This window comes from Pseudoliparis swirei, chromosome 21 (genome assembly GCF_029220125.1).
Source record: "Pseudoliparis swirei isolate HS2019 ecotype Mariana Trench chromosome 21, NWPU_hadal_v1, whole genome shotgun sequence".
Taxonomy (NCBI): Eukaryota; Metazoa; Chordata; class Actinopteri; order Perciformes; family Liparidae; genus Pseudoliparis; species Pseudoliparis swirei.
Window position 1 is genome coordinate 17,023,575 of NC_079408.1, and position 121,896 is coordinate 17,145,470.

General features: G+C 45.9%; 4 protein-coding genes and 1 long non-coding RNA gene across 7 annotated transcripts in view; 2 read left to right on the forward strand and 3 right to left on the reverse strand.

Annotated features, from left to right (window-relative positions):
- tspan5a (tetraspanin 5a) overlaps nucleotides 1-883 on the forward strand; it is a 9,129-nt gene extending 8,246 nt beyond the window's left edge. The window contains exon 10 of the mRNA XM_056442294.1: nucleotides 1-883. This exon is cut by the window's left edge and continues 143 nt beyond it. The gene's annotated coding sequence lies outside the window, so the exon portion shown is untranslated.
- Nucleotides 884-924: 41 nt separating this feature from the next.
- rap1gds1 (RAP1, GTP-GDP dissociation stimulator 1) lies at nucleotides 925-35,742 on the reverse strand. Of its 3 annotated transcripts, XM_056442291.1 has the most exons (15): nucleotides 35,449-35,742; nucleotides 26,773-26,880; nucleotides 25,289-25,411; nucleotides 23,219-23,344; nucleotides 18,993-19,139; nucleotides 16,402-16,530; nucleotides 14,383-14,508; nucleotides 13,544-13,687; nucleotides 12,914-13,045; nucleotides 12,539-12,673; nucleotides 9,987-10,112; nucleotides 9,649-9,788; nucleotides 9,022-9,148; nucleotides 8,800-8,928; nucleotides 925-3,013 (listed from the first exon to the last, which is right to left on the reverse strand). In XM_056442291.1, exons 1-15 carry the CDS (start codon nucleotides 35,450-35,452, stop codon nucleotides 2,886-2,888), a joined length of 1,824 nt encoding a protein of 607 aa, XP_056298266.1. In that variant the 5' UTR covers nucleotides 35,453-35,742; the 3' UTR covers nucleotides 925-2,885. The 3 variants fall into 3 exon arrangements, with proteins under 3 accessions (XP_056298266.1, XP_056298267.1, XP_056298268.1); XM_056442292.1 differs by lacking the exon at nucleotides 18,993-19,139; XM_056442293.1 differs by lacking the exons at nucleotides 25,289-25,411; nucleotides 26,773-26,880; nucleotides 35,449-35,742 and adding exons at nucleotides 23,443-23,506; nucleotides 24,505-25,007.
- Nucleotides 35,743-45,237: 9,495 nt separating this feature from the next.
- LOC130211830 (uncharacterized) lies at nucleotides 45,238-51,731 on the reverse strand. Its single transcript, XR_008835177.1, has 2 exons — nucleotides 51,495-51,731; nucleotides 45,238-45,908 (listed from the first exon to the last, which is right to left on the reverse strand). It is a non-coding gene; the product is annotated as an uncharacterized LOC130211830 (long non-coding RNA).
- A 608-nt stretch (nucleotides 51,732-52,339) lies between these two features.
- On the forward strand, nucleotides 52,340-70,282 carry slc1a1 (solute carrier family 1 member 1). The gene is made up of 12 exons (XM_056443038.1): nucleotides 52,340-52,608; nucleotides 59,637-59,777; nucleotides 60,695-60,787; nucleotides 60,903-61,017; nucleotides 63,173-63,215; nucleotides 63,340-63,435; nucleotides 63,740-63,924; nucleotides 64,357-64,464; nucleotides 65,971-66,093; nucleotides 66,177-66,371; nucleotides 67,969-68,103; nucleotides 68,190-70,282. The coding sequence occupies exons 1-12, from the start codon at nucleotides 52,515-52,517 to the stop codon at nucleotides 68,428-68,430; spliced, it is 1,569 nt and encodes a 522-aa protein (XP_056299013.1). The 5' UTR covers nucleotides 52,340-52,514; the 3' UTR covers nucleotides 68,431-70,282.
- Nucleotides 70,283-75,981: 5,699 nt separating this feature from the next.
- On the reverse strand, nucleotides 75,982-114,859 carry spata6l (spermatogenesis associated 6-like). The gene is made up of 12 exons (XM_056442918.1): nucleotides 114,740-114,859; nucleotides 113,889-114,026; nucleotides 113,095-113,143; nucleotides 112,908-112,949; nucleotides 112,664-112,788; nucleotides 111,409-111,501; nucleotides 79,737-79,994; nucleotides 78,016-78,082; nucleotides 77,821-77,867; nucleotides 77,261-77,376; nucleotides 77,049-77,142; nucleotides 75,982-76,692 (listed from the first exon to the last, which is right to left on the reverse strand). The coding sequence occupies exons 1-12, from the start codon at nucleotides 114,785-114,787 to the stop codon at nucleotides 76,627-76,629; spliced, it is 1,143 nt and encodes a 380-aa protein (XP_056298893.1). The 5' UTR covers nucleotides 114,788-114,859; the 3' UTR covers nucleotides 75,982-76,626.
- Between the last annotated feature and the right edge of the window lie 7,037 nt (nucleotides 114,860-121,896).

Consider the following 121,896-nt stretch of genomic DNA (forward strand, 5'->3'; position numbering starts at 1 on the left):
TGATAGAAGATGGATTCTTCACGTGGACCGCTGAGCCCATCACGGTCTCCAGCTGAGCGCTCGTTTTGTTCACCGGCCGAGTTAGGAAACTGAAACTGAATGTCGCTTTTGCTTCTTCTTCTTCTTTTATTCTGTTCCAGAAAACATTTGAAATGTGACCGTTGGGTATTTTTACAAAACATTTACTAATACACCGTCTGTATGGTGAACGTTATTGTTTCTAGAAGTTTCCCTTTGATCCACTACAACACCTTAAAGGGCCAGCACGTAGGATTTAGGATGTATTGGCAGATGTGGAATACAGTATTAATAACTATGTTTTCATTAGTGTATAACCACCTGAAGGTAAGTGTTTGTAGATATGAAGGGCAAACTAATATTTTCAATGAAAAACATATACAAAAAATATTAGTACGGATTTTAAAAGTCCAGTTTCAGCATCTGAACTCGAAGCAGCAGCCCGGACCGACGTCACGTCACGTCCGGCCAGTTCACGTTACTCTTATTTCACTCCTTTCTGAAACATTGTGAACATTTTAAATGACCTGTTGTGTAGTTGTAACCCTGCCATCATTTCATATGTTGGTGAGAACCAGAGGAGGAGGATGAAGATGTCTCACCATGAACATCTGCTCCAAAGCATGCATCACTTTTGCGTTACAAAGTATTTGCAGCATTTTTCCAGTAAAATATGTTCAGATTGATATTGTGGAGCTGGAACACTGAATGTGTGGAGGAGGATGTTTCTGATTGGCTGTCTCGGCCTGTCACCCATCATTAGATGGTCCCTTTCCACACTGTCATGTAACTACCTCCTCTCATGTTGAAATAGGACTGATTTTAATATCAGTTACAATTTATTAAAATGACAAAAAAATTATAACTGCATACTTGAGTCTTTAAAAGGCAACACACACACACATCACCAGCTATCATCTTTTAATTATCTGCTGAGTTACAATCCTCCAAATGTACAACTCATGACATGTACAACAAACACTAAAGTTTATAGTTACTATGGAAACATCTCCACAGGCGCAGAGCTCACTTCTGATAAATAACCATTCATACCTTTAAAAAACAAGAAAAGAAGCATGGGCCAGACCAGGAAACATGTGATGAACATGTGAACATGCTGACGTGTTAGCAGAAACCACGTGGACCTGTGGTTGAATACTTTGCTCCACAACACACACACACTTCACACAGCCACGTTCCTCAGTTCTTTTGGGGCTCTTGTTCTTGGCTCTTCATAGATTACCATCTCATGTTGAGGACATAGGATCTATTGATATGTTCTGGAGCTCGTACAGCGTTCAGGAATGTGTGTATGCAGCGTGTCAAAGAGCTCGGCTGTTGGACAGGCGATCTGCCTAAGGACCGAGAAGATGAGAGACATGCCAGGGAGAGCAACCCGAACATGAAGCAGTCTTTTTGATTGAAGCCAATAGCATCCATGTGAAGTCAGAGACGAGCTCCGGTGAACGTGTTGTTACCGTGTGCCCCCTGACACGACTATCCTCACCTTCGAGGTCCGAGGAGGGACGACTGCGCCGGTCTCACCCGGTTCCGTCAGGGACGTGGTGCGTTCACTGTACAGAGGAAATGTGTTTGGACTACTGTGGTATTTAAAATCTGATAAAAATCTATGAAGCCGAGCCCAAACAACAAGTGCAACAAAAAGCAGTGCGAGTGGAGGTCAAATGAACACGGCACACCGTCAACAGGACGACAACATGCACAGCTTCTAGTCGCTTTACACTCCAGCTACGTGGGACATCATGGAGGGCTGCTCTTCTTAAAAATGAAGGAGAAATCACAACAGGAAGTCTTTTTGTTGTTGTTCTTTTGTGCACTTTTCCCCCTGGTGGTCTCACAGCTATGGTCGTAGAAGAGTGTTGTCTCTTCTCTATTGCGTTGGGCTGTGGATGGAGCCTCAGCGCCGGTGTAGCAGGAGATGCATGCACAAGAGGAGGAGGACCAGGACTGGACTGATGCAGGGGGACCAGGTTTAAGGTCCTGCTAGACCAGGACTGGACTGATGCAGGGGGACCAGGTTTAAGGTCCTGCTAGACCAGGACTGGACTGATGCAGGGGGACCAGGTTTAAGGACCTGCTAGTCCAGGACTGGACTGATGCAGGGGGACCAGGTTTAAGGTCCTGCTAGACCAGGACTTGACTGATGCAGGGGGACCAGGTTTAAGGACCTGCTAGTCCAGGACTGGACTGATGCAGGGGGACCAGGTTTAAGGTCCTGCTAGACCAGGACTGGACTGATGCAGGGGGACCAGGTTTAAGGACCTGCTAGTCCAGGACTGGACTGATGCAGGGGGACCAGGTTTAAGGACCTGCTAGTCCAGGACTGGACTGATGCAGGGGGACCAGGTTTAAGGACCTGCTAGTCCAGGACTGGACTGATGCAGGGGGACCAGGTTTAAGGACCTGCTAGTCCAGGACTGGACTGATGCAGGGGGACCAGGTTTAAGGACCCGCTGACCCACCTAAATAGATCTCATTATTATTCTTATGGCTTCCAGAGGTGACACCAGTCTTACAAACTGCTTCTGCCTCTGGAGGATTAAATTCTAGGTTTATTGTTGTAATTCTAGATAAAATGGTCAGATTGCATGACTTGTCGAACCAGTCCACATCAGTCTAACCCTGGGGGGGCGGGGCATGAGGCATGAGTCTAACCCTGGGGGGGCGGGGCATGAGTCTAACCCTGGGGGGGGGGCAAGAGGGGGTCTTGGCTGGCAGTTAACGCGACATGGTACCTTGGCACGTGAAGATAGAGCACAGGGGGGGAGCAGTCATGAGGTGGCACTGGGTGACCGGGCGTTGTGTGGGGGTGGGGGGGGGGGTTGTGGGCGGGGCCAGACAGTCATTTAGCTCTGGGCAGTTAGCCGCTGCTCTGTGAGTGACGCCTGGTGGGAGACCGTCTTGTTCTCGTGGGCCCTCAGCTTGGAGACCACGTCGATGAACGCCAGGCTCTGGACCTCTTTGTGGAGGGGCTCTAGAGGGGTGTGGGGGGTAAAAAGAGGAGCAGATGAGATAAAAGGGAAGCTTCTGACTAAAATATGATACAAATCTACTTATTAAGCAGGACCATTAAGAATACGTTACGAATAGCAAGGACATAATATGTGATGAAAGCATCATGTATTCCTGAAAATATCATGAAACTTGTAAATCTGGTGTTTTTGGTTGTGGTGTCCAGCTTTGCTCAGCAAGACACGATCGACTGATTTTCCCAGCTGCTCCTGAACGCATCATCTCACTCTTCCGGTAAGCTCCGGTTGCCAGCTCAGCAGCGAGCATGACTTCTTCTTCTCTCCCTCCCGCTCCCTCTTGCTCAGTGTGTCTCATGTATAGTTATCCCTCTGCCTCCCTTAATGAGAACGATACATGCAACAAGTGTAGTTTATTTGCTAGGTTGGAGGCAGGTCTAAGTGGGTTAGATGCACGGCTCCGCGCCATCGAAGCTCAGACAGCTATGCTAGTTAGCCCGCCCTCTCCCGTAGTCGGCGCGGAGCTACACAGCTGATAGCTGTTCCCCGGCGGTAACCGTGCAGCCGGGTGGTTGGGTAACTGTTCGCAGGAGTAGTAAGTCTACACAGAAACCCGCTGTGCACCAACCACTTCACGTTTCCAACCAGTTTTCCCTGCTCAGCGACACACCCGCTGAGGAACACATCCTGGTTATCGGGAGCTCGATAGTCAGGAACGTGAAAATAGCGACGCCGCGGACCACAGTCGTGTGCCTCCTGGGGGCCAGAGCGGGCGACGTGGAGTCTTGTTTGAAACTGCTGGCTAAGGACAAGCGGAGATACAGTCAGATTGTAATACACGCCGGTGGTAATGACGCCCGACTACGCCGGTCGGAGGTCACTAAAATTAATGTGGACTCGGTGTGTGCTTATGCCAAGACGTTGTCGGACACCGTAGTTTTCTCTGGCCCTCTCCCAAATTTGCTGACGGACGAATTGTTTAGCCGAATGTCGTCTTTCAACCGCTGGCTGTCGAGGTGGTGCCCAGCGAATAATGTGGGCTACGTAGACAACTGGAAGACTTTCTGGGGAAAACCTGATCTGATGAGGAGAGACGGCATCCATCCCACGTTGGACGGAGCGCATCTCATTTCTGCGAACATGACCAAGTTGATCACCGGACTTAATCCATGACAACCAAGGGTTCAGATCAGGAACCGGGAGCAGAGTTGTAGTCTTACACCCTTCTCTGCTCTTCCATTCGAGCAGTTACCCACCCATGACTCTAGAGTAGAGACTGTGTCTGTCCCACGGCCACTTCAATTAAATAAATCAAAAGTAAGCAGAAGAGGAGTCGTACACAATAACCTTATACAAGTTAACAACATTATTTCAGCAGTGCAACAAAACAGGACTATTAAATGTGGTCTCCTAAATATTAGATCTCTGTCATCTAAAGCTGTGTTACTAAATGATTTAATATCAGATAATCACATTGATTTATGTTGTCTAACTGAAAGCTGGCTGAGCCATGAAGAATATGTCTGCCTGAATGAATCGACTCCTCCAAGTCATACTAATACTCACATTCCTCGAGGAGGTGGAGTAGCAGCCATCTTTGACTCGAGCCTATTAATAAATCCTAAACCTAAATTAAACTACAACTCATTTGAAAGCCTTGTTCTTAGTCTTTCACATCCAACCTGGAAAACACTACAGACAATTCTATTTGTGATTCTGTACCGGCCACCAGGTCCATATTCAGAGTTTATATCTGAATTTTCAGAATTTATATCAAGTCTGGTTCTTAAAACTGATAAAGTTATTATTGTAGGAGATTTTAATATTCATGTGGATGTTGATAATGATTGCCTTAGTGCTGCATTCATCTCCTTGTTGGACTCGATTGGCTTCTGCCAGAGAGTACAGAAACCCACTCACAGCTTTGGCCACACGCTTGATCTTGTTCTTATGGCGTTGACATTGAGCATTTGAAGGTCTTCCCACAGAATCCTCTTCTGTCAGACCACAACCTCATAACTTTTGAGTTTATACTACCGGAGTGTACACCGTTAGTCAAAAGTTTCTACACCAGATGTCTAACTGACAGTGCTGTAGCTAAATTTATAGAAGCGATTCCTTCTGTATTTGATTCGATACCACGTCTCAATATAACAGAGGACTCCTGGTCTAACTTTAGTCCGTCCCAGATTGATCATCTTGTTGACAGTGCCACAGGCTCTCTGAGAATGACACTGGACTCGATAGCCCCTCTGAAGAAGAAGACAGTGAGGAAGAGGAGGTTTGCTCCCTGGTATAACCCTCAGACCCGCAAACTAAAGCAAACGTCACGAAAGCTTGAAAGCATATGGCGTTCAACTAATCTGGAGGAATCCCGCTTAGTTTGGCGAGATAGTCTTAAAACATATAAGAAGGCCCTCCGTAATGCCAGAGCAGCCTATTACTCATCAATAATAGAAAAATAAGAACAACCCCAGGTTTCTCTTCAGCACTGTAGCCAGGCTGACAGAGTCACAGCTCTGTGGAGCCGAGTATTCCTATAAACCTTAGTGGTAATGACTTTATGAACTTCTTTCATGAAAATATTTTAAAATTAGGGACAAGATTAATAATCTCTTGCCCTTAACCAGTGCCAATCTGTCCTCAAGTGGAATGGCCTTGGAAACCGCTGTATGCCCTGGTGTATATTTAAATGGCTTTTCTCCCATCAACCGTGACCAATTATCTTCAACGGTTTCTACTTCTAACACGTCTACCTGTCTCTTGGACCCCATCCCGACGAGGCTGCTTAAAGACGTTTTGCCTTTAATTGGCAGCTTTCTATTAGATATTATCAATCTGTCCCTGCTAACAGGCCACGTACCACATTCCTTCAAAGTAGCTGTCATTAAACCTCTCCTGAAGAAGCCCACTCTGGATCCAGAGGTGTTGGCTAACTACAGACCGATCTCTAACCTCCCCTTCCTCTCCAAGATCCTTGAGAAAGTGGTCGCAAATCAGTTCTGTGACTTTCTACATCATAATAGTTTATTTGAGGAGTTTCAGTCAGGATTTAGAAAACACCACAGCACCGAGACAGCACTGGTGAAAATTACAAATGACCTCTTAATGTTAGCAGATAAAGGACTCCTCTCTGTCCTGGTCTTGTTAGACCTTAGTGCTGCATTCGACACCATTGACCATGACATCCTATTACAGAGACTGGAGCAGTCGATTGGCATTTCAGGCACGGCACTAAGTTGGTTTAAATCCTATTTATCAGATCGATCTCAGTTTGTATTTGTAAACGATGACGCCTCGATAACCACCAACGTTAGTCACGGAGTTCCACAAGGTTCTGTGCTTGGACCAATTTTATTTACCTTATACATGCTTCCTTTGGGCAATATTATCAGGAAACATTCCATAAACTTTCAGTGTTATGCAGATGATACTAAACTATATCTATCGATAAAACCAGAGGAGAGCAACCAACTCAGTAAAATTCAAGCATGTCTTAAAGACATAAAAACATGGATGACCTGCAACTTCTTGATGTTAAACTCAGACAAAACCGAAGTCATTTTAATCGGCCCTGAGCACCTCAGAGATCAATTATCTGGTGATGTGGTTTCTGTAGACGGCATTGCCCTGGCATCCAACACCACTGTAAAGAATCTGTTATCTTTGATCGGGACTTGTCCTTTAACTCCCACGTAAAGCAAATCTCAAGGACTGCATTCTTTCATCTACGTAATATTTCAAAAATCAGGCACATCTTGTCTCAAAAAGATGCAGAAAAATTGGTTCACGCGTTCGTTACTTCGAGACTGGATTACTGCAACTCCTTATTATCAGGCTGCTCTATAAGTCTCTTAGGTCCCTCCAGTTGATCCAGAATGCTGCAGCTCGTGTTCTCACTAAAACTAAGAAAAGAGATCACATCACTCCTGCACTAGCTGCTCTGCACTGGCTCCCAGTAAAATCAAGAATCACTTTTAAAATTATTCTCTTAACGTACAAAGCCTTGATTGGTGATGCACCATCATATCTTAAGGAGCTTGTAGTACCATATTGCCCCACTAGAGAGCTACGCTCACTAAATGCGGGACTACTTGTAGTTCCTAGAGTCTTAAAAAGTAGATTGGGAGCCAGAGCCTTTAGTTATCAAGCTCCTCTTTTATGGAACCAGCTTCCACCTTCAGTCCGGGAGGCAGACACAGTCACCTCGTTTAAGAGTAGACTTAAGACCTTCCTCTTTGACAGAGCTTATAGTTAGGGCTGAATCAGGTTCACCTGGTCCAGCCCCTTGATATGCTGCTATAGGCTTATAGCTGCCGGGGGACGTTTAGGATGCACTGAGCACCTATCTCCTCTTTTTTCTCTACTTAGGGATGAATTTTCATCTCTCAATCACACGTTACTAACTCTGCTTTCTCCCCGGAGTCCTTTTGACTTCACGTCTCATGGGGTCATCGGGCCCTATGAGACGGCATAGATCCTATCTGCTGATGGATCATCGAGGTCTGGGTCGTGGAATTCCTGCTCCTGACTACGCCACTGTCCTGTTGAGAGTCCGCCCACTCCTCCTCTCTACCGCCATCTGCCTGATGGATCGTGGAGGTCTCCATCGTGGAATATGCCTACTATGAACTATTCATGCACTCTGTCATATTCATTGAATGTATTTTAACTTTAAATCTGTCCTTCTGTACACATGACATCTATTGTTCTGTCCATCCTGGAGAGGGATCCTCCTCTGTTGCTCTCCTGAAGGTTTCTTCCATTTTTCCCCCCTGAAGGGTTATTTGGGAGTTTTTCCTGATCCGATGTGAGGTTTTGGGACAGGGATGTCTATGTGTACAGATTGTAAAGCACTCCGAGACAAATTTGTAATTTGTGAAATTGGGCTATACAAATAAACTGAATTGAATATCAAAATATGTACCCTCACAACTCGGTGTACAGAAGCGGTTCTCAAACCTTTAGGATATTGTTTATTTAAATCACTTTGCTCGACTCCTCCATCTGAGCTTTCTCAAATAATAGAATAAAGACAATTGCAATCGCTTTCAAGTAAACAGAGTGCTCCATCAGATAAAAAGTGTAATCACTTTGTTAGAACAAAGGAAACTGTGCAAAAAATAAATAATATTTGACTAGAAATAGCTTATTGTAGCTGCAATTAGCCTGTTTTGCACTGATTATCTTTTAAAGATAACAATAAAATGCAACGGGTGAAAAACGAAACAAGTTCAAATATTTGGCAATAGAGTTTTATCGAGTTTAAAAAAATATATATTTTCAAAACGTTTAAACTGTGCAAAACTAAATGAGTGCAGATATGTGTGAGCCATAAAGATTTATTAGTATTATTATACGCTGCAATGAGCTTTACACTTCAAATCGTTGTTAAATGGGGTTGGAGGCTTACTACGGCCAATCTCAATTCACTCAATGTTGAGCTTTTGTTTTAAAGGGCAAGATCTCACGGAGGCTGGACCTGACACGAGTGTAACCTGTTTATGGCGTAATGTACACATGTACATGGTGAACGCACTGTGGATGTATTATGAGTTTTATGTCATCCGATGTGAGGTCAAAGGTCAGGGGTGTCGTATGTCTACAGATTGTAAAGCCCTATGAGGCAAATGTGTGATATTAGGCTGTATAAAATAAACTGGATTATGTCTGTGTACTTCTGTTATATGTGAAGTTCTCAAGAGGTCTTTCTGCGTTTCCTCCTGCAGTAGCACCGCGCACCACTAGGGGCAGCAGTTGGAGGACGACTGGTGTGATTTACTCATCTCACCTGAGCCCATCACTGCACAGGTGAGGATCATGGAGTTGTACTTGATCTCCGGAGCGCTCTGCTCGTCGGACAGCAGCTTGTGGAGCACCGACACCAAGTCGGCTCCCATAAAGTCCTTCTCAGCTGAGGCTGAAGAGCAAAGAAAAGAGTCAAGGGTCAAAGGTCAGTCACTGAGACAACAGCTGTGTTAACTTCCCTGTAGTCTCTCTCTCCCTCTCTTACCCAGATCCAGCGCCGCTATGAGCCCCAATGCCACCAGAGCTTCATTCTGCATAATCATATGCTCGCTGGTTGCCATGGTAACCAAGTGCTTGACTCCTCCTCCCTGGATGACGGTCCTCACGACTTCCTGAAAGAAACAAAAGAAATGCCTCAGAATTAAGAACTGCCGAGCATCCGGCAGCAGGACGTGTTGACGTCATCACAGCTGCTGGAGAAACACAACACATGTACATTCAACAGTGTGTGTAAGCTGGGCTGCTGATGTTGATACACAACGTGCACGGACCACTGACTCCTCTTTATTGTTGCTCCTGTGGAACGGAGAGAATCTGATAATGGGCCGATTATTATGGGATGTTTGTTTGAAGCACACACACACACACACACACGGGTGGAGCTAAGGGACCGTCTCGCCATCCGTCTGTTCAACACACACAACACACACGCCCGGCACCATTTTAACATGCCCGTCTACCTGATGAAGCATCGTGATTGGTCCTTGAAATCATGCCGTTTTTGAATGAGGTTTTCTATTTCATGTGAATTCTTGAGCACATTTGGTCTGTATTTGACCCAAAGCAGTGACTGGAGCAAGGTCCGAACGCCCTTCAGACCTGTGACTCTGACCTTGGACTTGCTGTGTCGAATGAGGGCCGACAGCAGCCGGTTGGACTCGCCCATCACCCCTGCGTGGTCTTTGGCTTCACACCACTCCACCAGCCTCTCCACCAGCTTCCCATTGGTTCCCAGCTGGTCTGCGGCTTCAGCTGAAACACAAACACACAATTACTTTCATTTAATCAGGTGTCCAGATTTTCTACTGAACTACTTTTATGAAGACTTTCTTTATGAGAAACCGTCTGTCAGGTCTAGGAGCAGTCAGCAAATGTGCGTGTCTTCATGGAAATAATCTTTTGATCATCACAACAAAGCTGAAATAGAGCCGTGGGAGATCAGACATGTACCTTGAGTATCGATGAGCATGCGTAACGTGCCCAGCAGCTTGAACTGGACTGGAGGCATCTCGGACTGCAGGAACCTCAACACCATGTCTGCTACTCCAGCCGACAGCATCTTGGACTTGTTCACCACTGGAGAGGAAACACGGCACATCAAGCAGCTACTCTCTGTGGCTGGCAAATGTCTCTTCAACGAATCAATGGTCTCTCAACTGTTTAGTAGAGCTCATTTAAAAATATGACATCTTGTGAAATATCAACTGTACCCAACCGTATGTATCCATGTGACTGAATTTGAGGTCTTGTCTTATATATGCCACTGAATACCCCCCCCCCCAAATATATAATATAAAAAATATACATGTATATATATATATATATAAATAATATTATATAATAAAATATATTTATAAAAAAATATAATATATACAGTGGGGGAAAAAAGTATTTGGTCAGCCACTAATTGTGCAAGTTCTCCCACATAAAAAGATGAGAGGCCTGTAATTTTCATCATAGGTAAACCTCAACTATGAGAGACAAAATGAGGAAAAAATATCCAGAAAATCACATTGTCTGATTTTTAAAGAATTAATTGGTAAATTCCTGGGTAAAATAAGTATTTGGTCAATAACAAAAGTTCATCTCAATACTTTGTTATATACCCTTTGTTGGCAATGACAGAGGTCAAACGTTTTCTGTAAGTCTTCAGAAGCTTTCCACACACTGTTGCAGGTATTTTGGCCCATTCCTCCATGCAGATCTCCTCTAGAGCAGTGATGTTTTGGGGCTGTCGCTGGGCAACACGGACTTTCAACTCCCTCCACAGATTGTCTCTGGGGTTGAGATCTGGAGACTGGCTAGGCCACTCCAGGACCTTGAAATGCTTCTTCCGAAGCCACTCCTTCGCTGCCCGGCGGTGTGTTTGGGATCACTGTCCTGCTGAAGGACCCAGCCACGGTTCATCTTCAAGGCCCTTGCTGATGGAAGGAGGGTTTCACTCAAGATCCCACGATACACGGCCCCATTCATTCTTTCCTTTACACGGATCAGTCGTCCTGGTCCCCTTGCAGAAAAACAGCCCCAAAGCATGATGTTTCCACCCCCATGCTTCACTGGAGGTATGGTGTTCTTTGGATGCAGCTCGGCATTCTTTCTCCTCCAAACACGACGAGTTGAGTTTTTAACCAAAAAGTTATATTTTGGTTTCATCCGACCATATGACATTCTCCCAATCCTCTTCTGGATCATCCAAATGCTCTCTAGCCAACTTCAGACGGGCCTGGACATGTACTGGCTCAAGCAGGGGGACCCTCTGGCCCTGCAGGGTTGAGTCCCTGGCGGCGTAGTGTGTTACTGATGGTAGCCGTGGTTACGTTGGTCCCAGCTCTCTGCAGGTCATTCACTAGGTCCCCCCGGGTGCTTCTGGGATTTGTGTTCACCGTTCTTGTGATCATGTTGACCCCACGGGGTGAGATCCTGCGTGGAGCACCAGATCGAGGGAGACCATCAGTGGTCTTGTATGTCTTCCATTTTCTAATAATTGCTCCCACAGTTGATTTCTTCACACCGAGCTGCTTACCTATTGCAGATTCAGTCTTCCCAGCCTGGTGCAGGTCTACAGTTTGGTTTCTGGTGTCCTTTGACAGCTCTTTGGTCTTGGCCATAGTGGAGTTTGGAGTGTGACTGTTTGAGGTTGTGGACAGGCGTCTTTTATACTGATATCGAGTTCAAACACGTGCCATTAATACAGGTAACGAGTGGAGGACAGAGGAGCCTCTTAAAGAAGAGGTTACAGGTCTGTGAGAGCCATAAATCTTGCTTGTTTGTAGGTGACCAAATACTTATTTTACCGAGGAATTTACCAATAAATTATTTAAAAATCAGACAATGTGATTTTCTGGATTTTTTTTCTCTTATTTTGTCTCTCATAGATGAGGTTTACCTAGGATGAAAATTACAGGCCTCTCTCATCTTTTTAAGTGGGAGAACTTGCACAATTGGTGGCTGACTAAATACTTTTTTCCCCCACTGTATATATATAATATATATAATATATAGAAATATACATATAATATATATATCAGGCTTTTATTGTGAAGGTAAGAACAGAAGGAAGGGATCTGGACTGCGGTACCTTTGTCAAGGCTGAAAGGAGTAGTAAAATTTGGCCTCGATGTTGTCGTACATCATCGTGTAGCTATTGAACTTGTCCGTTCCACATGGCGACGGCTAAGTGGGCGGCTCATAGTGAACGGTTCGAACGTGGCTAACGGCTAACGTGGCCTACAGCGTGGATGGGATTCGACTGTGTGTCCCTTTGGAGGCTGTTAGTGCTGTTCTACTGTATTGTGTTATACATTAGTCTATTCACACTAGCCCCATTGGTATAAATGGGATGGACAAACTAATAGAAACAGCTGTGTGTATAACAGGTAGCAGACATGCTGACTCTAGAGCCAGAGAAGGACAACGGTACTGTGACCCTCTCAATGAGGACCAGACAATCAGGACCTTTACGAGGACCCAAGTGGGCCCTTGAAGACCTGTAGATGACGTACCGGGTATGGCGAGGTTCCTCAGGGCGCTCAGTGCTGCGTGCTGAACGGTGACGTTGCCTTCTTCAACGTGCCGGTCTAACAGCTCCAGAAGCTTCTGCACAATGCCAGTGTCCACCATGTGGATGCAATTCCCATCTACACAAACACAAGAGTGGATACCTTGATGTTTAGATCCTGACCGGCGTTCAATCACCATCACACATCATCCATATTCAAACATCACATCAGCCTCTCAGCTGACAAGAGAACATGATGAAGACCACTTGACATACTGGGAATAAATGCATATAGAACACGGTCTGCGTTTCCCTCTTTCCTCTCAGGGATGATGAATGTGTTGGTCCAACTTTCCTCTCAATGTGAAGTCAGACTCACCGTTGCGAGCAAAGTTGGCGATTGCCAGAGCGCCGGCGAGCTGAAGCTGGTGGTTATGGGATGGAATCCAGGACAGGACCCTCTGGAAGACACTGCCCTTTCCCCCCTCAAACAGCTTCTGCATGGACTCATCTAGACCATAAGAGGGAAGACGGCTCACTGACGGGGTCAGTGGGTACAGATGAACAACCTCACACAACGTCAGCTCATTCTGAGGAGTAAAGGCAGAAACAGGCCTTGTGAAGCTTCATGTTGTGGACACTCAACGTGTGTCTATATTGTCCTGCACACTACATTCAGTGGCGGGAGGAGCATGTGGACAACTCGATGGCTTCATTGCTCATAATGAGATGTGTGAACCGTGTCATCCCTGAAGGTATATTTAGAACAGGTCTCATCCATAAAACATTTACATGAAGGTTGAATCATTAATGCTAAAGATCTGTGCTGGGCAGGAGACTGTGTGGGCTGATGATGACCGTGTATCCATCCTGCAACAGTAATCTAAGAGTTTGAAGTGAGTATTAATGTTTAATGTGACACAAGGTTCTTTTGAACAGGGGGAAATGTGCACTCAGTATGCTCTGGAACCAAAAAGACATGTTACTGTACATTTCATGAGGCGTTTACCTCCCAGCAGCAGGAGAACCATGAGGTCGGAGGCCGTCTTGAGCTGGGCGATGTCCTCCTCCCTCTCTCCGTCCACAGTCTGAGCCACCACCTCCAGGAGGCACTCCACCAGGCCGGCCTCCACCAGCTGGAGCTTTATCACATCTGGCAGAGAGAAGCAGGCGGAGACATTGAGAAACACGCTGCTACATATGCAGCGGGGCGTCATATGTGCATCCCGTATACGTCATGATCTTTAGGCCATTCATGCATTTCCATTGAAAACAGGTGGAGGGAAACACACCTGTAGTAAATATCAACAGGTGGTTTAAGTGGAGCGGATTAACTGACTATTACCATTTGAGCCTCCGTCATGCTCCTACCATACTTCATCTCACAGGACAAATGTGTACTTTTCTACTGCTATGCTTTAATTTAACAATTTACTTTTAAGATTAAGATTCAGACTAAACATACAACCATATTTAATAATATAGATTAAACTACCAAGCTGTATATGAAGCTCTGTAACGCTTGGAGAAAACGAGACACCTGAAGAAATTATTATGTTCATGTTTTATAGTTTTTATAAACCAAACACTGAAAAAAATACCCATCAAAACACACACCATGCACTTTTAAAAATGTATTTTGCAATATTCCTTTGACATCAGAAGTCAAGGAATTACTCAAAAAAAAGCAATACAAATGAAAATCAACATGCGTAACATTTGTCAAAACCAAACTTCTAGATATTATCTAGAAGGCTGGAAAGCATGAGAAGAAGAGAGATACTGTAGTCTCTCACAAATGCAGCTTCTAGACCTTAATCAAGATATCTTTTAAAAAGTTGACATTACCATTTTCTGCGAGTGGAGCCAGAACCTCAAAAATCATCTCCTTCTTCTCGTGCTCCGTCTGCCTATGGAAGAGACGCACCAGCTCCTCGGCAATGTTGGTGGAGGCAAACTGCTCTTTGCTGGACTCTGAGGTAGGAGGAGAGAGAGGAGGAGAGAAGAGAGGAGAAAAGAGAGAAGAGAGGAATGAGGAGAGAGGAGAAGGGAATGAGGAGAGAGGAATGAGGAAGAGTTAAAAAGTAGAATGGGAGCCAGAGCCTTCAGTTATCAAGCTCCTCTTTTTTGGAACCAGCTTCCACCTTCAGTCCGGGAGGCAGACACAGTCACCTCGTTTAAGAGTCGACTGAAGACTTTCCTCTTTGACAGAGCTTATAGTTAGGGCTGAATCAGGTTCACCTGGTCCAGCCCCTTGATATGCTGCTATAGGCTTATAGCTGCCGGGGGACGTTTAGGATGCACTGAGTACCTATCTCCTCTTTTTTCTCTCCTTAGGGATGAATTTTCATCTCTCCATCACACGTTACTAACTCTGCTTTCTCCCCGGAGTCCTTGTGACTTCACGTCTCAGAGGGTCATCAGACCCTATGAGACGGCATAGATCCTATCTGCTGATGGATCATCGAGGTCTGGGTCGTGGAATTCCTGCTACCGACTACACCACTGCCCTGTTGAGACTCCGCCCACTGTTGAGACTCCGCCCACTCCTCCCCTCTACCTCCATCTGCCTGATGGATCGTGGAGGTCTCCATCGTGGAATATGCCTACTACGAACTATTCCTACACTCTGTCATATTCATTGAATGTATTTTAACTCTAAATCTGTCCTTCTGTACACATGACATCTATTGTTCTGTCCATCCTGGAGAGGGATCCTCCTCTGTTGCTCTCCTGAAGGTTTCTTCCCTTTTTTCCCCCTGAAGGGTTATTTGGGAGTTTTTTCTGGTCCGATGTGAGGTTTTGGGGCAGGGATGTCTATGTGTACAGATTGTAAAGCACTCCGAGACAAATTTGTAATTTGTGAAATTGGGCTATACAAATAAACTGAATTGAATTGATGAGGATAGAGGACCACAGGCACGTCATGGATGAGAGGGACATGTCATGTGGCGGCACGGTGGCTCAGTGGTTAGCACTGTCGCCTCACAGCAAGAAGGCCCTGGGTTCGAATCCCGGTTGTTCCAGGTCCTTTCTGTGTGGAGTTTGCGTGTTCTCCTCATGTTCTCCTCGTGCCTGCGTGGGTTTACTCCGGGTACTCCTGTTTCCCCCACCATCATAAAGACATGCACCGCAGCCTCACCCCGGTTCGTATGGATGTGAATGAATGTTGGTTGGGGGGGGAGGGGCCGTAGGCGCTGATTGGCTGCCACGCTTCCGTCTGTCTGCCCCAGGGCAGCTGTGGCTACTGATGTAGCTTACCACTCTGTAAAGCGACTTCGATTGTCTAGAGAAGCGCTATATAAAATAAATGATTATTATTGTGCTTTATATTACGGCTAAAAGATGACATCACAATTGGTGATTAGCTTTCACGGGCACTCAAAACTCAGGTCACGGTGAATCTCTATTTTATTCTCCTATTCCTGAAATAATTATTCCTGACCAAGGGAAGGTATCGTTAGAGCGATACAAGAACTCTCTTAGACATTTCTTTATTATTCTCGTCTTACTTGAGCAGCAACTCAAGAAGATCCAAAATCATTCAAATCCATTGTGAGCTAAAGCCACGTAAGTCTCTTTCCTCTCGTACCCGGTTCTCCTGATCACACTCTGTATGACGTCACCGACGCTCCACAAACACTCAAAGGCCGTTCCCTCCTTGTGAGGTCTCTGGTAGACACCCAGAGTCCTCATGTAGTCTCACTGTGGGTCCTGGTCTGCTCTGGACCTCATCAGTACCACAGCTTTAACCCCTATGCTTGAGTGGGACTCCAGGTTCTGGCAGACCAGCGTGACTAGAAGGTGTGGGTAGATGTCCCGGCAGGTGAAGGGTCTGTCGGTGTGTGAGCGTTGAGGTCGACTCACCGAGCTCAGCCAGATTCCCAAAGGCGATCAGACACATTTCCGTGAGCGCTGTGTTGTGGGAGTGGATGCCGAGCAGCTTCACCAGAGTGGGAATCACTCCCATACTAATCAGCTGAGCTTGTAAGGAATCTGCAACAAGAACACAAAGATACAGAAAGACAGCCAGTGGGTCTTTTGTTCCAAACAGGACGTAGAGGAGGAACATGTGAGATATTAGAGTTTAGCTTCAAAGCTGATGTGCTTTAATAAACAGGAACTATTTGTATAAGTCGGGTAGTAAAGCACTTTTGAGAGGAATAAACACATTATTCCTCTTTAAATATGGTGGAGGCAGAGTGGGGAGATGAGCAGGACAGATGACAGAAGAAACAAGTCCAGTTAACAGCAAGACTCAAAAAGATCTGTTCAGATGCTTATTGAATGTCAACCAGAGCGTATAGAAGCAGGGCGAGCTAAACCAGAACCCATAAACCCAGGGAAGAGGACAACGTTAAAGAGCCAATTCAAGCGAGGCGAACTCTGTCCACATTCATCATGTCATTAGAGTCCCACTGCGTGGTGTATTTCTACTGAGTGCTACAACCGTTTCCTGATGAGACTCGAGATATTAAATATGATATTAGGTTTCACAAATGCACTTGACTTAAGGTAGACAACACAAACAGGGGGAGGGGAAGGAAGCATGAGGCTTCTGGGAGATGCTACTGGTACTAAATAGCACTGGTGTGACCCAGAGACCCAGAACTGACTGAGGGCTGGCAGCTAGAACGCTAACAGCACCACCAGTGACCACTTGCAGAGCGTTGGTTTGCGACGTTCGGGTCCAGATTACATTGTTTTCTTTCGTGCGCCTCAACCGATGAACTTGTCTTGGTATTAAACTGATGGGAGCCAGAGGGCGGCGCTACAGTCACGTAACAACGGTGTGACACTCAACGCTGTTATTAGCCACGACCGCAAACTGTAAACTAATTTATTGCTCTATTAATGCTCTAAAATAAAATAAATTAGCCACTTTTAATACAAATAATGACCAATATGCTTTTCAAATACTGCAACTATATCAGCTGCAAATATCAAGTACTGGTCTGGTTTGACTAGAATCAATTAAACTTTTACATTTTGGATGCTGAAAGCTGCAGAAGAAACCCGTTCACCCTGTTAGCACAACACAAACACATCCGACAGTTGGCAGGAGGTCTGATCCCTCAAATCAGATTCCTGCTCCGGTGTCACACACACACACACACACACTGTAGCGGAGTCCAGAAAGATGGAAGCAGGGACACAGTGGAAGTTATCGTAAATCCCACAGAAAGCCCAAGGAAAGTAGCGCAGATACTTCGTGCATATAGAGACACGTGTACTATGTAAACTGCAGGATAAACTGCACCATTAGAAAGCATGGGAACATTAAATCTGAGAGTGCACCTTTACTTTCTAAAACAATGTACACATTGCCAGACCTTTTAATGAGAATTAAAAAGGCCCCGCAACTAAAAGGAACAGGGCAGCCTTTTTGTCAATAAGCTTCTTGGTTTTCTTTCAAAGAGCAGGAGTGAGCGTGTGGCTTAGCACAAAGACAGGAGAGCGGGGTGACAGCTGGCCTGACTCGCTGACGAACATGCTGCAACTCATTTGTTGAACTGCACATGATCAGAACAAATAGTCTAAAGCCAATCAAAATGCATTAGTCAGCATTACAGTCACAATGCTAATGAGTAGCTGTGGAGATGATAATGTTCACACTCACAGTTCATGCCATTGGAGTTTAGCATGATAACATTTGCTAATTACACGACACACATGGCAATGCATCCAACAGTGATCGCTGTAGAAAGATATTTCACTTTAAACATCGACCTCATGGCAAAGCTAAATGGAAAGTCATTAGGATACATAATATGGGAACCACAAACGTCCCAACATTTAATGGCAATCCACTCTATAGTTCAGTCCGCACCTCATGTAGAGGAGACTGAAGACTTTCCTCTTGATAGTCTTATAGTTCGGGCTGAACCAGGTTCACCTGGTCCAGACCTAGAGATGCTGCTATAGGCCGAGAGGCTGCTGGGGGACGTTAGGATACACTGAGCACCTCTCTCCTCTTCTCCTTTTGGAGGAATGTACATCTCTCCATCACACTTTATTTACTCTGCTTCTTCCCCAGAGTCTTTGTGACTTCACACCTGTTGCCTCCTGCCACGGCCCTGCTGATGCGAATTGAACTGAAGTGGTGGACGTGTGTGGCCAACCCTAGAGGAGCTGGGTGAGGAACTAGCTAATGAGTCTACGTTTACAATTTAAAACTTACTGCAGCGAGGAAGAAGGGAGCAAAAGTACTGCGACTAGGAAAGCTGACTGCAAATATTAATAACGGCAGATTACCTCAAAGATGGAGTTGGAAAAGCAACAGACGGCATGGTAGAAAAGACCAGGAGAGGGGTGAGTCCAAAACGGGAAAGCATAGAATGTTCAGTGCAACCAAAATGAGAAACAAAAGAGGCAACATCGTCTGCGTATAAGAAAGAGAACATCCGCTGATTAGTGGATATTAGTGAACAGTTGCTCTTGGGGAAGATGGTCATTACCATTATCATTGCTATAGTTCATCAGCATGCCACAAAAGACAGTCAAGAGCTTCTCATTTTCCGGCTCAGTATTTTGGTAGAGGGACTTAATGTGTTCAGCTACTATCTGAGCCCCTCCTGCCAGGTCAACGGCACTCCTGCCCTCATCTGCAAAACAAAGAGGCCATGACACACATCAACCACAACCACAAGGAGCAAGTAAAAATATCCACAATCTGAAAATATACACATGAAAGCAATGTTAAGTAAGCAGTACAACATATACAAATGAATGCAAACTGAGGAGAGAAGACATTCAAAATATGTGTGGCAACATAAAGCTGTTTACTAATTATTATTATTTTATTGCAGCTCATGCTGCGCTCACACCAAAAGTGTTTGTGGAGTTTTAACACAAGTAGATCCCATACGCAAAGTCAACGGACAGACGCCATGGTTGCAAATGACGTGAATTTGCCTCAAGATGAAATATTTTAACTTTGGCGAAAGATTTGCCCGACGGCGAGTTGCGAAAGCCAATCAGCGTGGAGCTGCTTCTCCGTTGGTGAATCTAACTGCTGCTCTGATGGAGCTGGAAGAGACAGTTATTCAGACGTAGAGGTGTAAGTCACTGAGCTGTGTGAGCCTACGGGTGATGTCATCTATAAATATATTAATGTTATGAACCCAAACACGAGGGCGTTACATGTTCAGATGTTTGTGGGACGTCCTCAACAAGTATAAAGAAGAACTAGTGGTTAGTTCTTCATGGTGGATGAAGGACACACACACACACACACACAACGGTCATTTCTTCTACGTGGTATGGTGCGTGGCGTGGCTCCGCCCCCGATGCACAAAGGTGAGCTCACTCCCACCAGCCGGCAGAGAGCATCCAACATGTCCGTGAAAAGCAAACCGATATATCTGCGTTTTTAAACGCTCCCAAGGTGGTGTCGATGGACACGTGGAACTCGGAGTAGCTCATTTTTGGTTTTGCGTTGTGTGATCGCTATATTGAATTAGATTTTTCTTTTTAAAAAATTAGTTAAAGAATTCTTATACTGCATTAAATTGTCGAGCGTATTTAACTGTTAACTTTTCGGGGGGGTTTGGCAAAAGCACCCATACTATATTGATGTGTCGAATTTTCCTGCGACGTCATGTTTGCTACTAACTGACTGAATCAAGACCGTGTGATGTCTTGTAAATGTATCAAACTTATCGTACTGTTTATATATATCTATATATTAGGGCTGGGCAACGATTAAAATTTTGAATCGCGATTAATCGCATGATTTCCCTGATTAACCGCATTTGTATTCGCAAAATCCAATAATTAATTCAAAAGTAGTGTATAGCGCACTTCTATTTGAAATGTTCTGCCATATGAATGAAAGTGCCATAACATGTGTTGTCCCTGTTAGAGTGAGACACCAGAAAACACTTTCAGTGCAGTTTGTCAATTCCTAGAACTTGACACTTATTTTAAATGTTCTGCCATATGAACTAAAGTGCCATAAAATCTGTCAGGACATTGTCCAACGCTGTTATGCAGAGACACTGTGACAGAGCGCTGGAGACTGAGCGAAGCAGGGACATGATCAAAAGGCAGTTGTCTCGCAGCAGCGATCATATTTGGTGCTCTATCTGTGCTCAGTGTGGTGACTTTATTTGACACATTCCACTGCTGTGCAACTTCAGTAAAGTGTCAGCAGAATGTCTCTCCTCTGTGTTCATCAGTCAGGGTATGTGAATGCAGCACCCACTTCTCATCAATATAATGCTCAGTAACTCCGAGGTCATTGTGGTCACCGAGTGATGTCCAGTAGGGTGACCAGATTTGAGTTTGTGAAAAAGAGGACACTTCATCTCGGGGTGGGGGGCTTAGATTAAACACATCTCTTGTTCTGCCTGTTTTGTGATATACATGCCTAAAAGGTGCCTAATATTTCTAGACTGAAATAATATCGGCATTAGAATTATTATAACTATGAGGATTATTTAGTTGCCTATTTTGTGGAGCCCCCTCAGGACGTGGTGCCCTCCGCACAGCGCGTAGTGCGCTATGGGAGCGGCGGCGCTGGGAGGAGTTTATAGCACAAACAACAATGAACTAGTGGAGGCGGCAAGGTGCTCAGTGTTGCCAGGTTGGAGATGGTGAAGTATCGTACCAAAGGCTCAAAATGGTTGTATTTGGAGGATAATTATCGTGTATCTGGCAACCCTGAGATCGGTCGACCAATGACTGTTCTCTATTCTGTCAGCTCACGCAGGAAGGTGGAACGTAAGGGAGATACCATTTCCAAAACGTGTAAGGGGTAAATACTAGTTTATGAAAACCCAGAGAAACACAAATATCCGACGAAGCAAAATCCCGACGTTTTTGGAATCCCTGCCGGACACATTTTTTAGGTCTCAAAAGCAGGACATGTCCGGGGAAAGAGGACGTCTGGTCACCCGATGTCCAGTCGTCCCCATGAGAGCAACAGCACGTTGTGAAGCTGTCGCTTTGCAGTCCTCTCCTTTTCATATAACTCGTGTATTCTCCGTGTGACGTGTGTTTTGAGGGCGTCTCATACCTGCCGTCATTTGTTGAGATTCTCCATGTTTGTTAAACCGCGAATGACTTTATTTTCCGGCTCTGCAGCAAGCAGTAGCAGACTTTTACAAAATAAAAGCCTGTGAGCAACACACTTTTACAATAATAAAATAAATAATAAAACCTGCGTTAACGCGCGATAAAATAATTGTCGGCGTTAATTAATTGATGCGTTAACGCAAGATTAACGCGTTAACGTGCCCAGCCCTACTATATATATATATTATACAAATAAACATGTGTGCAGTGCTGCATGTGAGAGCTCATCAGAAGGCATGGTGAGCTCATTGTTGACTATGATTCTCCATGATGTTGTTTACACTGTTTGCGTACATGTGTCCACAGACCTGTCATCACGTTGAACTGCCAATGATCTCATTCCACTAAAGCAATATGGCGTGTGTTTCATTAAGCTGTGTCTCTACTCTCTCCCAGTGCTTCTCTGATAAAACCTTTGCCCCCCAAACTCTCAAAGAAATGTCACCTCCCCCCGGATTCCACAGATCACAGCTTCTCAACAAGAGGACCAACTATGCAGCACAAGTGGCAGCTGTAATTAAAGCCTCTAAAGCCGGCCGTAAACTCAGGCTTTAAGGCTGCTGCTCCTCAAATACTCCTCTGTTCCTGTCACTCATGGAAGTTATTGGAGCACAAATCAGTATTATTGTCACATAAACGTGATATTTGCTCTTCACTAAACAACCGGCCACACGGTGTTGTGATCACACGTAGATCTCAAATTCTAAACTATATTTTCCATGAACCCAATCCATTCATCCCAACCTCAAGAAAATAATAACCAAATGGTTCTTAACTTTGTTTGCATTAAGATATGCCATCATGCATGTCCAATAATATTGTTACCTCCTTCATGTATTGTGAAGCCGTTTAGTTGAAAAGAACAATGGAAACACACTGAACTGCACAGGTCACATTGTAACTGCATCTGTTTAAAGATGACTTGCATATGAAGTGGATCTGTTGCTTGAAGGTACAGTTAATCCTAATCTACAGACATTTCTTCAGTCTGGAAATGATAATCATGGTAAGAACATCGGGCTCAGAGGTAAACGAGGTCATTCAGAAAAGGTGCCAACACCCCACTCAGGAGGTGATCAATAGATTATGATTTAAATTATGATGGGCCTTTTATTCGATAAATTCCTGCCAACTGAAATCGTAACCAGATTTCTTAGGCATGATGAAAAAAAATTGTATTCAAAGCAAACTAAATTCCACATTCTAATGTATATCACGCGATTTATGAATAAATGGAATTAACTCAACAGGTTACTTTACAAAATAATTGAAAATGTCATTAGAAAAGGCATCTTGGAGGCTCAATATTTGGTTTAGTTTCTGTCATTATGACTAATTCTACAAATTGTTCAGTTCATACTGAGTGTCCAGAATGTCTATTTTATGAAGCTAACGGAAAAGAATTTAAGAAAATACAAGTTTGCTTAGACGTAGAAGCAGTAAGAGTGGTGTGTGGTCCATGCAAAGCCACCACTCGGTTAAAGGGGTGTGACACCGGATTCAATGTCAAAGCTTCCAAAAGCAGATATATGTTTTATGACTAACTTCCTGTGCGATGGCTCAAGAGGGGTTCAATGTTCCTCGTGCAAAGCAGACTCCTACTTACGGCTGTCGTAACAGATGTTGCCCAGCGCCCGGCCCGTCTGCAGCAGCACCTCCTGGTTGTCGGAGTGCAGCAGCTGAATCAGAGGAGGGATGAGCCCGGCTGCAACGCAGGGGCTCCTCATGAACTCTGGGAAGGGGAGGGGGGGGGGGGGAGGTCAGTGTGAAACGGTCTCAGATTAAACCTGCTCCAGGAAGTTACGGGCGTCAAACTGCTATATTACTCACATGTCTGCTATAACTTTACTCATAGTAGTACATGTAGTGATCACATGATCAAGATATGCAGTGCCTTGAACAAATGAAGAAAGGTAAAATGTCATGATCCAAAACTCGTATGATCAATGAGTACATTGTTCCGGACACGGCTCGTTCCCTCTGCAGCTGCGTTAAGAAGAATCCACTCGAGAAGTTTCAATCAAAGCTGAAGTTATTGTGTGCGTCCTCAAAAACCTACACTACCGCTCAAAAGTTTTAGAACACCCATGTTTACACTTGTTATTGAAATGTTAAAGTCCAGGGAATCACCTGAAAAGGTTCAAACGGTAAGAGGCAAACTGCTAGAGGTTAACAGGGTTCATACACAAGTTGACCAAAGGGTTTCCAGGACTTTAAACCAGATTTCCATGACCAAATATTTTGTGAAATCTCAGTGTATACACAACCTTAAATGACACAAATGAATGAGACAGTAGTTTGATTAAAGAATAAATATTTATAAAAATGTTTATTCTTTTAATCAAACTGCGTAGATGTAAAAATGTACATGACTTTCCCAAAACTATTGGAATTTAATTTGTTTCCAGGCCTGGAGATAACTATTTTTGAATTCCATGATTTTCCAGGTTTCCCATGACCGTATGAACCCTGACGGGATCTAGATACCTTGGTGAAACAAGTTAACATGACTGCTTCTTCAACGGAGCGTAGATGAAAGCGTCCGTTAGAAACAGCCAATACAAAGGGGCGAACGTTGTCTAAATGTAGCCCAGAATTGAGATTTTTCTCAGCTTCTAAACAGTGTTTTGCAGCCGCTTTCCTTCACTGCCAATCAGAGCTGCAGCGAATAAATATGCGGGACTGCTACAGTTAGAGGTTTTCCAGGCACGTCCAATTGAGAGGAGACCCCGGGTAGACTGAACGCCTCGGGATCCCCCAGAATGAGCTGGAGAGTGTTGCAGGTGAGAGGGGAGTCTGGGTCAGCCTGCTGGGTCTGCTGCCCCCGAGACCCGACCCCGGACTAAGCGGATGCTACAGTTACTAGTTACTGGAATGAATGCACATTGTAACCTTTCCAACTGAAGGCTAAATCCAGATGTTACTGGTGAAGGAGGCTTCAGATACGCATCACCTGACCGGAGCGTCCTGACGGCTACCGGCTCTGGGGTGCTTCAACACCAGGGACACATGAGGGAGACAAAGAACGAGGATTCACTGACAAGAGGCAGTTTAACATGCTCTGTGTGTCACCACACTGAGCACATATCCATTTGGGAACTCGTGTTGCATCGCCGTGAGGGGATGAGCCTCGATGCTCTGCTTCTGTCTCATGCTAATGAATCCCTTTAAACCATCACCTCTCTTCAGACTGTCAGACGACAGGGGGAGTCGTCTCGAGCCCACACCGCCACTTCTTGGTTCGCTCGCAGGCATTTTCCGGAAGCCGTGACAGATAAAATGCCAGTGGGTTGCCGAGCTTGGCACGCTGCTGGGGAGCAGCAGCCTAATCAGTAGCTGCTAAAAAAGACACTCATTATCCCAACCTTTCTGTTCCCACTTTAAGAGCAAAGGAGTCGTGGATAACTGAGGCTCTGCGACGCTGCAGTTATGCAACACTCCAGTCCTCACGGTGGGTGACGGCCGAGCTCTGGAATGGCCTGTCGATCAAGCATGCTATTGTTTAAGCATTATTATAATATGTGAATCCATGGAAATATTCTGCAATATCCATGACTGACATGACCCAGTCATGTATTCTTGGTGAAAAACAAAAAGGATGAGCGTTAGAGGACGAATGGAGGAACAGGATGTCTGGGTGTTCCTGGGTGGACGAGCGTGGAAAACGAAACCTCACCATTTTTGGCCACCTCAGCGATGATGTTGGCTACTTTGGGGGTGCAGGAGGACTGGGGACTGAGCAGGGTGGGGAGCAGGAGGAGGATGCCCATCTCCTGGATCTTCACACTGGCCTCGGTGTCTGCAGGAGAAATAAAGAGAATTCATTTCCATGAAAGGTTTGGTATGCTTCTCCATTGTCAGTGTATTACAGTGGGCAGCAGCACAATGTATCAAACCCCTAAAAACATCGAGCTTGAACACTACTTTGAATATTTTCTGCCGAAATCTGAACCAAAAGTTAACGTTTACCACACTTCAAAACATCCAAATGTTTCTTTAATGCAAGCTTCAGAAAGATAAGGAACAGAGCCAGAACACCTTTTGCTGTGGAACATGTCAGAGTGGTGCAGGCCTGAATAACTAACTTATTACTAGAATATGAAAATAAAAGAATTAAACCAATACGTTTATGTACAACGTGCTCACTCTTGCATACATATATGCATATGGAGCTAGGACGACAATCAATTTAGGAAGCTGATAATGCGAAGTGAAATAAATCTGATAACGATACATTACCAATCAACAAAGAACAAACATCAATTAAAATGTGTGTGTTTTAAGAATTGTAAACAATATCCATGTCGAAGACACACTATTTTGATAGTGTAACATTTATTTGTCATTGCTCTGATAAGCAAACTATGTCATGGACATATACCAAAACCTATATAGCAGGGAAAAAAGCTAATATCAACCAATATATTGCCAATACCGACGATGGTCACAAAGAGAAGAAGGATCATTATCCGAAGGAGGGACATCACAAGTCAGTGATCTTGCAGATTTATTGTGTCGCACTCTGCAAGATGGCTGCGATTACATCTCGGTCGCAATCACACTGCAAAATATTCAATGCATTTCAGATCGTCCAATCAGTGCCTGAAGAGCAGAGGTAGAGCGTAAGGAAGATAATCTGAAGGCATTGGCCACAGTGGAGGGGGGTGAGGGGAAGAATCTGGTTCAGACATCCATGACTTTGCTTTTTGAACAAATACCTGCACAACTACTGACAGTCCTCTCAGCCTCAGATGTACTTTGGGTTTATTGATTATTAGTAAATGTGAGCATAATGAACATGGTAAACATGCGTTAGCATGTAGGTCGAGACTACGGTCTTGTATGTTGTTGTAAATGTTGTTCAGCTCAGACACCAGTGTGGCGTCTTCACGTGAATTTCTTCCTCATTTCATGCTGTTCTCTGATTGGTTGAGTGGCAGGCGTGGCTCGTTGCAGCAGTACAGACAGAATTTGGAGTAAAATTTCTGTCAAGTTCAATGTTGGCTTGATATAATTTATCAAGTGAGTAACTGACCACATTTATCTGAGGGTCCTACATTCTAATAAGACAGACAGTGGGCAGACTTCAGAGACCTTCATGGGGGTCTCAGAAAGGAGGCGATGGATCACCACACTGGGTGTGAAGTGGGCTCTACTCACTGTTGTTGGCGAGTGCTTTCAGCAGGCAGTCCAGGCAGCTCTCCACGCCGTCAGTGGCGCCGTCTGTGGACGCCAGCTTCAGCTTCTCCAGGGCGTCAGTTAGGTTGTCTGAAAACAGAGATGTTCAGTTAACAAAGGCTGGGAGACATCAGGGGGCCTTTACGTGCTTTCATGTTAAGAAAACACCTTATTGTTCTCATGCAGTCTAAATATACCTGTATTCACCCTTTGTTTTAGCGCCCGTCTCTTTAAGCCCCGCCCCCAAAACAGCTCATTTGGCTCGGAGAGGCTTGAGAGAGAAATATGGTGCACGACGTTATACTTATGAGTCTGCATGAGTCACAGGAAGGAGAGTCAACTAGAGGTGGGGGGAAAGGGTCTCCGTCTTGGTAACATTCTACACTAGGCGAACTACGAGCGGCATTTGGTGAGGGGGCGGAGCTCCAGCAGCCGAATATGAATACAATCCAACCGCCTGATTAAAGCTGATGCGTTTCATTTCTTCTTCTTCTGCCCAACTAGAAAATGGTGAAGTGAAACAGGAAGTAGATGACTAAATTTTTAAAGGATTTGGGTCACTACTCAAGTGATTGAGGACCAGAGCTTTCTCAATGTTGGACACTTTAAACCCAGAGACGACATTCACCACCAACACAGCGAAACTCTACAACCAACCTGAGCTGGTGTGATGGCGTCTGAGGGAGGAGAGGCCAGTCAAGTGCTCTACGTGGACATCCATTACAACAGCCCTCTCTTTGCAGGGCTGGAAGATGTAACCCTCCAGTTGAAACATCTCTTCTCTTAGTTACTCATATTGAATTAATAAAAGATAATGAAAGTTAATTAATTTGTTTTATTTAATCCTGAATCATTCCAAATCTGCAGTGTTTGAAAAAAATAGAAGATAAACAGTGATATAAAAAAAACTCTGAACGTAAAACAATTTTCCAAACTAATTGGGAAATTTAATTTAATTTTCTTAATTTAAAGTACTAAATAAGTCAATCACAATAAGAATAAAATACTTTTATGTTGATTTGTGCCTTTCTATCATAAATGCAGCGAAGTACCGATGACCACATCCGCACGCACCTTTGTTGTCATGGAGACGTAAATAGGAGCACTGCGTTGGATCGTCAACCTGCGCAGTGTGTGCTGGAGAGGGTCCAACACAATAAGTAGTGAGAGGATGGACAATTCTATTGGATGACATTCAGGACTTTGTATTTGATATCGATATACTGCCATCTCACCCCTTTAGAAAAATCCATCCTAGTCCAATTCAAAGCGATATTTAATTGAAGTAATATTTAATGAGGTTGCCGAGTGTATTTAACGGTGAAACTGCTGCAGGAACACAATGAACAGCACAAGCAACCAGTAATGGCCGACTGACGATGGACATCTCATTGGGAACCACCCACTATTTTACATTTAAAAAAATAGGAATGACAAACAACAAAGCCTGCACCCCAAATAAATATACATTTTTATATTTGAAGTGATATTTAAATATCGCTTTGTCAGAACCAGAACCGGTCCATAGACTGTGTATAAGAAGTGGGTGGAGTTACCATGACATCACCCATTGGTTTAAAGACTGTGGTTTTGAAGCCTTGAGTTCCATCCATCATGCAGCATGGCAGTGACCCGTCAATCACCAAGAGGACTCTACTAGTAAAAGCTAGTGTATCTAGCTAGTAGGGATGCACCGATCTGATCGGCGCAGATCCATATCGGCCAATATTCCCATTATCGATTTTGATCGCATTCTCAAAACGGCCGATCAAACTTGGCCGATCAGATGACATAAAATCTGTGAGAACTATCAGAGACGTTTCAATCACGGCGCACCGCAACGGAGACGATGCGCCCGGCGAGGGCCGGCAGAGGTCAGAGGTCAGAGGGGATCCTCACGCACCGAGCGGCGTCCCCGTCCCCCGAGTTGAATCTCTGGGTCAACTCAGCCGACTCTCACATGTCTGAGCCCCTAGAGACTGATGTTGATGGTAAACGCATTCGATCGCAGGGTTTTGATAAAGTTAGCGGAAGGCTTCACGTGAAACAACATCCATTTTTCAAAATAAGATGTCGTACAAATCATACACTAACAAATAAAGGTAAACAATTAACTGATTTTGTATCTTTATAGATCGTTTCTGAGATTTAGCTTGAATTATGCTAAAATTAAAACATTTTTACTGGACCAAGGAAGAGTTTATAAAAATAAGTCAGACTTTTGTATGTTAAAAAAGTACATTTCTGATTATTTGAAGTCCTGGATATAGATTTCCCCAAGAGTTCCAGAAAAAGAATGATGCAGATGTGTTCCATACATATCTGAAATCCCCTGCACTGGCAATCAAACAATTTTAATATACTCAATTTAAATTAAGTGTATTTTATGTATTTTAATTTTAAATACTTACAATACAAAACCAATGTTGTTAAGAATAATTCATTTCATAAATAATGCTTCACAATAAATAGAATGCTACAATGCTGAATATTATACTTGTATACCATATGTATAATGTAACCGCCATTTTTAATAATAATAATAAAAAAAGATTTGTTTTTTACCATGATCATAGGCCTCTTATACCCCCACGATCATACTCTACTCTGAGGAGATGCCACTGTTAGTCTAAAGTTGTATATATTACGAAGTGAAACGTAGTAGAAGCAAAACAATATTCAATATAGTACAGCAGTAATGTACAGCACTATCTTATTGCATATTGTAAGTAAGTCTACAAAAAGACACTAATTATATATCTATCTGTCCATCTGTGTATCTAGCTAGCTATTTTAGCTATCTATCTATCTAGCTAAACCGCAGCTCCTCCATTCTGTGATCATAAAAGTGATTTATTCCGCTGTCCGGGCACTTTAATGGAGCTTGCCACTGAGTCGTCGCAGACTCGTCACGTCTGCGCAGACATGCCGCAGACGCGCCTGGCCGACCCTCCGTCTGCTGGCCCCTTTTGACTAGCTGTGGCCCCTTTTGACTAGCTGTGGCACCTTTTGACTAGCTGTGGCACCTTTTGACTAGCTGTGGCCCCTTTTGACTAGCTGTGGCACCTTTTGACTAGCTGTGGCACCTTTTGACTAGCTGTGGCCCCTTTTGACTAGCTGTGGCCCCTTTTGACTAGCTGTGGCACCTTTTGACTAGCTGTGGCCCCTTTTGACTAGCTGTGGCCCCTTTTGACTAGCTGTGGCACCTTTTGACTAGCTGTGGCCCCTTTGACTAGCTGTGGCCCCTTTTGACTAGCTGTGGCACCTTTTGACTAGCTGTGGCCCCTTTTGACTAGCTGTGGCCCCTTTTGACTAGCTGTGGCCCCTTTTGACTAGCTGCGGCACCTTTTGACTAGTTGCGGCACCTGCTGGCAAGTGCCACTGAGTGCCAGTGCTTAAACTTTAGACTAACAGTGGCATCTCCTCAAAGTAGAATTTCATGGAGGTATAACAGTATGACATGGTTAAAAAATTATTTATATATTTTTTTATTATTAAAGCAAGGCGGGTACATTATACATATCATGGTATATAAGTGTAATATATTACGAAGTACAACGTAGTAGTAGCAAAACAATATTCAATATAGTACAGCAGTATTGTACAGCAATATCGTATTGCATATTGTAAGTAAGTCTAAAAAAAGACATGATCTATCTATTTGTACACTTAGGCAATGACAAAAGAAAAAACCCACAGCTCCTCCATTCTATGATCATAAAACTGATTAACGGCAGCTGATCTGTCGTAACAACAATGGTTGTTCCATCCACAGCTTCTCGCGAGTGTCGTTCGCTTGCTGCTGTCCTGGTACTTGAGTGTTGCTGCCGGCGACTCGTCGCAAACACGCCACCGAGTCGTCGCTGTACAGACACCTAGCGGCACTTGCCGCAGACTTGCCACTGAGTTGTCGGTGCCAGTGATTGCACTCGCCCTCTCTCACACTTTGACCATTGACGGTCGAGCCATACGCTGCTCTTCTTCTCTTCACTCAATTATGAGGACTACAAGACATCAATCTGAGACACTGTCCGCAATGTTATCCACAGATACTTAAAGAAGGCCCAAAATCACAAATTATCCTCCGAGGGCTTTACAATCTGTACACATATGACCTATGACCTCACATCGGATCAGGAACAACTCCCCAAAAAATAGAAAAAACCCTTTCAGGGGGAAAAAGGTAAGAAACCTTCAGGAGAACAACAGAGGAGGATCCCTCTCCAGGATGGACAGAACAATAGATGTCATGTGACTAGATGAACAATAGATGTCATGTGACTAGATGAACAATAGATGTCATGTGACCAGATGAACAATAGATGTCATGTGACCAGATGAACAATAGATGTCATGAGACCAGATGAACAATAGATGTCATGTGACCAGATGAACAATAGATGTCATGTGACCAGATGAACAATAGATGTCATGTGACCAGATGAACAATAGATGTCATGTGACCAGATGAACAATAGATGTCTTGTGACCAGATGAACAATAGATGTCTTGTGACCAGATGAACAATAGATGTCATGTGACCAGATGAACAATAGATGTCATGTGACCAGATGAACAATAGATGTCATGTGACCAGATCAACAGATGTCATGTGACCAGATGAACAACAGATGCCATGTGACCAGATGAACAATAGATGTCATGTGACCAGATGAACAATAGATGTCTTGTGACCAGATGAACAATAGATGTCTTGTGACCAGATGAACAATAGATGTCATGTGACCAGATGAACAATAGATGTCATGTGACCAGATGAACAGTAGATGCCATGTGACCAGTTGAACAATAGATGTCATGTGACCAGATGAACAATAGATGTCATGTGACCAGATGAACAATAGATGTCATGTGACCAGATGAACAATAGATGTCATGTGACCAGATGAACAATAGATGTCAGACCAGATGAACAATAGATGTCATGTGACCAGATGAACAATAGATGTCATGTGACCAGATGAACAATAGATGTCATGTGACCAGATGAACAATAGATGTCATGTGACCAGATGAACAATAGATGTCATGTGACCAGATGAACAATAGATGTCATGTGACCAGATGAACAATAGATGTCATGTGACCAGATGAACAATAGATGTCATGTGACCAGATGAACAGTAGATGTCATGTGACCAGATGAACAGTAGATGTCATGTGACCAGATGAACAATAGATGTCATGTGACCAGATGAACAATAGATGTCATGTGACCAGATGAACAATAGATGTCATGTGACCAGATGAACAGTAGATGTCATGTGACCAGATGAACAATAGATGTCATGTGACCAGATGAACAAGTAGATGTCATGTGACCAGATGAACAATAGATGTCATGTGACCAGATGAACAATAGATGTCATGTGATCAGATGAATGTGACCAGATGAACAATAGATGTCATGTGACCAGATGAACAATAGATGTCATGTGACCAGATGAACAATAGATGTCATGTGACCAGATGAACAATAGATGTCATGTGACCAGATGAACAATAGATGTCATGTGACCAGATGAACAATAGATGTCATGTGACCAGATGAACAATAGATGTCATGTGACCAGATGAACAATAGATGTCATGTGACCAGATGAACAATAGATGTCATGTGACCAGATGAACAATAGATGTCATGTGACCAGATGAACAATAGATGTCATGTGACCAGATGAACAATAGATGTCATGTGACCAGATGAACAATAGATGTCATGTGACCAGATGAACAATAGATGTCATGTGACCAGATGAACAATAGATGTCATGTGACCAGATGAACAATAGATGTCATGTGACCAGATGAACAATAGATGTCATGTGACCAGATGAACAGTAGATGTCATGTGACCAGATGAACAATAGATGTCATGTGACCAGATGAACAATCGATGTCATGTGACCAGATGAACAATAGATGTCATGTGACCAGATGAACAATAGATGTCATGTGACCAGATGAACAATAGATGTCATGTGACCAGATAAACAATAGATGTCATGTGACCAGATGAACAATAGATGCCATGAGACCAGATAAACAATAGATGTCATGTGACCAGATGAACAATAGATGTCATGTGACCAGATGAACAACAGATGTCATGTGACCAGATGAACAATAGATGTCATGTGACCAGATGAACAATAGATGTCATGTGACCAGATGATCAATAGATGTCATGTGACCAGATGATCAATAGATGTCATGTGACCAGATGATCAACAGATGTCATGTGACCAGATGAACACTAGATGTCATGAGACCAGATGAACAATAGATGTCATGAGACCAGATGAACAGTAGATGTCATGTGACCAGATGAACAATAGATGTCATGTGACCAGATGATCAATAGATGTCATGTGACCAGATGAACATTCGATGTCATGTGACCAGATGAACAATAGATGTCATGTGACCAGATGAACATTCGATGTCATGTGACCAGATGAACAATAGATGTCATGTGACCAGATGAACAATAGATGTCATGTGACCAGATGAACAATAGATGTCATGTGACCAGATGAACAATAGATGTCATGAGACCAGATGAACAATAGATGTCATGTGACTAGATGAACAATAGATGTCATGTGACCAGATGAACAATAGAGGTCATGTGACCAGATGAACAATAGATGTCATGTGACCAGGTGAACAATAGATGTCATGTGACCAGATGAACAATAGATGTCATGTGACTAGATGAAAAATAGATGTCATGTGACCAGGTGAACAATAGATGTCATGTGACCAGATGAACAATAGATGTCATGTGACCAGATGAACAATAGATGTCATGTGACCAGATTAACAATAGATGTCATGTGACCAGATGAACAATAGATGTCATGTGACCAGATGAACAATAGATGTCATGTGACCAGATGAACAATAGATGTCATGTGACCAGATGAACAATAGATGTCATGTGACCAGATGAACAATAGATGTCATGTGACCAGATGAACAATAGAGGTCATGTGACCAGATGAACAATAGATGTCATGTGACCAGATGAACAATAGAGGTCATGTGACCAGATGAACAATAGATGTCATGTGACCAGATGAACAATAGATGTCACGTGACCAGATGAACAATAGATGTCATGTGACCAGATGAACAATAGATGTCATGAGACCAGATGAACAATAGATGTCATGTGACCAGATGAACAATAGAGGTCATGTGACCAGATGAACAATAGATGTCATGTGACCAGATGAACAGCGCTACAGAGTTACATAAACATTACATATGGTGACAAAGATCTTACAATCAGTATGTGTTATATGACCTAGAGTGATGCTTATGCACTGAGTCTATATTACTCTGTTTTTGGATGCATAATTACTCGCTGCCTTACGGTCCACTCAGCAGAATGCGATGAGGACCGACGTGTCGGGTTTGGTCCAGAACGCACTCCAATTACTCGAGAGGCTGACGCACTACTTTACCGTCTATTGCATCGACCGTCAATAAAGAATACAATTCATTTTAATTATCTAAAATTGCTAAGAGGTGCTGGAATAACAGGGAGCATTGTGCCATCAAATCGAGTGATGGGAAGTTGCATAAGGATTGCAGACACTCGAGCAGTGACCTGTTTTTTTCTTCTCCTGCCGGTTGCTCGTGCACTGCACAACCAAGCCATCCTCCATGATAGATGCCTGATAGCATGACAAAATAGGGGTCCAGCCTGGGATTAGACTTCATGAACCACCTCATGTCGATGCCTATTCATACATTATGTCATAGTCAATAAATGTGTTGTAAGTCTGTAGCGCTGTTCATCTGGTCCCATGACATCTATTCTTCTGTCCATCCTGGAGAGGGACCCTCCTCTGTTGCTCTCTGTAAGGGTTCTTACCTTTTCCTCCGTGAAAGGGATTTTTTTAGTTTTTCCTGATCCGATGTGAGGTTAAAGGTCAGGGATGTTGTATGTGTACAAATTGTAAAGCCCCCTGAGGGGAGTTTGTAATTTTTTATGTTGGGCTATAATAAATAAACTGAATTGAATGTCCAGGGACGCCACATGTGGGAACTGGTTGTTTTTAAATGTGATAGATGGAGAGCTACAGCATGTTATTAAAGAGATATTCATACTGTGGATACACACATACATAGAAACACCAGCACCCAGTGTCAGAGCAGTGCAGTAGTGGGCTGCTGGATCCTCTTGCATAACAGCTGTGGGGATGGAGGGCTCCACCCACATCACCCACAGACATTTCAATGGACGCACATTTCATGTGGCGACCGGGACCTGGGAGCCACCTCGAACCCCCGCGGCATCACGCCGAGAGGGAGCGTGGGGCCAAGCCAATGCATCGCGGAGTCAGAGCCAAGGGAAGCTACCCCACCCGGGCACTGGAGCAGACCCGCACGCGCACCTGCGCGCGCACACAAACATGATTTTGCTACGCTCCGCTTTTCACACGACTAACGAGCATTAGAGTCATTCAGCAGATAACTGCGAGGTTACTACGTGATGCACGACACCCACCACACACACACCACCCGCCGGCCACGGCTGCTGCGACGCGACACGTTCCTACGGGTTAACATGCGTTAAGTTGTAGGAACAGTTGTGAGCTAGCTGGTTGCTCGTGGTCTACTCACCCATCGCAGCAGGATGTGGCTCCGAGAAATAAACCGGCAGCTGTGGAGCGAGTCGTAGTAGCCGGGAGGCCCCGCTTTCCCCTGACCGTGTGTCCGTTAAACCGCCTTAAACTGGCCAAGTCGGCAGGGTTTGAGGTGAGCTAGCTAGCTAGCCAGTTAGGACGCAGCCGTAGCCCCGGGCAGTGCCGTCAGATGGATGCTGCTGCACCGGTAAGACTTGTTAACACATCGGACTTCCTCTCACATCCACACCAACAGTCAAGACGTGCTGGCTGGCACTCCCCTGGACGACTGGCTCAATCTGACATGCCAAAACCGGGGATTTAGAGTACGTTTTCCGGTTGGTGCCTTCAAAATAAAAGTACTTGAAGGTGTCGTTTGGCGCATAACCAGTAGATGGCGGACTGAGACTTATCTGGAAGCATAAACCAGATGATAACCAATGAATTTAAATCGGTGATGTAACCCCTGTGAAATATTTTTTCAGCCAAAAACAAAATGCATTATACATGTATAATGCACATATATTGCCAAAAACAAAATGCATTGTATATATATATATATATATATATATAATGCTTTTTTCTTGGCTGAAAAAATATTTCACAGGGGGTACAAAAAATACAATGCATTATATATATATATATATATATATATATATATAAACAAAATGCATTAAATCATCCTCCAGATCAGCCTCCTAAACATCGAGGGAAAGATATTCTTCAGTGTGGTTGCTCACAGGCTGGCAGGATACCTGCAAAGAAACCATCTGATTGACACACCAATCCAGAAAGCAGGCATCTCTGGCTTCTCTGGTTGTCTGGAACATGCGAGTATCATCTGGCATCAGATCAAAGTTGCCAAGACAGAGGGAACGGATCTTCACGTGGTGTTCCTGGATCTCGCCAACACCTTTGGCTCAGTCCCTCACAACCTCCTTTGGACCGCCTTTGACTTCTTCAGGGTCCCTGTAGAACATCGACAGAACCGCACTACCTGGCAAGTTGAAGTTCTGGTGTATGCAGTTTGGGCTCTTTCCACGCCTCTTATGGCCACTTACCATGTATGAAGTCCCGATCTCAAAGGTGGAAAAGCTGGAGAGGCTGGTCAGCTCATATGCAAGGAAGTAGCTTGGGCTTCCCAGGTGCCTCAGCAGTATAGGGCTCTATGGCAAAGGAGTATTAGAACTGCCCATTTCCAGTCTAGCAGAGGCGTATAAATGCGCCAAAGTTAGACTGGAGATGATGCTATTGGATTATAGTGATCCATTTGGAGCCCAAGCTGCACCCATCCTGGCTACTGGGAGGAAGTGGACCCCACTGGAAGCAGCCAAGCAGGCAAAGGCAGCACTCAAGCACAGGGACATCGTGGGCCGAGTGCAGCACGGGAGGAGTGGTCTTGGAGCCGGAGCAAGGACACCGGCCTGGAACAAGGCTACTCCGTTCCAGAGACGCAAGCTGGTGGTCCAGGAGGTACGTCAGCAAGGTGTGCAAAAGCTGTTTCACAGGCAAGGCAAGGGCAGTGGATGACTTGGGAGTGAGTGGAGAAGAGCAAGATCTCCTGGCAGGAGCTGTGGGAGATGGAGGCATTTAAGGCTAGCTTCACCATCAGGGCCACTTATGATGTACTGCCGTCTCCCAAGAATCTTAGCCAGTGGTACGGAGAAGACCCCACATGCTCCCTCTGCCCGACTCCAGCTACACTAAAGCACATCCTGGTGGACTGTCAGCAGGTTACGATAGCCTCTCATATTTAAGTTTGACAGCGGAGGCATGCGCCGTGTGTGACTACGTGAACCCGTGTCGACAGTGTTGCCAGGTCCGCGGTTTTCCCGCGGAATTGGGCTACTTTTGAAGTGTTGCCGCGGGTTGAATTTTGTGTCCGCTGGTTCGGGTAGACCTATTTTGCATGCAAATTACATGAATTTTTCGGATATCAGTCAGTCGCACGCAATTCCAGGATGCTTTATTTTCATTGGTTGCTGGATTAAATCTTACCCAGATACAACAGATACAGGTTTTTTTCTGATTGGCTATTGTGTAGCCAATTTCTTTTTTTTGATTGGCTGATAAGTGGCTCCTCACAGCAGAACTCCAGGGGAGCGCTTGATTCCTCCATGGTGAGGACAGCGCGGCTCATGTTTGCGCGCTGTGGCACGTTCAAACATTATATAGCCGAGAGTTTTTTCAGCGTGAGAAATACAATGTGTGGCGGGAGTGCGTGAGTTGAGACCGAAATGCGTGAGTCTCACGCTCAATGCGTGAGACTTGAGTCCTGGCATGTGTTTTCAATTTGTATTAAAGAATGTACGCCCTATGAATTATTGTTTACTCCTCGGGGTTGTAATTATTAGAAGAAGATTAATAATTACAATCATATTATTGCTGTGTTATTTATTCTATACCGGTCACCCTGAGAGCAAAAGGTTCCAGGGTCACATCTGGTTAATGAGCAGACACAGGAACAAGGTTTTATTTCAGGTCTCCCCACATAACTCACCCTAACCCACACCACACAGGACTCAGGGTCATATAAAGCTCATACTGATAAGAGACCTCATCCTGTTTTGTATAACCACTTGCTTCAATAAAAGGACTGTCGGGGGAGAATTGAGCCAGAGTGTTTTGGAGACGTGCAGAGGCACAGCTCAGGCATTCTCCTTGGCAGCAAGTAAAACTACGAGCCCGAGTCTGTCATCTGTGGTCATTGGAGTTGGTCTGATAATTGAACTCGCGGGGCTTTATCTTTAAGGTAAAAAACCCACAGCAGGACGGGGAGACAGTCACCGGTCCCCCTGAACACGTGGAGACAGATGAATAAAAGAGCAGCCTGAACTCAGATTAGTACCGGAACGTTGATTGCAAGTCTTGCATTCATAAAAGTAGGCCAAGAAATAACAAATTAGCCATTATAACCATGTTTAAGCTAGCTCGTAGCTAGCGCTAGCTACGAGCTACGAGCGTGACAGTCTGCTAGCAGATGTGTTGATGTCCAGCGGTCCCGGCTGTATACCCGGTGTTACCGGGAATATAATGACGGAGGAATAAAAACCGTGGGGCATCACTTTGTTTCAGTGTAACTCTCGCTGCCACTGTCAGAAGCAAAACTTTATTTGTCACGTGTCATCTTCAGTCCCTCTGATTGGTTGTTCTCTTTGCCCATCAACACAGTGACAGGATTAACCCTATAAGGGCTGCACATGACGATACATATCACATCATATAATGGAGAACATATATTGTGTATGTTAACAGTCTGATATCCGTTGTTTGTCAGTGCTCCATGATAACGGCTTCTACAGGGAATATGGCCAAAGAGGTTTTTAATGTCCTCATTGTGCGTTAAAAAAAAAAAAGTATCGGTTCAGGCACCGTTTAGGCACCGGTATCGGAAAAAGAAAAAAAACGATACCCATCCCTACCTGGCGGCACAACCAGGTGCTACAGTTTCTTGCGGCTGTGCTGGAGAATCGACGGATGAGCGTCAATGCCCTTCCTCCACCATCTCGTAGGCCAGCAACAACATTTGTCCGGAAGGGCGGGGGCCAAGTCACTCTCACCACCTCAAGACCAGAAACTGGACAGCTAAGTGGGGCACGGGACTGGAAGATGCTGGCAGACCTAGGCCAGAAGCTCCGCTTTCCAGCAGAAATAGCAACAACAAATCTGCGACCAGACCTTGTGCTTTGGTCGGCCTCACTCAAGCAGGTTTATATCGTCAAGCTCACGGTGCCCTGGGAGAGTGCGGTGGAGGAGGCCTACGAGCGCAAGAAGCTAAGGTATGCGGACCTTGCAGCAGACGCACAACAACGAGGCTGGAAAGCTAAGCTCTGCCCAGTTGAAGTAGGCTGCAGAGGATTTGTAGCCACCTTAACATCCAGGCTTCTTCAAAAGATGGGAGTGCGGGGGAAGGCCGACAGGCAGGCAGTCAAAGACCTTTCCAGGGCTGCTGAAAAGGGAAGTCAGTGGCTGTGGATAAAGAGGAAGGACTCCGCCTGGGCTGTCGGATGAGTGATGGCATCTAGGGAGTGAGCCCGGGACGCCGGATCTCACTGCTGAACCCTCTGGAGATGTCGTGGGTCAATCAGCGAAACATCGAAGAAGGAGGGCGCCCACTTGTTAACCCATAGGATGCCATCAATCATTCGACCAGCCCACAGAGTCTCGAGCATATGCAGAAATGGATATTAACACCTTGTCCTACATAACAGATATATATAATGCATTTTGTTTTTTGTACCCCCTGTGAAATATTCTTTTAGCCCAAATCAAAATGCATTATATTTATATTCATTCATTCATTATCCAAACCACTTATCCTTCATTCGGGTCTCAGGGCACTGGAGCCGATCCCAGCTGACATTAGGCGAAGGCAGGTTACACCCTGGACAGCCCGCCAGTCCATCTCAGAACTAAATATAAAACTAGTTATAGTATATATATAAGGCATTTTTTTCCAATGTTGTCATTATGTTGTGTTTTCCTTCGACTATTCACACAAAAAGGAAGGTTCTGTCAGGTCTTTGTGACGGGGTGAGGCTCAGGCGCAGAGAGACAGGCTGGACGCAATATAAATAACAAAAAAAGCACTCTTTAATGAGGCAAAACAGTTTACAAAAAAACAAGGTCCAAAAGGGGCAGGCAGAGGATCGTCGGTCAGGGCAGGCAGGTAGGGTCGAAGCAGGCAGGATCAGATACGACAGACAGGACGACGGGAAAAAGACACGGAACTAGAGACGACAATCCGACAGCAGACAAGGGAAAGACTAACACAATATATAGGGGGGGAATCAGGTGTACGACATCAGACAGTAACGAGACAAGAGTGGCTGAGGGCAGGTGCAGGGAATTAAGCAATTAAGACAGAGAAGACAGAGGAGACACGGAACACAGGAGAAACAGAACCGGGTGTTGCAGTACCCCCTTCTTAACCCTGTAAAACCCAAGCATAGAAATAATATCTAAAACTTTTTTTTTTTAAAGTCAGATGATGTTGTAAGAGTCTTCTGATGCAGATAATGAAGGATTAATTAAAAAAAAATGTTTTTGTACGTTTTTAGGGAAACGTTGTAATATTGCAACGTTGGGCCTAGTTGGTAGCAGAATTTCAGCATTTGCTCTCCTTGCTGGTGGCATTCTGAAATGGAAACAATAGTTAGAGAATGTTCAAGTATAACTAATTCCAATGCAAATTAATCCTATTCAGGCAATACACTCCACTGATGGCACACAATACTGTCTGGCTAGCCTAATGTGCTCTCTACTTACATTTACAAAAGGAAAATACAACCCCCCCAGAACTCTTACATCCCCATATTCCAGAACATTTACACCTCTCCCTGAACAATGCATTATAAATGCAACCACCATATTCCAGAACATTTACACCTCTCCCTGAACAATGCATTATAAATGCAACCCCCACATTCCAGCACATTTACACCTCTCCCTGAACAATGTATTATAAATGAAACCCCCACATTCCAAAACATTTACCCTCTCCCTGACCAATGCAAAATACATGCAACTCCCACATTCCAAAACATTTACACTTGTCCCTGAACAACCATCCTCCAAAGCATTCTACACACATTATCTGGCTTGTGTAACAAGGAGATATTTGGGCAAACCAACAAAGTCCAGATAAAAAAAACAGTCGACTATATCTCACTGCGAACATAGAAATAACATAGGGTTTGGGTTACCCTAACCCATTTAGAATTATTCAAATATGGTCTAAACTTAAAATTATAACAAATAACCCTTTTGTAAAGTGTGAATCATCAAATACATTATATTTATCCTGTATCTGAACATCCGAGAAGTGGAATGTCTCCATGTAGTGTGCAAGGTGCACCTGCTATTTTAGCTACCATTTTCACCCAACGTTGTAAAATTACAACAATGACATAACAAGCTGAAAATCTAATGTGATGCATTAATTCCACAATAACTTAGTATTTACATGAACTACATATTCTAACAATCACCCAAAAAAATATTTCATAGAATTTACATACTTCAATGCTGGAGAGATTATATCTCCCGGCTGGCCTGGGAACGCCTCGGGATCCCCCAGAATGAGCTGGAAAGTGTCGCGGGCGAGAGGGATGTCTGGGTCAACCTGCTGGGTCTGCTGCCCCCGCGACCCGACCCCGGAATAAGCGGATGAGAATGGATGGATGGATGGAATGTTGATATAACCAGTTGAATGAAACAAGGAGATGTGCTTCTGGGAAAGTTTGCAGGTAGAGTGAGTTCATGGCCTTATGGCCAGACCTATATACACATTTACAATCCAATGGCATTGCAAGGCAAGACAATAGGACCCATTGACTATGTAAATATGGTCTTTCCCCAAAAAACGTTTTTGCAAATGTGTTTTTTAGAGAGATAAATGTGACGTTGTAATATTACAACGAGGGGTCTTACAGGGTTAAGGGACGGATACCAGACGTCCCAAAGGATCAACAAGGGTGGGTGGAGGGGAGCCGGCGGAGGGACCAAGGGCATGGCAGAAGCATTCTGGGGGGTGGGCCGGCGGGCGACCACCAGGCGAAAGGCGTGCCGGAGGGCGGGCCGGAGTACAGGGATGGGTAGCTGGGGTACCGGGCACAGGAGAGGCCGGGGTCTGGAGCCAGCTGGGATGGTGACGGGACACTGGGAACTGGAGCCGGACGAGATGGCGACGGGACACTGGGAACCGGAATCGGGAAAGGGGGGGACAGCGACGGGACAGTCGAGAGTGGGACGGGGGAAACGGCCGGGACGGCGGTGGAACACGGGGAGCTGGGACACAGGGAACTACCACCGGGCGGGAAGGGGACGGAATAGGAACAGGAGGGACTAGAGCCAGCCGGGGCAAAGACGGGGCACGGGGAACTGGGACTGGCCGGGACAGAGATGGGAGAGAGGGAACTAGCGCCGACTGGGACGGGGAAGGGGCATGGGGAACTAGAGTCAACAAGGACGGAGAAGGGACACGGGGAGGTCGGATCGGCCGGAACTGCAGCACGGCGGAGGTGGCAGTGGGAACCGGTGGCGACTGCGGCACCGAGGCGGCAGCGCGAGCCGGCGGGACAAAGGGAATACCGGACAGGAACGTCGGCGGCTGCCAGGGGGCAGTGGAGAACGGCCGGGGCTCCGACAGGTCACAGGGAATACCGAACAGGCACGGCGAGGGCTGCTGGGGCTTGGGCTGGTAGCCAGACGGGGCTGGCGGTGCCGACCCATCCGGCGACCGGGAACCGCAGCCGGCCCGCACCGGCTTCAACCTTTTGGTACGAACACAAGTCATTTGAAACCCTTCAATATGTGTTTAAAGAATTTTAAACATATAAGAAAGCGCAAAATCATTTTTGGTTGAAAAAAGACAGCGTTGTGCCATGCGCGTCTGATTTAATATAGAATGTATAACAATTAGTTTATTAACGTACACTTATATTTTATTGAATATTTATTAAATAACTAGTTTTAAAAGATTTTTGTGTAATCTCACGTATCCCCTGGAGTGCCTTCACGCAGGGGCACATGGAACCCTTTTTGAGAACCATTGAATTTGATAATTACCCTGGCCAAAGAACAAAAAAATAAAGGTTGGGAACCACTGTTTGGAATTTAATGCCAGGCTTAAAAGTAGTTAGGAGTAGTAGTTGTTTTTTTATTTTTACAAACTTGCTGTTTTGCACCTCTTACCCCAGTGATGTAAAAATGCCCTGGAGCCCACTGTACTGCAGCCAGGTGAAAAGTTAAACCACTTGAGGTTCACCTGGTCCCGCCCCTAGAGATGCTGCTATAGGCTTATAGGCTGCTGGGGGACGTTTAGGATACACTGAGCATCTCTTTCCTCTTCTCCCTCTACTTATGGATACATTTACATCTCTCCATCGCACATTATTAACTCTGCTTCCTCTCCAGAGTCCTTGTGACTTCACGTCTCATAGGGTCCATTGGACCTGGCTGGGTCTGAAGCTGGTCCTGGGTCCTGGCCTAGACCTGGCCTCCTTCCCAATGGCCCCGCCTCTTTCCCGATGCCTCCTGCCTGATGTTATGCTTGGGTTATGGATTGTGTTATACTGCTTCCAGTGTGTTGCAACCGACCGGAACCGGCACAACTAATGTACCTTTTGTTTTCTTTTTCTTTTTCCTGTTCTGGTTTTTGTTGTTGTTGTTGCTTGTACGACATTTTATGTTTTGATCCATATGTGTGTGTACTGTCTGTGTGCCTGTTGTAGTTTGGAGAGGGGGGGGGGGTTAAAGGGTTCGGGGAGGGGCCGTCCAACTCCTCATCTCAGAGGAGCCTACAGACCTCGGTCTTTGGACGGTCCTCCATTCGTACATTTTTGTTGTTGTTAATGTCTGTCAGTATGTACACGTTATGTAGGTACCTATGGAAATAAATTACTTACTTACTTACCTTCTTTATCTTATTTTGAAAATAAAACACGACTCCAATACTTAATCAGTTTTTATTATGATATCACTGACATAGTAATCCCTTCTCAGTGTGGTAGCCAGAGTAAGATAATGTGGTCTTATCCCCTTCAGAGGGCATTCTTACTAATGGCCAGCAGGGGGCGACTCCTTTGGTGGAAGAAGTCTGATTGTAGAAGTCTATGAGAAAAACAACTCTACTTCTCTGATTTATTCCCTCAGTAAACATCATAAACATGAGTTTATAGTCTCGAGCTCTATTTCAAGTTGTATTCAGTACAGCATGATGTTCATTTATTAAGTTATTTTCCATTTAGGGTCAAACAGACCATAAAGCAGGGGATGCTTTTGGGCAACCTTGTGACCGACAGATCTCCATATTTGTTGCCAGTTTTTAGTTTTAGAACTGTAATTCCGTCACTGGGTTTTTCACTGATTAAAAGTTCTTTGTAACCATTTGGTTCCCTCAAAATGTCTTATTCAGCATTCAGTTGTACTCCCCCTCTCATGTCAGTCCACATACCAATGGTTGACGTCACAGGGACCACGCCCACTCCTTACCCATATTCAATAATGGCTGTGTCTACTACCACTTAACGAAGTACACTGCAATGCAGTGCACTGCAATTCAGTGCACTGCATTGCAGTGCACTGCGTCGCTGATGAAGTGCTGTCTCAAATGGAACACTTAACCGTTCACCACTTGGCGGAAGTGACGGACGCAAATCTGTTGACGGCACCCGCGAAATTAAGCCGGGAGTGACGTATGCAAATCTGCTTGCGATACCCTAACCCTTAAAGTGACCAAATGAATGCACTTCTTGCCCTCTTGTTGCCCCTTGTTTACCTTTCTCCACCCCATGTGGAAACTGCGATACCTCCACAATCGCGGCAGGAGCCTCCGCCTTCTGGCTGAAGTCGAGATGGTATATGTAAATTTAATTGTGTGATTTTGCCTTACCTTCACAGCATAGCTTCATGTAGTAGTTGCAATTAAATTCTCCTCGCTAGGTATGCTAAATACTCAATTATCTTTGTCAGAAGTAGCCTTCTTCTTTGCAATCCACATACACGCCATATGGAAATAAAACATGACAAATCTGTACATGTTTGTCCCTAGATTCCAATTAGTTTTAAGAATTATCCACTGAAATGATAGTCATCATCTGCTTGAATTCACACAGTAATAGGCCTACTTTGACTGACTGTACTTTTATACACATCTCTGTTGTAGTGAAGTTCACCCTGATACAGGAATCAATTAGCAATTGAACACACAGGCATATTAATTATTGTTACAAACATGCATCAATTCTAATATAAATCAGAAAACGCAATAAAAGACTACAAAACCTCAATGACAACATTTTATTGATAAAATGACTTACATATTAATATAATCTTCCCTTCCCCTCCCCTCCCCACACTCTACAGCAGCCACCCAGTCCCAGGCGGCGCTGCCGTATCCATGTTGCAATGCCACTGCTGGCGTTGTATTGTGATGGCCACAGTGACATGAGGGTGGACTTCAGGCTCACCAGAGTCATTCAACGCCCTCATGGCTGTGCTGGGCGCTGACTGACCACGGTTGGGGCCCCGAGATCTCCTGTCTAGTTTGTATTTTTTGGCTTGCCAGCGCCACCTCCTATCGGGTGGTGGCCAGGGCCTTCGACAGGCCCTGGGCTCAGTGCATGATGCCAGGGTCCTGAATAACAGCCCCATCTTCTATGAGCAGTCATCCCCTCCACCAGGATACTGTATCCTTGGGGATGGTGGCTACCCCTGCCTGTCCCAACCCATCTGCCTCATGACCCCCTTCAGGCAGCCTGTCCACAACCATCTCCAAGCTACAACCGCTGCCTGTCAAAGGCCAGGTGTGTTGTGGAGAGGTCCTTCGGGATACTGAAGACGCGATGGCGGTCCATCTTCTTAAAGGCCCTGGAGGTGGATGTGATGTGCCAGAGGTCATTGGAGCCAGATGTCGGGAGGGCAGCAGAGGACCAGCAGCACCTCCAGGAAACGTCTCTGGGGCAGGAAACAGAAATTGTTGTGCACCGACAGATATGCTAGAGAGGTTCAGGTCATTTATGTTCGCTTTCTCTCATTCCAGGCTTCCTGATTGTTTTCACCTGTCATCACACCTGTCTCCTATACTCATCAGTGTCAGCCCCGCCCCTGATTGGTCCCACCTGTGTCTTGTTACCATGTGCTTAAATTCCCCTGTCTCCCAGTGTTCCTTGTCAGTTCGTCTGGTCTTTTGCCATGATCAGGTCGGGTTATGTTGTGCTCTTGAAAAGTTTTTGATCCCTCACTACGTGAGCGCTTTCATTTTGCTCACTGCAGAAAGAGAAAAATAAAGTACTTACAAATACTTTATCTCTGTCTCCGGTCGTGCAATTGGGTCCTACTTCCTAAGTGTCTGAGATCGTAACAGAACGAACTGACCACATTATGGACCCAGAAGAACGCTTCACGCCGCTCTGTCGGTACAGGGCGTGACGATTTTTCATCACGAGGAAAAACTGGACAAAGTCAGCCGAAATACAAGAGCTGAGAGGACGCCAGGGGGTTCAGGAAGAATTATCTACACAGATGCAACAACTGGTTGCCCAAATGAATAATTTTTCACTCATCAACAGACTGCTCCTCCGGTGACGCCATCCACAGCTGAGAATTTGCCTGTCAATACTCCAGCTGACGACCCAGGTCAGGCTGTTTCCTCCCGCTGGCTCTTCCGGAGAGATTTTCCGGAGACTCTTCGAATTGCAGAGCCTTTCTGGTACAGTGTGATCTGCATTTTCAACACAACCCAGCAGCTTTGTTATCTGAGCATGGTAAAGTGGCGTTTATTGTGTCTCATTTAACGGGAAGAGCTGCAGCCTGGGCTACTGCAGAATGGTCTAGAGACACCGAACTATGTTACTCATTGGCCGATTTCATAGAGACTATGAGGCGTTTTGACCACTCATCGCCTGCTACGGAGGCCAGCAGAAGACTGTTTCAAACGCCAGCTCAACCGTCAGGTGGTTGATTATGCCATCGAGTTTCGTACAGCAGCAGCGGACAGCGGATGGAATGTTCCGCTCTTCGTGATGCCTTCATGACAGGACTTTCGGAACCGATAAAGGACCAGCTGGCTCCACTGGAGACACCCGGGATCTGGAATCCTCATCGCTGTGGCCATCCGGATCGATAACCGCTCGAAAGAGAGAAACCGAGATGTTATTCCCAGCTTCCAGAATTCGCCGAGGGTTGCGCCGCCAGCGGAGGATTTCCAGCTCATGTTACCGGACCATCTGAGGACTACACTTCCGAATGACTCCGTGAACCCATGCAGCTTGGAAGAACCAGGCTTTCTGCAGGAGAGGCAGCGCCGCTCACGGAGGGTTGCTGTTTCTACTGCGGCCAGCCGGGTCATCAACTCGCTTCATGCCCGGGAAAAGATCGTGCTCACCAGTCAAAAGGAGGGCGCTGGTGAGCAAGTTTCCGCAGACTTCCCTCCTCGACCTGTTACTCAGGTAGACATTTGTATTAACAATCAGACCATTGACCAGGGTGTGTTAATAGACTCATGGGCTGACGAAAGCCTTATAGACTGGGGCCTAGTCAAACAGCTAAAAATAAAAACTGTCCCGCTATCTCATCCTGTTAGTGCCAGTGCCTTAGACGGCCGCTTGTTGTTCACAGTTACCCATTGCACTGAGCCCATACAGATTACTATAAATAAGGACCATACCGAGAGCATGCAATTTCATATTTTGAGTCGACTCAGCACCCGATTATTTTGGGGTTTTTGGTTGAAGATCCACAATCCTCACATAGACTGGCCTTCAGGAAAGTTAAGGAATGGGGAGAGGATTGTAAGGGCAGGTGTAAACTGCAACCTGTTAATGCACCAACAGACTCTAGTAGGATCATTATAGATCACCCTGACTATCCTGATCTACACAAGGTACCTTCCTGTTACCATGATTTAAAACAAGTCTAAAGCCTTGTCGCTACCTCCTCACCGAGATTTTGACTGTCCCATTGATCTCTTACCGAGCCCCATTCCCAAGGGGAGACTTTACTCGATTTCGAGACCTGAGAGAACAGCAATGGATGAATACATCTCCTCTTCACTCAAATCAGGGATTATCCGTCCTTCATCGCTCCAGGGATTCTTTGTGGGAAAGAAAGACGGGTCTCTGAGACCTTGCATAGACTACAGTCCACTAAATGACATTACGGTGAAGAACCGCTATCCTCTGCCACTCATGTCATCTGCTTTTGAACTGCTTCAACGGCCAAGATATTCACCAAGTTGGATTTAAGAAATGCATATCACTTGGTTAGAATAAAACAAGGGATGAGTGGAAGACTGGATTCAACACTCAGAATGGTCACTATGAGTACTTGGTAATGCCTTTTGGACTGTGCAATGCGGCTGTTTTCAAGCTTTTGTGAATGAGGTTTTGCGGAATTCTTGAATATTTCAGTGTTTGTGTATCTGGATGACATACTGATTTTCTCCCCAGACGCTAAATCTCATGTTAACCATGTCCGCCAAGTTTTGCAGAAACTACTGGATAATCAGCTATATGTCAAGGCAGAGAAGTGCGAGTTCCACACAGAAGAGGTGTCTTTCTTAGGATACATAGTCTCACCTAATCATATCCAAATGGATCCTGAAAGTCAGTGCAGTATCCCAGTGGCCCACACCAGACTCCAGGAAAAGGTTCAGCAGTTCCTAGGATTTGCTAACTTCTATAGGAAGTTTATTAGAATTTCAGTTCTGTTGCTGCTCCTCTGCATGTTCTGACTTCTCCTAAGGTTCCTTCAAGTGGACCCCCAGGCGGATCTTGCTTTCAAACTTCTCAGAGATAGATTCACATCAGCTCCCATACTCACCATTCCAGATCCCCAGCGCCAGTTTATGGTCGAGGTGGATGCTTCCAATGAGGGAATTGGAGGAGTACTGTCTCAACGTTCTGCAGAAGACAACAAGATGCATCCATGTGCTTACCTGTCGCGAAGTTGACAACGGCAGAGCGGAATTATGACGTGGGAAACAAGGAATTGTTAGCTGTGAGGAATGGAGACACTGGCTGGAGGGTGCAGAGCAACCGTTTTAGTCTGGACAGATCACAAGAATCTAGAATATATAAGAAAGGCTAAGCGTCTCAACTCCCGTCAGGCCAGGTGGACACTTTTCTTTAGTAGATTCAACTTCACACTCTCTTTTCGCCCCGGTCTCAGAATCAAAACCCGATGCTTTGTCTTTTACGATCCCGAACCACTTGCGGTAGAGCCCAAGACCATCCTTCCACTTAACCGGGTGATCGGAGCCTTTTCCTGGCAAGTGGAGTCAGACGTTAAAGAGGCAAATGTCATGAATCCAGCGCCTAGCGAGTGTCCCAACAATCTGCTGTTTGTTCCTGAGGCTCTTCACCCAAGGTCATCCACTGGGCTCACTCATCTGTGCTTTCGTGCCATCCGGGAGTAGCAAGAACAATGTTCAGGATTCAACAACGTTTCTGGTGGCCATCCATGAAGAAAAATGTGGCAGTATGTAGCGGCTTGTCCGTGTGTGCGTGTAATAAGACCTCATCTCAAGTTAAGATGGGCTTGCTCCAGCCGATTCCCCATCGTCCTTGGTCACACATTTCGATGGATTTTGTGACAGGATTTCCCTCATCCAGAGGCAAGACTACGGTTCTAACAGTGGTTGATCGATTTTCAAAAATGGCTCACTTCATCCCATTGACCAAGCTTCCTCTGCCAAAGTCACCGCAGAGGTCATGATGAATCACGATTCAGGATCCATGGATTCCCTAATGACATTGTTTCCGACAGGGTCCACAATTCATTTCCGCCTTCTGGAAAGAGTTTTGTCGACTCATAGGTGCCACCGTCAGCCTGTCATCAGGATATCACCCTCAGTCAAATGGACAGTCGGAGCGTCTGAACCAAGAACTAGAGACTACGCCACGTTGTCTCGCCTCCGCCTCCGAACCAGACCACCTGGAGTGACCACCTCACATGGGTCGAGGTTGCCCACAATACCCTTCCCACGCCACAGGTCTCTCTCCATTCCATTGTGTCAATGGTTTCCAGCCTCCACTTTTCCCTAACAACGAGGAAGAGGTGATGGTTCCATCGGCACATGCCATGATCAGACGTTGTCGCAGAGTTTGGGCTGGTGGTCTCTTCTCCGTTCAGCTCGGATGAAGGCTGTTGCGGACGTTCATGGTCGCTCCTCCTACAGTCCAGGCCAAAAGGTTTGGCTCTCTACCAAAGACTTACCACTCCATGTCGCCTCAAAGAAACTGGCTCCGATTTGTGGGTCCGTTTCCAGTGTCCAGAGTCATCAACCGGCGCGCGGCGCCGGTGCAACTCCCCAGGACCTTGAGAGTGCACCCAACGTTTCACGTTAGTAGAATCAAGCCGGTGTGTGAGAGCACACTTGTTCCCGCCTCCAAGCCTCCACCGCCCCAGTTCTTTGAAGGGGTGACGCCAAGGTCCGTAAGCTACTGGAGGTCCGTAATAGGGGAGGCAAGCACTGGTAGACTGGAAGGGTTACGGTCCTGAGGCTAGAAGCTGGATAGCTGCTTCATTTATCGTAGACAAGACTCTTATCCACGACTTTTACAATCAGCCTGGGCCATCAGGAGTTGGCCCTAGAGGGGTACTGTTGTGCACCGACAGATATGCTAGAGAGGTTCAGGTCATTTATGTTCGCTTTCTCTCATTCCAGGCTTCCTGATTGTTTTCACCTGTCATCACACCTGTCTCCTATACTCATCAGTGTCAGCCCCGCCCTGATTGGTCCCACCTGTGTCTTGTTACCATGTGCTTAAATTCCCCTGTCTCCCAGTGTTCCTTGTCAGTTCGTCTGGTCTTTTGCCATGATCAGGTCGGGTTATGTTGTGCTCTTGAAAAGTTTTTGATCCCTCACTACGTGAGCGCTTTCATTTTGTTCACTGCAGAACCGAAAAATAAAGTACTTACAAATACTTTATCTCTGTCTCCCGGGTCGTGCAATTGGGTCCTACTTCCTAAGTGTCTGAGATCGTAACAGAAATAGGATAGCCATTCAGTGCTCTGTCCCAGACCACGATTACATTTAAATTAATACATACACGACATTAAAAAAACAACACACAACGATGATTGAAAGCTACAATTATTTCTAGAAGGACAAGCTTAGATAGCTATCGTAACGGTATTAATTATCGGGCGGCGTGTGCAAACGTTCGGTGTCATGTTAACCCGTTATTAAACTGAGCATATCCATTGTTAATCTATTATTAAAATTGCTATTTCGATTGGTTAACAGAACAGCCGTTGTTTAACACTGTCCGATGACTGACATAGCTATCTGTCGTCGGACTTGCCGCTGGAGCAAGCGCCTGGAGCCGCCACCTGCCCGGCTCGTCAAGCGAAAAGTGTCCGATAAAAGTGCACCTTCGTCGGACTGGCCGGGTGGTGGATTAGCCAGCTAGTTTATCATAACTGCCATGCAGATCCAATGGCATCTAATGCTACCTAGGTATGCTCACTAATCTGAGAATGGCATGTTAGTAGTACATTGTAATACCAGTACAATGTGTAATAACCGCTGATACTTACATTTACGGTCTGTAGCTTCGTGGTCTACCGCTTGTGCTGTCCGCCATTGTTTTAGAAATAAAATGAAAAGCTGGCGAAATGGCTCCTCCTCTTCCGCTACGTCGCCAAGATGGCGGCCGCTTAGTGCGAGTAGTGTCCATCGTTTTACATGTTTTACCCGTTTGCAGTGCACCATCCGGGTACTTTCAGTGCTCTGAATTCTGCTGGATTTTTCAGTGGCGCACTTCGAACACTGAAAGTCAGTGCTCGAAGTGCTCAAGTGCGCGGTAGTAGACACAGTTCTAAAGCCTCATGTTCGAAATGATTACAAGATACACACAATCATTATGGTTTAATATGTGTTTTCTTTTTTCAACCAGTTATATATTCTTACATTTCCTGAAGTGTATTTATGAAACTTTCAATCTACAACATGTAGGAGGCTTGAAGGCGCTCATAGGGACTCATATGCATTTATCTGTTTCTAGAGGTAATACAATTAAATAAATAATACAATAAAGCAAACCTCAGGTACCTAAGTACTTTTCAAACGGCATCATTTGATCCAGCCTGACATACAACGTCACCACTCTTGTACCCTGTGGAGCAGCTCTGGTTAAGGCCAGACTACAATAAAACATTTATAATGATCCTTATTATTCCCAACTCTTACTTATTCACAGACTGATCACTCAAAAAGAAGGAAGTGTCAGAGACACCTTGTGTGGGGGAAGGGTGCAGAGGGAGCAGGAGTAGACTACGTCTCCCTCCCTCCCTCCGTCTCACACACACACACATACACACACGCGCGCGCACACACACAGCCTCACACCATCGCCGGCCAGCAGCAGCCTCTGACGGCTGCATCCTACGTGTGTAGCAACGCGTCTCCTCCATCCTGCGGCTGCCTCTTCACATCCACCTCTGGACCTGCGTGTCGCATCTCCTTTGGGGATCCCCGACATCTCTTTCTCTCTCTCTCTATCCCTCTCTCATTCAGTCTGTGTCCCGTTGTGGAGGAGCGACAGCAGCAGCGTGGACATGATGGGGAACAAGGAGCGACGAGGCGTGAACCTCAAAGGCTTGCTGAAGAAGAACTGGCTGCTGATTGCCACGATTGTCTCGGTGCTGCTCGGTACGTGGAAGTCCCTGAACACATCATCATGCATGCTGAGAGAAAGAGCTCCATCGCGGTTATCTTGGTTCCGGCATGCAGATTGGCTTGTTGTCAATAAATCAACCTCTCTCTGCAACAGTGACCGCTGCATGTGTGTGATATGATCATTCAGAATCACCTTTCATAAAAGAAGGTGTGAGCGAGGTGTTGCAGGAGACACAGCCTGTGTGTGAGTGTGTGTCTGGACGTGACCAGACTGATGCTGGTCCCGGAGGCTGCGGCTCCGGGTCCTCCGGTTCCAGACGCCCGGACCAGGTCGCTGTCTGCCGTGATGGCTCAGCACGTGTAGCCGGTCATCAGGAGGAAGAGTGCAACACGTGTGGCGTGTTGGTTTGCTGGGGAACTCAATGTCATGCCGGTGTCACCAATACGGCGGTTAGCCTAGCTTAGCATAATGACTGGAAGCAGGGGGAAACAGCTAGCCTCGCTCTGTCCATGTCTTTCAGACAGAGGGTCGTGGGTTCGATCCCCGGCTCTTGCACACCTGACGTGCAGGTGGCACTTTGCATGGTGGTGCCTAGAACTAAAAAGGAAAAGTATGAGCAGTCAATTTACCAAATATATTCATATTTTACACTGTATATTTATTATTCATTATTTACTTTTCCAAATGCTAAAGAACCACTTTTTACATCGTCATCAAATACATCCAGAAACAAAGCTGCTTATTAAAAAAAACGTATGTATATTTTTAAAGCCACTTCTGTTATTTTCTACCATTGTAACAGAGGAGTTGAGGTGTCATTCAATGTCACGTCAAGACATGGCACACAAGAACAACATAGCCTCCTACGTTAGCTATGACTACTACAAACAATGTAGCCTTTAAAAAGCTATTTTTAAGACTGAATCTGGTGCAGTGACATAAAACACACCGCGGCAATGCTTTGCATCACTTCCAGCAAGAACCACGAGGATGTGATGTAACAGAATACTCAGCTACGTCCGCACGTTAGTGGTCACTACCCAGCCTCCCCCGCTCTTTATGCTAAGCTATGCTAACTACGCTCTGACTTCCCCTTGTAGCTCTGACTTCACGATACCTGTCTTTGCAGCTCATTCTCAGAAAGAAAACAAAGTACTTTACTGTTATATTCTTCCCAAAAGCAACCTGATTGCACAGATCATATACTTTTTGCGCGATCAGTAATTTCCTGGTTTTCTCTGTGGAGTTTCTTGTTTGTAGTTTTTAATGTTTCATATTTAGGTATAGGAGAAAAACTGGGTTTATGAAGTGTACACGTTTGTATCTATTTCTGCATAAAGATCTGCACTGTTATCTCTCTGATATATACAGGGGCGGCTGTAGCTCAGTGTGGTAAGAGGGCCGTCCCTCAACCGCAAGGTCGTGGGTTCGATCCCCGCTCTCCCCATTAGTTGCAAGTTGAAGTGTCCTTGAGCAAGGCACTGAACCCCCAGTTGCCTCACTGGGCGCAGCCCACTGCTCCCTAATAACTAAGGATGGGTTAAATGCAGAGAACTAATTTCCCCTTGGGGATTAATAAAAGTGTATATATATTTTTTTTATAACCAAAGACTGACAAATAGATGTGAACGATTATTAATCACACTGACCATTCATTCAGTTGTTCAGTTGGACTTCAAACTACTCTTTCTCTGAAACCTGCTTATAGACTGTGAGCCTTCACCGAACTTGGAGTGTGGCACAGAGGATTAAACATTAAACACTTTGTGTTTGAATAAATGCACTTCCTGCTATGGTAATAATTACCAGGTGTACTATGACCGTAAACTTAATATAGCAATCACTGGAACTTCCTGGTTTCCATGCTAATCTTGTGGATGGATATTGATGGACACTTTTAGCTCATTGAATAAGAAAGATCTTGCAAGTTAATACTTTTTCCAGGTGTTTGGGTAGTTGATGTTTTGCTTTATCAGGAGACACAATCAACAGTAACCAAGGCTGGATTACCAACACGCTCACATCCACACTAAGAGATTATTACTATCTTCACAGGTAGAAACATTTTAAACATTCCATTTAGAATTTTTAACAAACAAAGTAGGATTTTTGCAAGTTCTCATGATGATGATATTCCTTTATTTGACCCACAGTGGGGAAATGTAAAAAATCTGGAGAGTATTGGGTGCTCTGTGCTCTCGGCGCTCAGTGTACTCTCAGTGATACTGGCGTCCTTGTGTTATGGTCTGCAGTTGTACGGCAGAGGTAACATCCCCGATGACTTCACTCTCCAAGACGTCTTAGCTTCTCAAAAGGTTTTATTGTTTTTTAAAAAGTAAAAAATTGTGGCTGCTTGTGGTGATATGAAGCGAAGGAAGTCAGCGTTAAAGGTGCAGGTCATGATTCATTCACCCACAATTCCCTCCTGTTGCAGTACACCTCCGGTTGAATAAGGATGGGGAGCTATAGCCTTGAGATTCTTTAGTGCGGGGATTATTCCACGAGGAGCAGAAGTAGCGCCGCTCATCTCTTGTTGCTACATTTCTAGGCCAAAATCATGAGCTTCCAACTGATATTAAATTATCCCTGATTGCAATGCAAGAAATGGTGGCACTTGATTCATTTAATCATATGCGAGTAGTTCCTGCCGATGCTCCTCCATCGCTCCTTCACTTCCAGAAAGAAGCGGTACGTTAATGTTATGTTTTTTTGTTAAAGACTTGTACTCTGAGAATGAATAACATTAACTCATACCTTCTTCTATCGCCGCTGGAGTTTTAATTTCCCAATGGTCGTGGTGTCCCTGACGGTTCCGTCATAAACGGAATAATAACTGAAATTCACAAGGCAAATAAATCCCACACAAGTAATGCTGAGTAGAGACCATTAAGGTCATGAGCTTCAAGTACACCAGCTACTCACTTCTTTCTTCATCTTCATTAGTTGCTGGTGAGGAGGTGTGTATTGTCAAGGTCATACATTAAAGCTTAGTGTTTCAAAATAATTACCAAGACAGTTTCACAATCAATCAACATTATGTGTCCACTTTTCCCGACCTATGAGTTTATGATTAAGTTGTATATAAAAACAGTAAATTGGTTACAAGAGCACAAAATTCTTCATGTTTCTCTGAAAGCTCGCAAGATTGTGTTGACTGCAATTAATAGGAGATTGATGTTGCATTTGGTCATTATTTACATTCTGTCATATTCATTGAATGTGTTTATGTAACTCTGTTCATCTGGTCACATGACATCTATTGATCATCTGGTCACATGACATCTATTGTTCATCTGGTCACATGACATCTATTGTTCATCTGGTCACATGACATCTATTGATCTTCTGGTCACATGACATCTGTTGTTCATCTGGTCACATGACATCTATTGATCATCTGGTCACATGACATCTATTGTTCATCTGGTCACATGACATCTATTGTTCATCTGGTCACATGACATCTATTGTTCATCTGGTCACATGACATCTATTGATCATCTGGTCACATGACATCTATTGTTCATCTGGTCACAAGACATCTATTGTTCATCTGGTCACATGACATCTATTGTTCATCTGGTCACATGACATCTATTGATCATCTGGTCACATGACATCTACTGTTCATCTGGTCACATGACATCTATTGTTCATCTGGTCACATGACCTCTATTGTTCATCTGGTCACATGACATCTATTGTTCATCTGGTCACATGACATCTATTGTTCATCTGGTCACATGACATCTATTGATCATCTGGTCACATGACATCTATTGTTCATCTGGTCACATGACATCTGTTGTTCATCTGGTCTCATGACATCTATTGTTCATCTGGTCACATGACATCTATTGTTCATCTGGTCACATGACATCTATTGTTCACCTGGTCACATGACATATATTGTTCATCTGGTCACATGACATCTATTGTTCATCTGGTCACATGACATCTATTGATCATCTGGTCACATGACATCTATTGTTCATCTGGTCACATGACATCTATTGATCATCTGGTCACATGACATCTACTGTTCATCTGGTCACATGACATCTATTGTTCATCTGGTCACATGACATCTATTGTTCATCTGGTCACATGACATATATTGTTCATCTGGTCACATGACATCTATTGTTCATCTGGTCACATGACATCTATTGATCATCTGGTCACATGACATCTATTGTTCATCTGGTCACATGACATCTGTTGTTCATCTGGTCTCATGACATCTATTGTTCATCTGGTCACATGACATCTATTGTTCATCTGGTCACATGACATCTATTGTTCATCTGGTCACATGACATCTATTGTTCATCTGGTCACATGACATCTATTGTTCATCTGGTCACATGACATCTATTGTTCATCTGGTCACATGACATCTATTGATCATCTGGTCACATGACATCTATTGTTCATCTGGTCACAAGACATCTATTGTTCATCTGGTCACATGACATCTATTGTTCATCTGGTCATGACATCTATTGTTCATCTGGTCACATGACATCTATTGTTCATCTGGTCACATGACATCTATTGTTCATCTGGTCACATGACATCTATTGTTCATCTGGTCACATGACATCTATTGTTCATCTGGTCACATGACATCTATTGATCATCTGGTCATGACATCTATTGTTCATCTGGTCACATGACATCTATTGATCATCTGGTCACATGACATCTATTGTTCATCTGGTCACATGACATCTATTGATCATCTGGTCACATGACATCTATTGTTCATCTGGTCACATGACATCTATTGATCATCTGGTCACATGACATCTATTGTTCATCTGGTCACATGACATCTATTGTTCATCTGGTCACATGACATCTATTGTTCATCTGGTCACATGACATCTATTGTTCATCTGGTCACATGACATCTATTGATCATCTGGTCACATGACATCTATTGTTCATCTGGTCACATGACATCTATTGTTCATCTGGTCACATGACATCTATTGTTCATCTGGTCACATGACATCTATTGATCATCTGGTCACATGACATCTATTGTTCATCTGGTCACATGACATCTATTGTTCATCTGGTCACATGACATCTATTGTTCATCTGGTCACATGACATCTATTGTTCATCTGGTCACATGACATCTATTGTTCATCTGGTCACATGACATCTATTGATCATCTGGTCACATGACATCTATTGTTCATCTGGTCACATGACATCTATTGTTCATCTGGTCACATGACATCTATTGTTCATCTGGTCACATGACATCTATTGTTCATCTGGTCACATGACATCTATTGTTCATCTGGTCACATGACATCTATTGATCTTCTGGTCACATGACATCTGTTGTTCATCTGGTCACATGACATCTATTGATCATCTGGTCACATGACATCTATTGTTCATCTGGTCACATGATATCTATTGATCATCTGGTCACATGACATCTATTGTTCATCTGGTCACAAGACATCTATTGTTCATCTGGTCACATGACATCTATTGTTCATCTGGTCACATGACATCTATTGATCATCTGGTCACATGACATCTATTGTTCATCTGGTCACATGACATCTGTTGTTCATCTGGTCTCATGACATCTATTGTTCATCTGGTCACATGACATCTATTGTTCATCTGGTCACATGACATCTATTGTTCACCTGGTCACAAGACATCTATTGTTCATCTGGTCACATGACATCTATTGATCATCTGGTCACATGACATCTATTGTTCATCTGGTCACATGACATCTGTTGATCATCTGGTCACATGACATCTATTGTTCATCTGGTCACATGACATCTGTTGTTCATCTGGTCTCATGACATCTATTGTTCATCTGGTCACATGACATCTATTGTTCATCTGGTCACATGACATCTATTGTTCACCTGGTCACATGACATCTATTGTTCATCTGGTCACATGACATCTATTGATCATCTGGTCACATGACATCTATTGTTCATCTGGTCACAAGACATCTATTGTTCATCTGGTCACATGACATCTATTGTTCATCTGGTCACATGACATCTATTGATCATCTGGTCACATGACATCTATTGTTCATCTGGTCACATGACATCTATTGATCATCTGGTCACATGACATCTATTGTTCATCTGGTCACATGACATCTATTGTTCATCTGGTCACATGACATCTATTGATCATCTGGTCACATGACATCTATTGTTCACCTGGTCACATGACATCTATTGTTCTGTCCATCCTGGAGAGGGATCCTCCTCTGTTGTTCTCCTGAAGGTTTCTTACCTTTTTCCCCCTGAAAGGGTTTTTTCTATTTCTTGGGAGTTTTTCCTGATCTGATATCAGGAATGTCGTATATGTACAGACTGTAAAGCCCTCTGAGTTAAATTCTGAATTTGTGATAATGGGCTATATAAAATAAACTGAATTGAATTATTAGTTACACCATTAACGTTAGCCAGCAGAATTAAAGTGATTGTGTGCCATCCCCTTGGTGGTTCATCTCGCTACAGCAGAAAGCTGCAGCAGTAAAACTCTATGCCTGCAGGTGGTACGAGTGTTCAGAATATGGCAACTGTTCTGTTGTCTGCTGTCTTTGCTGCTGGCACCAAACTGTAGCTGGTGGATGTGAAAGGTGGAGTAATTGGTCGTGGCTCCCACGTACAGTCCGCTGCGTCACCGCAGTGTTTTACAAGAACCTCTTGTTGTGTTTGATGGAGGTCTGGAGTGGATTACTCACACCAGTGTGGGGGAGACATGTGAAGTTTATAGCTGGAAGATACAATGTGCTGTGCTCGGTGAAACCGCTCTGATGTGCATTCATTTGACAGTTGCTAATGCAGAGGAGAAATCATCTGCATTCATTGAAACGTAACAGTATAAGTGTTCAATGTTGCATGGCTTCCCGTGACCACTAACCTGAGATAAAAGAAACGGTTTCAGCATAATCTGTCATGTCCAAATAATGCCCAATATTTCATCGATTTTCTTCAGCAGAGACCAATAATTCTTGCTGATGTGATTTTGTCTTTCTGCTGACCAGGGATCAGTTTGGGTGTCGTGGTCAGAGAGTATGCGTCGCTCTCACACCTTCACAAGCAGTATTTCGGCTTCCCAGGAGAGATCCTCATGAGGATGCTGAAGCTCGTCATCCTCCCGCTCATCATCTCAAGCATGATAACAGGTAACTGGAACATATGTATTTCTGTTTTTACTAGTGGTCACCGTGATGCACTGCATCGGGATACATGGAAGTGCATAACAACAACAAGATGACACAGTTTCCTAATTGGCTCTGAGATATTGTTCCCCTCTTATGTTGCACGTCCTTCCTCATTTAAATCAATAAAGGTTTATCATCTTTACAATCCTTTATCAAAGTCCATTTACTTTTATGGTTGTTGCAGTAAACATCATCTTAGTCTTAGTCAGCTAATTCTGAGCTTCGTATTTAGTAGTTAGGTAGTTCTGGGAGGAAGTTGCTCACCCCATCAGATGATAAAGGTCGTGGTATACAGTTGAAAGCTCCGAAAATAATCTGGTACAGTATGGGACCCGCGAGGTATAACTATTTCATCAAAATCTATTTCCAAGAATTTTTAGGAAATGAAATAATCTACGATAGAATGTGCAGAAAATGTCACGTGCCAAAATGTAGAAAACTAAAACAAAAAATTATCTTTCAACATTAGAAGTCAAACATGTACAGTATACAAGCTCTGTCCTCCACCACTTAATAATAAATAGTCTATATATACAGATCCATCCTGGTGAGATGAGATCCATGACAGTGGTCAAAGGTCATGCATGAAAGCTCACTGCGGCGTTAAAGACACAAACTTTTAAAGTTTTGACCGGATACATTTATTCAATTTATTTTGTAGAGATATCACAAACTCCCCTCAAATTACGAATTTGCCTCTGTACACATAAGACATCCCTGACCTTTGACCTCACATCAGACCAGGAACAGGTATATTGTATATACACATACAAATGTGAAGATTGTGAGTTTGAGCTTAATCAGATTAAAATAATGATGATAATTCAAACTCTTCATTCTTTTCTTTTGGAATTCAGCGTTGTGCTTTGTGTCTACAGGTGTTGCAGCCCTGGACTCTGAAGTATCAGGAAGAATAGGTCTGAGAGCTGTTATTTATTACTTCTCAACGACCATCATCGCAGTTATTCTTGGTGAGCTCATTGTTTTTAAGTCTCCTTGTCAATAGACCATAAATTGCTTTACAATTAAGTAATTCAAAGTGTTTGATATGAAACACGAATGAGTCAAGCTTGATGTCATCTGCAGGGATTATTCTGGTGATGACGATCAAACCGGGAGTGTCTCAGACTGCGGAGCACATCGACAGAGCCGGGACGACGCCCAACGTCACCACAGTCGACACGCTCCTGGACCTCATCAGGTGACCTCAACGCCGTGACATGTCCAGTTATTCAGATGTTAAAGGGACAGAGACATAGAAATGCCATCCATCCATTCACATCCGCTTATTCCGGGGTCGGGTCGCGGGGGCAGCTGACCCAGCAGGTTGACCCAGACTTCCCTCTCGCCCGCAACATTTTCCAGCTCATTCTGGGGGATCCCGAGGCGTTCCCAGGCCAGCCGGGAGATGTAATCTCTCCAGCGTGTCCTGTGTCTTCCCCGGGGTCTCCTCCCAGTAGGACGTGCCTGGAAAACCTCTAACGGGAGGCGTCCAGGAGGCATCCGAATCAGATGCCCGAACCACCTCAGCTGACTCCTTTCGATGCGGGAGTAGCGGCTCGACTCAAGCTCCTCCTGATGTCCGAGCTCCTTACCCGATCTCTAAGGCTGAGCCCGCCACCCCACGGAGGAAACTCATTTCGCCGCTTGTATTCGCGACTCTTTTTCGGTCACTACCCAAAGTTCGTGACCATAGGTGAGGATTGGAACGTAGACCGACCAGTACATTGAGAGCTTCGCCTTTCGGCTCAGCTCCTCTTCACCAAGACGGACCGGTACAGCGCCTGTTTTACTGCTGCAGCTGCACCGATCCGCCTGTCGATCTCCCGCTCCATCTTACGCTCACTCGTGAACAAGACCCCGAGATACTTGAACTCCTTCGCTTGGGGCAGGCACTCTGTCCCACCTGGAGGGAGCAATCCACCGGTTTCCGGCAGAGCACCATGGCCTCAGATTTGGCAGTGCTGACTCTCATCCCTGCCGCTTCACACTGCAGCAAACGCCCCAGTGAGTGCCGGAGGTCATGGTCTGAGGATGCTAACAGGACCACATCATCTGCAAACAGAAGAGAGGCGATCCCAAGACCCCCAAACCTGACCTGCTCCACCCCCAGGCTGCGCCTAGATATCCTGTCCATGAAAATCACAAACAGGACCGGTGATAAAGGGCAGCCCTGGCGGAGACCAACACCCACCGGGAACGTGTGACTTACTGCCGAGGATGCGAACACAGCTCCTACTGCAGGCGTACAGAGACCGGATAGCCCGTAGCAACGGGTCCGGAACCCCAGACCCCCGCAGCACCCCCCACAACAATTCCCAAGGGACCCGGTCGAAAGCTTTCTCCAAGTCTACAAAGCACATGAAGACTGGTTGGTCTCCCAGGACCCCTCGAGGACCCTTGCGAGGGTGAAGAGCTGGTCCACAGTTCCACAACCGGGACGGAATCCGCACTGTTGGTCTTGAGTCTGAGGTTCGACCAGCGGTCGGAGCCTCCTTTCCAGTACCCTGGCATAAACTTTCCCCGGGAGGCTGAGAAGTGTGATCCCACAATACTCTCCGGTCCCCCTTTTTGAAAATGGGAACCACCACCCCGGTCTGCCAGTCCAAGGGCCCTGTTCCTGACCCCCACGCGACATTGAAGAGGCGTGTCAGCCAAGACAGCCCAACAATGTCCAGCGCCTTCAGCATCTCAGGGCGGATCTCATCCACCCCCGGCGCCTTGCCACCAAGGAGCTTTTTAACAACCTTAGCGGCCTCTGCCAGGGATATTGGTGCGACCCCCCCCCCCAAGTCTACAGGCACTGCCCCCTCTAGAGGGGACATAGAAATGCATGACTTCAAATGAGCTAAACTCACATGCAGAACAAGTATGACGTGTTTATACTTGTTCTGCATGTCCACAGTGGAACACAGTCCCTCCTAATGCCCTCTGTGTGTCTTGTGCATGTCTTAGGCCTTTGTCTGAATTGTAATACTGCAGACCATCGTAGGGTTCATGGTCATTTACTCGAAGAGTTACACCAATTTAAAAATTCAGAAAGGTTCCTTCAGCTGCTGTGAGCTGATCCAAGTATTGTAGTAGCACACCGTGGCGTTCCCGAGCTCTGAGGTTGAGATAGCCAACCTTCAGTTTCATGAATTGCTGACAATCTCTTTCGTTGAACACAATGACCTGGAGATCCAATTCACCCAGAACATTCTGCTCAAGTTTGAGTGTTTTAGCTCCCTTGCCTCAATGATTCACCTTTACATGCTCTAATGATTATGAATGGTTTTGACCAACACAATGAACACAGTGTAATCCACATCATTCGTCACTGTCTGTCGCTCACCCCTAATCTTGTTTTTCAACAGGAACATGTTCCCTGAAAATCTGGTGCAGGCTTGTTTTCAGCAGGTAAGCCAGCTTTGCATATCCATCATTCATCTCTGTTGCACTTTCTCCCCATAATGTCAGCCTGCACCGGGGTCTGCTGAGCAGATGTCTGCAGCCATGTTGAAGTACCTCTGATGTTCTCTAGTACAAGACCAAGCGCAAAGAACTGGAGCCTCTGAAGGTTTCCACCAACGCCACCACGATCCCACCTCTCGCCACCACGTTGATGTCGGTGGTCGAGGTAGGTGTGCACATGACTCTGTTCTGGTCTTCTCGAGCGCTATCTAGCAGTTCACAAGTATCTTCTGTTGGGAACAGCCATCAACGAGTCTGTTGTGTGTCCTTGTGGATCTGCTCCACTTTACGTGTCATGTTTCTGCACCTGGCAACCTGATCTAAATGCATCAGAAGTAAAGTAGCCGCGGGCCACTGGGCTGTGACGCGGCTCATCAATGGCTCTTTAGAGCTACTGTGGTTGTGAGAGCAGCTTCCTGACCTGCTTTGGTTAGCCGAATGAATCCCCTCCTTGTCCGCTGTTTTGGCAGAACATAACCAAGGAATATAAGATCATCGGGACGTATTCGGATGGAATCAACGTCTTGGGGCTCATTGTGTTCTGCGTCGCTTTTGGCCTCGTCATTGGGAAGATGGGCAAAAAGGGACGCATCCTCTTGGAGTTCTTTGATGCACTGAACGAAGCAACCATGAGACTAGTTCAGATCATTATGTGGTTTGTATGAAAGATTGATCTATTCAATTCAGTTTATTTTGTAGAGCCCAAAATCACAAATTATCCTCAGAGTACTTTACAATCTGTACACATACGACATCCTCTGTCCTGGGACCTCACATCGGCTCAGGAATAAGTCCCCCAAAAAACATTTAAGGGAAAGAAACCTTTGGGAGATACATTTTGCATCTAGATGCAACATTCAAATATTTGTGTTAACTAATTGCTTTATTTGCCTAAGCAACTGTTTTTATCCCAAGTATTTTCATGCAGCTATCATAGAACACGAAGAAAATCAATATCTATTCATATGAGAAACTGGACCCTGTGATTTAATCAAGTTAGCATCTTATCCGTCGTCCCAATGCACACGATTTGCTATCATCTTACATTCTACGCACCAAATGACTCCAACTCGATGTGTTTTTCCAGCTACATGCCAATAGGGATCCTGTTCCTAATTGCAGCCAAGATCATCGAGGTTGACGACTGGGAGATCTTCAAGAAGATGGGTCTTTATATGGTGACGGTGCTGAGTGGGTAAGCTGTCTCATTACTCTGTATCCGCCTGTTCCAGACATCGGGATTAATGGTTGACATTTGGGACAATTCACCCTCCAGTGATACAGTAAAAGCAGAGCTCTGTGTCGGCACTGATAAGGACCAAGGACATTTAAAACTGCTCAACCTGCAGCTGCAGTAATGAAAGCTTTGCCCATGCCACTAAATCTAAGGGACACCATTAAAGCCGTACAGTAAATCCCCTTCCGCTCGGTCACAAGGTTCCCGGTGCCCCCATGGAGGTCATTTCCTTAACACTTTGCTCTCAACGCAGCTTTCAAAGCCTATAGAAATAAAATGTTTTCATGCATTATTGCTTTATGACATTGAATCACAGCGACGCCTCGCTTCATCACATGTTTGTCATGTGAAAAGTCATAAGTGGTAAAATACTAGAAGTGTTCATTGTTGTTCCATCTTTAGTTCAGAGGAACACTTTTCTATTACAGCTTTTCACTGGTTTGAATAACATCAAATGGAGTAATTGTTCAGGCCTGCTGATAAATAGAGATTTTACTTTCTACCTGGTTTTACCGTCTGCTTCTTTGAGCCTTGAGCTTGACAAAAGGCAAAGGCAAGTGTTTTTTTAACGCTTTGGAGGAATACGTTAACATTTTGTAAAACATAATTGATTGTGTTTGTTTAGTAAGATGAGAAGATTGAAAAACAAATACAGCTACAAACAGCTGTAATGAGTACTAATTGACAACATTCTATCGAATTACTTTGGGAACAAACACCAATTGTTGGTGGGCATTTATTTTTTATAAATATATTTATTTTACAAATTAACTAGACAGGACTTTAGGGATACAACACCAAGGGAAAAGAGAAATAAAAGGGTAAAGAACAACAAGAAACAGACCAAAAATAAATACAAAATAATTCGAAAAACCACAGCAAACAACACCAGTCTGACATAAATCCATCTTTATGGTTACATCATCAAATCAAGTCAACAATCGTGACCAGTGTTGTTAATCTGGCCCGGAGGGAACCACCATGTCTAAGACCAGTTTCCATGTTTTGACAAACCCCTTGACATCGTCACGGAGGGTGTGGGTTCATCTTTTCCAGATGGAGAACTTCCAAAATCCCCTAGTGCCAATCAAGTCGAGAAGGGGTATCTTTAGGTTAATTTATTTTTAATATTTTTTGTTAATCCAGGCTAACTACTTACTCTCTAAAATAAAACTTACTCCAAAACTAATTTGAACTATTTCCATTTGCAATTGCCCATTGGGCTGTTGAAGCCAAGGCAGCAGGAGAGTATATTTCATGTATGACTATAAATGAGAATAGACACTATTTTAATAAAGTATGAGCTTAAAAATACAAGCCGGTCTTTGTATGTGGATCAAAAATAAAAAGTGACAGTAAAAGGGTTGTGGCAAAGAACAGACTCGACCCCAAGAGGCAGTGTGTCTCGTTCTGTAATCCAGAACATCGAATATTGTTCTTAATAATGTCTGTTTGGTTCCTCAGTCTTGCTATCCACGCCACCATCTGTCTGCCGCTGATCTTCTTTGTCATTGTGAGGAAGAACCCGTACACGTTCACATTGGGCATGGCTCAGGCCCTGGTGACCGCACTCATGATCTCCTCCAGGTCAGAATCCACTCAGCCAATTTCAACATTTCCATATTTGTGACTGAACACCATCGCGTGCCAACCGCTGCCTCGTGTTTCAGCTCTGCCACCTTGCCCGTCACCTTCCGATGTGCCGAGGAGAACAATCGGATTGACAAGCGGATCACCCGCTTTGTCCTCCCAGTGGGTGCCACCATTAACATGGATGGGACAGCGCTGTACGAGGCGGTGGCTGCCATCTTCATTGCCCAGCTGAACGACTACGCTCTGGATGTGGGCCAGATTGTTACTATCAGGTACATCGCAGTTACTAAAGTTCTGACTGCAGGCTATAAAAGACTATATAATACAACTTATGAAACCAGAACATGCATCTATTGCTGATCAAGAAAGATATTTCTTGCCAGGTCAGGGGTATATTTTCTGTCTCTATTTGGTTACGGTTAGGGAGCCTTGGTGGTCATTGATGACAGGAAGTACTATTTGGTTAAGATGAGGAACCCTTTGTGGTCATGGATGAGAGATGGGGCTGGGTATCGTTTAAACAATTAGGCTTCTCTTCGAGGATGAAGCTTGGAAACTGAAGCGCCAACAGAGTAATACTTTTCCTTGAGTGTGTCATTACACTGGAGGTCTGTCAGATCCATGGAGATGTTCACAGGCTTTCCATGTCAAATGGATTGCTGAGCAGTTCAAATGAAAATGTCTAAGCTGCAAAGTCTGCAAATATTTCCGCGGGCCGGCCTTCAAGGTGTGGGGGATAAATCTGATCAAATAAAATAATACAACCAGCATAATAATAAACATAAAGTACATTCGGGCACGTGATAATCACCTGTAGAAAAAAACCTGTATTTGAAGTAGGACTCCTGACATTGTCTTCTTCTTGGAAGTCGTACACTCTTCTTCTGTCTCCTCATTGTTCCTTTCCCCCTTTCCAAAGAAGCTCATGACCGAGATGAGCGTCTTGACATATTGGCACCGAGGTACAGATGGACGTATCCGGTCATTAAAAAAAATAAAACATCTTTAAGACCGTGCTAATAAATATAATATTGTTTTCATTCATTCTTTCTGTGCAGCCTGGTACAAGAGGACCCACGGACCAGTGCTTTAGCTATTAGAAACTGAATGGTCTGTGATACGGTGCTCACTACCTAGTCCATTGGGAGAGTTTTTCCCGGTGTATGACACAGTGATACGCTGTCAGCTCATCTTCTCCTCATCATCCCCACTGATCCCTTCTTTTCATCGCACATTGCAGGTGCTCCATCTGTCGGTGCAGTTGGATTTGCAGGTCTTGGCATGCTAGCTGTTGCAATGCATTCTGGGACTTGTAATATCAGCAGTGTGCATCCTATATACCAGCAAGCCAGTTTTGATAGACAGAAGATATTTTCTCGCAGGCCGTATATAATTGGCCTTCGGGCCTTGAGTTTGGCTTAAAGGTATTGAGGAACCACTACTCAGACATAACTGAGTGGTTAGGATTAGGAAACTTGTGTGGTCTCCCATCAAATTAAAATAAATAAAATAAAGTACTGCTTGGTTCATTCAGATCATGGAATCAAGAAATCAAAGTTTGCTGTTGATAAAAAACCAAAGTAACAGCCAACTCCTGATAAAGTTTGAGGCTCTATTACTGGACTTCCAATGATTTCGAATCCGTCTAGCTAGAAATGCCCTTAATGCTTAATTTGATATATAGTATTTATGATCCTGATATTGTGCCCCTTGTATTACTATCATGTGATGTTCTGGTACTGTTCTTGTTACTGATGGTGTACATAACGTATTGCTGCCATTTGACACCAGCAATGTTCAGATCTCTCACAATTCATTTCTGCATGTTATTATGAAGGATCTTTACGACATTGCGTCTGTATGTTGCAGTATAACAGCAACAGTTGCCAGCATTGGAGCAGCAGGAGTCCCTAATGCTGGGCTGGTCACGATGGTGATTGTCTTAACAGCTGTTGGATTACCTGCAAATGACGTCACTCTGATAGTCGCTGTGGATTGGCTGCTGTAAGTTTTCCGATGACCTTTAACCTCGAATGTCCTTCCCTACGTTCCGGCGATGCTGTCGGTTGACTTTGATTGGTGTGTTTCAGGGACCGGTTCCGTACCATGGTCAACGTTCTTGGCGATGCTTACGGAGCCGGCATCGTCCAGAAACTATCCAAGAAGGAACTGGAGAGGATGGATCTGACGTCTGACGCGGACGTCGCCAACCCCTTCGCTCTGGAGGCCACTTTGGATGACGAAGAGTGCGAGAAGAAATCCTACATCAACGGAGGTTTCACCGTCGACAAGACGGATGCAATCTCCTTCACTGAAACCTCTCAGTTTTAGCCTGAGGAGCAGAGAGAGTGCCACACTGCTATGGATGTAAACGGAAAACCTTCCCATTATGTATCAGCACCATGACGAGAGGAAAACTATCCAACCGGAACCACCAAGCTCTGACATCAGCAATAACAGCCCCCCTTAGGCTCAGATGATCACCCCTCATGTCGGACATTTACTATCAACACTAGATTACAGTGCTTCCCTCTTACACTCAAATTGTGCCAACATTTTTTTAAAGTCACTTTTCTTTTCAATAAGAGAGTTCTTTCATGCAAAGATGCACTCAGAAGAAGAGCTGTTTGTCTTTTGGATGTATCTTGAGTGTGTGTGTGTGTATTTTAATGTATAATTTACGAAAAGTAAAAACAAAACAATACTCTTAATTTGCTCTTTGATTACACAATAATTCTCTGACAAGTCTGAATGATCTATTTTGCGTGGTTGTTGTTAAAAGTATATGTCCCATAATGCACTGCTTGTATATCTATCTGTATATTTAAACTGTGCCAAACATATAAAGAGTTTTTTCGCAATATGTTAAAGAAATGCTTATCACTGACTGCGGACTGATTTTTTTTATGGAGACATTCCAGAGATGATTAACCAAGATTTATGACGTCATTGAACACTGTGAAACTTGATGTTTTTAGAACCACATTTCTAACAGTCATTGATTTATTGCAAAATATAATGATCATAACTATCCAGTGTCTGTGTTTAGGCAGTGTGGCAAAATATGACATTACATTAGATATCATGAATAACCTTCTCACACAAGATTATTTCGACTGTCACCTCGTGGATTTATGTTCCAATAACAATCAGATAATCAGAGTTTAACTTTGCTTCTATTCTTTCACGATGGTGTCGGGTTGAAATATGTCCCAATGCTCCTAAACCAGCGGCTGAGCATGTGGTGAGCTGCAATGCGGGAAACTGAATTTAGCATGTTAAAGGTATTTCTGCTTGAATGAAACATGAAAACAAAAACATTGGTAAATAACCAGTTTGAGTGAGACCTCAACATCAATGTTGAGGTATTCCTTTCATACAAGAATCCAAACAGAAAACTACGACAGATTTTCAGTCTATGGTTTTATTTACCAAGGCAAATGATCAACTACTGACCAGGATTTGGTAGAGTCATTTATAACAGCTCAGACAGGCCTTGACATCAACTGGTCTGTAGCCAGGCTATAAAGCTGCTGAGAGTTTGAGACGTTCTCCTGAAGTGAGGTTAACAGCTCTCTAGCAAAACAATGGAGCTTAATATGTGGCTGTGATTGGCTAACTGCTCGGACACTTTGGTAATTGGGCATATTCTATTATTTTCTAATATGACAGACTCAAATATTTCATTAATTTATATATTAATTATCATTAGTTGCATGAAATATCTTTTCTACTAATCTGATAGTAAGGGCTAAGGTGGGAGCCAGAGGAGAAGTAAAGGGGGAGCAACGCTAGCTGAAGGAAACCTGCAAATCAAAATGGGAATACTTGTTTTCATCCACTACTGTGGTGCGATTATTAGAAGTTAGTTAATCTTAGTAAACATCTCATGATGCTAATCCTCCAGTTTGAAAACCAACTTCGACCCTCAAGCTGTGAAAAACAATTAAGAAAACTCAATGAAAATGTAACATTTCTGTTTGTTGTAGTGAGGAAGTTGTGGAGTGATGAGGTGGATGAGATTACATGCTTCATGTACTTCATCATGAATACACTAAATATATTCTAATTGTTGTTTCATTGTTTGTCTCTGACAAACTTTTTTTGGCAATATTTCACGATGTTGATATTTTCATCATTTCCACACAGAAAAAACAATGTGCATTAAAACGGGTGGATGGAACATACTTAATGTGCTTTGTTTATTTTATGCCAATCTAGTAATTACATTTGCATAGTTATTGTGGGCAGGGGGAAATTAAAGCAATTACTTAACCAGTAGTTTTTAAAATACTATGGACACATGTGTGTGATGGACCGACCAATGGGCCTCAATGTCAATGACAGATAATCCTTTGACGTAAATGCCACAAATAATACAAATGTCTGTACTTATGTTAATGCTCCTTGGCTGCAGTGTGATGCTCACTGCGTGTGATGCTTGTGATCTAAAGTTTCTTTTTATAAAATCTACACCCATGTCTGTTACTGAGCTGCTTATTTGACTATAATGATGCCTGCACATGCACATCCTGTACAGTACCTGGAATAAGTGGTGTAAAGATGTTTGGTGACTTTAAAAACACATAACAGTGGTGTTGCTGAATGGTTTCTGTTGTACTAATTATGTTATGTGCCCAGTAAAGGTCCCATGATCAATATTTCCAGCATGATAATCAATACCATTGTCTCTATTGAAGTAGCAGTCATTCTATTCTATGGTTTACTTTACATCATGCAAAGAGTCTGAGACCAATACCTTCCCCATCTCCTGGCAGGAAACACAACAGATAATTCAAATGTTCAGTGGATCAGCTTCATGGCGTTCCCCAAGTGCTGCCAGGTCCAGTGGATTCACGTGACTACTGTACTTCATATCTGATGTGACTTGTTAGACCTTAGTGCTGCGTTCGACACTATTGACCATGAAATCCTGTTTCAGAGACGGGATCAGTCGATTGGCATTTCAGGCACCGCACTAAGTTGGTTTAAATCCTATTTATCAGATCGATCTCAGTTTGTATTTGTAAACGATGACGCCTCGATAACCACCAATGTTAGTCACGGAGTTCCACAAGGTTCTGTGCTTGGACCAATTGTATTTACCTTATACATGCTTCCTTTGGGCAATATTATCAGGAAACACTCCATAAACTTTCATTGTTAGGCAGATGATACTCAACTATATTTATCGATAAAACCAGAGGAGACCAACCAACTCAATAAAATTCAAGCATGTCTTAAAGACATAAACACATGGATGACCTGCAACTTCTTGATGTTAAACTCAGACAAAACCGAAGTAATTTTACTCAGCCCTGAGCACCTCAGAGATCAATTATCTGGTGATGTGGTTTCTGTAGATGGCATTGCTCTAGCATCCATGTCAGGTCTTTGTGACGGGGTGAGGCTCAGGCGCAGAGAGACAGACTGGACGCAATATAACAAAAAAGCACTCTTTAATGAGGCAAAACAGTTTACAAAAAAACAAGGTCCAAAAGGGGCAGGCAGAGGATCGTCGGTCAGGGCAGGCAGGCAGGGTCAACAGGCAGGATCAGATACGACAGACAGGACGACGGGGAAAAGACACGGAACTAGAGACGACAATCCAACAGCAGACAAGGGAAAGACTGACACAATATATAGGGGGGGAAACAGGTGTACGACATCAGACTAACGAGACAAGAGTGGCTGAGGGCAGGTGCAGGGAATTAAACAATTAAGACAGAGAAGACAGAGGAGACACGGAACACAGGAGAAACAGAACCGGGTGTTACATCCAACACCACTGTAAAGAATCTTGGCGTTATCTTTGATCGGGACTTGTCCTTTAACTCCCACGTGAAGCAAATCTCAAGGACTGCATTCTTTCATCTACGTAATGTTTAAAAAATCAGGCAAATCTTGTCTCAAAAAGATGCAGAAAAATTGGTCCACGCGTTCGTTACTTCGAGACTGGATTACTGCAACTCCTTATTATCAGGCTGCTGTCGAAGATTGGGAAAAGATGACCAGGACGGCAAAGTAAAATTCAAAACAAAGTGGATTTAATCAAGTGTGGTAGTACAAAAAGTGCGAAGACACAAAATATTTAACGTGGCTCACGATCTTCTCGCCATCGTCCTACAGTCAGTGTGTGTGTATGTTGTTCTCCATCGAAAGCAGGAGGTGTGCAGTTTCTCCTAAGGAGGTGCTGGTTTCTTTAATATAATAGAAACTAAAAAGGCATTGAAACGATCTATTGCTTACATAAGCAAGTTCTTGACTGTCAGGTACGGCTCTTATTAAATCACAATTCAAGGTGAGGTCAGAGCCAGGGGTTGCACAGTGTTCCTAGTTGTCCTCTCTGTGTGGATGGGGGGGTTGTGCATTGTTCGTGCCGAGTACTCCCCAGCGTGCCTGATTATTCTCCCTGTGTGGATGTGTCACCTTCTGGCCGAGGTCAAGAAGAGTTTGTACCCATCTGTGCTTCGTATGCAGCAATGTCAGTATGTTCCAAAGCATGTGGGTGAGCATGTGTTTGTGCTGTTCTCTCTGGTCAGGGCCTTACTGCCATAGAAGGACACAACAAGGTATGGTGCTTCGGAGCCTTAATGCAAAGTAAGGGACATATGGGGTACTAAGTATGTATTTTTATATTCTTAACACTGCTCTAATAAGTCTTTTAGGTCCCTCCAGTTGATCCAGAATGCTGCAGCTCGTGTTCTCACTAAACTAAGAACAGAGATCACATCACTCCTGCACTAGCTGCTCTGCACTGGCTCCCAGTAAAATCAAGAATCACTTTTAAAATTCTTCTCTTAACCTACAAAGCCTTGATTGGTGATGCACCATCATATCTTAAGGAGCTTGTAGTACCATATTGCCCCACTAGAGAGCTACGCTCACTAAATGCTGGACTACTTGTAGTTCCGAGAGTCTTAAAAAGTAGAATGGGAGCCAGAGCCTTTAGTTATCAAGCTCCTCTTTTATGGAACCAGCTTCCACCTTCAGTCCGGGAGGCAGACACAGTCACCTCGTTTAAGAGTAGACTTAAGACTTTCCTCTTTGACAGAGCTTATAGTTAGGGCTGAATCAGGTTCACCTGGTCCAGCCCCTTGAGATGCTGCTATAGGCTTATAGCTGCCGGGGGACGTTTAGGATGCACTGAGCACCTATCTCCTCTTTTCTCTCCTTAGGGATGAATTTTCATCTCTCAATCACACGTTACTAACTCTGCTTTCTCCCCGGAGTCCTTTTGACTTCAAGTCTCATGGGGTCATCGGACCCTATAAGACGGCATAGATCCTATCTGCCTGATGGATCATCGAGGTCTGGATCGTGGAATATGCCGACTACCAAATATTCATACACTCGGTCATATTCATTGATTGTGTTGTTACTGTGTTTTAATTTGTGTGTAATGATTCCTTCTATGACATCTATTGTTCTGTCCATCCTGGAGAGGGATCCTCCTCTGTTGCTCTCCTGAAGGTTTCTTCCCTTTTTCCCCTGTGAAGGGTTGTTTGGGAGTTTTTCCTGATCCCATGTGAGGTTTTGGGACAGGGATGTCTATGTGTACAGATTGTAAAGCACTCTGAGACTAATTTGTAATTTGTTAAAATGGGCTATACAAATAAACTGAATTGAATTGTATGTTTTATGGGCTTCATGAGACTGTCCATTACTTTTCCCCAAGACGACGACATTCCAGATCCATTGTGTCGGAGTGGAAGTTAGTATCTCGGTTTCAGTCGTCCGTACACTGCCAAAGGGGTACATTTGAAATAAGACGATGTTTGTAATTCCATATAAGAAATGAGAAGCCGAAGACATTAGGTTGTTTTCTACATTTCAAAAGCACATTGGCATCAACCCCTTTCACTCCCACTACTTGAGTACCTACAGTATGTGGATCGACTACGTTATGTGTAGCAAGCAAATAAAAGAAAGTTGCTCATTATTTGCTAGATGTTGTTGTTTTTAGTTTTGTAAAAAAAAGCTTGGGGTCACTTAGAATTGTCCTTATTGTTTAAAGAAAAACACTGTTTTTTCCCAATGAAGATACATTAAATGAATCATAAACACACTCTCTACATAGTTAATGTGGTAAATGACTATTCTCTGGTGTTAATGAAGTCTCTACAGAGGTGTATAGAGGCCCACCTCCAGTGTTCTAGTGGAACATTGTGTTATCGCCTTAGAAGACTAACGGAGGGGTAGAAAACCCTTTGTCTACATCTCCGTCCCCTGAATATCCCTGAATGTACCTGATGTACCTGAATGCATCTGAATGTACCTTAAAGGGTACCTGTTGTGATCTCGAATGTGTAGCCAGATCAAAAGATAATGTGTTTCTAAAGGTTATTCATGCACTGACGGTCCAGTATTCAATAACAATACGTAGTTTAGGCTGTTCAAAGTCCCTCAACTCCGACGAGCTTCATTGCACTGGTGCTTGAATATGGCGCAGGTGGTGTGACGTCACATTATTGATAGATCGACAGCCAGCCACAGCGGATGTGTTCAGAAACCAATGTAAACAACGTCGAGCGCTCGCAAACAAATGCTGAGAACTTGATAATAATATAGAAAACGGGCGAAATATGGACGATGAAAGATTGTCAGATTCAGCAACTGGATACTTGTATGAACCATTAAAAGCAGACTATCCCCATTTAGTGAATTGTGACAGCGATAGCGATGATTCTGATGAAGTTGATGCCGAAGGACCGCCGGTCCAGATGCTTCACCGTGCGGACCGTGCACGCAAGTCGGCGGACGTTTGGTGCAGTTGTGGGAAATGTGTGCCACAGAAAACAGACATAGAGTGCATTTGTTGTAAAGAGCACGAACTTATGTCCGACGATATCGTGTCATTAGACCTCATCTGCTTCACACAAAAGCGTGAGCTTGATAGCTACATCGCGCATAAGCCAGCGCTGGAGATGTCTTTCATTGATGCAATGTTCGCCGACATGTTCGGGGTGCTAGTGACTTTTTTTGCTCCGTCCGTCCCGATGCGCGCAAACCGGTGTCGGGAGCTCCGCGCGCACGAGACGGCGGGCAGAGGACTGTCAACGCAACACGTAGAGACAGAAATGACGCTGCTGCTGTAATGTGGCGCTGTAGAGAAAGTGACAGGGGGGCGGGCCAAATTTTTTTTAATGTCATGCGATCTACCAATACTACGCCGCGATCGACTGGCAGGTCGCCGCGATCGACGTATTGAGCACCCCTGATATAGATTGTGTAATTCTTGAGGCCACCGATCTATCCCAAGAAGCAACGCGTGTAGAAGTGGCTCCGGATTGGCTGAATTCCTTTCAACGACTCTACGTCATAGTGACCTCTGACATGAGTAAATAACTGGCAAGATGTCTGCGCCCTGAAGCGTTCACGGACTCGGAATGTTGACAAAGAAATGTAAAGCCTCGGGCTATGCGTGACTTGTTGACAATAGCGGCGGGGTAAATATGATTTATTTGATGCGCCTAATGGATGTAGCACGTTGTTGTTTTTGACTACAGGTACCCTTTAATGTACCCAAATCTACCTGAATGATTAAGTTCCATATCCTGTAACCCTATTAGTAAAAACTGTGAAAATTAAGTCAAAGAGATTTAACACACAGAATTGCATTGTGGGAGAAAATGACTTTCTGAACATTGCTGAATTATTGTTGCAGTAAATGAGAGTGTTGAATAATTCAAAAGGGTCTAAAGTGGACTGAAGGATGCAGGAATAAACCAAACTAGCTTCAAACGGTCTGTTATTTGCAGAATTAAGACTTGTGTTGAATCAGGCCAAGAGTTCTTCCCAAAATAGAGTTCAGTCTCAGCAGCACAGTAGATCACAATGTTCCCCATCGACGTTTAATAGCACACAGTCAGGGTGAGCGGCCATTGCTCTGATATACAGCAGCAGTTCACACATAGACACAGTATGACCTTCTGGGGCTTTGCCTGAGGACACGGTCAATGTGAGAGAGAGCCGTGTGTCTTCTACCTCACACCATGGCTGCTTCAAACTAATTCTACACAGTATATTTGAACATTACCACAGTTATCATGTCGTCACCTTCCTAAAACAATGGCCAAGGTCATTTTTTGACAAAAATGCTAAATCATCTCCTCATGATACTGGCCACCTCTGGTAAAACCGCCTACATCCTCAGCTGAACACGTCATGTGAATCTACCCCTGTAGTTTAATATATCACAATATTATGTGATCAATATGTGGTCATTTTTGGTTGAAACGAATATGTAATACACAGCGCTGTGCCATCAAGGATTTTTTAATGGATGCTCATTTTTCAATATATATATTTTGTAATCTCACGTACCCCATGGAGAGCCTTCACGTACCCCCATTTGAGAACCACTGGTTTGGAGGATACAGGACAGTCTTGTTTCAGGCTTATTGTAGTTCCCATGTAGACACAGTGTTACCATGTGGCTTTGGCATGGTGTGTATCTGAAGCATTTATTTCATGTGGAACTCTCTGAGTGAGTCCACCTCACCTCCCCAGAGCCTGGACCCATCGTCACGGTGGACCTGGAGAGATGGACCTCCGGGCTAAGACCTCGTCGACCTCGGAATCCGTGGCCCCCTGAAACACAACGTCATATTTTATTTGTGGTACCGTTGATTTGAGATCTTGTTTGTATTCATATTTAGTAAAGTGGTGAACTCATGATAAAATTCCCACGGATAAGTTTGACCTCAAAGATACAAATTGCATATTTGGCAAAATCCTTTAAAATTTTTTTTTAAAGGCAGGTCACTTATTAATATGAAACACATGAGGCTGAAATGACCCCTACTATACAAGTGAACATGGAACCACCCAGAACCTCAGGATTAAACATCTAATTATAACAGAGGCTTCTCACTGAAATAGGACGAGGTATATTTCTGGAAAGATATCTCTAATTATATATATATTTAAATTGAGATATTACTTACATAGGCAAGTCTGCATACAGCTCTTGGAGTTGTAAGCAGTCCCCGAACACGCGCTTGGACCTCTTCCCATTCTCTGTGAGAGCTGGACTGAGACCTGGACATCATACCCAGAGGCTTTCATTTAATTTTGATATGTTGTGATGAGGTGCATGCTTATATTATGAATGTGGATGAAAAGGACCTGCTGTGCTTCAAATGCTTCAGATACACACCATGCCATGTGTTGCCGGTAAGAGCTCCACAGCCCTGAACCTTCAGGACCGTGGTGGTCATCAAGAAGGTCATGTGTCTCTGAAGAACTGGACCCGTCTTCTGATATCCCTCCAGCCTACCAAAGGAAGATGTTCACCATCACATTACTGCAGCTGCTCCTTAGCAATGGATTCATATCACCCTTTAATTATGCTCTCAATTACATTTCAACCCATCGTCAGTAAATAACGAGCCGGGAGCCACTGGGAGTTCATTTCTTAGTTAACCAGCTACCTTGTGGTTTCAGGACCACCACCGTGAGCTCCAGCCGGCTGAGATGTAGGAGCTACACAGTGGTTCATACATTTCAGTTCAAGTGTTGATTTTTAGTCAACGAGGTTCAATGACCTTTCGACATGTTGTCGTTGTATGTTTAGCTAGCTGTTTCCCCATTCATCTTCTTATGCTAAGCTAGGCTAACCATATCCTGACTCCAGCTCTGCACTTCAAACCCCATAACGTCCTCTCAAAGAAGCCAGAGTCAAATCAATATGAAGACAAGATGCAACGTGTTTCCTACCAGACCATTGGAGGAGGATTTCCACCCGCCGGTTGGAGAACATCTCACTGAAAGAGTCAAAAGAGTCACAACAGTTTAGAAGAGCAGGAAGTAGGTTTCAGCTTGTTACAGTCATGTCTGCACTAAACTTTCTAAGCTCTTATGGTCCCTTGTTGGGGACTATAATCCATGTGTAGTAGCATTAAAGTGTTCTACCTTTGGATGAAGACCTGGTCAAAGCTGAAGAGGAAGATGAACTGGCTCCAGGCCAGGAAGTCCACGTCTACAAGGAGAGGGATGACACGGTGAGCAGGATGTTCAATTCAGTTTGTTTGATATAGACCAATATCAGAAATTATGAATTATCTTTAGAGGGCTTTACAATCTGTGCACATCCCTGACCTTTGACCTCACATCAGATCAACCGATGTTCACAACCAAGAGGGTTGGACCACTTTATTGGGATAAGACACGTTTAAGAGAATGGGAGACAACAAATATAGACGATGTTGAGAGCAGCAAATCTGTTTCCTGAAAGATAATCATGAGCAATGGAGACCAACCGATCCCCTAAGCTCCTCCCGGTCAGCTGGGAGACTCAACCCAACTGTCCAATCATCGGAATGGGAGGAAATCACAAACTGTATCTGTAACTTTAACCTTTGAATGAACAAATCACAAAAAATGAAAAATGCACTTTCTGAACAATGAGACGCTCCCGTGGTCAATTCAATACACAACTGGTTTTGGTCCGATATGGAGCATTTCAATGAGGAGCAATAATATAGCAAGAAGTGTTCCAAATAATCCTCCTGGGTATTCTGTAACAGATCAATGAAGACAGAAGACAGAGCCCATGTCCACATGTCTCTCTGTAGGGTGGTCGACAGCCTCCTTCAGTCACACTGAAGGGATTGGTGCATCTCCTCTTCTCAAAGTCAAAGTTAGTCACACACTGGAACTGTTGGCCGCTGATGGGAAACTATAAACATTATGAAAAGGTGATGAGACAGCCAACTGACCGTCTCCATGGCAACGTTACAGCTATAGACAACATAAAATGAAGTAAAGCTTTCCCCAGAGCTTTCAACCACATCTCATGGGCCTCATCAGCTGATCTACTGGAGGCGGCTCAGTTGATGCCACCTGACCTCAGTATGGACGTTAGTCAGGTTTAAACAACGAGGGTGAAGGCCAACGCACGTGATTGGTCATTTTGAAAAGGAAATGGCAGCAACGTTTCGAAAAAATAATTATGAATTCTTAATTAAAGATGTGCTGCGTGTGCTCACAGGCTGGGAGGTGCCGCTCAGGCCTGCAGAGACCAGGGTGTCAGACGGGGAATCTAAAGCACATCTAGGGCCCACCAACACACAAACTGGGGAATAGGACAACTCAGAAAACTCGATTAAATAAAACCATATTGTTCTGGCACTCAATCAGAGCAGACTGGGCTTGTCATGGTTTATGGATTATGGTTAATACATGTCTCAGTAATCCCTTGTTGTCCATAAGACAAACAGGTACCCACTGTCCTCGACACCAGGCCACAGACAGCTGATGGCAGGCGGGTCACAGTGTTCAATGTACAACTAAAGTACATCGACATGAGTTTGGATATTTACAGTTATGGGATGGGCATGTGTTGTGTGTATGTTTAAGTGGTGGATCCGTAGTATGTGACCTTGTTTGAACCTCATCCCCTCAGATTATGTTGTTATTATTATATTATGCATTTGTAAATAACCGTCAAAGCTTCTGTTTGGTGAAACATCCCATAACATGGAAGAGGAGGGAGAGGACAGTGATGTGTGTGTTAGGGAGGTTACGAGCGCACTAGTTTAGCTCTTCTCTGCCATCTTGTGGATGGAAATGGCAGCAACGTTTTGAAAAACTAATTATGAATTCTTAATTAAAGATGTGATGCGTGTGCTCACAGGCTGGAAGGTGCCACTCGGGCCTGCAGAGACCAGGCTGAGCCGAGCCAGGCGCTGAGGGTCTGCAGCTCTGAGAGGGGACAACGACCGGGCTCTGGGGGTCCACGATGGGGACCGGGCTCTGGGGGTCCATGATGGGGACCGGGATCTGGGGGTCCACGACGGGGACCTGGAGACCAGGGTCAGAGGTGGGCTCCTCTGGGGGGAGGAGCTCCTGGGCCTGCTGCAGTGCTTCCTGCTCCTCTTCATCACCGGCCTCTGGGAACAGAAGAGTGGAAGTCTCAGAACCAGCTTTAACATAACATAATGAACCCTGTCCAGATGAACCCTGTCTAGGTGAACCCTGTCTAGATGAACCCTGTCCAGGTGAACCCTGTCTAGATGAACCCTGTCTAGGTGAACCCTGTCTAGATGAACCCTGTCTAGATGAACCCTGTCTAGGTGAACCCTGTCCAGGTGAACCCTGTCTAGGTGAACCCTGTCTAGATGAACCCTGTCTAGGTGAACCCTGTCCAGATGAACCCTGTCTAGATGAACCCTGTCGAGGTGAACCCTGTCTAGATGAACCCTGTCCAAGTGAACCCTGTCTAGATGAACCCTGTCCAGGTGAACCCTGTCTAGATGAACCCTGTCCAGGTGAACCCTGTCTAGATGAACCCTGTCTAGATGAACCCTGTCTAGATGAACCATGTCTAGATGAACCCTGTCTAGATGAACCCTGTCCAGGTGAACCCTGTCTAGATGAACCCTGTCTAGATGAACCCTGTCTAGATGAACCCTGTCTAGATGAACCATGTCTAGATGAACCCTGTCTAGATGAACCCTGTCCAGGTGAACCCTGTCTAGGTGAACCCTGTCTAGATGAACCCTGTCTAGGTGAACCCTGTCTAGGTGAACCCTGTCCAGGTGAACCCTGTCTAGGTGAACCCTGTCTAGGTGAACCCTGTCTAGATGAACCCTGTCTAGGTGAACCCTGTCTAGGTGAACCCTGTCTAGGTGAACCCTGTCTAGATGAACCCTGTCTAGGTGAACCCTGTCTAGATGAACCCTGTCTAGGTGAACCCTGTCCAAGTGAACCCTGTCTAGATGAACCCTGTCTAGATGAACCCTGTCCAGGTGAACCCTGTCTAGATGAACCCTGTCCAAGTGAACCCTGTCTAGGTGAACCCTGTCTAGATGAACCCTGTCCAGGTGAACCCTGTCTAGATGAACCCTGTCCAAGTGAACCCTGTCTAGGTGAACCCTGTCTAGATGAACCCTGTCCAGGTGAACCCTGTCTAGATGAACCCTGTCTAGATGAACCCTGTCCAAGTGAACCCTGTCTAGATGAACCCTGTCCAGGTGAACCCTGTCTAGATGAACCCTGTCTAGATGAACCCTGTCTAGATGAACCCTGTCTAGATGAACCATGTCTAGATGAACCCTGTCTAGATGAACCCTGTCCAGGTGAACCCTGTCTAGGTGAACCCTGTCTAGATGAACCCTGTCCAGGTGAACCCTGTCTAGGTGAACCCTGTCCAGGTGAACCCTGTCTAGGTGAACCCTGTCTAGATGAACCCTGTCTAGGTGAACCCTGTCTAGGTGAACCCTGTCCAGGTGAACCCTGTCTAGGTGAACCCTGTCTAGATGAACCCTGTCCAAGTGAACCCTGTCTAGATGAACCCTGTCTAGATGAACCCTGTCCAGGTGAACCCTGTCTAGATGAACCCTGTCCAAGTGAACCCTGTCTAGGTGAACCCTGTCTAGATTAACCCTGTCCAGGTGAACCCTGTCTAGATGAACCCTGTCCAAGTGAACCCTGTCTAGGTGAACCCTGTCTAGATTAACCCTGTCCAGGTGAACCCTGTCTAGATGAACCCTGTCCAAGTGAACCCTGTCTAGATGAACCCTGTCCAGGTGAACCCTGTCTAGATGAACCCTGTCCAAGTGAACCCTGTCTAGATGAACCCTGACCAGGTGAACCCTGTCTAGATGAACCCTGTCCAAGTGAACCCTGTCTAGGTGAACCCTGTCTAGGTGAACCCTGTCTAGATGAACCCTGTCTAGATGAACCCTGTCCAGGTGAACCCTGTCTAGATGAACCCTGTCTAGATGAACCCTGTCCAGGTGAACCCTGTCTAGATGAACCCTGTCTAGGTGAACCCTGTCTAGATGAACCCTGTCTAGATGAACCCTGTCTAGATGAACCCTGTCCAGGTGAACCCTGTCTAGATGAACCCTGTCCAGGTGAACCCTGTCTAGATGAACCCTGTCTAGGTGAACCCTGTCCAGGTGAACCCTGTCTAGGTGAACCCTGTCCAAGTGAACCCTGTCTAGATGAACCCTGTCTAGATGAACCCTGTCCAGGTGAACCCTGTCTAGATGAACCCTGTCCAAGTGAACCCTGTCTAGGTGAACCCTGTCTAGATTAACCCTGTCCAGGTGAACCCTGTCTAGATGAACCCTGTCCAAGTGAACCCTGTCTAGGTGAACCCTGTCTAGATTAACCCTGTCCAGGTGAACCCTGTCTAGGTGAACCCTGTCTAGATGAACCCTGTCCAGGTGAACCCTGTCTAGATGAACCCTGTCCAAGTGAACCCTGTCTAGATGAACCCTGTCTAGATGAACCCTGACCAGGTGAACCCTGTCTAGATGAACCCTGTCCAAGTGAACCCTGTCTAGGTGAACCCTGTCTAGGTGAACCCTGTCTAGATGAACCCTGTCCAGGTGAACCCTGTCTAGATGAACCCTGTCCAGGTGAACCCTGTCTAGATGAACCCTGTCTAGGTGAACCCTGTCTAGATGAACCCTGTCTAGATGAACCCTGTCCAGGTGAACCCTGTCTAGATGAACCCTGTCCAGGTGAACCCTGTCTAGATGAACCCTGTCTAGGTGAACCCTGTCTAGATGAACCCTGTCTAGGTGAACCCTGTCTAGGTGAACCCTGTCTAGGTGAACCCTGTCTAGGTGAACCCTGTCTAGGTGAACCCTGTCTAGATGAACCCTGTCTAGATGAACCCTGTCTAGATGAACCCTGTCTAGGTGAACCCTGTCCAGGTGAACCCTGTCTAGATGAACCCTGTCTAGATGAACCCAGTCTAGGTGAACCCTGTCTAGGTGAACCCTGTCTAGATGAACCCTGTCTAGATGAACCCTGTCTAGGTGAACCCTGTCTAGATGAACCCTGTCTAGGTGAACCCTGTCCAAGTGAACCCTGTCTAGATGAACCCTGTCCAGGTGAACCCTGTCTAGATGAACCCTGTCCAGGTGAACCCTGTCTAGATGAACCCTGTCCAGGTGAACCCTGTCTAGATGAACCCTGTCTAGATGAACCCTGTCTAGGTGAACCCTGTCTAGATGAACCCTGTCTAGATGAACCCTGTCTAGATGAACCCTGTCTAGGTGAACCCTGTCCAGGTGAACCCTGTCTAGGTGAACCCTGTCTAGATGAACCCTGTCTAGATGAACCCTGTCTAGATGAACCCTGTCTAGGTGAACCCTGTCTAGATGAACCCTGTCTAGGTGAACCCTGTCTAGATGAACCCTGTCTAGATGAACCCTGTCCAAGTGAACCCTGTCTAGATGAACCCTGTCCAGGTGAACCCTGTCTAGATGAACCCTGTCCAGATGAACCCTGTCTAGATGAACCCTGTCTAGATGAACCCTGTCTAGGTGAACCCTGTCTAGATGAACCCTGTCCAGGTGAACCCTGTCTAGGTGAACCCTGTCTAGATGAACCCTGTCCAGGTGAACCCTGTCTAGATGAACCCTGTCTAGATGAACCCTGTCTAGATGAACCATGTCTAGATGAACCCTGTCTAGATGAACCCTGTCCAGGTGAACCCTGTCTAGGTGAACCCTGTCTAGATGAACCCTGTCTAGATGAACCCTGTCTAGATGAACCCTGTCCAGGTGAACCCTGTCTAGGTGAACCCTGTCCAGGTGAACCCTGTCTAGGTGAACCCTGTCTAGATGAACCCTGTCTAGGTGAACCCTGTCTAGATGAACCCTGTCTAGGTGAACCCTGTCCAGGTGAACCCTGTCTAGGTGAACCCTGTCCAGGTGAACCCTGTCTAGGTGAACCCTGTCTAGATGAACCCTGTCCAAGTGAACCCTGTCTAGATGAACCCTGTCTAGATGAACCCTGTCCAGGTGAACCCTGTCTAGATGAACCCTGTCCAAGTGAACCCTGTCTAGGTGAACCCTGTCTAGATGAACCCTGTCCAGGTGAACCCTGTCTAGATGAACCCTGTCTAGATGAACCCTGTCCAAGAGAACCCTGTCTAGATGAACCCTGTCCAGGTGAACCCTGTCTAGATGAACCCTGTCCAGGTGAACCCTGTCTAGATGAACCATGTCTAGATGAACCCTGTCTAGATGAACCCTGTCCAGGTGAACCCTGTCTAGGTGAACCCTGTCTAGATGAACCCTGTCCAGGTGAACCCTGTCTAGATGAACCCTGTCCAAGTGAACCCTGTCTAGGTGAACCCTGTCTAGATTAACCCTGTCCAGGTGAACCCTGTCTAGATGAACCCTGTCCAAGTGAACCCTGTCTAGGTGAACCCTGTCTAGATTAACCCTGTCCAGGTGAACCCTGTCTAGGTGAACCCTGTCTAGATGAACCCTGTCCAGGTGAACCCTGTCTAGATGAACCCTGTCCAAGTGAACCCTGTCTAGATGAACCCTGTCTAGATGAACCCTGACCAGGTGAACCCTGTCTAGATGAACCCTGTCCAAGTGAACCCTGTCTAGGTGAACCCTGTCTAGGTGAACCCTGTCTAGATGAACCCTGTCTAGATGAACCCTGTCCAGGTGAACCCTGTCTAGATGAACCCTGTCCAGGTGAACCCTGTCTAGATGAACCCTGTCTAGGTGAACCCTGTCTAGATGAACCCTGTCTAGATGAACCCTGTCCAGGTGAACCCTGTCTAGATGAACCCTGTCCAGGTGAACCCTGTCTAGATGAACCCTGTCTAGGTGAACCCTGTCTAGATGAACCCTGTCTAGGTGAACCCTGTCTAGGTGAACCCTGTCTAGTTGAACCCTGTCTAGGTGAACCCTGTCTAGATGAACCCTGTCTAGATGAACCCTGTCTAGATGAACCCTGTCTAGGTGAACCCTGTCCAGGTGAACCCTGTCTAGATGAACCCTGTCTAGATGAACCCAGTCTAGGTGAACCCTGTCTAGGTGAACCCTGTCTAGATGAACCCTGTCTAGATGAACCCTGTCTAGGTGAACCCTGTCTAGATGAACCCTGTCTAGGTGAACCCTGTCCAAGTGAACCCTGTCTAGATGAACCCTGTCCAGGTGAACCCTGTCTAGATGAACCCTGTCCAGGTGAACCCTGTCTAGATGAACCCTGTCCAGGTGAACCCTGTCTAGATGAACCCTGTCTAGATGAACCCTGTCTAGGTGAACCCTGTCTAGATGAACCCTGTCTAGATGAACCCTGTCTAGATGAACCCTGTCTAGGTGAACCCTGTCTAGGTGAACCCTGTCCAGGTGAACCCTGTCTAGGTGAACCCTGTCTAGATGAACCCTGTCTAGATGAACCCTGTCTAGATGAACCCTGTCTAGGTGAACCCTGTCTAGATGAACCCTGTCTAGGTGAACCCTGTCTAGATGAACCCTGTCTAGATGAACCCTGTCCAAGTGAACCCTGTCTAGATGAACCCTGTCCAGGTGAACCCTGTCTAGATGAACCCTGTCCAGGTGAACCCTGTCTAGATGAACCCTGTCTAGATGAACCCTGTCTAGATGAACCCTGTCTAGATGAACCCTGTCCAGGTGAACCCTGTCTAGGTGAACCCTGTCTAGATGAACCCTGTCCAGGTGAACCCTGTCTAGATGAACCCTGTCTAGATGAACCCTGTCTAGATGAACCATGTCTAGATGAACCCTGTCTAGATGAACCCTGTCCAGGTGAACCCTGTCTAGGTGAACCCTGTCTAGATGAACCCTGTCTAGATGAACCCTGTCTAGATGAACCCTGTCTAGATGAACCCTGTCCAGGTGAACCCTGTCTAGGTGAACCCTGTCCAGGTGAACCCTGTCTAGGTGAACCCTGTCTAGATGAACCCTGTCTAGGTGAACCCTGTCTAGATGAACCCTGTCTAGGTGAACCCTGTCCAGGTGAACCCTGTCTAGGTGAACCCTGTCCAGGTGAACCCTGTCTAGGTGAACCCTGTCTAGATGAACCCTGTCCAAGTGAACCCTGTCTAGATGAACCCTGTCTAGATGAACCCTGTCCAGGTGAACCCTGTCTAGATGAACCCTGTCCAAGTGAACCCTGTCTAGGTGAACCCTGTCTAGGTGAACCCTGTCCAGGTGAACCCTGTCTAGATGAACCCTGTCTAGATGAACCCTGTCCAAGTGAACCCTGTCTAGATGAACCCTGTCCAGGTGAACCCTGTCTAGATGAACCCTGTCCAGGTGAACCCTGTCTAGATGAACCATGTCTAGATGAACCCTGTCTAGATGAACCCTGTCCAGGTGAACCCTGTCTAGGTGAACCCTGTCTAGATGAACCCTGTCTAGATGAACCCTGTCCAGGTGAACCCTGTCTAGGTGAACCCTGTCCAGGTGAACCCTGTCTAGGTGAAACCTGTCCAGGTGAACCCTGTCTAGGTGAACCCTGTCTAGATGAACCCTGTCTAGGTGAACCCTGTCTAGATGAACCCTGTCTAGGTGAACCCTGTCTAGGTGAACCCTGTCTAGGTGAACCCTGTCCAGGTGAACCCTGTCTAGGTGAACCCTGTCTAGATGAACCCTGTCTAGGTGAACCCTGTCTAGATGAACCCTGTCTAGATGAACCCTGTCTAGGTGAACCCTGTCTAGATGAACCCTGTCTAGGTGAACCCTGTCTAGATGAACCCTGTCCAAGTGAACCCTGTCTAGATGAACCCTGTCTAGATGAACCCTGTCCAGGTGAACCCTGTCTAGATGAACCCTGTCCAAGTGAACCCTGTCTAGATGAACCCTGTCTAGATGAACCCTGTCCAGGTGAACCCTGTCCAAGTGAACCCTGTCTAGGTGAACCCTGTCTAGATGAACCCTGTCCAGGTGAACCCTGTCTAGATGAACCCTGTCTAGATGAACCCTGTCCAAGTGAACCCTGTCTAGATGAACCCTGTCCAGGTGAACCCTGTCTAGATGAACCCTGTCCAGGTGAACCCTGTCTAGATGAACCCTGTCTAGATGAACCCTGTCCAGGTGAACCCTGTCTAGATGAACCCTGTCCAAGTGAACCCTGTCTAGGTGAACCCTGTCTAGATGAACCCTGTCCAGGTGAACCCTGTCTAGATGAACCCTGTCCAAGTGAACCCTGTCTAGGTGAACCCTGTCTAGATGAACCCTGTCCAGGTGAACCCTGTCTAGATGAACCCTGTCTAGATGAACCCTGTCCAAGTGAACCCTGTCTAGATGAACCCTGTCCAGGTGAACCCTGTCTAGATGAACCCTGTCCAGGTGAACCCTGTCTAGATGAACCCTGTCTAGATGAACCCTGTCTAGATGAACCCTGTCTAGATGAACCCTGTCTAGATGAACCCTGTCTAGATGAACCCTGTCTAGGTGAACCCTGTCTAGATGAACCCTGTCTAGATGAACCCTGTCCAGGTGAACCCTGTCTAGGTGAACCCTGTCCAGGTGAACCCTGTCTAGGTGAACCCTGTCTAGATGAACCCTGTCTAGGTGAACCCTGTCTAGATGAACCCTGTCTAGGTGAACCCTGTCTAGATGAACCCTGTCCAGGTGAACCCTGTCTAGGTGAACCCTGTCTAGATGAACCCTGTCCAGGTGAACCCTGTCTAGATGAACCCTGTCCAAGTGAACCCTGTCTAGGTGAACCCTGTCTAGATGAACCCTGTCCAGGTGAACCCTGTCTAGATGAACCCTGTCCAAGTGAACCCTGTCTAGGTGAACCCTGTCTAGATGAACCCTGTCCAGGTGAACCCTGTCTAGATGAACCCTGTCTAGATGAACCCTGTCCAGGTGAACCCTGTCTAGATGAACCCTGTCCAGGTGAACCCTGTCTAGATGAACCCTGTCTAGATGAACCCTGTCTAGATGAACCCTGTCTAGATGAACCCTGTCCAGGTGAACCCTGTCTAGATGAACCCTGTCCAGGTGAACCCTGTCTAGATGAACCATGTCTAGATGAACCCTGTCCAGGTGAACCTGTCTAGATGAACCCTGTCCAGTGAACCCTGTCTAGATGAACCCTGTCTAGATGAACCCTGTCTAGATGAACCCTGTCTAGATGAACCCTGTCCAGGTGAACCCTGTCTAGGTGAACCCTGTCTAGATGAACCCTGTCTAGATGAACCCTGTCTAGATGAACCCTGTCTAGATGAACCCTGTCTAGTGAACCCTGTCTAGGTGAACCCTGTCAGGTGAACCCTGTCTAGGTGAACCCTGTCTAGATGAACCCTGTCAGGTGAACCCTGTCTAGATGAACCCTGTCTAGATGAACCCTGTCTAGGTGAACCCTGTCTAGATGAACCCTGTCCAGGTGAACCCTGTCTAGGTGAACCCTGTCCAGGTGAACCCTGTCTAGGTGAACCCTGTCTAGATGAACCCTGTCTAGGTGAACCCTGTCTAGATGAACCCTGTCTAGGTGAACCCTGTCTAGGTGAACCCTGTCTAGGTGAACCCTGTCCAGGTGAACCCTGTCTAGATGAACCCTGTCCAAGTGAACCCTGTCTAGATGAACCCTGTCTAGATGAACCCTGTCCAGGTGAACCCTGTCTAGATGAACCCTGTCCAAGTGAACCCTGTCTAGGTGAACCCTGTCTAGATGAACCCTGTCCAGGTGAACCCTGTCTAGATGAACCCTGTCCAGGTGAACCCTGTCTAGGTGAACCCTGTCTAGATGAACCCTGTCCAGGTGAACCCTGTCTAGATGAACCCTGTCTAGATGAACCCTGTCCAGGTGAACCCTGTCTAGATGAACCCTGTCCAGGTGAACCCTGTCTAGATGAACCCTGTCCAGGTGAACCCTGTCTAGATGAACCCTGTCTAGATGAACCCTGTCTAGGTGAACCCTGTCTAGATGAACCCTGTCTAGGTGAACCCTGTCTAGATGAACCCTGTCCAGGTGAACCCTGTCTAGGTGAACCCTGTCTAGATGAACCCTGTCCAGGTGAACCCTGTCTAGATGTACCCTGTCTAGGTGAACCCTGTCTAGTGAACCCTGTCTAGATGAACCCTGTCCAAGTGAACCCTGTCTAGATGAACCCTGTCTAGATGAACCCTGTCTAGGTGAACCCTGTCTAGATGAACCCTGTCTAGGTGAACCCTGTCTAGATGAACCCTGTCTAGATGAACCCTGTCTAGGTGAACCCTGTCTAGATGAACCCTGTCTTGTCGACCCCTGACTAGATGTACCCTGTCTAGATGAACCCTGTCAGTGAACCCTGTCTAGATGAACCCTGTCTAGGTGAACCCTGTCTAGATGAACCCTGTCTAGATGAACCCTGTCCAGTGAACCCTGTCTAGATGAACCCTGTCTAGGTGAACCCTGTCTAGGTGAACCCTGTCTAGATGAACCCTGTCCAGGTGAACCCTGTCTAGATGAACCCTGTCTAGATGAACCCTGTCCAGGTGAACCCTGTCTAGATGAACCCTGTCCAGGTGAACCCTGTCTAGATGAACCCTGTCTAGATGAACCCTGTCTAGATGAACCCTGTCTAGATGAACCCTGTCTAGGTGAACCCTGTCTAGATGAACCCTGTCTAGATGAACCCTGTCCAGATGAACCCTGTCTAGATGAACCCTGTCTAGGTGAACCCTGTCTAGATGAACCCTGCTCAAGTGAACCCTGTCTAGATGAACCCTGTCCAGGTGAACCCTGTCTAGATGAACCCTGTCCAGGTGAACCCTGTCTAGATGAACCCTGTCTAGATGAACCCTGTCCAGGTGAACCCTGTCTAGGTGAACCCTGTCCAGGTGAACCCTGTCTAGGTGAACCCTGTCTAGATGAACCCTGTCCAGATGAACCCTGTCTAGATGAACCCTGTCTAGATGAACCCTGTCTAGGTGAACCCTGTCTAGATGAACCCTGTCCAGGTGAACCCTGTCTAGATGAACCCTGTCTAGATGAACCCTGTCTAGATGAACCCTGTCTAGGTGAACCCTGTCTAGATGAACCCTGTCTAGATGAACCCTGTCTAGGTGAACCCTGTCTAGATGAACCCTGTCTAGATGAACCCTGTCTAGATGAACCCTGTCCAGGTGAACCCTGTCTAGATGAACCCTGTCTAGATGAACCCTGTCTAGATGAACCCTGTCTAGATGAACCCTGTCTAGATGAACCCTGTCTAGATGAACCCTGTCTAGGTGAACCCTGTCTAGATGAACCCTGTCCAGGTGAACCCTGTCTAGATGAACCCTGTCCAAGTGAACCCTGTCTAGGTGAACCCTGTCTAGATGAACCCTGTCCAGGTGAACCCTGTCTAGATGAACCCTGTCTAGATGAACCCTGTCCAGGTGAACCCTGTCTAGATGAACCCTGTCCAGGTGAACCCTGTCTAGATGAACCCTGTCTAGATGAACCCTGTCCAGGTGAACCCTGTCTAGATGAACCCTGTCCAGGTGAACCCTGTCTAGATGAACCCTGTCCAGGTGAACCCTGTCTAGATGAACCCTGTCTAGATGAACCCTGTCCAGGTGAACCCTGTCTAGATGAACCCTGTCCAGGTGAACCCTGTCTAGATGAACCCTGTCTAGATGAACCCTGTCTAGATGAACCCTGTCTAGGTGAACCCTGTCTAGGTGAACCCTGTCTAGATGAACCCTGTCCAGGTGAACCCTGTCTAGATGAACCCTGTCTAGATGAACCCTGTCTAGATGAACCCTGTCTAGATGAACCCTGTCCAGGTGAACCCTGTCTAGATGAACCCTGTCTAGATGAACCCTGTCTAGGTGAACCCTGTCTAGGTGAACCCTGTCTAGATGAACCCTGTCTAGATGAACCCTGTCTAGGTGAACCCTGTCTAGATGAACCCTGTCTAGATGAACCCTGTCCAAGTGAACCCTGTCTAGATGAACCCTGTCCAGGTGAACCCTGTCTAGATGAACCCTGTCCAGGTGAACCCTGTCTAGATGAACCCTGTCCAGGTGAACCCTGTCTAGGTGAACCCTGTCTAGATGAACCCTGTCTAGATGAACCCTGTCTAGATGAACCCTGTCTAGATGAACCCTGTCTAGATGAACCCTGTCTAGATGAACCCTGTCTAGATGAACCCTGTCTAGATGAACCCTGTCTAGTGAACCCTGTCTAGATGAACCCTGTCCAGATGAACCCTGTCTAGATGAACCCTGTCCAGGTGAACCCTGTCTAGATGAACCCTGTCCAGGTGAACCCTGTCTAGATGAACCCTGTCTAGATGAACCCTGCTCAAGTGAACCCTGTCTAGATGAACCCTGTCCAGGTGAACCCTGTCTAGATGAACCCTGTCCAGGTGAACCCTGTCTAGGTGAACCCTGTCTAGATGAACCCTGTCTAGGTGAACCCTGTCTAGATGAACCCTGTCCAAGTGAACCCTGTCTAGGTGAACCCTGTCTAGATGAACCCTGTCCAGGTGAACCCTGTCTAGATGAACCCTGTCTAGATGAACCCTGTCTAGGTGAACCCTGTCTAGATGAACCCTGTCTAGATGAACCCTGTCCAGGTGAACCCTGTCTAGGTGAACCCTGTCTAGATGAACCCTGTCTAGATGAACCCTGTCTAGATGAACCCTGTCTAGATGAACCCTGTCCAGGTGAACCCTGTCTAGATGAACCCTGTCCAAGTGAACCCTGTCTAGGTGAACCCTGTCTAGATGAACCCTGTCCAGGTGAACCCTGTCTAGATGAACCCTGTCTAGATGAACCCTGTCCAGGTGAACCCTGTCTAGATGAACCCTGTCTAGGTGAACCCTGTCTAGGTGAACCCTGTCTAGATGAACCCTGTCCAAGTGAACCCTGTCTAGATGAACCCTGTCTAGATGAACCCTGTCCAGGTGAACCCTGTCTAGATGAACCCTGTCCAGGTGAACCCTGTCTAGATGAACCCTGTCTAGATGAACCCTGTCCAGGTGAACCCTGTCTAGATGAACCCTGTCTAGATGAACCCTGTCCAGGTGAACCCTGTCTAGATGAACCCTGTCTAGGTGAACCCTGTCTAGATGAACCCTGTCCAGGTGAACCCTGTCTAGATGAACCCTGTCTAGATGAACCCTGTCTAGATGAACCCTGTCCAGGTGAACCCTGTCTAGGTGAACCCTGTCTAGATGAACCCTGTCTAGATGAACCCTGTCCAGGTGAACCCTGTCTAGATGAACCCTGTCCAGGTGAACCCTGTCTAGATGAACCCTGTCCAGGTGAACCCTGTCTAGGTGAACCCTGTCTAGATGAACCCTGTCTAGGTGAACCCTGTCTAGGTGAACCCTGTCCAGGTGAACCCTGTCTAGGTGAACCCTGTCTAGATGAACCCTGTCCAGGTGAACCCTGTCTAGGTGAACCCTGTCTAGATGAACCCTGTCTAGGTGAACCCTGTCTAGATGAACCCTGTCTAGATGAACCCTGTCTAGGTGAACCCTGTCTAGATGAACCCTGTCTAGGTGAACCCTGTCTAGATGAACCCTGTCCAAGTGAACCCTGTCTAGATGAACCCTGTCTAGATGAACCCTGTCCAGGTGAACCCTGTCTAGATGAACCCTGTCCAAGTGAACCCTGTCTAGGTGAACCCTGTCTAGATGAACCCTGTCCAGGTGAACCCTGTCTAGATGAACCCTGTCCAGGTGAACCCTGTCTAGGTGAACCCTGTCTAGATGAACCCTGTCCAGGTGAACCCTGTCTAGATGAACCCTGTCTAGATGAACCCTGTCCAGGTGAACCCTGTCTAGATGAACCCTGTCCAGGTGAACCCTGTCTAGATGAACCCTGTCCAGGTGAACCCTGTCTAGATGAACCCTGTCTAGATGAACCCTGTCTAGATGAACCCTGTCTAGATGAACCCTGTCTAGATGAACCCTGTCCAGGTGAACCCTGTCTAGGTGAACCCTGTCTAGATGAACCCTGTCTAGATGAACCCTGTCCAGGTGAACCCTGTCTAGGTGAACCCTGTCCAGGTGAACCCTGTCTAGATGAACCCTGTCCAAGTGAACCCTGTCTAGATGAACCCTGTCTAGATGAACCCTGTCTAGATGAACCCTGTCTAGGTGAACCCTGTCTAGATGAACCCTGTCTAGGTGAACCCTGTCCAGGTGAACCCTGTCTAGATGAACCCTGTCTAGGTGAACCCTGTCTAGGTGAACCCTGTCTAGATGAACCCTGTCTAGATGAACCCTGTCTAGATGAACCCTGTCCAGGTGAACCCTGTCCAGGTGAACCCTGTCTAGATGAACCCTGTCTAGATGAACCCTGTCTAGATGAACCCTGTCCAAGTGAACCCTGTCTAGGTGAACCCTGTCTAGATGAACCCTGTCCAGGTGAACCCTGTCTAGATGAACCCTGTCCAAGTGAACCCTGTCTAGATGAACCCTGTCTAGATGAACCCTGTCCAGGTGAACCCTGTCTAGATGAACCCTGTCCAAGTGAACCCTGTCTAGGTGAACCCTGTCTAGATGAACCCTGTCCAGGTGAACCCTGTCTAGATGAACCCTGTCTAGATGAACCCTGTCTAGGTGAACCCTGTCTAGATGAACCCTGTCCAGGTGAACCCTGTCTAGATGAACCCTGTCCAGGTGAACCCTGTCTAGATGAACCCTGTCTAGATGAACCCTGTCTAGGTGAACCCTGTCTAGATGAACCCTGTCCAGGTGAACCCTGTCTAGATGAACCCTGTCTAGATGAACCCTGTCTAGATGAACCCTGTCTAGATGAACCCTGTCCAGGTGAACCCTGTCTAGGTGAACCCGAACCCTGTCTAGATGAACCCTGTCCAAGTGAACCCTGTCTAGATGAACCCTGTCCAGGTGAACCCTGTCTAGGTGAACCCTGTCTAGATGAACCCTGTCTAGATGAACCCTGTCTAGTGAACCCTGTCTAGTGAACCCTGTCCAGGTGAACCCTGTCTAGATGAACCTGTCTAGGTGAACCCTGTCCAGTGAACCCTGTCTAGATGAACCCTGTCTAGATGAACCCTGTCTAGGTGAACCCTGTCTAGATGAACCCTGTCTAGGTGAACCCTGTCTAGATGAACCCTGTCCAGGTGAACCCTGTCTAGATGAACCCTGTCTAGATGAACCCTGTCTAGGTGAACCCTGTCTAGATGAACCCTGTCTAGATGAACCCTGTCTAGGTGAACCCTGTCTAGATGAACCCTGTCCAGGTGAACCCTGTCTAGATGAACCCTGTCCAAGTGAACCCTGTCTAGATGAACCCTGTCTAGATGAACCCTGTCCAGGTGAACCCTGTCTAGATGAACCCTGTCCAAGTGAACCCTGTCTAGGTGAACCCTGTCTAGATGAACCCTGTCCAGGTGAACCCTGTCTAGATGAACCCTGTCCAAGTGAACCCTGTCTAGGTGAACCCTGTCTAGATGAACCCTGTCCAGGTGAACCCTGTCTAGATGAACCCTGTCTAGATGAACCCTGCTCAAGTGAACCCTGTCTAGATGAACCCTGTCCAGGTGAACCCTGTCTAGATGAACCCTGTCCAGGTGAACCCTGTCTAGATGAACCCTGTCTAGATGAACCCTGTCCAGGTGAACCCTGTCTAGATGAACCCTGTCTAGATGAACCCTGTCTAGATGAACCCTGTCTAGATGAACCCTGTCCAGGTGAACCCTGTCTAGATGAACCCTGTCCAGGTGAACCCTGTCTAGGTGAACCCTGTCTAGATGAACCCTGTCCAGGTGAACCCTGTCTAGATGAACCCTGTCTAGATGAACCCTGTCTAGGTGAACCCTGTCTAGATGAACCCTGTCCAGGTGAACCCTGTCTAGATGAACCCTGTCCAGGTGAACCCTGTCTAGGTGAACCCTGTCTAGATGAACCCTGTCCAGGTGAACCCTGTCTAGATGAACCCTGTCTAGATGAACCCTGTCTAGATGAACCCTGTCTAGATGAACCCTGTCCAGGTGAACCCTGTCTAGATGAACCCTGTCCAGTGAACCCTGTCTAGGTGAACCCTGTCTAGGTGAACCCTGTCCAGGTGAACCCTGTCTAGATGAACCCTGTCTAGATGAACCCTGTCCAGGTGAACCCTGTCTAGATGAACCCTGTCCAGGTGAACCCTGTCTAGATGAACCCTGTCCAAGGTGAACCCTGTCTAGATGAACCCTGTCAGGTGAACCCTGTCTAGATGAACCCTGTCAGGTGAACCCTGTCTAGATGAACCCTGTCAGATGAACCCTGTCTAGATGAACCCTGTCTAGATGAACCCTGTCCAGGTGAACCCTGTCTAGATGAACCCTGTCCAAGTGAACCCTGTCTAGATGAACCCTGTCTAGATGAACCCTGTCTAGGTGAACCCTGTCTAGGTGAACCCTGTCTAGATGAACCCTGTCCAGGTGAACCCTGTCTAGATGAACCCTGTCCAGGTGAACCCTGTCTAGATGAACCCTGTCTAGGTGAACCCTGTCTAGATGAACCCTGTCCAAGTGAACCCTGTCTAGATGAACCCTGTCTAGATGAACCCTGTCCAGGTGAACCCTGTCTAGATGAACCCTGTCCAAGTGAACCCTGTCTAGGTGAACCCTGTCTAGATGAACCCTGTCCAGGTGAACCCTGTCTAGATGAACCCTGTCCAGCTGAACCCTGTCTAGGTGAACCCTGTCTAGATGAACCCTGTCCAAGTGAACCCTGTCTAGATGAACCCTGTCCAAGTGAACCCTGTCTAGATTAACCCTGTCTAGATGAACCCTGTCTAGGTGAACCCTGTCTAGGTGAACCCTGTCTAGATGAACCCTGTCCAGATGAACCCTGTCTAGATGAACCCTGTCCAAGTGAACCCTGTCCAGGTGAACCCTGTCTAGATGAACCCTGTCTAGGTGAACCCTGTCTAGATGAACCCTGTCTAGATGAACCCTGTCTAGATGAACCCTGTCCAGGTGAACCCTGTCCAGGTGAACCCTGTCTAGATGAACCCTGTCTAGTGAACCCTGTCAGGTGAACCCTGTCTAGATGAACCCTGTCAGGTGAACCCTGTCTAGATGAACCCTGTCTAGATGAACCCTGTCCAGGTGAACCCTGTCTAGATGAACCCTGTCCAGGTGAACCCTGTCTAGATGAACCCTGTCTAGATGAACCCTGTCTAGATGAACCCTGTCTAGATGAACCCTGTCTAGATGAACCCTGTCCAGTGAACCCTGTCTAGGTGAACCCTGTCTAGATGAACCCTGTCTAGGTGAACCCTGTCTAGATGAACCCTGTCCAGGTGAACCCTGTCTAGGTGAACCCTGTCTAGATGAACCCTGTCCAGGTGAACCCTGTCTAGATGAACCCTGTCCAGTGAACCCTGTCAGGTGAACCCTGTCTAGATGAACCCTGTCTAGGTGAACCCTGTCTAGATGAACCCTGTCTAGATGAACCCTGTCTAGATGAACCCTGTCAGGTGAACCCTGTCTAGATGAACCCTGTCTAGCTGAACCCTGTCCTTGTGAACCCTGTCTAGATGAACGCTGTCTAGATGAACCCTGTCTAGTGAACCCTGTCTAGATGAACCCTGTCAGATGAACCCTGTCTAGGTGAACCCTGTCTAGATGAACCCTGTCTAGGTGAACCCTGTCTAGATGAACCCTGTCTAGGTGAACCCTGTCTAGTGAACCTGTCCATGAACCCTGTCTAGATGAACCCTGTCCAGTGAACCCTGTCTAGATGAACCCTGTCTAGATGAACCCTGTCCAGGTTAACTCTGTCTAGATGAACCCTGTCCAAGTGAACCCTGTCTAGGTGAACCCTGTCTAGATGAACCCTGTCCAGGTGAACCCTGTCTAGATGAACCCTGTCCAGTGAACCCTGTCTAGATGAACCTGTCTAGATGAACCCTGTCCAGGTGAACCCTGTCTAGATGAACCCTGTCCAGTGAACCCTGTCTAGGTGAACCCTGTCTAGATGAACCCTGTGCAGGTGAACCCTGTCTAGATAAACCCTGTCCAAGTGAACCCTGTCTAGTGAACCCTGTCTAGATGAACCCTGTCCAGGTGAACCCTGTCTAGATGAACCCTGTCAGTGAACCCTGTCTAGGTGAACCCTGTCTAGATGAACCCTGTCCAGTGAACCCTGTCTAGATGAACCCTGTCTAGTGAACCCTGTCTAGTGAACCCTGTCTAGATGAACCCTGTCCAGGTGAACCCTTGAACCCTGTCTAGTGAACCCTGTCTAGATGAACCCTGTCTAGGTGAACCCTGTCTAGGTGAACCCTGTCCAGGTGAACCCTGTCTAGGTGAACCCTGTCTAGATGAACCTGTCAGGTGAACCCTGTCTAGGTGAACCCTGTCTAGATGAACCCTGTCTAGATGAACCCTGTCTAGGTGAACCCTGTCTAGATGAACCCTGTCTAGATGAACCCTGTCTAGGTGAACCCTGTCTAGATGAACCCTGTCCAGGTGAACCCTGTCTAGATGAACCCTGTCTAGATGAACCCTGTCTAGATGAACCCTGTCTAGATGAACCCTGTCCAGGTGAACCCTGTCTAGATGAACCCTGTCCAGGTGAACCCTGTCTAGATGAACCCTGTCTAGATGAACCCTGTCTAGATGAACCCTGTCTAGATGAACCCTGTCCAGGTGAACCCTGTCTAGATGAACCCTGTCCAGGTGAACCCTGTCTAGGTGAACCCTGTCTAGATGAACCCTGTCTAGATGAACCCTGTCTAGATGAACCCTGTCCAGGTGAACCCTGTCTAGATGAACCCTGTCTAGATGAACCCTGTCTAGTGAACCCTGTCTAGATGAACCCTGTCCCTGTCTAGATGAACCCTGTCTAGATGAACCCTGTCCAGGTGCATCCTGTCTAGATGAACCCTGTCCAGGTGAACCCTGTCTAGGGAACCCTGTCTAGATGAACCCTGTCTAGATGAACCCTGTCCAAGTGAACCCTGTCTAGATGAACCCTGTCTACGTGAACCCTGTCTAGATGAACCCTGTCTAGGTGAACCCTGTCTAGATGAACCCTGTCTAGATGAACCCTGTCTAGGTGAACCCTGTCTAGATGAACCCTGTCTAGGTGAACCCTGTCTAGATGAACCCTGTCTAGGTGAACCCTGTCTAGATGAACCCTGTCAGATGAACCCTGTCTAGGTGAACCCTGTCTAGATGAACCCTGTCCAGGTGAACCCTGTCTAGATGAACCCTGTCCAGGTGAACCCTGTCTAGATGAACCCTGTCTAGATGAACCCTGTCTAGTGAACCCTGTCTAGGTGAACCCTGTCCAGATGAACCCTGTCTAGGTGAACCCTGTCTAGATGAACCCTGTCCAGGTGAACCCTGTCTAGATGAACCCTGTCTAGATGAACCCTGTCCAGGTGAACCCTGTCTAGATGAACCCTGTCTAGATGAACCCTGTCCAGGTGAACCCTGTCTAGATGAACCCTGTCCAGGTGAACCCTGTCTAGATGAACCCTGTCCAGGTGAACCCTGTCTAGATGAACCCTGTCTAGATGAACCCTGTCTAGGTGAACCCTGTCTAGATGAACCCTGTCTAGATGAACCCTGTCTAGATGAACCCTGTCCAGATGAACCCTGTCTAGGTGAACCCTGTCTAGATGAACCCTGTCTAGGTGAACCCTGTCTAGATGAACCCTGTCCAGATGAACCCTGTCTAGTGAACCCTGTCTAGATGAACCCTGTCTAGTGAACCCTGTCTAGATGAACCCTGTCCAGGTGAACCCTGTCTAGGTGAACCCTGTCTAGATGAACCCTGTCCAGGTGAACCCTGTCAGATGAACCCTGTCTAGGTGAACCCTGTCTAGATGAACCCTGTCCAGGTGAACCCTGTCTAGATGATCCCTGACTCAGTGAACCCTCTCTAGATGAACCCTGTCAGGTGAACCCTGTCTAGATGAACCCTGTCCAGGTGAACCCTGTCTAGATGAACCCTGTCTAGATGAACCCTGTCTAGATGAACCCTGTCTAGATGAACCCTGTCCAAGTGAACCCTGTCTAGATGAACCCTGTCCAGGTGAACCCTGTCTAGATGAACCCTGTCTAGATGAACCCTGTCCAGGTGAACCCTGTCTAGATGAACCCTGTCCAGGTGAACCCTGTCTAGATGAACCCTGTCCAGGTGAACCCTGTCTAGATGAACCCTGTCTAGATGAACCCTGTCTAGTGAACCCTGTCTAGGTGAACCCTGTCTAGATGAACCCTGTCTAGATGAACCCTGTCTAGATGAACCCTGTCCAGGTGAACCCTGTCTAGATGAACCCTGTCCAGGTGAACCCTGTCCAGGTGAACCCTGTCTAGATGAACCCTGTCTAGATGAACCCTGTCTAGGTGAACCCTGTCTAGATGAACCCTGTCTAGGTGAACCCTGTCTAGATGAACCCTGTCTAGATGAACCCTGTCCAGTGAACCCTGTCTAGATGAACCCTGTCCCTGTCCAGGTGAACCCTGTCTAGATGAACCCTGTCCAGGTGAACCCTGTCTAGATGAACCCTGTCTAGGTGAACCCTGTCTAGATGAACCCTGTCTAGGTGAACCCTGTCTAGATGAACCCTGTCTAGATGAACCCTGTCCAGGTGAACCCTGTCTAGATGAACCCTGTCTAGATGAACCCTGTCTAGGTGAACCCTGTCTAGATGAACCCTGTCCAGGTGAACCCTGTCTAGATGAACCCTGTCTAGATGAACCCTGTCTAGGTGAACCCTGTCCAGGTGAACCCTGTCCAGGTGAACCCTGTCTAGGTGAACCCTGTCTAGATGAACCCTGTCTAGATGAACCCTGTCTAGATGAACCCTGTCTAGATGAACCCTGTCTAGATGAACCCTGTCTAGATGAACCCTGTCCAGGTGAACCCTGTCTAGATGAACCCTGTCCAAGTGAACCCTGTCTAGATGAACCCTGTCTAGATGAACCCTGTCCAGGTGAACCCTGTCTAGATGAACCCTGTCCAAGTGAACCCTGTCTAGGTGAACCCTGTCTAGGTGAACCCTGTCTAGATGAACCCTGTCTAGATGAACCCTGTCCAGGTGAACCCTGTCTAGATGAACCCTGTCTAGATGAACCCTGTCTAGATGAACCTGTCAGTGAACCCTGTCTAGATGAACCCTGTCTAGGTGAACCCTGTCTAGATGAACCCTGTCTAGATGAACCCTGTCTAGGTGAACCCTGTCTAGGTGAACCCTGTCTAGATGAACCCTGTCTAGGTGAACCCTGTCTAGATGAACCCTGTCTAGGTGAACCCAGTCTAGGTGAACCCTGTCTAGATGAACCCTGTCTAGGTGAACCCTGTCTAGATGAACCCTGTCTAGATGAACCCTGTCTAGGTGAACCCTGTCTAGATGAACCCTGTCCAGGTGAACCCTGTCTAGATGAACCCTGTCTAGATGAACCCTGTCCAGGTGAACCCTGTCTAGATGAACCCTGTCCAGGTGAACCCTGTCTAGATGAACCCTGTCCAGGTGAACCCTGTCTAGATGAACCCTGTCCAGGTGAACCCTGTCTAGGTGAACCCTGTCTAGATGAACCCTGTCCAGGTGAACCCTGTCTAGATGAACCCTGTCTAGATGAACCCTGTCTAGATGAACCCTGTCCAGGTGAACCCTGTCTAGATGAACCCTGTCTAGGTGAACCCTGTCTAGATGAACCCTGTCTAGATGAACCCTGTCCAGGTGAACCCTGTCTAGATGAACCCTGTCTAGGTGAACCCTGTCCAGGTGAACCCTGTCTAGATGAACCCTGTCTAGATGAACCCTGTCCAGGTGAACCCTGTCTAGATGAACCCTGTCCAGGTGAACCCTGTCTAGATGAACCCTGTCCAGGTGAACCCTGTCTAGATGAACCCTGTCTAGATGAACCCTGTCTAGGTGAACCCTGTCTAGATGAACCCTGTCTAGATGAACCCTGTCTAGATGAACCCTGTCTAGGAACCCTGTCTAGGTGAACCCTGTCTAGATGAACCCTGTCCAGGTGAACCCTGTCTAGATGAACCCTGTCCAAGTGAACCCTGTCTAGGTGAACCCTGTCTAGATGAACCCTGTCCAGGTGAACCCTGTCTAGATGAACCCTGTCTAGTGAACCCTGTCTAGATGAACCCTGTCTAGATGAACCCTGTCCAGGTGAACCCTGTCTAGTGAACCCTGTCTAGATGAACCCTGTCTAGATGAACCCTGTCTAGATGAACCCTGTCTAGGTGAACCCTGTCTAGTGAACCCTGTCTAGGTGAACCCTGTCTAGTGAACCCTGTCTAGGTGAACCCTGTCTAGATGAACCCTGTCTAGATGAACCCTGTCTAGGTGAACCCTGTCAGATGAACCCTGTCCAGGTGAACCCTGTCTAGATGAACCCTGTCCAGGTGAACCCTGTCTAGGTGAACCCTGTCCAGGTGAACCCTGTCTAGATGAACCCTGTCTAGGTGAACCCTGTCTAGATGAACCCTGTCTAGGTGAACCCTGTCTAGATGAACCCTGTCCAGGTGAACCCTGTCTAGATGAACCCTGTCAGGTGAACCCTGTCCAAGTGAACCCTGTCTAGATGAACCCTGTCTAGGTGAACCCTGTCTAGATGAACCCTGTCTAGATGAACCCTGTCTAGGTGAACCCTGTCTAGATGAACCCTGTCTAGGTGAACCCTGTCTAGATGAACCCTGTCTAGATGAACCCTGTCTAGGTGAACCCTGTCTAGATGAACCCTGTCCAGGTGAACCCTGTCTAGATGAACCCTGTCAAGTGAACCCTGTCTAGGTGAACCCTGTCTAGATGAACCCTGTCTAGATGAACCCTGTCTAGATGAACCCTGTCTAGATGAACCCTGTCTAGGTGAACCCTGTCTAGATGAACCCTGTCAGGTGAACCCTGTCTAGGTGAACCCTGTCTAGATGAACCCTGTCTAGGTGAACCCTGTCTAGGTGAACCCTGTCCAGGTGAACCCTGTCTAGGTGAACCCTGTCTAGATGAACCCTGTCCAGGTGAACCCTGTCTAGGTGAACCCTGTCCAGGTGAACCCTGTCTAGATGAACCCTGTCTAGGTGAACCCTGTCTAGATGAACCCTGTCCAGGTGAACCCTGTCTAGATGAACCCTGTCTAGATGAACCCTGTCCAGATGAACCCTGTCTAGATGAACCCTGTCCAGGTGAACCCTGTCTAGATGAACCCTGTCCAGGTGAACCCTGTCTAGATGAACCCTGTCTAGATGAACCCTGTCAGGTGAACCCTGTCTAGATGAACCCTGTCTAGATGAACCCTGTCTAGGTGAACCCTGTCTAGATGAACCCTGTCTAGATGAACCCTGTCTAGGTGAACCCTGTCCAGGTGAACCCTGTCTAGGTGAACCCTGTCTAGATGAACCCTGTCTAGATGAACCCTGTCTAGGTGAACCCTGTCTAGATGAACCCTGTCTAGGTGAACCCTGTCTAGATGAACCCTGTCTAGATGAACCCTGTCCAGGTGAACCCTGTCTAGATGAACCCTGTCTAGATGAACCCTGTCTAGATGAACCCTGTCTAGGTGAACCCTGTCTAGATGAACCCTGTCCAGGTGAACCCTGTCTAGATGAACCCTGTCCAGGTGAACCCTGTCTAGATGAACCCTGTCTAGATGAACCCTGTCCAGGTGAACCCTGTCTAGATGAACCCTGTCTAGATGAACCCTGTCTAGGTGAACCCTGTCTAGATGAACCCTGTCCAGGTGAACCCTGTCTAGATGAACCCTGTCTAGATGAACCCTGTCTAGATGAACCCTGTCTAGATGAACCCTGTCTAGGTGAACCCTGTCTAGATGAACCCTGTCCAGGTGAACCCTGTCTAGGTGAACCCTGTCTAGATGAACCCTGTCTAGATGAACCCTGTCTAGATGAACCCTGTCTAGATGAACCCTGTCCAGGTGAACCCTGTCTAGATGAACCCTGTCCAGGTGAACCCTGTCTAGATGAACCCTGTCTAGATGAACCCTGTCTAGATGAACCCTGTCTAGGTGAACCCTGTCCAGGTGAACCCTGTCTAGGTGAACCCTGTCCAGGTGAACCCTGTCTAGGTGAACCCTGTCTAGATGAACCCTGTCTAGGTGAACCCTGTCTAGATGAACCCTGTCTAGGTGAACCCTGTCTAGGTGAACCCTGTCTAGGTGAACCCTGTCCAGGTGAACCCTGTCTAGGTGAACCCTGTCTAGATGAACCCTGTCTAGATGAACCCTGTCTAGATGAACCCTGTCCAGGTGAACCCTGTCTAGATGAACCCTGTCCAAGTGAACCCTGTCTAGGTGAACCCTGTCTAGATGAACCCTGTCCAGGTGAACCCTGTCTAGATGAACCCTGTCCAAGTGAACCCTGTCTAGATGAACCCTGTCTAGATGAACCCTGTCCAGGTGAACCCTGTCTAGATGAACCCTGTGGTGAACCCTGTCTAGATGAACCCTGTCCAGGTGAACCCTGTCTAGATGAACCCTGTCTAGATGAACCCTGTCCAGGTGAACCCTGTCTAGGTGAACCCTGTCTAGGTGAACCCTGTCTAGATGAACCCTGTCTAGATGAACCCTGTCCAGGTGAACCCTGTCTAGGTGAACCCTGTCCAGGTGAACCCTGTCTAGGTGAACCCTGTCTAGATGAACCCTGTCCAGGTGAACCCTGTCTAGATGAACCCTGTCTAGATGAACCCTGTCTAGATGAACCCTGTCCAGGTGAACCCTGTCTAGGTGAACCCTGTCTAGATGAACCCTGTCTAGGTGAACCCTGTCTAGGTGAACCCTGTCTAGGTGAACCCTGTCTAGGTGAACCCTGTCCAGGTGAACCCTGTCTAGATGAACCCTGTCTAGATGAACCCTGTCTAGGTGAACCCTGTCTAGATGAACCCTGTCTAGGTGAACCCTGTCTAGATGAACCCTGTCTAGGTGAACCCTGTCTAGATGAACCCTGTCCAAGTGAACCCTGTCTAGATGAACCCTGTCTAGGTGAACCCTGTCTAGATGAACCCTGTCTAGGTGAACCCTGTCCAGATGAACCCTGTCTAGATGAACCCTGTCTAGATGAACCCTGTCTAGATGAACCCTGTCCAGGTGAACCCTGTCTAGATGAACCCTGTCCAAGTGAACCCTGTCTAGGTGAACCCTGTCTAGATGAACCCTGTCCAGGTGAACCCTGTCTAGATGAACCCTGTCCAGGTGAACCCTGTCTAGATGAACCCTGTCTAGATGAACCCTGTCTAGATGAACCCTGTCCAGGTGAACCCTGTCTAGATGAACCCTGTCTAGGTGAACCCTGTCTAGATGAACCCTGTCCAGGTGAACCCTGTCTAGATGAACCCTGTCTAGATGAACCCTGTCCAGGTGAACCCTGTCTAGATGAACCCTGTCTAGGTGAACCCTGTCCAGGTGAACCCTGTCTAGGTGAACCCTGTCCAGGTGAACCCTGTCTAGATGAACCCTGTCCAAGTGAACCCTGTCTAGATGAACCCTGTCTAGATGAACCCTGTCTAGGTGAACCCTGTCTAGGTGAACCCTGTCCAGGTGAACCCTGTCTAGGTGAACCCTGTCTAGATGAACCCTGTCTAGGTGAACCCTGTCTAGATGAACCCTGTCTAGATGAACGCTGTCTTGAACCCTGTCAGGTGAACCCTGTCTAGATGAACCCTGTCAGGTGAACCCTGTCTAGATGAACCCTGTCTAGATGAACCCTGTCTAGATGAACCCTGTCTAGGTGAACCCTGTCTAGGTGAACCCTGTCTAGATGAACCCTGTCTAGATGAACCCTGTCTAGGTGAACCCTGTCTAGATGAACCCTGTCCAGGTGAACCCTGTCTAGATGAACCCTGTCTAGGTGAACCCTGTCTAGATGAACCCTGTCTAGGTGAACCCTGTCTAGATGAACCCTGTCTAGATGAACCCTGTCCAGGTGAACCCTGTCTAGATGAACCCTGTCTAGGTGAACCCTGTCTAGATGAACCCTGTCTAGGTGAACCCTGTCTAGATGAACCCTGTCTAGATGAACCCTGTCTAGATGAACCCTGTCTAGATGAACCCTGTCTAGATGAACCCTGTCCAGATGAACCCTGTCTAGATGAACCCTGTCTAGGTGAACCCTGTCTAGATGAACCCTGTCCAGGTGAACCCTGTCTAGATGAACCCTGTCTAGATGAACCCTGTCTAGATGAACCCTGTCTAGATGAACCCTGTCCAGGTGAACCCTGTCTAGATGAACCCTGTCCAGGTGAACCCTGTCTAGGTGAACCCTGTCTAGATGAACCCTGTCTAGGTGAACCCTGTCTAGATGAACCCTGTCTAGATGAACCCTGTCTAGGTGAACCCTGTCTAGATGAACCCTGTCTAGGTGAACCCTGTCTAGGTGAACCCTGTCTAGGTGAACCCTGTCTAGATGAACCCTGTCTAGATGAACCCTGTCTAGATGAACCCTGTCCAGGTGAACCCTGTCTAGGTGAACCCTGTCTAGATGAACCCTGTCCAGGTGAACCCTGTCTAGATGAACCCTGTCTAGATGAACCCTGTCTAGATGAACCCTGTCCAGGTGAACCCTGTCTAGATGAACCCTGTCCAGGTGAACCCTGTCTAGGTGAACCCTGTCTAGATGAACCCTGTCTAGATGAACCCTGTCCAGGTGAACCCTGTCTAGATGAACCCTGTCTAGTGAACCCTGTCCAGGTGAACCCTGTCTAGATGAACCCTGTCCAGTGAACCCTGTCTAGATGAACCCTGTCTAGATGAACCCTGTCCAGGTGAACCCTGTCTAGATGAACCCTGTCCAGGTGAACCCTGTCTAGATGAACCCTGTCTAGGTGAACCCTGTCTAGATGAACCCTGTCTAGATGAACCCTGTCCAGGTGAACCCTGTCTAGATGAACCCTCTGGTGAACCCTGTCTAGATGAACCCTGTCTAGATGAACCGTCTAGGTGAACCCTGTCCAGGTGAACCCTGTCTAGGTGAACCCTGTCTAGATGAACCCTGTCTAGATGAACCCTGTCTAGATGAACCCTGTCTAGGTGAACCCTGTCTAGATGAACCCTGTCTAGATGAACCCTGTCCAGGTGAACCCTGTCCAAGTGAACCCTGTCTAGGTGAACCCTGTCTAGATGAACCCTGTCTAGATGAACCCTGTCTAGGTGAACCCTGTCTAGGTGAACCCTGTCTAGGTGAACCCTGTCCAGGTGAACCCTGTCTAGGTGAACCCTGTCCAGGTGAACCCTGTCTAGATGAACCCTGTCCAAGTGAACCCTGTCTAGGTGAACCCTGTCTAGATGAACCCTGTCCAGGTGAACCCTGTCTAGATGAACCCTGTCCAAGTGAACCCTGTCTAGATGAACCCTGTCCAGGTGAACCCTGTCCAAGTGAACCCTGTCTAGGTGAACCCTGTCAGTGAACCCTGTCTAGATGAACCCTGTCTAGATGAACCCTGTCCAGGTGAACCCTGTCTAGATGAACCCTGTCCAGGTGAACCCTGTCTAGATGAACCCTGTCTAGGTGAACCCTGTCTAGATGAACCCTGTCTAGATGAACCCTGTCTAGATGAACCCTGTCTAGGTGAACCCTGTCTAGGTGAACCCTGTCTAGATGAACCCTGTCTAGGTGAACCCTGTCTAGGTGAACCCTGTCTAGATGAACCCTGTCTAGGTGAACCCTGTCTAGATGAACCCTGTCTAGATGAACCCTGTCTAGGTGAACCCTGTCTAGGTGAACCCTGTCTAGGTGAACCCTGTCTAGATGAACCCTGTCTAGGTGAACCCTGTCTAGATGAACCCTGTCTAGGTGAACCCTGTCTAGATGAACCCTGTCTAGGTGAACCCTGTCCAGGTGAACCCTGTCTAGGTGAACCCTGTCTAGATGAACCCTGTCTAGATGAACCCTGTCTAGATGAACCCTGTCCAGGTGAACCCTGTCTAGATGAACCCTGTCAGTGAACCCTGTCCAGGTGAACCCTGTCTAGATGAACCCTGTCCAGTGAACCCTGTCTAGATGAACCCTGTCCAGGTGAACCCTGTCTAGATGAACCCTGTCCAGATGAACCCTGTCTAGATGAACCCTGTCTAGGTGAACCCTGTCTAGATGAACCCTGTCTAGGTGAACCCTGTCTAGGTGAACCCTGTCCAGGTGAACCCTGTCTAGGTGAACCTGTCTAGATGAACCCTGTCTAGATGAACCCTGTCTAGATGAACCCTGTCAGGTGAAAACCCTGTCTAGGTGAACCCTGTCTAGTGAACCCTGTCTAGATGAACCCTGTCAGGTGAACCCTGTCTAGGTGAACCCTGTCCAGGTGAACCCTGTCTAGGTGAACCCTGTCTAGATGAACCCTGTCTAGGTGAACCCTGTCTAGTGAACCCTGATGAACCCTGTCTAGGTGAACCCTGTCTAGATGAACCCTGTCTAGGTGAACCCTGTCTAGGTGAACCCTGTCTAGTGAATGAACCCTGTCTAGATGGACCCTGTCTAGGTGAACCCTATCTAGATGAACCCTGTCTAGGTGAACCCTGTCTAGGTGAACCCTGTCTAGATGAACCCTGTCCAGGTGAACCCTGTCTAGATGAACCCTGTCCAGGTGAACCCTGTCTAGATGAACCCTGTCAGGTGAACCCTGTCTAGATGAACCCTGGTCTAGGTGAACCCTGTCTAGATGAACCCTGTCTAGATGAACCCTGTCCAGGTGAACCCTGTCTAGATGAACCCTGTCCAGGTGAACCCTGTCTAGATGAACCCTGTCTAGGTGAACCCTGTCTAGATGAACCCTGTCCAGGTGAACCCTGTCTAGATGAACCCTGTCCAGTGAACCCTGTCTAGATGAACCCTGTCCAGGTGAACCCTGTCTAGATGAACCCCTGTCCAGATGAACCCTGTCCAGGTGAACCCTGTCTAGGTGAACCCTGTCCAGGTGAACCCTGTCTAGATGAACCCTGTCTAGATGAACCCTGTCCAGGTGAACCCTGTCTAGATGAACCCTGTCCAGGTGAACCCTGTCTAGATGAACCCTGTCTAGATGAACCCTGTCTAGATGAACCCTGTCTAGGTGAACCCTGTCCAGGTGAACCCTGTCTAGATGAACCCTGTCTAGGTGAACCCTGTCTAGATGAACCCTGTCTAGGTGAACCCTGTCCAGGTGAACCCTGTCTAGGTGAACCCTGTCTAGATGAACCCTGTCTAGATGAACCCTGTCTAGATGAACCCTGTCCAGGTGAACCCTGTCTAGATGAACCCTGTCCAAGTGAACCCTGTCTAGGTGAACCCTGTCCAGGTGAACCCTGTCTAGGTGAACCCTGTCTAGATGAACCCTGTCCAGGTGAACCCTGTCTAGATGAACCCTGTCTAGATGAACCCTGTCTAGATGAACCCTGTCCAGGTGAACCCTGTCTAGATGAACCCTGTCCAAGTGAACCCTGTCTAGATGAACCCTGTCTAGATGAACCCTGTCTAGATGAACCCTGTCTAGATGAACCCTGTCCAAGTGAACCCTGTCTAGATGAACCCTGTCTAGATGAACCCTGTCCAGGTGAACCCTGTCTAGATGAACCCTGTCTAGATGAACCCTGTCTAGGTGAACCCTGTCTAGGTGAACCCTGTCTAGATGAACCCTGTCCAGCTGAACCCTGTCTAGATGAACCCTGTCCAGGTGAACCCTGTCTAGATGAACCCTGTCTAGGTGAACCCTGTCTAGATGAACCCTGTCTAGATGAACCCTGTCTAGATGAACCCTGTCTAGGTGAACCCTGTCCAGGTGAACCCTGTCTAGATGAACCCTGTCTAGGTGAACCCTGTCTAGGTGAATCCTGTCTAGGTGAACCCTGTCCAGGTGAACCCTGTCTAGGTGAACCCTGTCTAGATGAACCCTGTCTAGATGAACCCTGTCTAGGTGAACCCTGTCTAGGTGAACCCTGTCTAGATGAACCCTGTCTAGGTGAACCCTGTCTAGATGAACCCTGTCTAGGTGAACCCTGTCTAGATGAACCCTGTCTAGGTGAACCCTGTCTAGGTGAACCCTGTCTAGATGAACCCTGTCTAGATGAACCCTGTCTAGATGAACCCTGTCCAGGTGAACCCTGTCTAGATGAACCCTGTCCAAGTGAACCCTGTCTAGGTGAACCCTGTCTAGGCGAACCCTGTCTAGATGAACCCTGTCTAGATGAACCCTGTCCAGGTGAACCCTGTCTAGATGAACCCTGTCTAGATGAACCCTGTCTAGATGAACCCTGTCCAGGTGAACCCTGTCTAGATGAACCCTGTCTAGGTGAACCCTGTCTAGATGAACCCTGTCCAGGTGAACCCTGTCTAGATGAACCCTGTCTAGATGAACCCTGTCTAGGTGAACCCTGTCCAGGTGAACCCTGTCTAGATGAACCCTGTCCAAGTGAACCCTGTCTAGGTGAACCCTGTCTAGATGAACCCTGTCTAGATGAACCCTGTCCAGGTGAACCCTGTCTAGATGAACCCTGTCCAAGTGAACCCTGTCTAGGTGAACCCTGTCTAGATGAACCCTGTCTAGGTGAACCCTGTCTAGGTGAACCCTGTCTAGATGAACCCTGTCTAGGTGAACCCTGTCTAGATGAACCCTGTCTAGGTGAACCCTGTCCAGGTGAACCCTGTCTAGGTGAACCCTGTCTAGATGAACCCTGTCTAGGTGAACCCTGTCCAGGTGAACCCTGTCCAGGTGAACCCTGTCTAGATGAACCCTGTCTAGATGAACCCTGTCTAGATGAACCCTGTCTAGGTGAACCCTGTCCAGGTGAACCCTGTCTAGATGAACCCTGTCTAGATGAACCCTGTCCAGGTGAACCCTGTCTAGATGAACCCTGTCTAGGTGAACCCTGTCTAGGTGAACCCTGTCCAGGTGAACCCTGTCTAGATGAACCCTGTCCAAGTGAACCCTGTCTAGGTGAACCCTGTCTAGGTGAACCCTGTCTAGATGAACCCTGTCTAGATGAACCCTGTCCAAGTGAACCCTGTCTAGATGAACCCTGTCCAAGTGAACCCTGTCTAGGTGAACCCTGTCCAGGTGAACCCTGTCTAGATGAACCCTGTCCAAGTGAACCCTGTCTAGGTGAACCCTGTCTAGATGAACCCTGTCTAGGTGAACCCTGTCTAGGTGAACCCTGTCTAGGTGAACCCTGTCTAGGTGAACCCTGTCTAGATGAACCCTGTCCAAGTGAACCCTGTCCAGGTGAACCCTGTCTAGGTGAACCCTGTCTAGATGAACCCTGTCTAGGTGAACCCTGTCTAGGTGAACCCTGTCTAGATGAACCCTGTCCAGGTGAACCCTGTCTAGATGAACCCTGTCTAGATGAACCCTGTCTAGATGAACCCTGTCTAGATGAACCCTGTCTAGATGAACCCTGTCCAAGTGAACCCTGTCTAGATGAACCCTGTCCAAGTGAACCCTGTCTAGGTGAACCCTGTCCAGGTGAACCCTGTCTAGATGAACCCTGTCTAGGTGAACCCTGTCTAGGTGAACCCTGTCTAGATGAACCCTGTCTAGGTGAACCCTGTCTAGATGAACCCTGTCCAAGTGAACCCTGTCTAGGTGAACCCTGTCTAGATGAACCTTGTCTAGGTGAACCCTGTCTAGATGAACCCTGTCCAGGTGAACCCTGTCTAGATGAACCCTGTCCAGGTGAACCCTGTCTAGATGAACCCTGTCTAGGTGAACCCTGTCTAGATGAACCCTGTCCAGGTGAACCCTGTCTAGATGAACCCTGTCTAGATGAACCCTGTCTAGATGAACCCTGTCTAGATGAACCCTGTCTAGATGAACCCTGTCCAGGTGAACCCTGTCCAGGTGAACCCTGTCCAGGTGAACCCTGTCCAGGTGAACCCTGTCTAGATGAACCCTGTCCAGATGAACCCTGTCTAGATGAACCCTGTCTAGATGAACCCTGTCCAGGTGAACCCTGTCTAGGTGAACCCTGTCTAGATGAACCCTGTCCAGGTGAACCCTGTCTAGGTGAACCCTGTCCAGATGAACCCTGTCTAGATGAACCCTGTCTAGATGAACCCTGTCTAGGTGAACCCTGTCTAGATGAACCCTGTCTAGATGAACCCTGTCCAGGTGAACCCTGTCTAGATGAACCCTGTCCAGGTGAACCCTGTCTAGATGAACCCTGTCTAGATGAACCCTGTCTAGGTGAACCCTGTCTAGATGAACCCTGTCCAGATGAACCCTGTCTAGATGAACCCTGTCCAGGTGAACCCTGTCTAGATGAACCATGTCCAGGTGAACCCTGTCCAGGTGAACCCAGCTCCAGACCCTGGATAGTGGTTATTCATATTAGTATTTTTGCTCTTTCAGTGCCACTAAAGCTGGAGATCTGGAGAGCCACACCTTTAGGACTACCTTTGCAAAGGTGCAACATATCTTTCTCGCAAGCCAATCAGAGCAGAGGACTCTTAAAGAGACGGAGCGTTTCAGACGGACAGCTCTGAACTAACCAACTAGTTTTTCAACATTAAAGCCGGTAAACATGAAAAATGATTATTATTATAAAATAAATGATTATTATTATTAAACATGTTCTCATAGAAACCCAGAACACCAGGATGACGTGTAGCAGTCTGCTCCTTACAGAAATATGATCTGGTTCAGGTAATGTCTCCTCATAAATGCTGAGCCATGGAGGAGTCTCTACCATGAGGATGTTGGGGTGAATGTGGATCTCCTCATCAGCTGAGCACTCCATGATGGTCGTCTTGGTGGAAAACTCCAACCGTGGAGCGATACCCTGCAAAAGAAGAAGCGGAGAAGAAATGTGTGTGTGCCATAATTACATATAACTGCAAACATCACACGTATATGTTCCCGCGACTGAGGCCAAGGAAATGAACAATGTGCTGGTGATGCTTCCATGGGAACAGGCTCCACATAGTACCTTCAAGCCACAGGCCTGAGCCCCTTGATATGCTGCTATAGGCTTATAGGCTGCTGGGGGACGTTTAGGATGCACTGAGCACCTATCTCCTCTAGGATACACTGAGCACCTCTCTCCTCTAGGATACACTGAACACCTATCTCCTCTAGGATACACTGAGCACCTATCTCCTCTAGGATACACTGAGCACCTATCTCCTCTAGGACACACTGAGCAGCTATCTCCTCTAGGACACACTGAGCACCTATCTCCTCTAGGACACACTGAGCAGCTATCTCCTCTAGGACACACTGAGCACCTATCTCCTCTAGGACACACTGAGCAGCTATCTCCTCTAGGACACACTGAGCACCTATCTCCTCTAGGACACACTGAGCAGCTATCTTCTCCAGGATACACTGAGCATCTCTCTCCTCTAGGATACACTGAGCACCTCTCTCCTCTAGGATACACTGAGCACCTCTCTCCTCTAGGATACACTGAGCACCTATCTCCTCTAGGACACACTGAGCACCTATCTCCTCTAGGATACAGTGAGCACCTCTCTCCTCTAGGATACACTGAGCACCTATCTCCTCTAGGATACACTGAGCACTTATCTCCTCTAGGATACACTGAGCACCTCTCTCCTCTAGGATACACTGAGCACCTCTCTCCTCTAGGATACACTGAGCACCTATCTCCTCTAGGATACACTGAGCACCTCTCTCCTCTAGGATACACTGAGCACCTACCTCCTCTAGGATACACTGAGGACCTGTCTCCTCTAGGATACACTGAGCACCTACCTCCTCTAGGATACACTGAGCACCTCTCCTCTAGGATACACTGAGCACCTATCTCTAGGATACACTGAGCACCCATCTCCTCTTCTCAAAGGTCAGGGATGTCTATGTGTTCAGATTGTAAAGCCCTCTGAGGATAATTTATAATTTGTGATATTGGGCTATATAAAACAAAATGAATTGAATGTCATGAATAGACAGCACGATGAGAGTCAGAGGGTTGGACCTACTGGAAAGTGAGGCGCTCGGGTCATCAGAACCTCTCGGTCCACTCCGGAGGAGGACGGGACCAGTTTGGGTTCTGGGAATAAGAATCGCCGAGCGTCTTCTTCGAAGCAGGCCAGAGGGAGCGGCGCTGCAAACACAAACACAGCTCCGCTACTTCCTGTTCCCCCCGGGCTCGTTGGGTTATAAAGTCTGCAGCGCTATATGTCGCTATATTTATAATATGAATATAGAGAGCAATAAGCTCACCTGGAGGAACCAGTTGCAGCAGTTCAATGGTGACCGTCTCATCTGGGGAGGAAAGGGGTCAGAAGCTGAGGCTGAGCTCTTCAGAAGCAGAGGTCATACATTGATAAAGATATCAATCTGAGATGGGATCATATTTATATCTGCTACACAGACAGAAAAGCTGTTTACGAAATATTCATGAACTTACACTGAAGCATGACAGCGATGTCTCCAGGGTCAACCGCCTGCCTGAAAATCTAGACAAAATCAATGTTCATGTTGTTTTTTAAATTCTATTCTGTAGCTTTCCCTATTTTACAAACGATATTCCAGTTCTCTATCCACTGGAGTTATTATTGGTACGCTCCAATGCAGTCAGGTTCAGTCATGGTATTACGTACGGCTAACTATAGTGGCCATTGTCCAATAAATCCAAAACAAACATAAATCAAAGGCTTTGAATACAGTAATGTCCATTCAGGATTCTGTTATTCTGATCATTTATTTAAATAAAACCAAACAAACAAAAGAACAAAGGAACTCCTCATGCTGGTAAAAACCACAGGCCTACCCAGGTGCATGCTGGTCCTGTACCTGCCTACTCCTACATATAACCCAGGTGCATGCTGGTCCTGTACCTGCCTACTCCTACATATAACCCAGGTGCATGCTGGTCCTGTACCTGCCTACTCCTAAACCCAGGTGCATGCTGGTCCTGTACCTGCCTACTCCTGCATATAACCCCAGCGTTACCCAATTAGCAAACAAATGAACAATCAAAAGACTAAATATATCTAAACAACAACAACAACAACAACGACAATGAATTAAACTAAACTAAAAACGATCACAAGAAAAACCTATTCTAATATATAGGAATATCTAACCTAGACAAGCAAACAACCTGAATGATTATACAATAGTGCTTGTCAATAAAATAACTAAATATTAATATCTAACTTTTGCTCCAACAGTGATCTCCAACTGTTATGGTCGACCTACCTTTTCAAAGGTCATGTTCTCGTGGAGGAGCAGAGGGAAGACGGCGGGGAGCCGTTGGGACTGAGCGCTCCGGCCCATGAAGCTCACCATGAGGGTCAGGTCCTCCTTGGCTGGCAGGTGGACTCCAGGACAGGAGACCTGAGAGCAGAGCAGGGTCATGGGGGATGACCAGGGTCCCATGTGGACCACAGAGGGATCCAGGTGGAGCTGAAGGCCATCTGCTAGCGTTCTCTCTTTATTCAAATGTCTTCCCTCTGGATTCAGGTTGGGCTTGTTTGGAGTTGTAACACATCGCACTACGAGAACAATGCGTCACCTTGTGTTTAAATGTCTTGGTTTACAGTAGAATGTCCCGTCTTAATGTTTTTAGACATGTTTTTACCTGTTACTGCTGTCATGAACTTCATACTGTATGGTTTTACAATGACAGTAAACATCCTTACCGTGTTTCTATGTGTTGTTGTGTATGAAGGTTTTCAGGGCCAAGTTACATGAAACTAAACATGTGATATTGATCATGTAATGTCATGGTTCATTGTCATGCGAATTAAATGTGATTCAATTGAGACAGAAAATGTTCAATGTTTCATTTATAGTCATATAGTTACATATTGGTATGTTTATTCATTATTTTATTAATTAAATCATATATATATATATAGTTCCATGTATTTATTTCACTATAACTGCAGCAAAACAAACAAACGTGTCTTCTAAATGATCTTCATGTTTCATGAAGATTCATGAAAATGGATTTTAAACAATGATCCCATTTAATAAACCCAATGCTATATCAGCCAGACAGAGAGATACTGACAGAAGAAATACCGAACATGGGGGCAGCAGCTCACCGCTTGGAACCGGACCTGGACCAGAACCTTCAGAGCCCTTCGGGACATCGAACTCGGGATCAGCTTCAGCCGAATGAAGCCTCCTCTGCTCCGGAGTTAGCGTTGCCATGTCTTGTTACCATGGACGTGCGACAACTGGGGCTCGTCCTATGAGCAAACGGGGGCGGGTCAAAACGTATTATTATGGCTCGACCCTCCCCATCAGGGAGGTTCGAGACCTTCTGAAACAACCTACAAGTCCCAGCATTGGATGCAGATGTTTCCCAAAGGAATTACCCACAATTCAGGGAGACGTAAAAAAGGTACACAAAGAGGACCACATGGGTCTTCATCCTCAGTATTGAAGATGTAACTTAAAACACATGACATCAGAGGATATGGAATTATTTATGGATTCAAATATTTTAATTTGGTCTTTAAAGCTGTTTTAATAAAAAACAATCACTAGATTATTAGACAAACCTCTCATCTCGTGAGGGAAGAGCAGGAGATAAATACCACCCGAATCCTTCATTTTTCTGACGCCGTCGTCAATGGCGATCCATCTCCTAGGGGGCGTGAGGGGGTCCCTCAGGGTTCACCAGAGTGGAGCCTCTGGCACCAGTCGGTTGTAACTACGTTCTAAAATGTCAACCGTCTCCCTGATGATATGCACACTGATAGAAGTGTTTCTCTGAGACCCATTGAGAGACTTGTTTTGGTGACCTCTGGGACAGTTTGATGACCTTTCAGAACACTTCCCATCAGTCTTTGTTGCTGAGGCTCTTAACACATTTGAACTTCATGTCAAACATTGTTCCGTGTGTTCTGATGGCGTACATGTCTGCATCATGACACTCCACTGGATGAGCCCACGCCAACATCCCCTCCGTCTACATCATATTGTAATTATGTATTCCTTTTCTAATTGATGCACTATATATATATATATACACACACACAATAAAAGGCCGTACACCTCTCTGCACCAGCCTCTCCAAACTGGCCTTCTACCACTCATCACATATCTGATGCTACCGGAGTCACCAGGTCTCTTCCTGCTTCAAATCCCCAAAAACTGAACAACAATTCATGTAGAAATTATTACAATAAACTATATATTCTGCCAAAAACATAAAACTCAAATTTCAATCAGGTGTGTTGAACTAAATGTTCCCCCATTAGCAGGAGACAAAAGGTCAAACTCAATAAATAGCTGCTTTAAAAAATATAACTCATCATTTTGAAATGTCAAACAAACATCCCTCAGCATCAAGATATCCACATGTTGATGTCGGTGTTCTACTCTGCCGTGCTCAACACCAACTGTGACTTGAAGCCAGGTGACCTTGTGGTGGTTGCTTGATTTTTCTTGTCAGGGCAGGCCGGCAACAGGTAAACTCGCTTCTAGATACGCCGTTATTGCCAACCTGTTGTAATTGACTACAGTACAGCACTTTGCGACACTTAGTCTGTGATAAGTGCAAAATAAATAAACTTTACTTTGTTATGATAGTGAACCGCAGTTATAAAGTGATTGGAAATAATAGATATTTTAGATGTTCCCAATAAATTCCATCATCGCTGAAAGCAATGATGACTGGAGCTTCTAGAGTAACTGCTGACTCTTCGACAATAACTGCTGACTCATCTGTGTGGTCTGTTAGCAGACAAACTTCCAAAAGGCCTGAAGCTCAACACTCCTCGGTGTATTCCTCTCATGACATCTATTGTTCATCTGGTCACATGACATCTATTGTTCATCTGGTCACATGACATCTATTGTTCATCTGGTCACATGACATCTATTGTTCATCTGGTCACATGACATCTATTGTTCATCTGGTCACATGACATCTATTGTTCATCTGGTCACATGACATCTATTGTTCATCTGGTCACATGACATCTATTGTTCATCTGGTCACATGACATCTATTGTTCATCTGGTCACATGACATCTATTGTTTATCTGGTCACATGACATCTATTGTTCATCTGGTCACATGACATCTATTGTTCATCTGGTCACATGACATCTATTGTTCATCTGGTCACATGACATCTATTGTTCATCTGGTCACATGACATCTATTGTTCATCTGGTCACATGACATCTGTTGTTCATCTGGTCACATGACATCTATTGTTCATCTGGTCACATGACATCTATTGTTCATCTGGTCACATGACATCTATTGTTCATCTGGTCACATGACATCTGTTGTTCATCTGGTCACATGACATCTATTGTTCATCTGGTCACATGACATCTATTGTTCATCTGGTCACATGACATCTATTGTTCATCTGGTCACATGACATCTATTGTTCATCTGGTCACATGACATCTATTGTTCATCTGGTCACATGACATCTATTGTTCATCTGGTCACATGACATCTATTGTTCATCTGGTCACATGACATCTATTGTTCATCTGGTCACATGACATCTATTGTTCATCTGGTCACATGACATCTATTGTTCATCTGGTCACATGACATCTATTGTTCATCTGGTCACATGACATCTATTGTTCATCTGGTCACATGACATCTATTGTTCATCTGGTCACATGACATCTATTGATCATCTGGTCACATGACATCTATTATTCATCTGGTCACATGACATCTATTGTTCATCTGGTCACATGACATCTATTGTTCATCTGGTCACATGACATCTATTGTTCATCTGGTCACATGACATCTATTGTTCATCTAGTCACATGACATCTATTGTTCATCTGGTCACATGACATCTATTGTTCATCTGGTCTCATGACATCTATTGTTCATCTGGTCACATGACATCTATTGTTCATCTGGTCACATGACATCTATTGTTCATCTAGTCACATGACATCTATTGTTCATCTGGTCACATGACATCTATTGTTCATCTAGTCACATGACATCTATTGTTCATCTGGTCTCATGACATCTATTGTTCATCTGGTCACATGACATCTATTGTTCATCTGGTCACATGACATCTATTGTTCATCTGGTCACATGACATCTATTGATCATCTGGTCACATGACATCTATTGTTCATCTGGTCACATGACATCTATTGTTCATCTGGTCACATGACATCTATTGTTCATCTGGTCTCATGACATCTATTGTTCATCTGGTCACATGACATCTATTGATCATCTGGTCTCATGACATCTATTGTTCATCTGGTCACATGACATCTATTGTTCATCTGGTCTCATGACATCTATTGTTCATCTGGTCACATGACATCTATTGTTCATCTGGTCACATGACATCTATTGTTCATCTGGTCACATGACATCTATTGTTCATCTGGTCACATGACATCTATTGTTCATCTGGTCACATGACATCTATTGTTCATCTGGTCACATGACATCTATTGTTCATCTGGTCACATGACATCTATTGTTCATCTGGTCACATGACATCTATTGTTCATCTGGTCACATGACATCTATTGTTCATCTGGTCACATGACATCTATTGTTCATCTGGTCACATGACATCTATTGTTCATCTGGTCACATGACATCTATTGTTCATCTAGTCACATGACATCTATTGTTCATCTGGTCACATGACATCTATTGTTCATCTGGTCACATGACATCTATTGTTCATCTGGTCTCATGACATCTATTGTTCATCTGGTCACATGACATCTATTGTTCATCTGGTCACATGACATCTATTGTTCATCTGGTCACATGACATCTATTGTTCATCTGGTCACATGACATCTATTGTTCATCTGGTCACATGACATCTATTGTTCATCTGGTCACATGACATCTATTGTTCATCTGGTCACATGACATCTATTGTTCATCTGGTCACATGACATCTATTGTTCATCTGTCACATGACATCTATTGTTCATCTGGTCACATGACATCTATTGTTCATCTGGTCACATGACATCTATTGTTCATCTGGTCACATGACATCTATTGTTCATCTGGTCACATGACATCTATTGTTCATCTGGTCACATGACATCTATTGTTCATCTGGTCTCATGACATCTATTGTTCATCTGGTCACATGACATCTATTGTTCATCTGGTCACATGACATCTATTGTTCATCTGGTCACATGACATCTATTGTTCATCTGGTCACATGCATCTATTGTTCATCTGGTCTCACATCTATTGTTCATCTGTGCATGACATCTATTGTTCATCTGGTCACATGACATCTATTGTTCATCTGGTCACATGACATCTATTGTTCATCTGGTCACATGACATCTATTGATCATCTGGTCATGACATCTATTGTTCATCTGGTCATGACATCTATTGTTCATCTGGTCACATGACATCTATTGTTCATCTGAACATGACATCTATTGTTCATCTGGTCACATGACATCTATTGTTCATCTGGTCACATGACATCTATTGTTCATCTGGTCACATGACATCTATTGTTCATCTGGTCACATGACATCTATTGTTCATCTGGTCTCATGACATCTATTGTTCATCTAGTCACATGACATCTATTGTTCATCTGGTCACATGACATCTATTGTTCATCTGGTCACATGACATCTATTGTTCATCTGGTCTCATGACATCTATTGATCATCTGGTCACATGACATCTGTTGTTCATCTGGTCACATGACATCTATTGTTCATCTGGTCACATGACATCTATTGTTCATCTGGTCACATGACATCTATTGTTCATCTGGTCACATGACATCTATTGTTCATCTGGTCACATGACATCTATTGTTCATCTGGTCTCATGACATCTATTGTTCATCTAGTCACATGACATCTATTGTTCATCTAGTCACATGACATCTATTGTTCATCTGGTCACATGACATCTATTGTTCATCTGGTCACATGACATCTATTGTTCATCTGGTCTCATGACATCTATTGATCATCTGGTCTCATGACATCTGTTGTTCATCTGGTCACATGACATCTATTGTTCATCTGGTCACATGACATCTATTGTTCATCTGGTCACATGACATCTATTGTTCATCTGGTCACATGACATCTATTGTTCATCTGGTCTCATGACATCTATTGTTCATGTAGTCTCATGACATCTATTGTTCATCTGGTCACATGACATCTATTGTTCATCTGGTCACATGACATCTATTGATCATCTGGTCTCATGACATCTATTGATCATCTGGTCTCATGACATCTATTGATCATCTGGTCTCATGACATCTGTTGTTCATCTGGTCACATGACATCTATTGATCATCTGGTCTCATGACATCTATTTTTCATCTAGTCACATGACATCTATTGTTCATCTGGTCACATGACATCTATTGTTCATCTGGTCACATGACATCTGTTGTTCATCTGGTCACATGACATCTGTTGTTCATCTGGTCACATGACATCTATTGTTCATCTGGTCACATGACATCTATTGATCATCTGGTCACATGACATCTATTGTTCATCTGGTCACATGACATCTATTGTTCATCTGGTCACATGACATCTATTGTTCATCTGGTCACATGACATCTATTGTTCATCTGGTCACATGACATCTATTGTTCATCTGGTCACATGACATCTATTGTTCATCTGGTCACATGACATCTATTGTTCATCTGGTCACATGACATCTATTGTTCATCTGGTCACATGACATCTATTGTTCATCTGGTCTCATGACATCTATTGATCATCTGGTCACATGACATCTATTGTTCATCTGGTCACATGACATCTATTGTTCATCTGGTCACATGACATCTATTGTTCATCTGGTCACATGACATCTATTGATCATCTGGTCACATGACATCTATTGTTCATCTGGTCACATGACATCTATTGTTCATCTGGTCACATGACATCTATTGTTCATCTGGTCACATGACATCTGTTGTTCATCTGGTCACATGACATCTGTTGTTCATCTGGTCACATGACATCTATTGTTCATCTGGTCACATGACATCTATTGTTCATCTGGTCACATGACATCTATTGTTCATCTGGTCACATGACATCTATTGTTCATCTGGTCACATGACATCTATTGTTCATCTGGTCACATGACATCTATTGTTCATCTGGTCACATGACATCTATTGTTCATCTGGTCACATGACATCTATTGTTCATCTGGTCACATGACATCTATTGTTCATCTGGTCACATGACATCTATTGTTCATCTGGTCACATGACATCTATTGTTCATCTGGTCACATGACATCTATTGTTCATCTGGTCACATGACATCTATTGTTCATCTGGTCACATGACATCTATTGTTCATCTGGTCACATGACATCTATTGTTCATCTGGTCACATGACATCTATTGTTCATCTGGTCACATGACATCTATTGTTCATCTGGTCTCATGACATCTATTGTTCATCTGGTCACATGACATCTATTGTTCATCTGGTCACATGACATCTATTGTTCATCTGGTCACATGACATCTATTGTTCATCTGGTCACATGACATCTATTGTTCATCTGGTCACATGACATCTATTGTTCATCTGGTCACATGACATCTATTGTTCATCTGGTCACATGACATCTATTGATCATTCTCATGACATCTATTGTTCATCTGGTCACATGACATCTATTGTTCATCTGGTCACATGACATCTATTGTTCATCTGGTCACATGACATCTATTGATCATCTGGTCTCATGACATCTATTGTTCATCTGGTCTCATGACATCTATTGTTCATCTGGTCTCATGACATCTATTGATCATCTGGTCACATGACATCTATTGTTCATCTGGTCACATGACATCTATTGTTCATCTGGTCACATGACATCTATTGTTCATCTGGTCACATGACATCTATTGTTCATCTGGTCACATGACATCTATTGTTCATCTGGTCACATGACATCTATTGTTCATCTGGTCACATGACATCTATTGTTCATCTGGTCACATGACATCTATTGTTCATCTGGTCACATGACATCTATTGTTCATCTGGTCACATGACATCTATTGTTCATCTGGTCACATGACATCTATTGTTCATCTGGTCACATGACATCTATTGTTCATCTGGTCACATGACATCTGTTGTTCATCTGGTCACATGACATCTATTGTTCATCTGGTCACATGACATCTATTGTTCATCTGGTCACATGACATCTGTTGTT

Bases quoted from the DNA above. Each gene is read 5' to 3' on its own strand.
- rap1gds1 (XM_056442291.1), bottom strand. The intron at 23,345-25,288 runs GTGAGGTTTCGT...TCCCCTTCCCAG, and splicing joins CGCTGAGGTGGCCAAAAATG to AGTTCATGAGGAGCCCCTGC. The intron at 12,674-12,913 runs GTGAGTCTGACT...GTGTTTGTGTAG, and splicing joins CGCCAACTTTGCTCGCAACG to ATGGGAATTGCATCCACATG.
- slc1a1 (XM_056443038.1), top strand. From the start codon at position 52,515: ATGATGGGGAACAAGGAGCGACGAGGCGTGAACCTCAAAGGCTTGCTG. The intron at 63,436-63,739 runs GTAGGTGTGCAC...CTGTTTTGGCAG, and splicing joins CGTTGATGTCGGTGGTCGAG to AACATAACCAAGGAATATAA. The intron at 66,372-67,968 runs GTACATCGCAGT...TGTATGTTGCAG, and splicing joins GGCCAGATTGTTACTATCAG to TATAACAGCAACAGTTGCCA.
- spata6l (XM_056442918.1), bottom strand. From the start codon at position 114,787: ATGTCCCGAAGGGCTCTGAAGGTTCTGGTCCAGGTCCGGTTCCAAGCG. The intron at 114,027-114,739 runs GTGAGCTGCTGC...CTCTGCTCTCAG, and splicing joins TCCAGGTCCGGTTCCAAGCG to GTCTCCTGTCCTGGAGTCCA. The intron at 77,377-77,820 runs GTAGGAAACACG...TTCCTTTGGTAG, and splicing joins AATCCTCCTCCAATGGTCTG to GCTGGAGGGATATCAGAAGA.